At 35.4% G+C, this 129,105-nt stretch overlaps 6 protein-coding genes across 8 annotated transcripts in view; 3 read left to right on the forward strand and 3 right to left on the reverse strand.

Annotated features, from left to right (window-relative positions):
* LOC110443545 overlaps positions 1 to 6,986 on the reverse strand; it is a 49,134-nt gene extending 42,148 nt beyond the window's left edge. Inside the window, exon 1 of the mRNA XM_021487817.1 lies at positions 6,933 to 6,986. The gene's annotated coding sequence lies outside the window, so the exon portion shown is untranslated. The remainder of the gene's footprint in view (positions 1 to 6,932) is intronic.
* Positions 6,987 to 16,866: 9,880 nt separating this feature from the next.
* On the reverse strand, positions 16,867 to 45,924 carry LOC110443542 (serine/threonine-protein kinase 3-like). The gene is made up of 15 exons (XM_021487811.1): positions 45,802 to 45,924; positions 42,417 to 42,497; positions 38,467 to 38,550; positions 35,764 to 35,944; positions 34,552 to 34,614; positions 33,139 to 33,303; positions 32,092 to 32,197; positions 29,467 to 29,528; positions 28,899 to 29,036; positions 27,604 to 27,714; positions 26,833 to 26,911; positions 24,359 to 24,484; positions 22,815 to 22,862; positions 19,797 to 20,002; positions 16,867 to 19,198 (listed from the first exon to the last, which is right to left on the reverse strand). Exons 1-15 carry the CDS (start codon positions 45,813 to 45,815, stop codon positions 19,040 to 19,042), a joined length of 1,623 nt encoding a protein of 540 aa, XP_021343486.1. The 5' UTR covers positions 45,816 to 45,924; the 3' UTR covers positions 16,867 to 19,039.
* A 114-nt stretch (positions 45,925 to 46,038) lies between these two features.
* Positions 46,039 to 59,213, forward strand: LOC110443541 (endoribonuclease LACTB2-like). The gene is made up of 7 exons (XM_021487810.1): positions 46,039 to 46,196; positions 48,532 to 48,695; positions 50,613 to 50,733; positions 52,933 to 53,035; positions 53,845 to 54,069; positions 54,275 to 54,356; positions 56,626 to 59,213. Exons 1-7 carry the CDS (start codon positions 46,057 to 46,059, stop codon positions 56,682 to 56,684), a joined length of 894 nt encoding a protein of 297 aa, XP_021343485.1. The 5' UTR covers positions 46,039 to 46,056; the 3' UTR covers positions 56,685 to 59,213.
* Positions 59,214 to 61,868: 2,655 nt separating this feature from the next.
* LOC110443560 lies at positions 61,869 to 76,505 on the forward strand. The gene is made up of 11 exons (XM_021487838.1): positions 61,869 to 61,984; positions 63,084 to 63,140; positions 67,501 to 67,631; positions 68,498 to 68,554; positions 68,734 to 68,820; positions 69,255 to 69,365; positions 70,328 to 70,468; positions 72,080 to 72,247; positions 73,142 to 73,217; positions 73,388 to 73,521; positions 75,951 to 76,505. The coding sequence occupies exons 1-11, from the start codon at positions 61,915 to 61,917 to the stop codon at positions 76,503 to 76,505; spliced, it is 1,587 nt and encodes a 528-aa protein (XP_021343513.1). The 5' UTR covers positions 61,869 to 61,914.
* A 21,689-nt stretch (positions 76,506 to 98,194) lies between these two features.
* Positions 98,195 to 108,841, forward strand: LOC110443567 (alpha-(1,3)-fucosyltransferase C-like). Its single transcript, XM_021487848.1, has 3 exons — positions 98,195 to 98,254; positions 104,906 to 104,976; positions 107,767 to 108,841. The coding sequence occupies exons 2-3, from the start codon at positions 104,972 to 104,974 to the stop codon at positions 108,812 to 108,814; spliced, it is 1,053 nt and encodes a 350-aa protein (XP_021343523.1). The 5' UTR covers positions 98,195 to 98,254; positions 104,906 to 104,971; the 3' UTR covers positions 108,815 to 108,841.
* A 10,693-nt stretch (positions 108,842 to 119,534) lies between these two features.
* LOC110443550 (DNA replication ATP-dependent helicase/nuclease DNA2-like) overlaps positions 119,535 to 129,105 on the reverse strand; it is a 48,193-nt gene continuing 38,622 nt past the window's right edge. For 2 of the 3 annotated variants that reach the window (XM_021487826.1, XM_021487823.1), the window contains exons 29-33: positions 126,549 to 126,632; positions 125,933 to 126,025; positions 124,103 to 124,312; positions 122,301 to 122,447; positions 121,336 to 121,418 (exon numbers count right to left, since the gene is read on the reverse strand). In XM_021487826.1, coding sequence (XP_021343501.1) covers positions 121,380 to 121,418; positions 122,301 to 122,447; positions 124,103 to 124,312; positions 125,933 to 126,025; positions 126,549 to 126,632 — 573 coding nt within the window. In that variant the 3' untranslated portion in view covers positions 121,336 to 121,379. Of the gene's footprint in view, positions 120,886 to 121,335; positions 121,419 to 122,300; positions 122,448 to 124,102; positions 124,313 to 125,932; positions 126,026 to 126,548; positions 126,633 to 129,105 lie in introns of those variants that run through there. The other variant, XM_021487824.1, reaches the window with a different exon arrangement.

Raw genomic sequence — 129,105 nt, forward strand, 5'->3', positions numbered from 1 at the left:
GGGGGGGGGGCACATTACCAGGGGGACGGGGGGTTCCCACATTAGCCGCCTCTTACGATACATGTAGTGGGTAACATTAGGTTTATTCTTTTCCCGATCCCTGACCTGAAGGGGCGCAGTCTGAATTACTTTTCGTAGTCACATATATATTGGCCTAAAGGATGTTGGTATTGTGGGAATGACTTAAATAAGATCTGAATGAAAAATAAAATGCTAATGTGCCAGACACTAGCCAGACACTAGCTAGACAATCGGGCTACAGTTAAAGCCAAGGCGAAATTGACTGTAGGGGCGAAAAATAACAATGAAATTCAACAGTTTTTTTCCTTACCAAGGGAGAAGGATCCTTGGTTTCACAGTGTTTAGAACTGTAAAAAAAATCGCAAATAAACATGATAAGGAAACGGATATATACCATACGATATTGTGGACTGATTCAATTGTGTTTTGAACACGTCAATGTCCCATCCCGGTGTGCTGTTAGTTAACCAGCGGCAGATTGTTTCTTTGTGTGTTTATAGAACGGATGTACTTTCAAATCCAAGGGTTCTAGTTTTAACCTTGCCTCAACACGCACAGTCAATATACACGTGAATTACCTTACCTTTCAAATTTCCTGTCAATTGAATGAGTCACATAAATTGCATGGAAAGTGATAGCACAATCGAGAACCGCCGGCACTTTCCGTAAACGAAAAATACAGTATTTCTCGCTTACGGAAAGTGCCGACGGTTCCCGATTGGGTGATAGCATAGAGGTTAAACTAAATGAAGTTACCTACCGTGTATAATGTGCCAAAACGTCGTATGAGACTATTTTTTTTTATTATTATTATTTTATCAGTTATCTTTAGAAATGTTCTTCACGGTCATGGCTGTTATTTTGAAAATAAAATAAGAATTTCCGTGTTACTGGAGGAAAGAACCATACCGTTTAATATATTATAACTGTCGAAAATTATAGGAAACCTGCCTTTAAAGAGATAAAATGTGATTGATCTCAGTCACGTGATATCAAGGTTCGACAACTCAGGACAATAATAATGACCAAATTTGTCAACCAAGCCGTAAATAATGATTAAGTAAGGTTTGTGTGGAGTTTTATTCCAGCCGATTTCCTCGCGTGAATGGGATCACATAGTGACTACAAATGTTATATTGAATACCTACTAGATATTTGAAACGTTTGGGCTGGTGTATACACTAAGAATAACGAATAGTTGATTTAAAGGGCAGTTTAGGGAGAATCGACATGTTTCCTTGTCAATCAGTATGGGCCAGTTAAAGGGACGGCATGGTAAAAGATTAATCGGGCCATATTAAAAGGACTTTTAGGTAGACTGTTTTTTGTCAGTTCTTGGCCATTTAAAGGGAACGTTTAAATTCAATGTATATGAAACTGTCATTAACAGTCAAGGTAACACGAACAACTCTTGCCGTTATGAGTCAGAAAAGCTGAGATGGATAAAAGAAATATTTAAAATAAAAAGTAGCTTTTTGTGACTGTTACGATGGTTCTTTCTTGTGGTGTAACAATTAATAAGATGTCTTAAAAATAAACAGCTCGTTTATCAAGCATAAGTCAAAATTTCAATTGTATTTCTTTTTCTCTCTCTCTCTCTCTCTCTCTCTCTCTTTAGATAAAAATTATGTTTTTATCTGGTGGATGGTAACACTTTTGAAATGCATTTAACCTATCGTTCGATGACTTGGTGGTGTTTTAGAAGGCGCACTCGCCTTTCATCTAGACGGCCGTGGTTCGATTCCCCGATCAGACATGAAAAGGCATAGCCCGACCTCGTGGGTTTTCTCCGGGTACTCTGGCTTCTCCAACATTAAGGCCCCTTGTGCTTTTCACTCGGGACAACAAGATGATTGATATAACGTTTATAATTGATGTAGAATGAATAAAGGATATGTAATATTATAATTGCAATCAAATATGATAAAATTTGTCGAAAACTCATTAACAAGTAATTCGGTGCAGTAGGAGTGTATTTGTGACACACTGCAACATTTGGCAAGCCAACTTTACATTTTATAACAAAAGAAGGTAAACAAAAGATCTCCTTATAAATGAAATATAGATATATCATAAACAATAGAGATAATCTGATATAATCCCAATTATATGAGATATCCCTATTTTTAATACATTTAAAGATATATTTTATACAATTAGAGATATCTTACCTTAAGTTACAGATGTCTCTATTTCATTTAACTTAAATATCTCTTATTATAGATATTTTTATCTAAGTATATTTATATCACCTTATAGATATCTTTATTTGAATGAAAGAGACCTATATAACAAAATTATATGAGATGTCCTGAATTAAGTTTAGGATATGTATATATATATGAAATAGAGATATCTTTAATGGAGATAGTTCTCAACCCAACCTGTCAGGTCGATTAAAAAATATGATTACTGTGATTTGTTTTAGAGATATATCTGTTGCAATGAAAGATATCTGCATTTCCTATAGAGATATTTATATTATATTTTAAAGATATATTGTTAAATAACTAATAACCATTGCTTATGTAGATTTATGTAAGAGGTATAATTTCAACAGAATGGATATGAGGAACGCATCGGGGGACATGTATACGTCACTGATTATCTCCCTTGTGTTTAAATTCTTCAGACAGTAGACATTATTTAAACAGCAAAAACAAATAAAAGCGTTCACACTCAAAACGTTAATACGTACGAGAAGCCCAATTGGCCATATATTTACACTAGTATTGGTTCGCCTGACGTCCCTTGGGTTTTACTTGTGTTCATTACTATTTTGACAACGCTTCTAATGTTAAGGGGCAATGTTTTTATGCTTAAAATTGTTTCTTTTAAAGTAAGGGAATATTCCTTGACCTAAATTCGGATACTTAGTAGTGATCCATGTCTCCGCTATCGCAAATGTCATTATAGACATTTGGAAAGCAAACTTGTAGCTACTTTGGCTAAATATCCATTTAATAAAGTGTTTGTACCTTGATTCAACATCACAAGTAGCTTTAAACGACGTTGTTTAAACAACAAGAGTGCCTAGCAAACACGGCCGAGTTATTAAGGATTCACCCCCCGTCAAAAGGTTCTTTAAAACCCGTACAATAAATGGATGCCGCTAACATCTATATTGATATACCGGCCATATTGGAGTTTGAATAAACATATGAATAGCTACTCAAAATGAGATATTAACATATATTTACCAAAGAAAATCCATCGTGTACATAGTTCTGATTTATTTTATCTTAAATATGTATTCAAAATGTCTACAACCGCGATCCAATCGATTTCTTTTCTGAATTTGGATTTATTTCAGTTTGTGTTGCTTTCGCACTGATGTTTTCGTGGCTTCAAACAAGAACACAAAATGGTAACGCTTTGATCAACGACATAAGACAACTACATATGTTTGACACTTAATAGAGAGACTGTTGACATTTTCTCTTTACAACCAACATCTTTACCGTTTAAATAAGTTTGCACCTGTTATGGGAGCGTTGTATGAAATAGCTATTGGCAACTTGTTAAATATTTGATTTTCGGACATTTTGTATGTCCACAAATCGAACTAAAGATGAAAGTTGAACATTAAATTGCATGATTTTGTTACTTTGATTACATTTATGAATCAACTCAATTGATGTTTCGTTCATCCCTACCAACTCTTCTGGTGACTTAGTCTCGTTCAACCAGATGCTTGATCACTTGTGATTTTCTGTTCGGCGTAACTTGCGCAGACAACAAGATTCTGGTTGAACGAGACTATACTGGTGACTTTGTTTAGTTAAACAGCGGTTTTGTATTTGTCAGCACAACGCTTGACAGTCCACTTCAAATAACACAATGCATACGTTTGCATCAATTGTTTAAGTGTCTAAGATTCGTGACCCTTTCATTGACGATGCATGTACAAAACGGGTAAAAACTGGGTACCAGTCAGCACAAATCCCTTTCTTCCAGAATATGAAATTTCAGCCATTTTCGTCAAATTTGACCAATGTTTTACTTCGACGAAGTTGGTTTGCTACTGATATACTTTAACACCGAAAGTATACATGCCCCCTGAACATTTACGAGACCGCCAGATCACGTGACCTTTTTTCATGAAACTTGTAACTCGAAAACGTATTTTGGATGTTAATTGGAATGATCGCTGGACATAAATGTTTCTTTACTTTTTGTTTATAAATGTCCTTGATATTGTTCTGATATTTGGATTTAACAACATAACCTATGTTGTCTGCAAAACAGTAAAGTCATACTTGCTTAAATGTTTCTATCGTTGTGTAAATTCGGTCAAATAACTCACCTATTACTGTATTGGACGAAAAATATACCTTTATAACATTTTTTATATAAATTTGGAGTTATGACAAGATATTTTGTAATTAACCCGTGAAGAGGCTACGTAAGGTCTTATTTAGCAGTGTCCTATTTCAGTTCCTGCATTAATACAGTGGTGTTCTCAAACTGGAATTTTACCACAGGTGCATTGACTTGACATAATTATATAACGCGGGTACAATGACCTAGTAGGGCCTGTTCGTTTATGCGGAACAACCGGTTTATCTGTTTTCAAATGTAACATTTTCGGGGATAAATCCTGGCGAACCTGCAAATGTTTATGCAGGCCTTTCAAGGCTTTGTCAGTGCTCGCCTGAAAGCAGCATCAGATTACTGGAACCGACCTTATTTCATAAACGAACAACCCTGGTCCGACCGGTCCAACCGTTTGGATCGCGATATTATCGTTAGGTAGTCTCGTTACAAGTAATCAAGCATTTGGTTGAACGAGACTAATTGTTTGGTATCCATTCATTAAGGATCGCCGTACCACTGCCAAAAACTTAAAAATAATAATCTGGCATGATAATAACTTTGATAAATCATACCAGAAAGAAAATAATACGTTGTGGAGTGAATAACTGAGCCGCCTGGGTAACTGTAATATACTGGCCCAGTCCCCAATACATGTATATGTTCATTTGCCTACAATGGGACAGGCATTCTTAAAAAAATTTCCATCATTTACATTTCAAAGACATATACAAGAAACACGGATATAGCTGTTTAAAACATTCCTAAAATAGGCATGTATACCTGTATGATATCATTAATAAGATACTTCGTCGTGAGATATATAGGATATCAGTACATTACGTCACAAGTAAGATACTTCATCGATAAGATACTTCATTAATAAGATACCTCGTCAGTAAGATACGTCATCAGTAAGATTTCTCATCAGTAGGATGCGTCATCAGTCAAATACTTCATTAGTACGATAATTCATCAGTAAAATTACTCGTCAGTAACATAACTCATCAGTAAGATACCTCATTTGTAAGATATCATTAGTAAGATACGTCATCAGTTAGATACCCCCCTTCATCAGTAAGATACTTCATCAAGATATCCCATCAATAAGATACCTCATCGGTAAGATTCTTCATCAGTAAGATGCGTCATCAGTAAGATTCTTCATCAGTAAAATACCTGATTAGCAAGATACCTCATGAGTAATATATCTCATCAGTCAGATACTTCATCAGTCAGATACTTCATTTGTAAGATACTTCATTAGTAAGATACGTCATCAGTAAGATACCCCCATCAATAAGATACCTCATCAGTAAGATACCTCATCAATAAGTTACGTCACCAGTAAGATACCTGATTAGTAAGATACATCATCAGTAAGATATCACATTAATAAGATACCTCATCAGTAAGATTCTTCATCAGTAAGATACCTCATTTATAAGATACTTCATTAGTAAGATACCCCCATCAATAAGATACCTCACCAGTAAGATTCTTCATCAGTAAGATACCTCATCAGTAGGATACGTCATCAGTAAGATACCTCATCAGTAGGATACCTCATCAGTAAGATACCTCATTTATAAGATACTTCATTAGTAAGATACGTCATCAGTAAGATACCCCCATCAATAAGATACCTCACCAGTAAGATACTTCATCAATAATACGTCATCAGTAAGATACTTCATCAGTAAGATACTTCATCAGTTAGATATTTCATCAGTAAGATTCGTCACCCGTCATCAGTAAGATACTTCATCAATAATATACGTCATCAGTACGATACTTCATCAATAATATACCTCATCAGTAAGTTACGTCATCAGTAAGATACGTCAGTAGTAAGATACATCACCAGTAAGATATATTATCAGTAAGACATTTTTTTCAGTTACATAGCATGACAGATATTCATTGTCCTTATAAAGCTATCTTTTAAGTAAGATACTTCATCAGTAAGATATCTCATCAGTAAGATATGTTATCAGTGAGATATCTTATCAGTAATATACATCGTCAGTAAGATACCTCATTAGTTATATACCTCATCAGGGAAATATGTTATTAGTAGCCTATGCCATTACTGCGGACCTCGTGTGTGATCGAAGCGAAAAGTGGTGTTATGGACAGTCACAAAAATAAAAGGTTCGCCAAAAGTCAGTGTTGACAGTAGACACCCACTTATAAAACAGGACTTCGTTAAATGTAAGTGGCCGGTAACAGTTACAATCACTGATGTCTATAGTCTGGAACAAGGCTCAAACACACAGGAGCTTGTATGTATCAATCTAAAATATCACATAGCGTATCGTGATACATTCGTGAACATTTAAATGAAATAAAGCTAAAACACACGGGAGCTTGTATGTAATACTTCAGATATTATGCAGTGTTTCAAGACTAAAACTTCAATAAGGACAAGCATATGTGCAATGATGATATACTATAATGACGGAATGAAGAAAGAGCTAAAATCCGAGTGTTCAAATCCACATTTGAAATATTTTCTTATGTCCATCTACGATATTGTAATCAATTAACGGAACCGCTTTTAATCTAAGATGATACACACGTACAAATGCACCTACCTTCCCACCGAGTGTCTGCCGTCTAATTAGGTACCCCGTGTCTCCGTCGACTTCTGATTGTGAAATATAGGCAGAAGGTGTGATCGAGTGACACTGGGGTACAAGGCTCGTCCGATCACTGCCAAGTTCCAGGTCGGCGCATTTGGCTGACTACATATATTTCCAACACAGCGATCGTGGCCGATAAGATGAGGGTGATAACAGTTTCGTACAAACCATTCACAGGTTCCATAATGAACAAAATCACCAACAGGGGTATAAAAAAAACTTCCTTAGTCGGGAGTCCTGTACTGTATAACGTCATATGGTTTACATTCTCACGACCACGACAATAGGGCAGACGAGAGACGCGATGACATGAACGGCAATGACGAAGCATTCAGGCGTATAGAGTAAACGGTAGACTGCTGATACTATGAATCGGAAGGTCTTGTACGAGCGACCAGAGACGGGAGGCTGTTAACACGATGAAATGGAAGATCTCAGACGGACGAAAGGACCGAGACGAGAGACTGATACCACGATGTGATGGAAGACATTGGACGAATGGACAGAGACGGGTGACTACTGAGTCGATAAAATGGAATATCTCGGACGAATGGACAGAGACGGTAGACAACTAACACGATGAAATAGAAGATCTCGGACGGATTAACAGAGACAGGAGACTGTTAAGTCGATGAAATGGAGGACTTTAGACGAATTGGCAGAGACGGGAGACAGCTGAGTTGATAAAACGGAAGATCTCGGATGAATGGACAGAGACGGTAGACAGATAACAACATGAAATGGAAGATCTCGGACGAATGAACAGAGATAGTAGACTGTTGAAACGATGAAATGGTAGATCTCGGACAAATTGACAGAGACGGGAGACTGCTAACACGATGAAATGGAAGATCTTGGACGAATGGACAGAGACGATAGACTTCCGACACATTGAAATGGAAGATCTTGTCAATAACAGAAAAGTTTGTTTGTTTTAAATTCTTCCTGTAACTTTCTCATAAAAGAAAAGGTCTTGCAATAATTTACAAATTACGAGATATACAGTCAATGCGATTTATTAAAAAAAATGATATTGATACAATAACGAAATTATTGTCCATGAATGTTAAACACCTATAACTTAAACAAAATGTAGGATAATAATGTATTTTTTTTCTTTATTCTTTAATTCTTCAAATTTCTTTCTTCAATATTTTTGGTTTATTTCACGCAAATCTTGAATAGAGCAGTGGAAAGTAAAATTACTAATGAACGGCAGCAAGTAGCGCCTGTCAATCTTGAGTAAGAGCGAACAGCAACCGAAAGGGCAATATTGCTTATTAAGAGCTGTGCGTAACATATATATGTGCAGAGAAAGTACGAAAAACAAAGGAAAATATGAGTTATTGATAAATACTAGTACTAATAGTTTCCGCCTCAGCGTAGAAAGAAAGAACAGCAGAGGGAAAGAAAGTCTTGACAAACAGTATTGCGAAGCATCTCTGTGTGACAGAGAGAAGGAAGAGAAATGAATGAAAACAAATTAACGATGAAGCGCATTGAAGGAAAAGGAGGACTTGAAAAGGCAAACAACTGACGAACTGTAATGTGTGGCGTTTTTCTTTATGGAGAGGAGTGAAGAGAAGTGAAAAGACAAAACAATTATGATAAATTGCAGTGTACTTACTACATTGCTATTTACGTTGACTTGTCGTTGAGTAATAGCAGAGACAAGTGGATGGAAATCTGTTGGATACATGTGTGAAGTATTTCCGTCTGTAGGAGAAGCAAAGAGCAACGGTAACACAATATCAAATTGTAGTATCGTACTAAAGAACAGCAGTGTGTAGCATCTGTCATTATAAAGAGCGACGACTAGTAGAAAAGTAGAAATTAATTATGTAAATCTTCAGTGGAATTTGTCCCTGTAGAGTGATCATGAAGAACAGCAGAAAAGCTAATCACTTACGAAAATCTTTTTTAGCATGTCTTTGTTGAGCCTAAAAAAGGCGAAAGCGATTGTCTATCGGAAACCTTTAGTGGCATTTGTCTCTGTGATGTAAGAGAGAAGAACAGGGAAAAAGCAAATTAATTACGAAAACCTAACATGTGTTTCTACGGAACGAAGAACAGGGAAAATGGTAATTGTTTCTGAGGAGCGAAGGTAAGTGGAAACGAAAACCTTCAGTGGCATTTGCCTCTCTGCAGTTAGAGAGAAACCCCGTGGAAAAAGCGAATTACATGTTCTAATAAAAACTTCCAGTAAAATTTGTCTCTGTGAAGCAAAGAACAGTACAAAAGCGAATTATTTACGAAAACATTCAGTAACAAGTGTCTCTGTGGAGGAAAAAATCGGAAGGCAGCAGAAAAGTTAAAATACAAATAAATGGAAGCAGAACGAAACGTGTGGGAAAAAGACACATTGCTGATAACACCAGTACGCCGCATTTCTGTATGTGAAACAAAAGAAGGGGAAAAGTTTAACAGATAACTGATGAAAGCAGCGTACAGCATCACTGCGTCATGGAAAATTATCAGAAAATATCAAGAAAGCCTCGCATAGCGAAAAAAAAAAAAAAAAAAAAAAAAAAAGCCCCCAAAAAAAAAAAAAAAAAAAAAAAAAAAAAAAACTCTGGATGAAAATTGAAGAGCAGTATTTGCACTGTATAACACAATTGATTGACAGGCTAAAATGTGAAAATGTGAACATGTGAAGCCGGATATATAACTACTAATGAGCAGCAGGCAATAGCATCTCAGTCGCTTTTGGAGGAAGAGCGGCGTGGTAAAGATATATGTCTACTATAAAATATAAACTTTATTTAGTTTACAACAATCATGAAACAAGCTATTTCAACTTATATTAATCACTCTTGTTGGCCCGGATGTTAGCGCGTGGAGGGTCTTAGCGCGGGAGGAAACCGGAGTACCCGGAGAAAAGCTTTGGTGAAAGGCAAATGCGCTATCCACTGCACCACACGACCATCCTATGTCTACTAATAATGAACAGACGTGGAAAATGGGAAAAGTGGAACACCAACAATGCCGTTACTTTTATGAAACAATAGATGTCTTTAGCTTTTGTTTTAGTATGTATTTCTTGCGTATCACAAGCACGTGTGTCTATTCATAGACCTCATTTCGTCGAGTCATTTTAGCTCCACGGGTACCCGAATTGGAACATCTCATCATATAATTCAGTTTATGAAAATACTTGACAGCATTAACAGTAGTTTTTCTTTATTTCAAGCAAGTTTTGACATTTTCTGACGACTTATTCATTGAAATATTAATTTAAACAGAAATTATCTGTGGTAAGAACTGTGATATGATATTGCGTTGTCGCACTGAACCGTTTCCCGGGGATTTTTTTCATATCATTTTTGAATTTTTCAATTGAATTAATGACCGAACTGCAAGATGTAGGCAGCTAAAACTTCAATTACTTAAAACTATATGAATTTTGAAAAAAAAAAAATATGCCATTCATTTGTATTGCAAAATGAAAATACTACAGAATATATATGTTTCATTTTGGGTACACTGACGTTAAGGCGAACTATTAGTATGAATAGCACAGGATACATGTATGACGTGTCACATGTGACTCTAGAGTTTGACCTTTACAGAGTTAATCACGTCGAAAGTCCATTTTGCATCTGTGGGCATCCATGTGAGAATGCCTTTCACTTTTTCTTTGGGTGTCAACTTCTTAGCAATGAAAGGCGTATTTTGTTTCAAAATTTGAATGCCTTAGGTATAGATTTAAGCTTAGAGCTTCTTTTGTTTGGCAGTTCAGAGCTTTCGGTGGACCTTTTAACTCTAACGTTTTGTGTCATGTGCATCACTTCTTTAAATCCAGTAAAAGATTTTGAACGGTGCTTTTTAAAGTTGTGTATTTTTACCTGTGTGAATATTATATATATCTACTTCATGTTTATGCCTATTATCATTGTTGTCATGTTATTGTAAATGTATGACGGGAGGCTGTGATAAGTTGTAATAACTTGTGCCCAATCCCTTGTCAAATTATTTTAATGTTATTAAATATGTTGAAAGTAAAAGACTCTAGAAAACACCTCCACAGCACGCAATTACATGTACGTCACTTATTTGCGGTGAAGTTATGTAATTATTCATTCCGTTTTGGTAAAAGTTCTTTGTGCCATTTAACATCGTTGATCCTATTCTATTTACAACATTTTTAACTTCATCTTCAAAGACTTTCAATGCACTCAACCTCTTTTCGTCTGCTTAAATTTTATTTCAGATTTGAGGAGAATGTTTGGTGCGTGAATGCGCAGTATGAAGAGAGAAAAGGACAATGTATTGTGAGTGAGTATGATTCGTTTATTTATAATGATCGGATTGTACACAATGATATGCATAACTTGAAAATCAGAGGTCCTCCACACACCTACAACGCTAGCACCCCATATGGACAAAATGGTAACAAATTGCAAAAGTCCTCAGAAAGCGAACAAGAATCAAATTAGTATACATATCTCCGCCAATGAAACCGTTAGCCTGCAGCTAGAGCGTACAGCACAAGGGAACTAACCTTACAACATAAACAGACAACGTGAATCTCGGAAGCCATTCGTTCAAAGCAAATATGAGGGACATTTTCAAAATGAAATTTTATCTTAAATACCTCAAAATTATTAACGAGTTAACGAGTTACCTGTATTAAGAGCTAATGGATACCAGAACAAGCAATTTAGTAATGAATTAAAATGTCATTTTTTATATTTAAATATCCATATTTTTTGTATTTCTGCGATTTACCATTTTAAATTATATCACAATTTGAATTAAAAAAAATATTCTGTTACTTTTTGAATCGGAGTTTTATACAATGCAGCAAATTTTTCACTAAATCAACTTACGATTGTTGACGATTTCATAAGTTTTGGTGGTTAAGTTTTTCATCTGACAATTATCTTTGTATAAATTGGAAAATTAATTCGACTGATTTTTCTCTGTCAGTTTTAAAACATGTGGTAGGTCCATCACAATGACCTGTACAGCTCTTATCACAAAATAACGTTTTCACCGGCACGTAATACAATAAAAACACACTATCTTTTCTACTGTGAACATATTCCTCACATAACTTTAGTTAATATGGCAACAATCCTTGCTATCTGTGACAACTGTTCACCTAGTATGTATATTATATACATTTGAATCTGAAATCAAACTTAATCACTTAAAAGTTTGAATTTATTAAATGTGTCAATCTTACAATGTTAACATCCAATGAACCAGTAAATGGATAGCGAATTGAGGATAGCGAATTGAGTTTTATAAGGGGCATTACAATTGTATAATTAAACTATTTCTGAGGTTTAAAATGTGTATTGCAATACCTTACAAAGCTGTCTGTGATATTGACAAATTGATTACCAAGTTTTCCCAATTAGAGCTTTTACGATGTGCAGCAGCTTTTTAAGAATTTTGAATAAACTTACTTTTAAATGAATTACCTGTTTTAACTCAAACAGATACAAATTGTGTCCTGTCTATTCTTTTTAATATCCCAGGACTATTATCGTTTTATGAGAATCCATGAAAAAGCAGAAAATAAAAAACTGAAACTTATAAAAGTTTAAATGATCGTAAAGCTAGCTTAAGATCCTTTTCAACATGACCCAATGTACAATAAGTTATCAACCTTGAACACGTTTGGCCAACATGCATCAATTATGTGATTTGACCAAAACATGGGTCAAAGGTAACTTGAGAGCAAGTTTCTAATAAATAATCTGTAATAATAATACTCTATTTACCTTAACACTGTACAATAATATTGCAATACACATACACAGGCATAATATTACCAACATACACTCTCAATCCTCGTCAATACAGCCAGCGAGAAACTGTCTCGCCAACGGTGGAACCATCTTATCAAAACACTGATAGCAGGCAAAACATTGGCTGATCACTGTACTTAAGAACGATGTTCCTTTTTTAAGCATTTATAAGAAAGATTCTTCACAATTTTTATTTTCTGTGATAATTAAGTGTCTCTAGAATCGCAATTTTCCCGCTGTACTGCTATTTGTTTGATAAAAATAGCCAGACTACACCTATTTCATCTGTAATATCATTCTTATGTTTGTATGTCATAAATATCTCTCTAGACAGAATATAAGCATTTATGGCCAGAATAATATTTCATCAAAATTTACTTGCTAACAATATTCACATACTTTTATACGTAGTATTTATATTTTAATAATTTATTGAAAGAGTGAGAATTATCAAAACTACCTATCACTGCTGTATACAATAATGGACTCATCCATTATAAATGATGGAAGAGTCTACTCAAGTTACCTAGGGTTAAGTGAGGGTTAAACAGAAGACGTCGCGTAAATGTTCACCTCCCAGGTATAGATGACACGTCACCTGTTCAATCACACAGGTGACATTCTAACAGGTATGCATATATTAACCTGAGATCACACCTGACAACAATTTCACAGATTACTATCATATTTAAATTCAGCCAATCAAAACCGATGATTAGTATCTAGAGAAAACGTCAACCAATCAAAACAGATATTTAGTATTTTAACAAAATGTCAGCCAATCATGATGATTGGTACATATATAAAATTTCAACAAATCGTAACATTTGGTGCAAGGACGAACAATCCGTCAATCATGAGTATTATGCATATTATATAGAAACGTGATTTTATCTACCGAGACAAAACGTCAGCAGATCGCGATGTTTAGTACGTAGACGAAGTGTTATCTACTTGTGATGTTCGATATGTCTCTCATATTGATTTACGTCTACTCATTGTACTAGGTATGTCATCCTCGAACTCAAGCGAAAGAATATGTATGTTTTGAGAACAGAACATTTGGAATTTGACAATGTAGTTATAGACATAAGTTGGTCCTGTGGATATTATGGTACTTTGTTCATTATTTTTTATATCAATTGTTCCCTCTGATTGTAATAGAACTGTTCCAGTACTCTTTATTACGCTTTATAAATACATGTATTTTCCGGGACATCTCAACATTTCAAAAATAATCAAAATTCTTCATAAGTTTTAATTTTCATTGACAATACATTTACATTGGTAAACGAAACGCTCATCAGGAAAGTAAATATCTGTGCCACAAATCAATTGTTTCTTTTTGAAAAAGATACAAAGTTATTGGTGGGCTAACTAAAATATACCATAGTAGCTGTGATACCATCATCAAATTTAGGTCAAATATTTTAATTTATGCAAAAATAAAATTTTCATTTTTTTTTTAGTGTAACATATATTTACTTCAATACAACACACCAGCTTATAACAACAGGCATTCTCTTCCACAAGTACCTCACTCTTTCTTACACACACGAAAGCTAAGAATCCATAATTTCAATCCTTGATTTAAATTCTTCAATAAAATTCATGACAATGGACTAAATGTATGAACAAAAAATATGCATTTTCATTATTACAATAAACATATAATAAGAACAAAACTTAAAATTGACTCTATGATCAGGTCACTAAACTTTCAGCATTTCATTCAAACCAAACGAGTATTAATAAAAGGGTCCAATCAAATCTAATACTAAAATCATCAAAAGAACATTTAATAAAACAGATTCTATAAATGTCCTATTTTACATATATCATGCATAAAAACAGATCATTGGCCAGACTGAACATTGGCATATAATTATCAGAGATTCGATTATCGTGAGATTTACCCCTACCTACTAACATGGTGTAAAGGTGTATGTACTTATTTTATTACACAATATATAAACCCTAGCTTCTTTTGATCTTTACTATAATCCAACCATCCACTAACATATTTTGATTAGAAGGACCAGTATCCAATGAAAGCCATTTTTTGTTTGTATATCAAAAGTCTTTTTTCAAGAAAAGATGATATTTCGGATTTTTCAATCCTGCACTGTTGCCAGTAAACAAGGCAATGTAAACAAAACTCTTGTTTAATAACAGAAAATAACGCATGTAGATAACCAGACGCATGTGCTTAACCTGAACTTGTCAGGTCTAACAAAATTCTGACTGAAGATCACATATATTTCTTATTTCCAAGCACACAAATTGAACGGATTAGTCTTTAATTATGTACTGATAACTGCTCGCATGATACTTTGATTTTGCAAGCGATTCTTATACAAATTAGCGTGAAAATGAATTTGCTTCACACAATTAAAAGTTTGTATTCACACAATTTAAAGTTCGTGTTTGGCAGAGGTTAGCAAATATTTGGAAGGAAAACCACAAGATTATGCAGATTGTGACCACACTATGGAGTCAATGAGTGAGGAGGGACAGTTAACATGGTTTTACTGTAAACTACAATAGATGAATGATGTTCAGCAGGTAAATAATAAATCCCTTTATTACTACTGTTTAACGTTTTATTGCAAAACCAGCCATGTGCGCTAGACTATGAAGAATTCACCGGAGAAACCAGTTAGTGAACAAAATTAAACATTTTCGTAAGCAGTACATCGAAACAACAAATTCAAATGAAATCATGAAAACGATTTTGAAACATTCTAACACCAAAATTGTAAGCCTTATTTTGAATGAAATTTCTTATTCTGAATATTTCAAAAAGCTTTCGGAGAATGTTTGAGTAAAATATGTGGTGAATGTTTATTTCTAAAATATCTCAGTATTAAAGTATCGTGGTAAAAATTCATTTGACAACATTATTGAAGTCTGTATCATTATCTAGCAAGATGGTCTGGTGTATACTGTTTTTTCTAGCCAGTGATTAAAAATAAAATAAAAAAATACCTAGTTACATTTCTGTAACAAACATAAAACAATGATAACACTATATATGATGCCCAAATTTCACGAATATCAATATCCTTATTTGGTAGTGTGTTTTTACAATCTTACACTGAAGAAACGTTACTTCGAACAGACAAACCGTGGTAATAAATCATCAAAGCCCATGGCAGTGTGGTCATTTGATGATACCCCATTTTTGTTAATATTTAGTTGTGTATTTTTACAATCCACTTACGAAATATTACCTCAAGCAGACAAACTATGACACTAAATGATCAACATATCCTTGGCTGTGTGGTCCAATAGAATTACATAACAGAAATATCTACACCAAACTATCATAACTTAGTTCTTCCCTATCAACAAAATATATACAGGGAGACATCCTCAAAATTCAAGAGGTTTTGCTCCGTTACATTTTCTGCACCATTGAAATATGTCATGACAAATATTTAAAGGTTTTGCCTGCACCACTTTTGGATGAGACACAGAAGTCTAGTGGTCGGACGCCGGGCTCGTGACCGGGTTCGTGACCGGGTTCGAGTCACTAGGTTGTGATAAAGCGGTATTTAGGAACCTAGAATTAGTATTAATTATGATAGAAAGATAAGTTTGATCCTTTGAAAAACATCAAAACAATCACACCAAAGAGTAACGTTAAAATTGACTTTCTTTGAAGTTGGGTATCAATCCTCTGTAATCTTCAAAGGACAGGTATCAGTCGACTATCAATTAGTCATATATTCTTACCCGAAACCAATCAAATAGCGTGTACCTTTGATTTTGTCATGACATATTTTAGGGGTGCGGAGAACGAACGTGAGTATAACCCCTGGATTTTCGAGGATCAGGAAGACAGTGCTATAACAAAATGCCAATCTACAACAGATACATTAGCAAAGTTCCATCATCGAAAGAAACAATCAAGTTCAATCCAATCAGGTATATCACCAAGAGAAAAAGATCACTGCAATAAATGTGTCTTACAAGAATATGCTCTTTAGCATATATAGCTAGTCCCAACACTGATTCTCCACTTTCAACAACTTTACACATTTGTTTCCGCTTTTTGAAATTAATTTGAAATGTAAGGGGAAAAGAAATCATGCACAATTTTGAAAATAATTTGTCTCCAAAATTGAAATTACATGAAGATGAAAATAATGTTTAAAAAAAATGTTAAATTAAAAAATAACACTTTTTTTCCCCTTTTGAATGATGAAAATTACTTGCATGCAATTTTTAAAAACTTTCTTTTACACAACAGAAATTATAAAGACGTTATCGCATTAAATTCAAAGAAATACTGATGTTATCTTTCTTCTGAGATGGTATAATTTTTATCTTTAATCTTGTTGAAGAATTTTGGGACAAGTAAAAGTATTAAAAGCAATAAGCTGGTAGTTCAACATACATAAATGATATAAAACACAATTAATATTGTAGCTGTAAAATAAGTTCTCACTATAGTTTCAATAGAATTCTTTAAATTTACATTTTATACAATCTTTAACTGATATTCATTGCTGATTGCTCACATTCACAATTCTGTAAGGCAGTTGTATATTAATAATTTTTACACCAGTTCATCAACAACTTTCTATAAAATAATCTTTGACTCAATACTCTCTATATCGGTTCAAAATAAACTTAAAACTGTAAGAAACTAATCTCAAAATGTGTCAAAAAGAAAGCTTAAAAGTTTTTAATATAAAGGATCTATTAAAACATCAGTCCTTGTAACATTTAAATAGTTCTCTCAAAAACAAACATATTAGTTTAGTTTGAAACGAAAATCTTTCAAGTGTTATAATCATGAAAACTGAAAGAAATGTTTCACTTCTGGTTTTCTAGAAATGAACCTAAATACGAAACTGTAAAATTCAACATTAATTTACTTTGTCTTTAAAAATGGGTCCCCGCTAATTAATCTTTCAATTTGCAATATTTCAATATATGAAAGATATAGAGCAGTAAGGTTATTTTAATTGACCTATTAAATTTCTGACATTTTAAAGAATTGTACATACCACACACTAGCATACTAGACAACAGGGATGGGCATACTCAAATTCCTGTCCAGCTTACGGGGGAGGGTGTGTGTGACTGAAATATTGACCAGTATGTATAGCTATTAAACAGATAGGAATATTCAATGTGCCCAGTATGCTAGACAATATGGATGGAGATATTCAAAATCCTATTCAGTATACTATAATGAAGAACCAGAATACTTGTCCACCATACCAGATAACAGGAAAAAATTGTCCATCTAGCAAGACCACTGGAATGGGAATATTCAAAATCCTTTCCAGCTTACTAGAAAAGAGTACTCAAAATCTTGTCCATACTAGACGACAGGGAAGGATGTACAGAAATCTTGTCCGGTATATTGGGCAACAGGGACAAGAATTGTCAAGTATACATTTAAAGACAATGGTTGGAAATATCTATAGCGAAGTTTAACAACCACATTTTTGCAATTGTAAACATTTGTTTTTATCGAAACAAGAAGATGAGCACACTGCACAATAATATACTGGACAGGAACTGAAAGTAGGACCATGCCATTACAACAACGCCTAGCTCAAACTCCAGGCCTTACACACCTACATGTTTCAAAGAGGAGACAGTTGAAATCTGTCTGAGCTCAGTTACAGACAAACTCTATGTATTAAAGTCAATAACTTAAATGTTAAGCTGACAATACATAAGCTATGCTCTTGGTGCATTTAAGTGATAAAATGACGAGGACCCAAAGTTTTCAAAGCATTGTAGATTTTCACTTTAACTTTGCGACTGTCATTCAGGTAAACGAAATCTAAAAGTTGTATATCAAGGCCATTGTGTCGCAATAAATAGGATATCATAATGTATATTCAAACTAAAATCATTTTGAATTTCCAAAAGTTCTTTGCAAGTGATCTCAAACATACCGTTTGCAAAAGACTTTCTGGAAATATGAGAGTCCAGGTTGTCAAATTAATGACACGTTTACTGTTATTACTGTTGATTCTGAGCTATCAACAAAATAAATCTAAGCTGAACACCATTTTAATCATTCAACTGATTGCCAAGCATCCTTTCTTCAGCCGACACATCCGTCTGAGGCGATCTCTGTTGAAGACGTGGAAACACACCGTTAACACCCATGAAAGTCTCCACCGAAGGCCCAGGGGCACAGAGCTATATATCCAAGACTGCCTCTACTGGATGCCGAAAGACACATGACTAACACCCGACACAGTCGTCGATAAAGGCCAGGTCAGTCAGCACAAGTTTTGTAAATTAAACATTTCCTAATCTCGTTTTTCAAAAATTATTCTGTCGTTTTTTCTTGGCATCTATCGCCTCAAGGATTGGTTGACGCTTCGCTTGGTACCTTGCACGTAACTCGTCAATTTCACGTTCCATTTCAGGATCTAAATCTGACAACCGTTTCTCTAAATCTTCGTAAGCTAGGTTTCGTAACTGTAAAAACAGACAATGAAATAAATGCCTTAGGTTGGTTTATTGTTATATTACTTATTGTTCTAAAATTCTGACATAGTGTATACAAGGACATTTTCACTTCAGTGTAATTTTCGCCTTTTTGCCCACCGTAATGAGGGCATACTTAATTATCTTGACAACATTAGCAAACAACGTAATATACCAAGTAATTAAATGTGGAAGGCAAAATTAGAAAAAGCGAACTTGTGATTTTACCGGCTAATTGCGAAAGTTTGACTGGTGAAAATTTCCCGGTATACAGTTTATTAAACGTTATGAATTGTTCTCATAATTCTGACATATCTGCAAAAAAACAATCATTTAATTTTCAAACTTCATTTTCAGTGGCGTGTAAAAAATGCAAAAAAAATCAATCATTTTTTTCTCATCATCTCTACCGATTTTTTAAGCTCATGTGACCAACAAACTGTTTGGTGTGAGTGTTAGCCCAATGTTTGTGTATAGCAAAGTAAACTGAATTTTAAAGGGTTGTGTAAGTAATAGAATGTCACAGGAATCTCGGGCTACCTGGTAATCAATATGTGTGCATATTTTATATTTTGACAGCATTACTTACAAATTCAAAATCTCCATCTATGAAGGACCGTTGAAAGTAGTGTGGAGGCGTGACCTGTTTGGGCTGTGATAATGGTGACTGGAGGGGAGGTAGAGCCTGAGTTGACGGGCGGGTCACGGGGGGAGTCTTGTCCTGTTCTTTCTTCTCAAAGTGATCAAGGTAGGCCGGCCGATATTTATCTTTCCCCCCTTGATCGGTGTCATGTCCTGCATAGCCATCAATGAAAAGTTTAAACATGTTTTAGTAAGCTTGTGATGAACAGTGAAAGTTAGCAATATGATTAATAATATATTAAAACAAAAAATTCAAATTCTAAAACATGTATTGACAAATTATAGTACAACCTATTTCTTACAGAATGATACTTTTTTTTGTAATTTGCACAAAATGTCCAAAATATTTCTGTCCAACATTAATACACTTCCTCTTGACATTTTTGCTTTGATAATGTATACACCTCAACATAAATATATGACAAACAAGAATCAGCGCTTTTAGTAAGAAAAGGTTTGCCCTGTGAACTTAAGACAAACTTATCATAGCAGCAAATATTAAATATGCATAAAAGACGAAATTAACACTGAATAGATATGGATTTTATTAGTGAAAGGCTAAATTTTCCTAATATACAGCACAGTAATTGAAATGAAATTAGTTTTTCAGATATTACCCCAATCACTCTGGTGGAAAAGATTTATCAATGACACACAACATTATTATACATAATTATGAACAGTAAAATGACAGAAACAAGAAAAGAGAGGGAAGTTAATCTGTAACATTAGAATAGCTGGTTGAGTTGATGAAATGCATTGTTAACCTCTAAATTATCAAGACTTGACAAATAATATAAGGTGACATGCTCCAATTGACCATTGAATAAGACTATGTGGATTAATGTAAATACAATCCTTGAAATTCAAGGTTCTACTTTCGATACACATATCTTCTCTGCATTCCTGGATAATACAAGAGGCCCAAGAGGGCCTGATTTGCTCACCTGATTATTTAAGCAGTCATAGCAAAATATTCTCATTAAATATCATATTGCACTAAAAATATTTCCCTCGCAAACTTTGTTAGCTCCATCTGTTGAAACTATCAGCAAAATATTATTATAAGATTCTATGCTTTTTGATTCTTCTTCAGAAGTTGCTTGACATATTTTTTTTCTGTGACCTTGAAAGTAGGTCAATGTCATTTTTCTTCTCAAATAGGTCAGCTCTATTCCAAAAAGCTACCAGCCAAATCTTATGAATCCATTTCTTTTAGTTCTTAAGAATAAATCCTTTATAATGTTGTTGACCTCTGTGACCTCTAAAGTAGGTTGAGGTCATTTTCATTTGCAAACTTTGGTGAGCTCTATCCCAGGAAGTCACCAGCCAAATATTATAATGTTATGCCTTTTAATTCTTCAGAAGAAGTAGTTTGAACCGTTTGACATATTTGAACGCTGTGACCTTGAAAGTAAGTCAAGGTCATTTTCATTTGCAAACTTTTTTTGGCTCTTTCCCAGGAAATAACCAACCAAATATTAAGGTTCTATACCTTCCAGTTCTTCAGAAGATGTCGTTTGAAGCAATTGACATATTTGACACCTGTGATCTTAAAAGTAGGTCAAGGTCATTTTCATTCTCAAACTTTGTTGGGGTCTTTCCCAGGAAGCCACAAGCCAAATATTTAGGTTCTAAAACTTTCAGGTCTTCAGAAGAAGTCGTTTTAAGCATTAGACATATCTGACTCCTGTGACCTTGAAAGTAGGTAAAGGTCATTTTCGTTTTCAAACATTGTCAGGCTCTATCCCAGGAAGCCACCAGCCAAATATAAAGATTCTATACCTTCCAGTTCTTCCGAAGAATTCGTTTGAAGTGTTTGACTCATTTGACCCCTGTAACCTTGAAAGAAGGTCAAGGTCATTTTCATCCTCAAACTTTGTTGGGCTCCATCCTAGGAAGCCATCAGCCAAATATGAAGATTCTATACCTTTTAATTCTTCAGAGGAAGTCGTTTGAAGTTTTTGACATATTTGACCCCTGTGACCTTGAAAGTAGGTCAAGGTCATTTTAGTTCTCAAACTTTGTCGGGCTTTTACCAAACAAAGCTTTCAGCCAAATATCATGACTCTAGGCCTGTCCTTCAGAAGAAGTTGTTTAAAGGAAAAGTTACGACGAGGACGGAGGGACGGTTGGACGACAGACGCCCCACCATGACATAAAATCACTTGCCCTTCGGGTAGGTGAGCTAAAAATGACAAAATTGAAGGCTCTTTAACTCATTCACCCCTGAAGACACATTTGAACTCATCCAATTCAAAGGCTGGAATAGTTCATTAAGAAATTTCAGTGGTAAATGAGTTAAGCAACACCTTGCAGGTGATACAAGTAGGCTAGTTTGATGTCTTTAATGAAGAGCTAAGGAATCATGCAGAAGTGTAACGGTAAAATTGACCGTCTTTGAAATTGGATTTCGCTCCTCATTCATCTTCAAAGGACCTAGTGATTAGTCTGGTTGATGTTGACGCGTGTGCAGGGATAAAGATGCTGAGTGTCAAGAACAGAGCCCTTAGATTTCCAGGGTGTTTTATTATATTCCAGGATATTGTAGTTATAAAGACAACTGAGAAGGAATTAATTCTGTTCAATGTGAGCGTCTGATGCATGTAAGAGAAAAGTTGACGGCAAAACCGTACATTGAATCAATAGTAGAGAATACTTCGGATGCACAAGAACGGTTAGTGAATACTTTGGATTATCTGAGAGAAAGAACTGCAACATATTGAAATTAGTAACAAGTAAAAATACACAAGTTGGACATTGTATAAAGTTTAAAGACAAAATGAAAGACATCTCGGAGTGGTCAGGAGGACAAGAAACAATGCAGCAACATTAAAATATGTCATCGGTAAGACACCAAGAAAGGAGACAACCTTACAACAGCTATATATGTGTCGTAAGTGAGTGTATCCCCAGGAATTTTGAGGATGCATATGTATATAAAGAAGTTATGGATAAGAAGAACCTGTGTCATGTTTTCTGACTAGCGAGCTAGCATAGTCACTATCCACTCCTGTAAAAATGTCAATCACATCATATATAAATATAGCTTCCAATAAGCCATGGATGGAACCTCTACCTTTCATTTTAAAAATTAGAATTTATTAATCACACGGTGGAAAGTGGGAATTGAAATAAGCAACCACGTCATAACTACGACCGTACTTACAGTGAGACAGGAAATATAAACAAGAGGCCCAGAGGGAATGTATCACTCACCTTGATATTCATGCAATCATAGCAAAATATTCTTTAATATAAAAAGTAATACTACAAAGAAGTCTTCAGGGTGGGGGCATACTCTTGAGATTAATCCTGATGTAACCACATATATTTTAAAAGCTGGGGACTTTTCACAATTTTTTTGTCATGACTAAGTCCCCAGGGGCAGGGCCTGAACCTTGAGCAATTCTGAAAGTATGATTGTGTAGTCTTTTAATGTCTAGCAAATATCATTAAAGTTTTTTCAATGTTACGACCCAGGAACTAAGTCCCCAGAGGTTGGGCAGGAGCTGGGGCCACTCCTGATAGCACAATTGTTTGTCTCCTGATCATGCCCAGTTTCAGAAAAGACTCTAAAAGCAATATGACTGACACCACAGTATGACATGAACTCGTCACAGTCCTTCGGACCAGGCGAGCTAACAACTAACATCACAACTACAATAATACAGTGTTGGGACAGAGAGAAACATCTCTTGTCAAAATAAGTATAATTTCAGGATTGAATTGCATCTTGAATTGGTAACATTGATCTTTGTATACCACAAAGTTCCATTTTAATACAGTATAACAATGATGATGCTTGGTAACTATATCTACGGCTTAATATGCCTACTTCTTAACACATATATTTGACCATATATATAATACATGACCTCTAGTTAGTGAACACCCCATTCCATGATACAAGGAAGCTAGATCTACGGCTAAACCTGTCAAATTATTAACACATATATTCGACCATATATATTATACATGACCTCTAGTTAGTGAACACCCCATTCCATGATACAAGGCAGCTTTATAATTATATCTACGGCTAAACCTGTCAAATTCTTAACACATATATTTGATGTTATATTATACATGACCTCCAGTTAGTGAACACCCCATTCCATGATACAAGGAAGCTAGATCTACGGCTAAACCTGTCAAATTCTTAACACATATATTTGATGTTATATTATACATGACCTCTAGTTAGTGAACACCCCATTCCATGATACAAGGCAGCTTTATAATTATATCTACGGCTAAACCTGTCAAATTCTAAACACATATATTTGATGTTATATTATATATGACCTCCAGTTAGTGAACACCCCATTCCATGATACAAGGAAGCTATATCTACCGCTAAACCTGTCATATTCCTAACACATATATTTGATGTTATATTATAAATGAAATACAGTTTGGTTAGTGAGCACCACATTCTATTTCAATCTATATATCAACATCTACAATAACTTGATGCCAAGGGAAATAAGTCTGTTTGAGACATACGTTTCATTGTTGAGTCATCGTCAGACGTGTCCTCGTTAATGACCATGGTTCCAAGTTCGGACTCCACCATGGTTCCCGCCTCGCTGTTCACGATCACCGTCCCACTGTTGCTAGGCACCAGTGTCCCTGCAGTAAAGAAGGCACAGATTTAATATGAACACATGTTTGTTTTCATTCTCTTGTTATTATCATTGTTTAATTCCTATGTTGCTAGTTCCTGTATTCCTAGAAACTTTCACCCAGCTAAATTTTCAACCTTCACTGGTAAAAAACATGTCAGCTGAGTGTCAATTTTGCCCACCACTGCTATAGTCGGTTTCTTGTGGTTTGGATTAGTTTGTTTGTGTTTAACGTCCTATTAATAGCTTTGGTCATTTAAGGATGTGCCAGGTTTTGGTGGTGGAGGAAAGCCAGAGTACCGCCGACCTGCGTCCAGTACTGGTGACTGCCCCACGTAGGCCTAGATCCTATGACCCTGTGGTGGAGGGCTACTGGCACCAGAATGTTGTTTTAGTTTCGCCTTTCACTTTTCACAAAAGTTTTACTTTATATGATATGCTCCGCATTACATACATCATCAATTCACTCTATTGACAGAAGCCAAAAATTGCAAATGTTAACTGCAGTGAAAATATGGGTTGCACATTTTTCAAATTATACCCTCATACTTCGCACTCGTGCGAAATACCAAAACTGTCACCCGACTTAAGGTAATAGGATTGTGTTGTCATTTCTCAGTAGAATTTCTTCAAATTTTGTAGTTATATTGCTTTGAAGTAAAGAAAATTTTCTGCCACAAAAAAAATATAGGTTGTCAGAATTTTAAGGATTTTAAATGGAAATTTATGTAAAAAGGAATGAATTTTGAAAACAAAATGAAACACACAATGTTTTGCAATATAATGTCAATAAAAATGATACTGACATAGATTAGTATTGTATTAATGTATATCAATTTCATAAATGCTGAAATTGTGTAAAATCAATTATCTATTAACAATTAAAAATTGACATTTTATAATGAAACCATATACACATAGTAATTGCATGTAAGAGTAATCGTTCTTGAAAAACTTCACAGTAGCGAAATAGTATAGGTAGCCGGTTTCCTGAAGTAATGGACACATGTGACTCATTGATTAAAAAACAACTGAATTAATGCCTTGATTGCTTTAAAATACTTTAATATTGAAAGACCACACTGTTCTGTCAATAATAAGCATACAATATTCATTGTTTTAATACTAAACATTAGAATATACGGAAATTATGATACTGTCTCCCTACATTGGATTTTCAACTAGGCATATACTTCCTATTTCCGTTTAGCAATACACTCCTATGACCTTAAGAAATACTGGTTCACAAACAAGTGGAATTAATCTTGGTAATGAGTAAAAAAATAACTTGCAGAAAGTAATTTTATATTGTTCGTTAGTCTTCCTATTAAGCAAGTGCTACTTCACAGGAAAAGTTCCTGAAGGGAAGGATTAACTTTTATGAGCAGGCAAAGACACCTAACAATTCTTACTGTGAAACAATATTAATGTTACATAAGTTAAGATAAATAACCTGCTTCTTAGGGCCTTGCATATTTTGATCCATCATTGACTTCTTCTTTGTTTGTTTTTATACACAAGTTCACAAATTTTTAGGGGTGGGCGATAATATTGCAGTACATGTACCAATATATATAGGATCTTACATGAGTTTCCATTTTATATGAGATTTATGAAACGAGTCTAAGAATTTTTCAATTTAGCGAGCCTCTGGCAGCTAAAATGAAAAATTTGTGACAAGTTTCATAAATTTCATATGAAATGAAAACGAGTGTAAGATCCTTTTTATCACATAATCAAGATTTGAGGATTTTTCTTGTAAAACGATTATTTCATGCAACCATGAAATGTAAAAGGCCGCCATTTTGACTCCAGTGCTGAAGTCTGTGACGTCATGTACTTGTCCTAGCGTGACATCACAATTGAAACAATCACATGGCTGATAGGTCATATGACATGGGTTAATCGGAAGAAAAAAAATGACATGGGTATATTCACTGGATAAAACAGTACATGTTATGTGATAAATTGCAATATTTGATTAGTAACATATTCATATTTATATTGCAATATGTTTTGAATTCTTTGTCGTGGGGGTTTAAACAAAGTTATGAAATAATTGTACAGAAATAACATTAAGATTGAATCAATTTTATCTGAATGCAGGAATATGCATGGTTTGATATCTTCCAAAACTGCATGCAATAATTGTCCAATTTTCATTGCAGATTTGATGCTCACTTTTCGTATTTTCTACCAGTATATAGAAAATCACTAGAAACATACAATATGTCTAGGAGTACTGTGACACATTGCAATGCTTGCTAAAATATTACAACATATTGCAATATGAAAATTACTTGTAATATCCAACCCTTCAAAGTTTCACATTTAACATTTCAGTTTCATACTAACCCACCGATCCCGACTGAGATTTCATTGTGTCATCTCTTTTATGTAACATGGTACCCGAGTCCACGTCATCTTCCTCTCCCTAAAAAAAAAAAAAGGAATGTTTTAAAAATTCTTTTTTTTTTAAAAATGTCTTACCCTTTTTTGTATCTTGATAACATTCTCTGTACATGTAATTGATACAAAACATTTCCTTTTTTTCATTAAATTTATATTATTAAAGACAAGTGTCATGAAAATACAACAAATGTTCCTGATACAAGGGAGATAATTCACAAGACAATATGTGCTGAAAAAATACATAAAAGTAAAGGAGATGTACTGTACATGATCAATTATTAGTGTCATAATGAAACTGAGATTTTAGAAGTCGTAGATAAGGCCAGATAGATCAAAAGGAACCTTGACAACTCAGCCATCTTCATTCCTAGTCGATAATCCAACCACCTTGTAGTTCAAAAGTACCGTGTAACAGTTTTTTTTTTACAAGGGCTTTCATTTTTGCAATTTTTCTCTAAAACAACTGGGCCCTGTTCTTCAAAAGGCGCTCTAGTAAATATTTGACATCTGGAAAGTTATAACTAATTCAATGGTTGCGTTTGAAATTTGAACAAAAATTGAAATTTGCGCTATTAAACACTGATTAAGCAATAATCACCATTTGAACAACTGGGCCGAACACTAGTAGTGGCTGGGCTAATGTGGCTCAAAGGAGTAAATCTATCCAACATTTTGTTTTGATTGATCAATAATGATTACGAGAAGGAAACTTACCGAGTCATCACCATTCGTGGTAGCTGAAGTTTGTGCGGTAAGAATCTCTTTGGCTTCTTTGATGATATCTTGTAATATTGTACACGGCTGGGCATTCTTTATAAATTCATGCTGTAAGGAAAATAATCATAATCTTATCCTATATATGTATTGAACATGTTAAGTTGCAACCATTACTGTAAAACATATTTAAAGTGGTGAAGATTTGCAAACATCAAGATATGATATTTACATTTGCTATGCATCCTTCCATTGCATTGAGAAGGCAAATATTGTTATGAGACTATAACAACATTTGCTTATGTAACGTCATCAATTTCATTGATATCAACACTTTATTTGCTGTTCATAAAACTGTTCGAAATAACTAAATAAAGCATAATTACTCTATCAAAATGTAAATATAAGTAATGAATATTTTAGCAAATATTGATATGGTCCTATAGCACACATTTCTTTTGCTGACAAACATACATGAAGCCCTATTAAGTGGGCATGTGTGTTTTAGGACGTAAACAAAATTTGCGGAAACATTCACAGCTTAAATAAATTTTGTTTTTATATCAGCCAAAATAGTTCAATATATAAGATAAACTTATTAATAACTTTAAGGTAAAAGTTTGAACTTTATCTTCGTTCTTTTATCTAATAAATAAGTTTAACATTTTTTTTCAATTGATCATAGTTAAATTGTGTAATAAACAGGATCGAAAAGTATGTCCCCTCCCATCACGTGCACACTGACTTTTAATGAAACTAACTTAGGTTTGTGTCATTGAAAATCACCTGTTCAAGGAACTTTCCCAACATCCTCTATAGGTTTTAATAAAGTATTTATAATCAAGTCTAATAAAAGCTAACAAATCTTTAACTGGCTCCAGATGAAAAATACACATCCAGTGACAAATCTACATATACAAGTCCCAAATCCCAGGCTGCATCCATATATCGCGATCCAAACTGTTGAACCAGTTGGACCAGATTTGTTCTTCTATGAAATAAGGTTGGACCTAGTAATCTGATTCCTGTTTTCAGGTGCCCCTTGACAAATCCATGCACAAGGCCTGCATAAACATTTGCAGGTCCACCAGGATTTATACCCAAAAATGTTACATTTAAAAACAGATTATCCAGTTGAACCGCATATGCAGAAGGGGCGACCATACTCTAGAATCTTGATGGGACTCGTAGAATTTCTGGAAGTATTTAAATTTTACATTGTGTGGTCCATCGTTTTAGCAATATAGTAGAAAAAGACCCATGAAAATATATTGTAGATACAACACAGCACATACGTTCATAAGTTCCGGTGCTGTAGCTCTCTGTTCTGGATTTTTGATGAGACACTTGGAGACAAAGTCTATAAATTCTGGCGACCACTTGTCTGGGTTCCGAAAGGAGGGAGGAGGCTTCGTGGGTATCATAAATATTGCCTGTCAAAACAATGTTATTAATAGTCATTTATGCATTTTAGATATTTATTATATGTTTACAAATTTAAACCCGATGAAATTTTTAAGCAATACCTTTCTCTTCTTATATCAAAAGCAAATGATCAACTTTTTTTGCTTATAAGTCTATAATGTTATTTTATAATGTTTGTTGCAATGATAAATTTGCCCTCATTACGGAGTGTGTATAAAGGTGAAAGTAAAATTGCGGCAAAAATTTCCTGATATACAGTATTATAATGTCATATATATTTCATTACTATCATTTTTCCTAAATCCTAAATAGGAATATGGGCCAATTTACACAAGACTTATTACTGACAACATTTATTGATTGATTGATTATCTTACAACTTAAAGATGCCTGCTCAGGAGATGGCAGAAGTTTACCAGATTTACAACACACACTTACTCTCATAGGATGAATATCTCCGTAGGGTGGTTTTCCTTCGGCCATTTCTAATGCTGTTATACCTGTAACACACCAGAAATACACACATCAAATATCCATCTATGTCGGAACAATGATACTGACCGAGGAAGGACTCAGTCCAAGGTCGATAAAGTCCATACAACAATATAATGTATGTCATCCTGGTAAAATACTAGTCGTTTCCTACTGACTCAGCTACGGAGAATTTCTCTTTAGCTCATTCAGCAGAACGTAAGACTAGTATATCAGAGGTCCTGGGTTCGACCCCTAGTGAAGGTATTGAAAAAATAGTGGCTTCTGTTACCTTAGTGCCCACATAGGAAGGTGCTGGAAAATATTGACAAAAATACTCATCGGTGCTTCAACAAGAAATGCTGTAACTTGTTAAATAATAGGTGCTTCTTACCAACTCGGCTTGGGAGAATTTCTCTTTAGGTCATTTGGTAGAGTGCAAGACTAGTATACCAGATGATGCAGTTTCTACCCCTAGCGAAGGCATTGACAAAATAATGGCCTCATATGAATAACAGAAAAATTTCACTGTCTCTGGTAAACTACATATTCACTAATGATAATTTCTCTCCACTTAAATGTGATTACTCTATATGGCGTATTGTGTAATGATATCCTGTGTCATGATAAATTTGCCCTCATTACGGAGGGCAATAAGATAAATTCGCCCTCATTACGGAGGGCAATAAAGGCAAATATTTCCTGGCATACAGTGTAAACACTTCAAATTTCCTTAGTCAGTATATAAAGAAAATAACAAGGAAAACATAATGTGAGCAACCCAGAAAAAACTTTGGTTTCATGAATAAAGAGCTTGTTATTTCATGCAGTTTTACAAATTGCTACACTTATACCTTACTAAAGATGATAAAACAAAGCCATTTACAACATGAACCCTTATAGACAACTAGTACCTACCTAAACTCCAGATATCTGCTACACAGTCGTACCAAACCTCCTGTATAACCTCTGGTACTTACGTAAACTCCAGATATCTGCTACACAGTCGTCCCAAACCTCCTGTATACCCTCTGGTACTTACCTAAACTCCATATACCTGCTACACAGTCGTACCCAATCTCCTGGATAACCTCTGGTACTTACCTAAACTCCAGATATCTGCTACACAGTCATACCAAACCTCCTGTATAACCTCTGGTACTTACGTAAACTCCAGATATCTGCTACACAGTCGTCCCAAACCTCCTGTATAACCTCTGGTACTTACCTAACCTCCATATATCTGCTACACAGTCGTACCAAACCTCCTGTATAACCTCTGGTACTTACCTAAACGCCATATATCTGCTACACAGTCGTACCCGATCTCCTGTATAACCTCTGGTACTTACCGAAACTCCATATATCTGCTACACAGTCGTCCCCAATCTCCTGTATAACCTCTGGTACTTACCGAAACTCCATATATCTGCTACACAGTCGTCCCAAACCTCCTGTATACCCTCTGGTACTTACCTAAACTCCATATATCTGCCACACAGTCGTACCCAATCTCCTGTATAACCTCGGGTACTTACCTAGACTCCATATAGCTGCTACACAGTCGTACCCAATCTCCTGGATAACCTCTGGTACTTACCTAAACTCCAGATATCTGCTACACAGTCATACCAAACCTCCTGTATAACCTCTGGTACTTACCTAGACTCCATATATCTGCTACACAGTCGTACCCGATCTCCTGTATAACCTCTGGTACTTACCGAAACTCCATATATCTGCTACACAGTCGCACCAAACCTCCTGTATAACCTCTGGTACTTACCTAGACTCCATATATCTGCTACACGGTCGTACCCAATCTCCTGTATAACCTCGGGTACTTACCTAGACTCCATATAGCTGCTACACAGTCGTACCCAATCTCCTGTCTAACCTCTGGTACTTACCTAAACTCCATATAGCTGCTACACAGTCGTATCCAATCTCCTGTATAACCTCTGGTACTTACCGAAACTCCATATATCTGCTACACAGTCGCACCAAACCTCCTGTATAACCTCTGGTACTTACCTAGACTCCATATATCTGCTACACGGTCGTACCCAATCTCCTGTATAACCTCTGGCACTTACCTAAACTCCATATATCTGCTACATAGTCGTACCCAATCTCCTGTATAACCTCGGGTACTTACCTAGACTCCATATAGCTGCTACACAGTCGTATCCAATCTCCTGTATAACCTCTGGTACTTACCGAAACTCCATATATCTGCTACACAGTCGCACCAAACCTCCTGTATAACCTCTGGTACTTACCTAAACTACATATATCTGCTACACAGTCGTACCCAATCTCCTGTCTAACCTCTGGTACTTACCTAAACTCCAGATATCTGCTACACAGTCGTACCCAATCTCCTGGATAACCTCTGGTACTTACCTAAACTCCAGATATCTGCTACACAGTCATACCAAACCTCCTGTATAACCTCTGGTACTTACGTAAACTCCAGATATCTGCTACACAGTCATACCAAACCTCCTGTATAACCTCTGGTACTTACGTAAACTCCAGATATCTGCTACACAGTCATACCAAACCTCCTGTATAACCTCTGGTACTTACGTAAACTCCAGATATCTGCTACACAGTCGTACCCAATCTCCTGTATAACCTCTGGAGCCATCCAATATGGTGTGCCTATCACAGTGTTTCTTTTGGCCATTGTGTCCTGGAATAATGAAAAAAATAAATGGTATAGTTGATTTAACCCTTTTAACACTGTAGACCATAATGGACTCATCCAGATCAGTTTATGGTAGAGGTTATTAAAATTATATAGGGGTGAAAGGGTTAACATCACAGAATATCAAGGACACAGTAAGAGTTGTCCAACTAGGCTTAGTCTGGCTTCCAGTTCTTAACATCTTAACATCTGATACACCCAAGTCTGTCAATATCGCATGCCCCTCTCAGTTCTTCTGATACACCTAAGTCTGTCAATATCACATGCCCCTCTCAGTTCTTCTGATACCTCTTAGTCTGTCAATATCACATGCCCTTTTCAGTTCTTCTGATACACCTAAGCCTGTCGATATCACATGCCCCTCTCAGTTCTTCTGATACACCCAATTTGTCAATATGACATGCCCCTCTCAGTTCTTCTGATACACCCAAGTCTGTCAATATGACATGCCCCTCTCAGTTCTTCTGATACCCATAAGCCCTTCAATATGACATGCCCCTCTCAGTTTTTCTGATACACCCAAGTCTGTCAATATGACATGCCCCTCTCAGTTCTTCTGATACATCTAAGTCTGTCAATATCACAATCCCCTCTCAGTTCTTCTGATACCCCCAAGTCTGTCAATATCTTATGCCCCTCTCAGTTCTTCTGATACAACCAAGTCTGTCAATATCACATGCCCTTTTCAGTTCTTCTGATACACCTAAGCCTGTCGATATCACATGCCCCTCTCAGTTCTTCTGATACACCCAAGTTTGTCAATATGACATGCCCCTCTCAGTTCTTCTGATACACCCAAGTCTGTCAATATGACATGCCCCTCTCAGTTCTTCTGATACACCTAAGTCTGTCAATATCACATGCCCCTCTCAGTTCTTCTGATACACCCAAGTCTGTCAATATCACATGCCCCTCTCATTTCTCACCGTTAATTGTCCTGCCACGCCGAAGTCTGCCAGTTTGGCGTGCCCTTCTGTGTTAAGGAGGATGTTCCCTGCCTTGATATCCCTGTGTATTTTCCGTCGCGAGTGTAAATACTCTAGACCCTTCAGTGTATCAAACAAGATGGTAGCTATCTCATCTTCAGACAGCTGTAAGACAAAAAAGAAATTAAGAATTACAGATCTTACAGTCAGAATTACAGATTTTACAGTAAGAATTACAGATTTTACAGTAAGGATTTATGTTTAACAACATTCTGTCCATCAGTTTTCCGTAAATTTTTATGACCCCCATGCTATATCACAGATCATTACTAATTACTAATACTAATAAATACAGGTTTTTTGTATATGCGATACGTCACAATTACTCTAATCCATATCAGCCCTCACCCTCAAAAACCTGTATCAACCCTCTCCGTATCAGCCTGCAAAACCCGTATCACACCCCTTTTGGATTTTTTTCGTTTTTTCAAAAATTCAAAAGAAAAATCGATCATAAGATAGAAGACCCATCTGTATTTTATTAGTAGGTATCTAATAAACAGAATAAAACATGCCTTTTTCCATATCACATCCAGTATCAACCCTCGGGCTGATATTGGGAGTCTCAGGTGGATACTAGTACTGAGTGTGATATGGAAAAAGGAATGTATTATTCTCTATTTACATATACTGTCTTAAACAATATTAATGCCACCTGGAAAAAAGGAAAATTCAGTGATCCTGAACATGCTTGTGATTCAGGTTGAGTTGTCCATTTGGCTTCTATATTGCCAAGGAGAATGGCAATTGAAAAAGCCGTTTTATACTTACATTTACTATATATTTTCGAAATATGTAATCTCGTAGAAAATTAAGCAATAGTAATTCGAAATTCGGCATACATTTATATTAGTTCAAATAAACACAGGTATCATATAAACATCTTCAACATTGTTGTCAATGTGGGGTAAAAACGAGTCTTAGATGCCATCACAAATTTTTAACATACACATATGGTACAGTACATAGCATAAAAATGTACAAATTGCTTGTGAGTTTTCCAAATTACAAATTATCTCACCTATTCCATTAGTAAAACAGGTATTTCTTATTAAATGCAGGGGGAAATAGTGTCTTAGATGCTACATGTATTACAACTTTTTGACATAGACCATTGTGGAACGTACAGATGTAGAATGAGCTTGTGAGTTCTCCAAAAACACAATTATTTGACCTCTTCCATTAATACAAGGTATTTCTTAATTTCAAGGCCCTGGTTTTAAGTATATTTGCCCTCTATCTCACCTTGATAAAACTCTCATTACAAACCCTGTATATAAATTGGGGGATGGACTATTTCCTGAGTATGATCTTATCACCTGATGATATTACAAACTTTTAAGCTCAACTCACTGTTTTGTTGCGAAGTCTCATAATGTCAGATACTGAACCAGCTCCGCAATACTCCATCACGATCTGTAAAGAACGAATAGAAATTCCTAAAAATGTTAGGTTCAACAACTTCCTAAATTATAGTAGTTTTGCCTTTAAATCATTAATTTCAATATCAAAAATTATTTTTCAAATAAATTCAAGAAGAGAAACAAAATCAAAATCCAGCGAAATGGTGCATGTATTTCGACACAATATTGTTATATACACATATTAAATGGGTCTCTTATGCAAAACACAGTAGAGCAATGGAGCACCCCTAGGTCTCTACTAGTACTTACCAGGTATTTTAATAATTTAGTCTGGGGGTTTTATCGTACAAACACACAAGTCTGTGTTATTAAAGTCTTGGTCTGTGTTTTTGAAGTACATACCATCTTTACCCATAGGTCTGTGTTTCAGAACTACATACCCATAGGTATGTGTTTCTGAACTCCATACCCATGGGTCTGTGTTTCTGAACTCCATACCCATAGGTCTGTGTTTATGAAGTACATACCCATAGGTCTGTGTTTTTGATGTACATACCCAGAGGTCTGTGTTTATGAAGTACATACCCATAAGTCTGTGTTTTATGAAGTACATACCCATAGGTCTGTGTTTATGAACTACATACCCATAGGTCTGTGTTTATTAGTACATACCCATAGGAACTGTGTTTATGAAGTACATACTCATAGGTCTGTGTTTATGAACTACATACCCATAGGTCCGTGTTTATGAAGTACATACCCATAGCTCTGTGTTTTATGAAGTACATACCTATAGGTCTGTGTTTATGAAGTACATACCCATAGCTCTGTGTTTTATGAAGTACATTCCTATAGGTCTGTGTTTATGAAGTACATACCCATAGCTCTGTGTTTTATGAAATACATACCTATAGGTCTGTGTTTATGAAGTACATACCCATAGGTCTGTGCTCATGAAGTACATACCCATAGGTCTGTGTTTATGAAGTTCATACCCATAGGTCTGTGTTTATGAAGTACATATCGGCCATAGGTATGTGTTTATGAAGTACATACCCATACGTCTGTGTTTATGAAGTACATACCCATAGGTACTGTGTTCATGAAGTACATACCCATAGGTCTGTGTTTATGAAGTACATACCCATAGGTCTGTGTTCATGAAGTACATACCAATAGCTGTGTTTTTTGAAGTACCTACCCATAGGTCTGTGTTTTTGAAGTAGCTGCCGTAGTATTTGACAATGAAGGTACTGTCGCACTGCTGCATGATGGAGATTTCCTTTATGATCTCCTGCAGGTCGGTATCAACAGGAACCTGCTTGATGGCCAGGACCTGTCCCGACTCCTTGTGGAGTGCTTTGTACACACTGCCATAGGACCTAGGGACCACACATTTCAAACATTAAAGGAAGAAAATGTGGCAATATGTTGATTAATTGTTTTTGTAAATCCTCAAGAATTTTTTTTCTTTTTTCTTTTCCGCATATTTGATATTTAATTTTTATAATTGAAAAACAGTTCATTTATAATTTCTATAGATTTGTTCTGGAATGTATTATGATAGAATATGTTGTTTTTTTTCTAAATGAATTTAAGAAAATAAAAATATCATTACCAGTATGCTATTATGAATATTTATTTAAATTCAATTCAACTAAAAGTGGCATAATTAATATAACATTTGAATATGCACTATCTATAATTGTCTATACATTCAATATCGGGATAGTCATTAAACAATATATAATACAAAAATATATCAACAAACGATGCAAATTATATTGTATGATGCAAACAAAACAAAATCAGACAAGCATGTTTTGTGTCTATGAGAAACCATTTCCACAAAAGCAGACAATTAAAAATGCAACTACAAGAGATGGTGCACTGGGTGTCTTTACTAATAGCCATTCCTACCTCCAGCCACTGAAGAGGGATTTAGACATTCCTACCTTCAGCAGCTGAAGAGGAATTTAGACATTCCGACCTCCAGCCACTGAAGAGGGAATTTAGACATTCCTACTGTACCTCCAGCCTCTGAAGAGGGATTTAGACATTCCGACCTCCAGCCACTGAGGAGGGATTTAGATATTTCTACTGTACCTCCAGCCTCTGAAGAGGGATTTAGACATTCCGACCTCCAGCCACTGAAGAGGGATTTAGACATTTCTACTGTACCTCCAGCCTCTGAAGAGGGATTTAGACATTCCGACCTCCAGCCACTGAAGAGGGATTAAGACATTCCGACCTCCAGCCACTGAAGAGGGATTTAGACATTCTGACCTCCAGCTACTGAAGAGGGATTTAGACATCCAGACCTCCAGCCACTGACGAGGGATTTAGACATTCCTACTGTATCTAGATCTCCAACCACTGAAGATGGATTTACACCCAGGAATTAGCTCTCATCTATTTTTACACTATTAAATTAAGGGCAATTGAGACTTCCAACCAAAGGATGGAAAGTGGAAGGGGAGGTCACTTCTTGGCATGCCCTTGGAAGCAGAATGCCATAGCTTTTCTATAGCTACTTATTATATAAGAAAGAGTAGGGGCTAGAGGGCAGGAAAGACATGTATTCCTAATCCTAAATTTGAAGTCAATAGGTAAACAAATATAGAACATCATTCCCACCTATCATTATATAAACATGAATGCAAGGGGAAGAAAGGAATTTGTATACCTCTCAAACTACTCAAAAAGCCCCAGTGATGTAAATTTTACAATTCTTCCGGGTTCCAACCCCTAGTGTAGAGACATTTTCAACTTTCACCCCCATTATATGCAGATCAAAATAAGGTAATTGCTAAAATCCAACCCATTTTCTAATTATGTGAAAAGAGCCTTTTATCAATAATATAATGTTTTCCCCTTATAAGATAACTTTGAATTGTATGGTCTTAACTATTATAAGGAAATACTGATCATGCCCAATAGTGAGGGTTTATTGTCTTTGCAAACCAGAAAAATTAAGTAAGGCTCCAGTCTAGTTTTCCAACTTTCAAGAATTAACAGAACACCATCAGAAATAAATAGAAACATGTAGGACATCAACTACCAAAATATTAAGTGTAGAAATGTCACAAGGAGAATTAAAACGATATGTGATTTAATGAAACACCTGCATGTGAACTCTACACAGTGTTTTATATAGTTAACATTTAAACAAGTGATGTTTAACTTGGAAACTAAAATTCAAAAAATAATATATTTTTTTAAGGGAAAAGCAAATTAATTTAACAAATTTATCTAAGAAGACAATAAAATGATGCATTATCTTGACCGATAGTTATTAGAATTAATCATTATTCCAATGTGCTTACACAACAATTAATATATAATTAACCACAAGCCTAATGTTCAGGACTAACAATTTTTATACGAAGTTGTTAAAAAAACTGTATCATTATTTATATACCGGCACACAGACTTATACACCTGTCCATTACCTGCATGACAGCCCATAGAATTAATAAAACACAGGAAAATCAATCGGCACAAAGAAGCAACGAAACCTAATCAATCTACTGACACACAGAAATTGTAAACCCTGCTCAAACTACTGTTACAAGAAATCGAAAAAACCTGCTAAATCTACTGACTGATACACAAAGCTGATACTTTTAATGGACTGTTTAAGATTTAATTGGCAAATACTGAAAAAGTCAGTTATGTCTCATTGAATTGTTCAAGTTGGAGAAAATTCAACCTTTTTAATTATCATTTACTATGACAAATTCTAATATATCCAACTGGTTTAGTATCATTATAAACATTTACAGTATGCTGTGTATGAATATTCTGCTATCGTTAACAGAATATTAATATGTACAGAGGCCTGGAGTCTCCTAAATATCTACTGTACACATATGTTCTATAAGAACACCCTGATGTGTCTTACCCCTCGCCCAACTTGCCCAACACGTCGAACACCTCCTCTGGGGGTCGTGTGAGGTCATCCTCTTGTAATCTCTTTAGGGGGTCACTAAGGAACACAAAAGGACAAGCCAACTAAAAAGGGAAGCGAACAAAGCACAGGGCAAGCAGCACACAGCCAGGCTGTTAACCAACGTGGACAGCGGTCAATGCTAGATGTACACCATCGCGGTCATCTCTTACAGGTATGGTGGTCAAAGGCAGTGTCATTTAATAAAAATAATGTTGACAATATTGACCATTGTTGCTATATTGTTGACAATGATAGTCATGTCATCAATTTGTTTACAAAACAGCTCCTACCTTTAATATGTAGTCATGTTGCTAATGTTGACAATGATTCATGTTGCCAATGTTAACAATGATTCATGTTGCCAATGTTAACAATGATTCATGTTGCCAAAATTAATGTTGACAATGATTCATGTTGCCAATATTGACAATTATTCATATTGCCAATGATGATAATGGTTCATATTGCCAATATGTTGATAATGGTTCATATTGCCAATGTTGACAATGGTTCATATTGCCAATATTGGCAATGATGATCATCATTAGTGCTGGCAATTTAAAGCACATCTTCAATGTTGACAATGCCAGTCATAGCTCCAATGTTGACAATGAGTCATGTTGCAAATGTTTGCAATGGTGATTAAGTCTTCAATGTTGACAATGGTCAACACAAATTAATAATGAAATTGAATGAATATCACCAATATTGACACTGTGATGACGATACAAGAAGAGATGGCCATGATGGTTACTTTTAGCGATACCTACAGTCTGTGCCTTATCTGCCGTCTGGCCTAGTACACTACTGCACAACCCATCGTCTGGCTACTCCAGCTAGCTACATACAACTGACATGGTACATGGTCACTAACAAAAGGTATCGACAGTAGTCAGGGCGAAAAAACACTGACAGTTCTAGATCTTTTAACTTACATATAAAGATTATATTTTAACGAAAATGGCAACAAACAAATGGTTTCGCCAAGCAGGGCACAAAAAACAATCATTTTTGCCAAAATTAAAATCTATCTCTAAAGATTACATTTAAATGATAGGAGACATTTTATATTACAGAGAAGATAATATCCAGTCACTTATTTTTGAAAATGGAATTTTTGAATTTCGACAATTTTTTGAGTGTGTGCGTATAAGTTAGATACAATAAAAGGTAGAAATTGATTAGTATCACCCTTGTTATACTATGTGATTTATACAACAGAAAAGTGTTTTATTAAAAGACAGGCCCCATTCTGAAATACTTCCCTGTGTCAGACCGATACCATGTAACATTCTAGTTGTATCTAGCTAGCTCCGAAATGATTCTGGAAGGAAAATGCACAATGCTGTTTTGGGCAAAACCACAAGTACTAGTACAGATCACCGATAACTTCAGCTCGCATTCTTGTAGTTGTGGATTTGGCATTCCTGATGAAGTATCATGCATAATGACAAAGGATATATTATAAAAAATTATATATATATCATCCATAAATATTTTTGTGTATCGTTGGATTTTAGAAAAATGATGTATACTGATATATCATTTATGTACTTGACAGCCAACATTGAATTCTATATAGATTAATAAATATATTTTCATTTTTCTTCAGAATTCATGCGAAATTTCTCCTTACAACCCATATATGGAAGCAAGTTAAATCATATATATATAAACAGGGCTTTATTTCTAGCAAATTAAAACTTTCAATGTTCCAAGGAAAAATCAGAAAGTATTGTTAAAATCTTGAGAAAGAAGTCCAGAACTTAATTATATTACAATTTATTATTTTTTCCTTTGAGCATCACTTGGAATAATTTGCTCCATCAATTTTGACGTTAACGCTAAAATCCTGAGGTCATCATGCATGCACTGAAAACAAACAACAACAATTGTTTTGTTTTCCAAGATACCATATCCACAACCACCGTACACAAATTACTAACATCATCATATACACATGCTAACAACATCAAAAGGTATGTCACAAGTTGTTCCAAGCTAAGTTTAAAGGTCAAGGCCAGGTGAAATCTCCATAGATATACAAAGGTAGGTTATCATAACCACTAGTTGGAGCTACAGATTCATACAGGAATGCTAACCGACACTTGAATTTATAATTTTAGTGAAAATACTGTAAATACTGAATGTCTATAATTATATTATTATACTTCAAAAGTTAAAAATAAATATGAAAAAAAATTAAAAGCATAGTTAGGAAACGGTCAGTAAAAATGAATGTAAAAGTATACAGACAGAGCAAAAAATATTAGGAGGAATATGATGGAGTGTGTAGGCGGAGATCCTAACAAAAAGCAGAATACTTATAGGGTAGACTAAAAATATATTCCAATGTATAATGTACATAGCTATATATGTCAGACAGGATTTTCCCAGAATTCATAACTGCAAACTCTCTCTATTTTGCAGGGAGATTCCTGATTTTGGACCATAAAATTGAGCATTTTCAATTTGTGAATTATAGCTGAACTTTTCCTAATTTTTTTAAGATCTGATGATTTCATCTGAAAGACCAGCTCAAAAGATGTCATTTAAAAAAACATTATTTTCCCCCTAGGGTGCACACACACATCTTATTTGTACTTTTAAATTCTGAGTACACATATAATTATAATCTCCCCTCATGGAATATTTTAAAAAGTTGGCAAGTGTATGAGAATGTTGATCTATAGAACCTTTATTACACTGACTTCACGATCGTGACTCTAGCCAATTGACAGAAAATTCACAATACAAAATTTTAAGAAGTATTTGATCTGCTTTATAATTGCAATAAACATTATCTATTTTCGTTCTACCAGAATCGGAGATGATTCAAAGTTTGAGGTACAATAATATAACAATTAACATACAAAGTCAACTTATAAATTTCAACAAATTTTTAAATGCAAGACTTTTTAGATACTTGAACCTATTATAATGCCACACACTGATCAGAAATATGTTACCTAAGAATATGATTTATGACATTCAGAAGAAGAAAAGCTGCAACTTCATGACATGTATTATAAGTTTTAAATTGAAACATGTCAAAAGTACCGTGCTATAAATATGCTGATGAATGTATCATCTGAATAATTTATCTTGAAAATATTTTAAAATCTATTTGACTGCTTATTCATGTACAAAAAAATAAAAAAATGTATTATAATGTAATTTAAATACTGTATGTACTGATCAGAATCTCAAGAATAAAAGACAGTTTGCAATTTAAAGTTCGTTTTTAATTACGCCATCAAGGTTTCTTATATTATTTTACGATAAAAAGAAATTCAAAATATAAATAACTTATATTTAATATACAATGTCACTTATCATGAATATTACTGTAACATAGCTAGTTGAATTGGTCGCTTATACATAATTGGCCATTTAATTTAAAACATTCGAAAACTCACGATGCAATAATTAAACTGTGAAAAAAGTTCTTCTATATTTGACGAAATATACTTGTACTTACAGGAAAGATGTATATTAAGTCATATTTACATGTACATGCAAGTTAGAGATGCAAGATGAAGGAAGGTGTCATACATGTGTATCAACATGTGTATACAATGGTAATTCTGATCTATACATCATTTGTACAGATCAAAAGACCAAACAAACAACTCTAGCAATCTAATATAAATTTGTTAACAAATAACAAAATATTTTTTGGCAGGAATTATTTTCATTCCGCGCTACAAATTTTTGGAGACGAAAAATCAACAATTGCAAAGAACCAGATATTGTTTGTTTGGCCTTCAAGTAACAAATGAACAACAAAAATAACAAATGCAAGCTGAAATGTGATTGCACAACTGATATGGGGAGGGCAGAGCTAACAGCAGGCACATGACCGCAAGTTACCATAGCAACAGGTGCCTGTCAAACCTTACCCTCGTCCTATCTTACAAATAATATCAAACACTTCGTCTGGAGGTCGCGCCAAACTTTCATCACTTAATTTTGTTAATTCACTGCATAATGAAAAATAGAAATGAATAAATTAATGACATAACTATATATTGATATATACATGTAAATGGTTCAGCAAGATAATTTATTAACATGGTTATGGGTGAAACAACTGACACCAGCTGTAAGAAGTTCAGTGTACATTTCATGTCTTGAAAATATCATATACACAGTACTGTACACATCATATTAATGTGTCAATATATAAAAGTGTAAGTCTTACAAGAGAACAAATTGATTGATATCGACCATATCATGATGATACTGAAATTAATTGGAACAATTCCTTATGTTTAAAATATTACATACATACAAATGACACATTATACATTTCTAGGAAATCAAAACATTATCTCTATTTAACCAATTGGAACAGCAAACATATGATATTTGATTATTGCAAGAAATTTGATTCTTAATTACTGTATTAGAATTACATACCTATAAATGTAGTTCAATTAAATATAGCTTATATTTCATAAACCTAATTAAGCCATATTGAATATACTGAATACAGGACAAACACTTCTTGTACGTAGGTTTTACTTACCATTATTGTATACCTAAGGATTAAGGTCAATCAGCTATTTTGTGATCTATATATATTAGACAATGCAACAGTGAAATCATTACCGTATTCGACGTACAATGTAATTGGCTCCCTTTCCTTATAAGCACCCCTCACCCTATTTCCAGAGGAATTGAAATTATATAAACCCCCATCCGAGACCTGCTGAGGGTAAGTCAATGATTTACAGTTGTTACACTATAAAGTTGAGACTTATGACTGGGGATCATGACTGGGCTTCGCAATGAAGCAGATCTAGGTAATATTTGATATCCAAACCTGCAGCTACACTGGAATGTTTGTAATGTCCTTCTGTTATAAGCGCCCCCATTTAAGCTTATTTTTAAGTACCCTGGGTGCATAATTACAGTGAATACGGTAGTACAAATATAATGTAGTCTTTTCAATATACAAAATGTACAATAAGTTTGAAGTGAATTTGGACAGGACCTACGGTAAACCTTCAGTCTGTTAGAACAAAATTAAATAAATATTGTCAATCCTGTTCAAATTTCACGAAATTATAGCTGCTAAAATAAAGAGTACTTATTTATGTAAATTTATATTGTACGAATTGATGACAACAATGGTCGCACACGAGTACTTACGGTTTTCAGTAGTTAAACGCTGTCGATGCTCAAATTGATAAAGTTTAATCATGTTTCGCGAGGCTATTATCGCATGGCTGATAGCCAACCTCGATCAATAATTACGTAAGTTCAGTTACTTAAGTTGTGTGTTTGAACAATCTGAAACGTGTGTAAGCAGGGTTCGAACCATTAGTCACTAGACAGAAAATTATTATTTGTATTGTTCAAAAAGTGTGTTCGAACTATCCGCCTATTCGAACTGACCGGAGGTTTACCGTATATATACAGCCGGATGTGACCATGTCATAGAACAGAATTCTCAGTTGGCAGGGTGTCACTCTTGTGTTTGGATGTTTCAAATTTTAATATTGTTCTGGCTTGTTGCTTATTACTTACAAAGCAATGTCTTAACTTGTGACAGTGGTGAACTCTTGTTGCAATTGCCACTTCTCAAAGTACATGCATATGTACATGTATATGTCTTAACTTATCAAGTGCTGGGCAAAGGGAATTAAACGTATTAGGACAAGGGACTTCTAGCAACACTACAACAGGTGCACAGCTTTGAACTTGAAGCCTATCTGTAGCAGAACTGGACAGTGTTGATTGCCAGAGACTAGGTAGCTCAAATGGTTACAGCACCTGACTATTACATTAATTGGGTCCCAGTTTTGCTATGTATTTTCCCCCTCCTGTAGCATTCTGTGCACAACAAAAACCCATGGAAGGTGGTGTATGGTCGTGTGTCTTCAGGGTCGAAGACTTTGTTGAAGGAGGGAGGAGTGTAGTGGAACGTGACAGGTTTGATCGCTGGCAACTTAATGAAGGTATACTAGAGTACACGAGGTCCTGGGTACGAGTCACAGACTGGTCGTACATTTTCCTTTCCTGTTACTCATTTTTTAATCATAGAGACATAAATCATGAGCAGTTTTTTTCTTTTATACATGTGTTAATTACTTCATTATCATCATTTAGAGTGTGACTAAAGTTTCTTGATCATGATCTCCACTGCCCTGTGGCATGATTGGTAGTCATCACTCAAACTCCATAGCATTTAAACAATACTGAAATTATATCATTCACTGCCTGCATGGACGTACAAATACTTCTACGAGATACAAGTGGGCACAGGGCAGATAGCAGTGGACACAACGCACAGGAGATTGGGCCCGGGATTACTCCGAGGATATATGCCAGATTATTACTGATGGTTTTATAATTATAAGTGTCCATCTACAATGTAGCTTTATGAGTTAAATACTCTAGAGTGTGAAGTTCCATCTGTAACAGGAAAGAGAAGAGTGTGCTTCCACCGGGGATCAAACCTACTTTCTCCAGGTTCCTAGTCGGACGCTCAATTTTAGCTCAATGGAAATTCCTTCTAGCTGGAAAGCGACCGTAATCCTATGTACAATTAAAACCTGCCACACTACGTATATACTGTACTCCCCCTTTATTAAATGTGTTCGCCTTTGAACACCACAACCCAGGTTCTAACTCCCTGTCACCACAGGGAGGGCCATGGACACCATTTGTAACAGGAAAGAGAATAGTGTGCTTCCACCGGGGATCGAACCTAGGTAATCGGATGCTCTACCACTGAGCTAAAGGGAATTCCCTCTAGCTTGAAGCTAATCCTATGTACAATTAAAACCTGCCATACATCTATCCTTGGAAACCCTTTTTTTCTATACTGGTGAAATGATTGATTGCATTACCACCTGGAGGATTGTTCAAAGCCACAGTGTTTAGACATGTTTGGACTGAATATCTATTAGAGATTCCACTGTTGCTGTTCATTGATCTAATAGTGTTACAATGCACATGGGTTCAATAATGTTGGGCTTCGCATACCAACAGAATATGTACTTTAAAAATAGTATCTGAAATTCAAATTCGTCATTCTCTACGATAAAATATTTTACAGCATGTTAACTAAACAATGCGTCTCCGGTGAATTATAAACAGAGTGAATTGCATGGTTCCTTTGATTGTTACTGTAACCTAGTCCTTACTTACAATGTAGCCTACATCTTAAAATAGACATCAAACAAACTTCAAACCCAAATGGCACTTGAGAATTGTATTATTCTGAAAACGATTCACGGCCTGTCCTAAGAAATAGGTCATATCGGGATTACAAACCTTTGGCTAGTCATTTTCTGTGTTGTATATCGAATTTTTTAAGTACTTCTTCATGGAAAATTAAACAAATGAACAAATAAAAATCAGAAACGTTGTTTTTCTTCTTCCGGAAACGGGAGAACCTTCAAGTTCAAGATCATATTGATGCTTGAATATTTCAAGATGTTCTCCGTCAAAATGAAGCGTTTTCCTTCACTGATGAACAAGGTCACATTTAAGTCATGTGACTTCAGAAGTAAAAAAACATTGTTCAAAATGGCAGCCGTCGTACAGAAGTTAACCCCAATTCCGAACTTGGAGCGACTTTCAGAGCGTGTTATAAGAATTCTAGGGTGTAACTCTAGACCGATGACACTGCAAGGAACGAACACATATCTTGTCGGTACAGGACCAAAGTGAGTCACTCTATTTAACAACCTAATCTTGGGGCTTTAACATTATCCTTTGGGGAAAACCACAGGGGCATGGCTCGCTTTACTTACAAAATATTAAAAAATAGGGGTCTCTAAAAATAAAATATTTTTTAATAGAGGAGACCCCTATTTTTAATATTACAAGTAAAGCGACCCATGCCCCTGTGGGGAAAACCACAGAAGCCTGAAGTTCTGTCAGTAATGAATAATAATAGTAATACAAAAAAATACCTATAATATGCATATATGCTTAAAAACATTATATTTCAAGCATATTTTCGGTATTATTATTTATTATTGACAGAACTTCAGGCTCCTATGGGAAAACGTGATAACTAGTTTCCTTTTGACAGTTTGAGACCGCTCGGCAAACATTTAACAGAAATGAACATTATTTTTCTCAATTCGATCACTTCGCTTAGTTGTGTTTGGAAAAACACAAAGAATTTATAATCAAAGAATTTAATTCAGTTTGCCCAAGCTAAGTTGTTTCTCCATTATATAAGGAAATTAGGTATATGAATATCAGTTGTGATGTTTTATATGATTAAATGCTAACTGTTTTCATGTTTTATGAACAGTTGTGTGTTTTTTGAGAGTCAGTATTGATCCTGTTTCAGAACAGTGCTTTCATATGTCGGAAGAATTTCATGCAGGTTTAGATACACTGTATGTGCAGATCTGGTCAACCAGGTACAAATCCAATGAGTCTTATGACAAAAAAGACTAAGGGACACTTAGGAGACTGTATTAGCAATACACAACTAAACATATATATAGGGATAAACATCTTAGTGCAAAACGACCTGGGACAAACAGAATTTAGGGCAAAATAATTTGACACTGAGCTGGACTGAGTTGATTGCCGACAAATAGGTAGATCATGTTCAGTTGGTTATAAAAATGAGTGTACAATTTATTTTTGTCAACTGGAATCATTTATTTTGAGGATTGATTAAGTTTTTAAGTTTTTTTCTTTGACAAGTATGACTGAATGATAAATATATATGATTTGCAGAAAAAGGATTCTGTTTAAATTAATTATTCTACTTTCTTTATCGTTTAACATATATCCTCTTGTTTTAATGCTATTGTGAGTGGAAAAGTTCATGGCCGAACTAGGGTTTCAAACCCATGGCCCTCCGAAATTGAACCGAATGCTATACCAAATAAGCTACCTGGTCGCCGACAATAGAGCCAGTCCAGTTTCGCTACATTTCTCCCTCCTTTTTTTAAATCTTCGCCCCAGAAGACACAACTATTTACAACCCAGATTCTGGTATCCCCTTGTCAAGTATTCACCTTGAAATAAGGGTTGGTCATAGACACCAAATGTAATAGGAGCAGAAAAAAACACAGCTATATATACCGGGTTTCGAACCCGGGACCCTCCGAACTGCAGACGTACGTTCTACCAATTGAGCTTCCTGGTTGTGGACAATCAATCCAGTTCAATTCTGCTACACTATCAAACACTTAATGTTAAGTAAAATTTTCTCAGTTAAAGTCTTGTCTATCAAATTTATGTAGCTCTATATAAAATCTATATCTCCATAAACCTATATTGTCTTTAGTGTGTAAGTTTTAAATCCTAGAACTGACATGGTCCACCTAGAGTTCGGAGGTCCGCTGAGGTTCGAATCCCAGCTGTCTTGCTGTGCATTTTGCTCCTCTTTCACATTTGGTGCCCAACTTAATATATGTTTACCAATGAAAGGTACGTGGCATGAGGTCTCCTAATATAAGTTACAGACTTTGTTGAAGGAGTGATCAGGAATGTAGCGGAACTTGACTGGGTCGATCACCCGTGACAATGTATGTAGCTCAATTGGTTATAGGGTCCATCTAGAGTTCAGAGGTCACAGGTTCAAACCTTGGTCTGGTCATTGCACTTCTACTGTTACATGAAGAAAAGACAGTAGGGATGATCCTGGAGGGGGCCATTGACCCCTCAAAACTGAAATTGACCTCTCCATATTCCAATTTTCTTTTAATTTTACGTGGAATGGCCCCTCTTAATTTTGATATTGAATAAAAACTGCTGAGAATGACCCAATAATCTCAAATTCCAGGATTTTCCCTGAAGACAGTGTTGCTTATAATAGCCAGGAAAAATGCTAACCATAGCAATGTTTTCTAATGGAAAACTTCAGTTAAAGTCACTTTTGCAGTTGATTAATAATATGACATCTGGTTATACCAAATACAATTTTATCAAATACTCTTGACCAATCTGTAGTTTGGCACTTGGAAATTACACTCATTTGTGTGATGAAAATGAAATTTAAACTAATATTTGTTTAAATTTTCTTTGCAGAAGAATTTTGATTGATGCAGGGGATCCGAATGTTCCTGATTATATCACAAACCTGAAGAAAGCCCTGAAGGATTTCCAAACTTCCATTCAGGAGATTGTTATCACACACTGGCACCATGATCATGTGGGCGGTGTCCAAGATGTTTGCCGGGATGTTATGCAATGTAATATATGTTTTAGTTTTCTGTCATTAAATTAAGGATCCTTGTCCCAATGCACTGTGATTTTTCTTAAATATAACAATATAACAAGTTGGGTCAGTATATTTATATTGGTCGGGTAGTTCAGTTGGTTATAGAGTAATAGAATAACGTACAATTAAAAGTTCAGGGTTAAAATCCCGATACAGATGCGCAGATATTTTACGCTCACAAAACTGTTGTTGATTATATTTTGTTTATTTCATCTCTATTCTTTTTCATAAAAGACCTGCAAGGTATATGAGGATTTTTTCAAGAAATTGTTTATCAAAGCTATAGTCATGATTGAAAAAAACCCAGTTTCTAACACGTAGTTATAGATTTTGGTACAACATCCACGATACCCAGTGGTTACGCCCACTTTCGCTCTCTGCACCCCTGGCCAGAACATGTCATAGCAAAATGGAAGGCACACGGCTAGCTATTTTATTGGTGTCTGGTAAAAACACACCTGACCAATCACTAGGCTGATACTTGTCCTTTGAAAATTACAGAGAAGCAATGCCTGCAACTTCAAAGCCAATAAGTTTTATCGTTATGTGACCGCCAGATTCTTTTGATGTACATCAAAGAATCAAACTAGTCTTCTCGTCTCATCCACAAGGTGCTGCACACTGAGCCTTCAATTTTGCTATGACATATTCCAGGGGTGTAGATAGAGAAAGTGAGCGTAACTCCTGGATATCGAGTATGATATGGTGGCCATGCATGGTACGAGGATCCTTAAATTGTAAAGTATCGCACAGAAAAGTTCAGTTAAAAAATAAGACCAGCAGGATATTTAAAGATAATGGTGATCAACTAGCTATAGCAAGTTATTTAAAAATAAAGAAGTGTATACAATTACATAAACTTAAAAAAAATTCTCATAATATTTTATTAAGTTACACATTGGTTGGCTTCAGAAGAGTTAAACTGGATTCTTTATAAACATTAAAATTTTGAAAATAATTGAAAAGTTATTGTTAATATTGTTTTGATTAACCAATGATAAGTCATTTACCCCCAACCAGATATATTACCATTTAACTCATTCACCCCTGAAATTTCATAATGAACTATTCCAACCTTTGAATTGGAAGAGCTCAAATGTGTCTTTAGGGGTGAATGAGATAACAAATCAATCATAAAGTTCTCTGATTGTTCATGGTTTTACTATTACAGGAAAACTCTCGAAAGTTGTTTGAGTTGCTAAACAGACCTAAAAACTGATTAAAAAAATAATTTTAATCAGCAGTTTTACCATAAACTACTTTTAAACAAAAGTCCTACCTTACTACGTACCGGTACCATAGTTAAAAAGTATCCACAATATTTCACCCATTTTTGTAAATTGTTCTGTATGTTTTTTGTTTAATTTCATGATCAATCAGTGATTAATCATTGATTGTTTGAGAAATAGTGATGATCGATAACAAATTTGAAGTGATTCCTAAGTTCCCAGCACTATGTATTATTAATTTATGCAGATTGAAATTTCATCAACACTTATTACTGCTTCTAATGCCTCAATCTGTGGCCAAGTGGTTAAATTGTCCGACATACTGCTACCACCAGCCCTCCACCACTGGGTTGCGGGTTCGAGACCTGCATGGGGCACTAGACGTCGCCAGGTACTGGCCGTAGGTTGGTGGTTTTTCTACGGAAACTCCAGCTTTCCTCCACCACCAAAACCTGGCAGGTCCTTATAATAAGATGACCATAGCTTTTAATAGGATGTAAAACACAAACAAACAAAATTTAATGCCAACATGTCATATCCCATTTTGTAATAAAGTGACTTTAGAGCTTAATATTATACATGGGGTGTACATTCACATATATATATATACATGCTTACCGGTATATATATATATGTCATCTTTCGAATTTCTGTTTCAGCCTCAGATGTAAAAGTATCCAAATTTAGACGACCCGAAGGTAAAAAAGAATATGATATTGGTGTTCCCTATAACTATGTGGAGGACAATGCCATGTTCAGAACAGAAGGAGCTACGTTACGGTTAGTCTTTCTAAAAGTTTGTGTGTGTTCATTCGTCTTGTCCCAAAGTTGTTTGATGATGATTGTGGTAATATGCTTTGATGGTTTTGAGAACCTGTACAAGGAGGCAAGGTAGTCTAGCGGTAGGACACAGGGCTCTTGACCGAAGGGATGCGGGTTCAAGTCACGGCACCGCACTGTGTTGTATCTTTGAGCAAGGTACTTTAATCCGCTTTTTTTAGTCTACTCAGCTGTAAATAAGTATGTGGTTGGGCAGTGCTAGAATTGTAGAATGCTAGCTGTGAGCGCCGAAATGGCAGCTCCGGCTGTATGCTCCCCTGCAGGGAGTTGAGAAAAATATTGGCTGATTGCAAAGGCCCTATAACCACAGATAATGATTTGTGAACCGCTTTGAGATGCTCTACGAACTAGGTTGTGATGAAGCGGTATATATAAGCACCTCATATTATGATTATGATTATTATTATTTATCACAATGCTACATTGACCATGATACAGCCACTAATATCAGTGTTCTCAATAAAATCCTGCTGCCGCCAAAAGTAGCCTGCAGTTCATCAACTACAATTTGAACCAGCATTTTTTTAGGGCTGCAGCGATTTTATCAAATTGTGATACTTTCTTGTGTATCGCATCAAATTATTTTGTTTGCCTGAAATTATTGATTAATCTTTTATTAAAAAGAGGAATAATATTTTGGAACCCTTCAGAAAAGGAGTTGTCCCCATGCTCTGTGCATTTATAACCAAAAGTATTGAAAATCATGCAAAAATATATTTTGATAGTATTTACTATTTATAAGAGAATGACAACATTCAAGCACTCAATCAATATGAGTTGAGTTTTTCAGCAGATATGTGCAGTATCGTGATGTAGTGTACATATCATATTATAAGCATCATACTGTGATACATATATCGTGTTATAATTTGTGCATCATTTCAGCTATTTTTGCAGAATATGTATATATAGGTCAATACTAGTATTATATTATAGCATGGGAACATTCAACGGGCTATTTTTTTCAAGTCAACCACTTATTTCAAAATTTATTGAGAACACTGATTATGGTACAGTGATACAATGGCGATCATAAGATGCTACAGATGAGCATGATCCTCAATACTCGAGAAGTTACGCTCACTTTTGCTCACTGCACCCCTGAATATGTCCTAGCAAAATTGAAGGCTCTTTAGATGTACATCTAAAAATGGCTCTTGACTAAAGGGATGCGGGTTCGAGTCACGGCACCGCGCTGTGTTGTATCTTTGAGCAAGGTACTTAAATACGCTTTTTTTAGTCTACTCAATAGGATTACGCTATAGTGTCCTCGTCTCGATCATCCACATGGTGGTACACACTGAGCTTCCGATTTTGCTATATGACATATTCCAGGTGTGCAGAGAGGGAAAGTGAGCTTAACTCCTGGATATTGAGGATGACAAATTAAAGTTGATGAAATTGACATTATAGACAGATTTGATGTACAATGGTTTGTTGCAATTTGGCCATCACATACAAATACCATCACACTGTGTAAGGCGAGGGTGTTACAATTAACCCTCACGAGATTCCATCATCCTTGAAATTCCAATGGTTATGCTAACTTACAATCTCTGCACCCTTAGAATAAAGGCAGACAGTAACCTTTTCGTTAGTTTCAGGGGAAAAATCTGACTAATTCACTAGACTGATACCTATCTCTTTTGAAGAAAATATACACACCTGACGTCAAAGCAGGTTCATTTTACCTTATTGCCGCCAATTCTTTTGATGAACATGACAGCTTATAACAATGCACTTGATCCTAAAGTTGGTGCATACAGATTCTACGATTTCATCATGACATATTCGAAGGTTGCAAAATAATATATAAGATGGTAGAGAGCGTAAACCCTGGAATTTTAAAGATGATTGTAGTGATGACCTGTACAATGATATGATGCTTAAGGAGACAAAAATGACATCGCAGAATATTTCCATCACTGCGATATGTTGCCCATTGTATATATATATCTTCTTCTTCCAATAGTCTGCAATATTTTTGCATATTGCTTGTTTGCACATGCCCAGTGGGAAATTGTGTCGATATCCAATCACTCTGTGGGTGATCAATGTTTAACAACCCTTTTAAGATTTGTTAAGTTTCATGGGTTTCCCTGTTAGTTTCTAATATTACATTTTTGTTTCTGTAATCAGGGCAGTGTTTACACCCGGTCATTCGGATGACCACCTTGTTCTGTTGCTGGAGGAGGATCGTACCATGTTCTCGGGAGATACCATCTTAGGGGAGACAACTGCGGTAAGTTTTGGCATCTTAGACTCACTGAAGGACCTCTCTGTCCTACTACTGGCCAAAAACAAGAGTAACCTTCCCTTAAACCTTTCACCACTGTAGATCATAATGGATTCATCCAGATCAATGCATGGCAGAGTCTATTAAAGTTGCATAGGGGTGAAAGGGTTAATTTCATTTGAGATTTATCTGTATTCAAACCTTTTTGATTTTCTACTAATTTATTGATGGGTGTTACATCAGTGTACTAATGAGCAGTGGTCAGTGTGACAAAATCCTTCCTAGTCATTGATCTATAGCCAATGAGCATCATTCGTGGCTGAATTCAGTGAAAGTGAAGATTTACAATTATCAAAACTCACCCCATTCTACTACATTTGTACGTACCAACTAAAACTTCAGCTGACCAACAATTGGCTTACAAGGCCTGTATTCATGAAATCGTTCTCGTTCTCAATCATGGATTCTCTGCTCAAACAAACTTTCTTCTCATTTAAACCATGTGAAACTGTCAAAAAGTCAAGTGCAAACAATGAAAACAGTATCCAGCTTTATATCTCTCTCAGAAATTCTTCCCAAACATTGATGAAATTTGAACTTTTATGAATTTATCAAAGGAACAAAAAGTTTGGGCTTGAACACGGAATCTGAGTTTGAGCATGAGAACAGTTTCGTGAATACAGTCCCACTTTTCCGACAGGGGGACATATGAACACTTTTTTTCTCATTGAGTATATATAAGGCATAGTTTTATTATGCAAATTGATAGTGTCAGAAGAGCTCGATTTTTTACCATAGATTATTTTCTCTCTCAGATGTTCGAGGATCTCCACACCTACATGGCCTCGCTAGACAAACTTCTACAATTCCGCCCCTCAGTCATCTTCCCCAGTCACGGGCCTGTAATCCCCGACCCTATGGAGAAGATCTCGAACTACATCTCCCATCGTCTTACCCGAGAACGGCAGATAGAGGAAACCCTAGATCAAGACCTCAACGCATTGCTAACTTCCACTGAACTGGTAGACAGAATATACGTAGTAAGTGGTCTTTTTATCATATATCATTTTGATGAATATTTCCTTTTCTGTTTATGATCAATCATTTGCGATTTTGAGATTTAATGCTGATGTTTATTTATTAATTTTGAAACAGTACTCAAATTAAAATTTAGAAAGAATGCCTTTGTTATTTTGAGCTTTTGGGCTTTGGAATATTGATACACAATTTGTTGAATAATTTCAGGGTCTGGCTGATGGATTAAAACTTGCTGCCAACAATAATGTTCGTCAACATCTCTTTAAGTTAGTCAAGGATGGAAAAGTGGGTAAGAAATCATACTATATTTTTTACTGACATGGTCTTGCTGTGACAGACTCATTAGACTGAGGTTTTTCAAATATCAAAATATCAAAATGCTGAGGGATTAAAATTTGTATAAAAAAAAAAAAAAAAAAAAAAAAAAAAAACCATGTACCTGTAAACATTCAATAATTATCTTCGTTTCATAAATATTCATGGATGATCTAAAATTACAAATGATTCTCATTGTCAATTAAAACGAAAATTGATTTCTCACCAAAATAAATAGGTTCACGGTGAAAAAAAAAAAGACTGAGTTTTTTTCAGATGTTATTGTGAGGCCACAAATGTGGCTACGCTTAAAGAAAACTTTCATAAAAATTAAAACTATGAGATACATACATTTACATTTGCTCTGCATCCTTCCATTGTAATATAAAAACATTTGCTATTTTAACGTCATCAATCTCTATTGTGACGTCATCAATTTCATTTGAAACACTTGATTTACTGGTCAAAAACTGTTCGAAATAACTAAATAAAGCATAACTACTCTATCAAAATGTTAATATAAATAATAAATATTTTAGCAAATATTGTTATAATCCTATAACACACATTTCTATTGCTGACAAACTTAGCAGGCTTTATTAAGTTTGTCATCAATAGCAATTTGTGTTATAGAACCATAACAACATTTGCTAAAACATTCATTATATATATATGTTAGTATTGTAAAGATTAAAAATCTCTATGTTATTTTCACATCATAATAGCTTTAAATATTTCCATTTCTATTCAAGTTATGATATTTTATTGATAAAGGTTAAAGAATAAGTACTTAGAAATGGCCTTAACCCTTTCACCCCTAGGTAACTTTAGTAGACTCTACCATACATTTATCTGGGTGAGTCCATTATAGTCTACAGTGGTGGAAGGATTAAGTGAGGGACAGACCCAATCATTGCTGTACTTTGTACTTGATTGAAATCCCTGGTAAAGACGAGAGTGATTTTTTTTCCATATGCCTGTGAATTCCATAATATGTACAGGTGAAGTCACCCTCTAACTTAGAAGCACAAACAACTGCAGTAATATACCTGTATATAAAGTCTTCAAAAAATCCCTTGTTCCTAAAACTGAACAAGGGAAATACATGTATATATACTGAATTGTGTATAAATATATTTGTCTTGATGCATGTCAAATTTAAATACAACAGACCAGTTGGCTAAAACTCTGTACTACTTATACCAGAAGACAGTTCTCAGTATAAAAAGAGTTAATAATCCAACTTAACTATAAGTACATGTATTATGGTCCCATAGACATCATTTATATAGCATTAATATATATACAGAGACTTTTAGCCCAGTGAAATTTTCGCCCTCCTCCCAAAAACTCTTTTTTTTTGCTCAGTGTAAACTTCACCCTTGACTCAAATTACTGGTATGCATGTTATGTTGTCTACCTGTAATGATTATTCGCCCTCTGTGGAGAGCGAAAAACGCAAAAGTTAAACTGCTGTGACAAACCCAGGTACATTGTATTTATATATCGTCACAATTCCTGATGTCATTATATAATAAGGCATATGTGCCCAGATTTCCTATTTTATTTATAATTAGTACTTCATGTGGTAGAAATGTCCTGTAATTTTGTACTACATGTAGATGCCTATTTAATGGGTGAAACCGACCACTGTTTGTAATCAATTACAATAACTATACTTGCTCATGTGCATGTTATAATTGAATCTGAGACCTAAATTTGAAAACATCTTTGTATAAAACATTTTTCTTCTTAATAAAAGTTTGACAAAGATATCAGCAAAATGTTATTGTATTAATGATTATTACCATCCTCGATACTCCAGGGGTTACGCTCACTTTTGCCCTTTGAACCCCTTGAATACATGTGTATATCATGATCATAGCACAATTAAAGGCATGATACCTGTCTTTCGACGATTACAAAGGAAACTAAACTTCAAAAACAGTCAATGTTAACGTCATGAGACTGCTAGATCCTTTTGATGTACATTAAAGGATCAAACTAGTCTTCGTGTTTCATTCACAAGGTGACGCACACAGAGCCTTCAGTTTTGCAATGACATATTCCAGGGGTGCAGAGAGCGAAAGTGAGCGTAACCCCTGGAGTATAGTGGATGGATTAGTACATGATTGTATCCATTGCCCTCAAAAGTGTAAAGTGTCTAAACTGAATACAAATACCTAATTTGTCAGTAAAATGTTATCACTTTATTAAACATATTTTTTCTGCTGTATTTTTAGAATGTGTGGAAAAAGACGGAACACAACTATGGAAGAAAAAAACCCAGAGCAATATGTGATTCTCTATGAGATTTCAACTTGTAAGATAAGGCAAATGTGATAAGGATATAGAACTCTTTACTGTATGAAGAAAGTCACATAAGGTGGAGAGTTCCAGAGCTCTGCTTGTTCAAGTGTATCTCAAACAAAGAAGATTTCCAATTTGATTTGCTGCTTTTTTTTCTGACGATAACTAAATCATCAAATTTTTCTTTTCCATAAAAACTTTTCCACCATGAGGATTTAATCTCGGTACCTCTTAATTATAAACCCGCTCTGTCACCAGCCATAGTCTTTGTTAATATATCTACGTGACGTTTTTCAGAATAATTTCAAAATGTTTTCATTATTTATAAAGGCCTGCAGCTTCATGCATATTTGTTATGAATATAGATGAAATAACACAAATTTAACAGGAAAATAACTTTTCAGGATGTATAAACAGCAGAAAAGTCAGGCCAGAGTAACTAGTTACCGTAAAAATTAGCAAATAGAACTACACAACAGGACACTCTATAATCAGTAGTTTATATTTACATGTGCCTTGCTTTGTCGGGTTTTTTTTGCATATGGATGCACACTCTGTGATAACTAATCGGAATATCAGTATAAACAAAAGTTTCTGTGATTAATTAATTTTTTTATATACAGACTAATACTTACTGAATAACAAAAGAGGAAGGTATGTCTATTTATTTTGATATTCTTATCATATTTATACAGTGATTGTTTGTAAAATGAGGAAAAAAAAGATAAATATACACAGAAATTAAGACTATTAGTGTATTCGAACTGGACTGGGTCGATCACTGGCGACCAAGCAGCTCAATCGTTTGGAGCATCCTTCTAGAGTTCCAAAGTTCCGGGCTTGAAACCCAGTCTGTGGCTGTCCATTTCCCTCTCCTGTTACAGTGACCAGCTCTTGTTCTAGTTTTATATGTATGTTTGAAAAAGTGGATATCGGAACCAGTGTTGTAAATGAGTGTTGTCTTCAAGGGAGTTGACTTACAAAAAGGAAGGAAGAATGTAGTAGAACTGTACCAGGTCGATCACCGGCTTCCAGGAACCCCACTTTGTTAAGAGTGTCTGTCTAGATTCGGGATGTCCTGGGTTTGAATCCTGGTCTAGCCATGCGTTTTCATCTCCTGTTAACAATCATTTAAAATCCAAAAGCTTTAAGATTAAATATTTAATCCAGAATTAAGACATCGTTCATTGTAAGTTTGATCCAAAATGAAGCTTGAAATAAAACTTATTTCCTTTGCAAAGATAGCCTCTGGTAAATAGGAAGGTAATCATAAACATAACTAATAATTAATGTTGGCACGTTCAAGATTTAACTGACAAGCAAGTCCCAGGGTTGTACAGCATCCCCAAAAAGCCTGAAAGCCAGAAACTGACATAATAATTATATATAAGGTGCCAGACGATCCCACCGCTGCCACCAAATATTACTTATGATTGAGCACCAAGCCATCCACTGACCATACTTAACAAACACGCATTTACAAGGGTTGTACCTTTCCACTGGAAAAGCTAGCTTGCAAGTAAGGCAGCATTTTCCCTAATATTTCTTTGTGTTACTCTTATTTGATGTCTTGGGGTAAAGGAAAACACGTTTTTGAAAGTTTCATGTTTGTTGGTTATTGAAATGAAATCTTAAAATATTATAGACATTCAATCAAACTATATTTCAAAAATTTGCTTTCTTGACGCTTAAAGGACATTTGTTTTATTTAATTAAATTCTTTTCTTATTTTCATTTTAGAGTTGAATGTATTCTAGTTTATGTTGATATGTTTAATGTAAACAGACAATCAGAAGGTGAGTGATCGCTAATCAAGTTCCAGGAAGATGTTTCGTGATTCACAATTTCCTATGTGTTGCTTTAAGTCTTCAAATTATTTGTGATTTTTATTGAGTTTTATGTGATTATCGTTTGAAGAGTCAAATTTATTACACAGCATTATGAGTTCACATTGAAAAATATTGTTAGATAATATATGCATATAGCTTGTGAGTAAACATGTTGGTAAATTTGTTGGTAGGCAATGGTTTGACTCTCCCGGAGTGGAGTCTTATTGCAAATTTTTAGTTATTAGTTATCTCGTAAAGGCCCTTAATAAACTTTCCACAATCCGTTGAATACTGCATTTAAGATAAAAACCATTTGGAAATGAACATGGTTTTAATAATAGTTAACATTTCATGGATGGGAATAAAGGGGGATGTTTTCAAGCCAAAAGAACATCCTCCTGATACACCACTGAAACATATGTATTTCTATAAGATGTAAGAAAATATGTCTTTCAGATATATGAATGTTTACATTTGTCTCGTGATTGAAGTGGAGTTTTCCCCCCTAAATACCACTATCAATAGAATTATTGCTTCATGTTTATCTAAACTATTTTTAAAGCTAGCTATATATATTTGGGTTTAGCAGATTCATATTGATTTGTTGTGATGAAATAAACAGTAGTGATGTTATGAAATAATGATTAAAATAAGTTGTTAATTATACAATAAAGATAATTTAATAAACAAAATGAGTTACGTTTTATTGAAAAAAACGTACAGCTCACCAGGTGGAGCTTAGGGATGTCGAGCATTCATCTTTGTCATCAGCGTTTAATTTCAAAGCTTTCTGTTCCCAAACGGCTTCCCGAATTATCACCAAGGTGATAATTCGGTCAGGTGGGCAAGGCGATCATCCCTTACGTGAAAAAAAATAATGCAACTCACCCAGGGAACAACAAGCAACAAGACATGTAACAAAAGCATGCATCAATGCTACCCAAATCTGCTCCGGGATGCATCTCCACTGCAGGGACGAACTTGATTTTCCCATTCTTTAACTCTATGCACGCATTCTGAACAATGTAAGACAATTACAACTACGCTACACGGGTCCTACAGCACTAAAGGGGACATGAGCTTGGGTTGAAACATGGCAACGGATGGGACCCTCATCCTTTAACCTTTATCTTAAAGTACTGGACATGAAGAAATGAATACATATATGTCACCAGGATTGGCACTTTGGTCCAGCTCTACCCATTGAGTGGTAGTCTCTGAGACAAAACGTGGAAGAGTTTAAGATATCTGCACCTTTGCCATCTTTACAATTATTGGGCATGAAGAGATTAGTACAATAATACTATCAAGAATCGTACCGGGGTCTAACCTTGTACCACCTTTCTTAGGTTCTTGGTCTTAAAAGACCCCCGTACCACTGCCAAAAAAGTACATATGATTTGGAACCTTTTTCATTAGCTCGACAAAAGCTGTAATAAATTATTTCTGAAAAATACCCACATTTTGTTAAACTTTCATGAAAACAAAAATAAATATGAAATAAAGAAAAAGAACCTCTGATCGTTCTAGCCAGCTGCATTGTATCCTGATCAGCACAAGTACCATTGTCCAAACCAGAAATGAGGCTACTGTGTACAGGCAAAACAACGATATAATTCTGTATTGTTTGCCGGCAGTACGACAACGATCTTAACATGGGAACGGTTAATATTCCCACCATATACAGCTGCTGGTCAATAAGGGACGAATGCATTCGTGCTACCATGGTTGCCTCATGCGTCCTACCCGCCCCTTGATAATAAAGTCTTGGAATATGATGTGTTATATTACATCAATTTTAATGGTACCGCTGTTTCTCATTACATTTATATTTGTTTTTCTACAAAACATTACCCATCATAACCTCGTATTACTTATTCAATCTACTTTTCGAAAACTAAAACTTAAGAATAGTTGACAAAAACGACACCGATGAAGGAAAATGACGTCACAACTCAACGCCTCGTTTTTATTTGAATTGACCGAATATATGTAATGTATGTAATGTAATGACTTGGTTTACATAGCAATATACCGGCCCAAGTTACTCAGCAATGCGTTATTTATTGAAATGTAGAAGGTCTAGTCAAGTGTAGACTATATATGTATAAATAGTGAGTAATCCCAAATATGCAAAAGTCTCGTTGATTATACACTTTCATTACATACTTACTAATAAATACTGTATTTTTGTATATGCGATACGACACAATTGCTCTAACCCATATCAGTCCTCGCCGTATCACACCCCAAAACCCGTATCAGACCTCTCCGTATCAGCCTGCAAAACCCGTATCACACCCCTTTTGAAAAAACATTTCAATTTTCAATTTTCAAAAGAAATACAGATCATACGATGATAGTAGCTTTTATAAGTAAGCATGTAATAAACAGAATAAAACATGCCTTTTCCATATCACACCCAGTATCAACCCTCGAATAATATTAGCCCTCGGGCTGATATTGCAGTCTCGGTTTGATACTGGGTGTGATATGGAAAAAAACATGTATTATTCTCTATATAAGTACGTTATTTCTCTGACCATCAAGTTGAGAATAAGAGAAAAATGCTTAATAGTTCTAGAAATGAAAAAAAAAATACAAATGACAAAACAACATGTGAAACATACAAGTTCATAATAAAATTTATTCTTGTAGTTGTCTTGTTACAATGGTTTCCCTTCACATGCAATCCATCATTCAATATGACAACAGTAAATGGGGTTTGTCGCGTAGTACTCGGTACAATAAACTTGAACATCTAGCGATAAGGGTTGTAAATGTCAAATGAGTGAGGGCTTGGCCAGCGGTAATCTCGGTATGGAAGGATTTATTGAATCATGCATGCCTACTTCAACATTAATCAATACTTCTATGTACCAGACTTATCAGGAAACATTGATATCTAGTGCAATTTGTAATCCTACCTTTACCAGTGTCAGTTACAGGTAAGTATTTAATCTGTCAGCTTTCATAAATTAAAAATATATTTCTTAAATTCATACATCTCACAAATTTAGATTTGATGGCACCACATCATGGTTTAATATCTTAAAGGAGCATCATCATAATTTGCGAGTTCTATATATATATATTTGTATAGTATTGACTAATCAGATATTGAAATTACACATATATTATGAAGTATACAATACTTAATGGAATCTGTTTCAGATCTACGTATGTGAACGTATCTTTGATACAGTGCAATAGGTAAAATCGTTTGGGCTTTTATTCTTTCAAGTTTAAAGTGGAGCTCAACGTGACTTCTTACATTGAAATGTGCTGTTAGGGGATAGGATTGAGTATGTGTTTGATATTCTTGTACGGCCAACCAGTGTGAAAAAAGTTTAGTACACTCTTTTCTATTTATCGAGAAAAAATCAAAACAAAATGGATTTTAGATTTTATGAGAAAGTGACTGTTTGCTTGTGTGTAATATTACAACTAACTATCGGTCAAGGTAAGTTCATCAATTATATATATATAAATATGTATTATTACGACACAAAATTACTCAGCAATGCATATATGCATAATCTATTAAAACTATGCATATACGCATTTATACTGCTTGTCTTTTAGTCTAGTTATCGATACTGTAAATGGCATTTTACTTAAACTAAACATATAATAGAGTTGTTCTTATAATTTAAATGATGTTTGAGGTCTTGTTTTGAATACAATATATATGATACACCGTCTAGTTTTATGTTGAATACATTGTAGAACCGTCTGACGTCTAGATTTGTATCAATAACAACGTAGAAGAAATTGTCTTTTCGTTTTGTAGCAACTGCACTGAAAAAGCGTATGATGTCTAGTGTTTTAACAACTGCACTGACGTTAAGTTTACCACCCACTGTACGAAAGAATCATTTAACGTCTAATCTAAAATCTGAATTGACATTTAGAACTACATTTTATTTTAGAATAAATTTACGTCTAGATTTTATATCAACTTTACTGTAATTTAACGACGATGTCTTATTTTCCATCAACTTAACTGTTTTACAGTTGTGCGCCTAGTTTTGTGTTGAATCAATTTTCGGACAGTTCGACGGCTATAGTTTTGTGTTGACTTGCAAAATTTTCGGACAGTTTTACGGGAGCATTTTAGTTGACACACTGTACATGTATTACATGTTTAACGTCTAGATTTTAGTCAAATATACTTTGTAGAACAGTGTGACATTTAATTTATGTCGAACGATTTATAGAACAGATCGATTTCTGAGTTTGTGTCTTTACATTAAGGATAGTTTAACGTTAAAGTTTTGTATCAAATACTTTGTAGAAGAGTTTGACCCATATATTGTGTTGATTTCATAGTAGGGCGGTACGATGTCTGGCTTTGTGTTAACTTTTTATCGTACAGTTTGACAATGGATAGCCTGACAGAGGGTCCTGTCAGTTTTGATATGTTGCAATATTTTTGATCCGTACAATATTCGTGCATAAAGAAAAGTGATACAAATGACGACATTACTGTTCATGAATGTTGTTTATGCACAGTATTTACAAATTGCAGTTTTAAATAAGGTTTCTTGTTTGTATTTCAGAATGCAGTAACATTACATTTCCGGACAGCCTATCAATATCGGAAGCGACCCCTGCAGGTTGGGACCTTTTGTGTAACTGTGTATATATTTAACTTATTGAAATATCTACATGATTGCTTTGTTCTCTACGCGTTTGCTGTTAATGCTACGTTAGTGGGACGATCACTAAATAACTCTTTATCAATTGCTATTTCTGTGGAGATAACGTTCTCTTACTACTTCAAAACACTACAATACTTCAGACTCATTAACTGAATGTTTCTTTTTTATCGAAACCAAAACATACAATATTTTACACAATAGCATTCCTATTTCTTTTTTTCAAAATATTACGGAATAAAATACATTTTAAAATTGTAATAAAACCACCTTGTTAAATTGAGGATGCTTTCTGCCATTTGGTTCAGAGCTTTATTTGCATACACATACAATTAATAACTTCTGGCAGGATTATGAATGTCAAAACACGCAAGCTTGTCTTTATTCTGCTATCAACAATTTGTTATCTAATTCCCATGACAAGTATGCAATCGTTACTGATGACAAAAGTCTAACGTTATCGTTCTTTGTATGCCCCCGCCATAAAATTGGGGGGAGCGGCATATAGTGTTGCCCATGTCCATTCCGTCCCGTCCCGTCGCGTAGCGTCCCGTCCCGATTCAATGTAAACACTTCATTCTTTGACAGATTTTGGTCAAACTTTATACAAAGGTACAACCCTCCATAAAAAAAAATTTTTGGGGGGGGGGGGGATATAGTGTTGCCCATGTCCGTCCCGTCGCGTCCCGTCCCGTCCCGATTCAATGTAAACACTTAGCAACTTCATTCTTTGACAGATTTTGGTCAAACTTTATACAAAGATCAAGTATGAGTACACTTCGGATATTGTTGCGTTTCACGGTTCCAAGGTCAAGGCCAAGGTCACTGTTGCTATATATAGAAAAGCATCAACTGATTCAATTCAAACACTTAGCAACTTTATTCTTTCACGGATTTTGGTCAAACTTTATACAAAGGTCAAATATGGGTATACCTTTGACATCCTTGCGTTTCACGGTTCCAAGGCCAAGGTCACTGTTGCTATATATAGAAAATCATCAACTGATCCAATTAAAATATTTAGCAACTTCATTCCTTCACGGAATTTGGTCAAACTTTATGCAAAGGTCAATTATGAGGTGTATACTTCGGACATTGTTGTGTTTCAGGGTTCCAAGGTCAAGGCCAAGGTCACTGTTGCTATTTATAGAAAAGCATCAACTGATTCAATTCAAGCACTTAGCAACTTTATTCTTTCACGAATTTTGGTCAAACTTTATATCAAGGTCAAATATGGGCCACCTCTGACATCCCTGTGTTTCAGGATGGTAATAACATACAGGAAAAAACATATGAATATTAAAAAAAACTTGTCAACTTTAAGTGTAGTACCTTGTGTGTGTGTGCATGTTTCAGGATATCAAGATCAAATCAGTTGTAACTTTTTATAGAACACTGAAACTAATTTCACATGGTAGCGGGGGCATTTATGTCTTACAGACATTTTCTTTTTTTTTTAAATCTTTCACACAAATTTCCTTCGCAAAGCGCTCGGTCTTTTGTGCAATTAAATATACAAGAGAATACCAAAGTGTAAACAAAACCGTTATTTGACCTGAAAGTCGATGAAACAATTGAAGTGAATGAGCCAGGAAAGGTGTATGTTCATACTCTTGAAAAAGTACAAGAGGAACAAGACCAAGATCTATTCTATATAATCTCCATCACGATCATCCGATCACGAATTAAGCTAGTTTTTTGGATAAATATACATCAAGAACAACAATGAATAAAATATGTCATTTTATTAAATGACGAATAACATGGCACACATGGTAACAAAAATGTCAACCATGTTGCATAAACATATTTACATGTATTCCACAAAAGGTCGAGCACAAGAATACGCCACAGGATTGGAATGATGTTATCATCATTCCAGTCTAGCGCCACCCAACATAGACAGCAGTCCGTTTTCAATGTTAATTGGTATTCCGACTAATATGCCATCGACACATTTTAGAGACGAGGTGTACTAGAGATCGTGTATGAATTCAACGTCATAAATATAATGATATGTAATGAAATTAAATTCCTGACTTTTTATATATAAAAAACGACATCATACATCATACATATTGGAGGAAAGGGTGGTGACTTTCATTGACAACACAGTAGGTAATTGTGACAGGGTATTGAAGTTACATGACCATTATTGTTATATTTTAGATAAATGTAGGATATTGTTGTAGTGAACTGACCATCGGTATACTGTCGTGACCTAAAACGTCACGTTGTTCATAGTGTAGAAGGGAATGGCTGACTATTATCGTCAATCTGTAGGTATACGCCACAGATTTTGGAAGTGAGGTGATTAATATTGTCATACTCTTGGTAAACGCCACATAAGTGAGGCTATCAGTATTGTCATGCTGTACAGATTGCTGTTAGAGTTTTGTTAGTGAGGTGACAAGTGCTGTCATACCGAAGGTAGATGTCACAGAGAATGTAAGTGAGGTGACCTGTTTTGTCATTCTGTAGGCAAATGTCATAGAGTTCGGTATTGAGTTGAAAAGTATTTTCAGACAGTAAGTAAATGTCAGAGTAAGCGAGGGAACTATTGTCGTAAAGTTTAGATAAATATCAAATAGTTTGTTGTTGAGGTGAACATTTTTGTCATTTTGTAGACAAATGTCAAAGAATTCGGTAGTAAGGTAAATAGTATTTTCAGACAGTAAGTAAATGTCAGAGTTAGTGAGGGAAATATTGTCGTAAAGTTTAGATAAATATCATAGATTTTATTATTGAAGTGACCATTTTTGTCATTCTGTAGGCAAACGTCATTGAATTCGGTAGTAAGGTAAGCAGTATTGTCAGACAATAATTAAATGTCAGAGTTATAGTGGGGAAAATATTATCGTAAAAATCATAGTTTGATATTGAAGTGACATTTCGTCACATTGTAGGTTGATATCACAGAGTTTGTTAGTAAGATGACTATTATTCTCAAACTGTAGGTAAATGTCACAGAGTTTGTTAGTAAGAGGACTATTATTGTCAAACTGTAGGTAAATGTCACAGAGTTTGTAAGTGTCGTGACATTATTTTTGTCAAAATGTAGGCACATTTTATCGGGATTAAAAGTTTGGAAGCGAGGCGACCAATATTATCATACTAATAATAAATGCCATAGAGTTTTTAGTTATCATAAATGCACTTTTATTGTTACACTGTAGGTAAATGCCCTGGAGTTTGCTAGTTAGCTAACCATTGTTATCATACTCAAAATAAAATTTCATAGAGATCGAAAGTGAAGTGAATGATAAATAAAAATATCGAGCCTGTATATGCTTGGGTAAGTTTGCTAATATCGAAGACATTCTGAAGTTAGCTTTAATATTGCTATAAAACAAAATTAAAAAGAGAAGTACTAAATAAATTACAACTAACTAACCAAACAACATAACAGCATCAGCACACCTATCCAATAAAAGTGCGGAAAGGCAATAAAAACAACTGGGAAGATACTAAAATAAAAAAAAAATGGAGACGTAGTAAGGTGTTCCGGAAAGATAAGCAGGGTTTCTAGTTACTCCCATAACAGTGAGAGGCCGCTGGTCGGCCTTTTTTCAATCGGATATGATTTTACCGACTGCGACCTCTCATTTCCGAAGCACTAATTCTTTGATGCAGTTTCCGCCCGAAATCCGGGCGGAACAAAATCGGCTTGAAAAACTCACATAAGTGGTTAACAGTTCATGACAACGATGTCTACTCACGGTTTATATAATATAGATCTCATATATATGTCACAGACACAAATATATAGTATATTACGGAATAGAACACTCAAAATACATGTCCATGTCGTTGTAGCACATCTCTGACCTACATTTAAAACATGACTTCTGGATTAATACAAACTATCAGGGGGGATTTCAAACGGAACGAAATGATACGGAGTTTGTTTGCATTCCGCTTGTGAAACATTACATGTAATCCATTTTTGTATTAACCGGAAAAATCATGGCAAATGCTGTCTGCTTCGCTTCGAGTGAGGAAAAACTCATTATTTATGTCTTTGACATGAAATTTTTCTCATATAATCATGGATTTATGGAAAGGAATATTTATTGGACCCTTTTGACCATTTAAATGTATGTAAACACGATATACTCTTTCTTAATCCGAACTTTGAAAATGTGATAGTCAGCATCGGGAAAATCAGCTATGGGCAGTTAGAGGTTACGCGGCGCCTGTCAAAAGTTTTTCGCCGTGTAAAACCTCTAACATTGTTGGAGTAGGTTTCTAGTATATCATGTAAGAATTTATCATTGTATGTCTACTAAAAATATTAACGCTCGGTAATTTCTTTCAGAGACAGTGATTCTGGAAATCAATATAACGGACTCGGCAACGGATATATGGAAATTATCCCCGCATGATCATTTTAAGTTTCCATACTCCTCCAGCATTTATAAATTATCTTTAGCAACCAAGATTATCGTGGTAAGTATCCATATCTGGCATATAATTTATTTGTAATGTGCATTTTTAATAAAAAATAAATAAAAAATAAGCAAGAATACGTATAAGTGTGAGATGTAAATGCCAGCACGCAATTCTCTCATAAACCAACCCGATCACCTGTAAAAAGGTTGCAACACTCAATATCTGAAGTAAAATCTTTATTCAGATTTCACGCTGTTTAACATCCATCTGGTTACGAAGCGATTAATCCACCGGCTGAGAGAGAATTCCTTTTGTGTCACTCTGCAGATTCGAAGACGTAATAAGCCTACTGTATTCCAATGTGTGATCTTAAGAGGCGAATAAAGTACGGCCAAATGCAGAATCGGGGTTTTTATTCCATGTCTTCTGCGCAGGAAACATAAAGGAAACACTAACTAATCTGCTGCCCCCATTGCAATTCTTAGGATCTATATATTTTCGCTTCTTACTTCTCTACCTTTTCATTTTCGTGCAGTCTTCATAGTCATTCGCCCATTGTCCTCTGCTTAAGGATACTGACGAAACCAACATTTGGTCTACTATACCAGTTTAATTTTGGTCATTCCTCGTTATAACTTCAATGTTCCTGTATTATACTGTGACATCCTATGTGGTCTAATATTTATTGGCCTACCTTAGCATGCCCATGGACAGTTTAAACCCTTGTGTCCCATTGAATGATTTGTGAGAGGCGACCAATGTGGATATATCTGTGTATTTCTAAATAAGTCTTAGTAAAATGAAAGAAAGTGTGGAAATATTTTGATAACCAGAAGATATGAAACTTGAGTGTATGATCATATATTTAATTTTCCCATATGTGATTCATTGTAAACAACAAATAATATTTTTAATGTTTTCAGGGTTGTCAAAAGGAACAGATCTTTAGATTGGACTTTGTGTGTGGAACTCAAAAGCAGGTACCTGAATCTTTATAAAAAAGTTAGTGTTAATGACTTAACAAAGGCACAAATTAATTTCAATATAACGTAATGTCACTTGAGAAACATTCCTAGCGTTGTGTAATTTGAGGCCGTTCTTTGTATATTTTTTTATAATTTACTTATTTATTTGCATACTGTTGTATTTTTTCCTGCAGTCGATGAACATCTCTGTTCAATATTTGGACCAGTTCCAACCTCAATGGATAACAAGCACTGTACAAAACAATCTGAAAGTGCTAGAGGTATGTTATATTATTTTATTTGCCACACTATTGCTTTGGTATTTATATCTTTTATATGCATCGAGACAGGAAACCTTCGGCTTAAAATTGATGGTAAAGTATTCTGCAGAAGTGAAGGCTTACAAACGATCGCATCGGCAAAATGTCAATATCAGTTTATATTTATAAAAATAAAATATCAGCGATGAAAACTCTTTAAATACCAATGTTGGTCCTTTTTTGGTATTTTCGTATGGCTAGTGGGCTAAACAATGGCGCCGAATAGAAATCCTGTTAATTCGTTTGTCGACCTTCTGATAGTCTATTGATTATGAACGATGCTGCATGGAATGCAAGCCTCGTAAATTTTTCCGGAAACAAAACCGTGATAGTTTCACTCAGTGAAATTAAAACTGATAATACTTTGTTTATTTGTTTGTTTGCTGTTTGCATAGAGTGATTTACCTGGGGCAGTGATATTAGATCTAGATGGAGCAGTCCAAGACGCGGATTGCTACAAAGGCGGAAATCATATAGAAGTGGTATCTTATGCTACTATTCCACAGGTAGGAACGTATATAAAAAAGTGAAATAAAATCAACAACAACAACAACAACAAAAAGATTTCTGCTTAAAACATTCTCTACTAATTCCATAAATCTTTAAGATAAGTCATACTCATAGGAATAACAAATATTAGATTTAGACGGTATCACAATTTCCGCATATTCTAATGTTTAATATTAAACAGATGAATATTGTATGTTTATTATTGACAGAACAGTGTGTTCTCTCAATATTAAAATATTTCAAAGCAATCCAGGCATTAATTCAGGTTGTTTTTTATCAATGAGTCACATGTGTGTCCATTTTTCTGTACTTCAGGAAACCGGCTACCTATACTATTTCACTACTGTGAAGTTTTTCAAGAAAGATAATTCTTACATGCAATTACTATGTGCATATGGTTTTATCATAAAATGTAAATTTGTAATCAATTATTTACACAATTTCAGCATTTATTAAATTGATATACATTAATGCAATACTAATCTATGTCAGTATTATTTTTATTGACATTTATTTTGCAAAACATTGTATCTCTCATTTTGTTTTTCAATATTCACTCTTTTTTTACATAAATTTCCATTTAAAACCCTTCAAATTCTGATAACCTATATATTTTTGTTTGTGGCAGAAAGTGTTCTTTACTTCAAAGCAATATACTATAAAATTTTAAGAAATTCTACTGAGAAATGGTGACACAATCCTATTACCTTAAGACGTAATGTTAACGAAAATGTTGCGAATTCTACTGATCACCTAGTAACAGAATTAGTTATAAGGTAACTAAAGCGGTTAATATTGCATTAAGTGCAAGTTTGAATCAGATGGTCTTTTGTCAGGGATTCTATGATATGAAAGAAATGAATATAATATGGTTAGAAAAAAAATCAAACGAATTTTCGGGACTAATTGTTTTATTCCGTTTCTTCTTATAATTATTTGTGAATGTCTTTCATTTCAGCTTGACGCTAGTGAATACTTTGCGTACAATGTTACCAGTAAAAAGGTATATTTGTCTCGTCCGTTTGATTACGACAAGCGGTACTGTGAACCGGTGTTTAAAAGCCAACGTGGAACTAATTACCTCCAATTGATAGTATATGTAAGTATAACAGCGTGCTTCACACACTGTTAACGTATGTATTTTAGCGGCAGAATTATCTTAGCGCATTAATTTTGGCGCTTTTGAAATTGCGCTACATAATGAATGTGCCATCGGAACCTTCTGTATATTGTTTTCTATTGAATATTTTGCGGCTGCCCGCAAATTAATCATGCAATGCGCAAATCTGTTAAAATTTCGTAAATGCGCTAAAATTGGAGTGCGCTAAAATAAGTATGTTTACATTATTTGTTATCTGTATTTTCAAACAATCCGCACTATATAACTGAATGCATAGGAAATGATAAAACTTTTATACAATTATTAATTTTTATGAATGCAAGTAAATATTTGTTCTTGTATGGTTAATATCGCAGATTATTCACCTTGTAAAAAGTCCATACTTGTTTTACTATATTAGGAAGAATTCCGTTACAGAAAAGTTGTCCTAAACATTTAGGGTTTTTCCAATTTCTTTATTTGGAATTTGAAAATTATCGGATTGTGGCAAAAATTCAGTGACAATGACATATCTTTTAAGTTTGTGATAAAGGGCTCGCAATCAAACAGAAGCAGTTTGTTTACAAGTTATATAATAAACTAAAATCATTACTATAAACACTATAATTACAAAGAAAAAATAGTTTGTTTAAAACAATTGTCTGAAGATGCAGAACGCCAAACAAAGTTAGCATTTTACTGTACATGTACCATAATAATAGCAATTACGTCAATTTATGACTTCATTAGTTGTTCTTGTGTCAGAAGAAAGAAGACAATGTCTGCCGTTCTCAATAATACATGTATACGTATAATAGAGCAAAAAGGGTAGGATGACTGTGGAAATCTTTACAACGCTAAAATTTATATATACCTCAACAAGTAGTTCATTAGACCGTGTCAAAAAGAAAATCTAGCTTCAAGGCTACGACGAACTTTTGAGGCATATTAGTAGTACACCAGAAAAGTCAAACCATCTTCTTGTGTAAGCTTATCAATATAGACACGAAAAAGAAAGAAGAAAAACACAACTATGTCAGTGAGAGAATTCCTTTAGAAAATATGATATATTTACTTTTAGAAATGTTAACGTAACGCGCACACACAGGTGTCTCTTTAAACATTTGCCAAAAATTAAATGTGCAATGCATCATACATATGCTTCTTCCCTCAACGGTGATGCTAGGGACCAGTCGAAATAGGCTAGGTCTTAACTACTGTTAAAAGTCAAGGGAAGGTGCATAAAACAACCCATATTTATTTTTTTATTGTTTTATTAATTTCAAAATTTAAAGCAGTACTGGTTCATTTTAAAAGGTTTATTTTTTAACAAATTCTTTCGTGTTGCAGCAAAATATATGTCATTTCACAAACATTCACAGGACTGTTTTTTCACAGTAACCACGAAAGGGTCAAACACCAGTTCTAAAAACAAACAAAAACTTGTATACAGTATTTTCCCTTTTTTAAATGCTTATTAAACAATAACATCACTAAATAATGAAACTATATGATAAATAGACAAAATCCAGTCGAACGCACCGATTGACGGTAAAACAATAACTATTTTCTTTTCCATTTATTGTTCTTGTTTTTCGGTTTCCTTTGTAGTCAGAAGATAACCGCCAGAATGAATCACCATTGACAAGAAATGTGACGTTCGCTGACGTGGACGATGAACCGCCGATCTTTCTGAAGTTCAAAGATTGTGATCGATGTATTTCTCTCTGCAAATCCACATCACAATCGCACACCATTCATCTTGAAAATGACATCCAGGTAATTCCAGCTCCTCTCCGTCATTTGTGGGTATTCATCTGAAAATGAAGTACACAACAATTACTTTGTGTACAAATTGGTGATGTTTGTTAACAATTTATAAAGGTATAAATACGTATGTCACAAAATAAGATAGATGAAATAAATGTTTCATGCGACTGGCAGATTCTCCTGACAGAGGAGAGAACAGTATTTGATATTCAATGAAATTTCTTGGTCGGTTCTTTTTACTTATCCCTAAAAGAGCAAGATATTGCATTGATCATCCTTCATTACGATGTGTCTGAACTGTGTTGCTTGGATATTGTTATCAGATGTAGATTTGTATTTTGATTCCGTAATTAACTTTCCCATCACTTGTCAGGATATACCACTCTTTTTCGTGTTTTCTACACATGATCTTTATAATTATGACCATTTATGATACCTTACTGGTATCTTTTTTGTACATTTTTAATTTTCTTTACCATATTCTATGACAATCGAAACAAAATATGGGGGGTTTCGCCAATACACGGACCAGTTCGTTTGTGTGGACAGACTGGTTTGTCTATTTTTAGATATACATTTTTCGGTGATAAAAAATTACGGACCTTAAAAAGTTAATAAATGCATTGAATGTTTTTGCCAAAAGTTCACGAGAAAGTAACATATCTAGTCAAACCGGTTGAACTGCTTAGTACACAAAAAACTACAAAGGACTTGATATATCTATTTATAAGATTCTCTATCAGATCAATGGTGAGGAAATAAATTTCCTGCTTTCCATGGAAGAAATCATAAGGAATGCGACATATGTTTAAAAAATGTTCTCACTTACCTTGATTTATTGCTAATTTAATTATACTGTAGGAAATCTAACGTATCTCTAAACGTACTAAATTTTCTTTGCAGAAGAATCTTACTTTCGATGTGTTGGCGAAAGACTTTGATACAGCAGATGCATATTTGGAATACATAATTGTAGGAGGTATGACGAATTTTAATATTTGACAATGAAGTAAATTGCTAGTTCGTTAGTCTTAAATTCGGTTTGCTTTATTTTCTTTGTAATTTTTTTTTGTCACAATAAATCATAAACGGAATTCGCTTGCTTTTTTTATACTACATTTTTATATTTACTTCTGCTTTTGATTGTAGTAAATCCTGAGTTCCTGTGGAGACATATCGACATTGATGCTGATAATGGCACAGTGTCTTTCCAGCTATCAACAAATATCCTGAACAGCGGAAATGACACCAATACCGTAGACAGTATAAACATTTTCCTACAGGTTAGAATGCAGACTGTGTGATCTTATATTTTGATTTTATTTGCTAGAATATGACACAACATTTCGTGAGGCTATATAATAGATTATTCAATATAGAACTTAGATGGTATTTTAGTTAAAAAATCAATATAATTGTTTTTTGCCATTTTGGAGTTTTGTATTTGTATTTTTATTTTATGAATTACATGCTAGTTAAGAGCAACTGTTTAAATAAAGTTGTTCATATTATCTCATTTCCATACCACAACTTAAATTGTACTACACTTAGATTACTAAGTTCATATAAATTGATATTAAATTTAATATTTATGTGCAGGGTCGTGCCGTCGCTTATCGATGACATATACCTGTATACTTGACTAGCTGTGGGAGATTGTTCTCATTTGGCGGTGCATGGACAATAAACGGCTATTTATCTACACCTCATAAAGACACGTTTGCCCCTTTTTACCTAAATTTATTTAAAAATAATGTATGTATTACTTGAACATGTTCGGGTAGGGACTTCTACTTAATCGAACCTTCCTAATCAGGTCAATTATGTCCCATAAGAAAATATCCGGAGTAGCTATTTATTAGTTTAAATATAACGTGAGTTTTGCTTATCATGATGCATTAATATTTCATCCAACAACGAAAGGGGGGAGGGTTAAGAAGGGGAGGAGGAAAAATTCAATAACTTTCTTTAATTCATAAAAAAAAGGAAAATTAGCCATTCTGTATTTTCCCAACAAAAAGCATACAGTAAATCATTGATATGGAGTGCCTTGTTCCATTTGCCATGCATACCGCATAATACAAGATTTCAAGGTTCCGTAATATTTTATATAAATTCTTTCATTCGTGTCCTCGATTTATCGCAAAAACCCTTATAATACCAACATTTTTTTTCCTGGATAAATTGTGGTAGCATATTGGAGTTTCGCAGCGTGCATTTTAGTTAATCATTAATAATACAAGATGGTCGCAGAAAGGTTATTTTTTCAGACAGACAGTCTTTCTGTTTGTCTTTTTATTTTATTTACATTTTTAGACTGTATTACATTTGTTTTACCACACAGATATTATTTTGTAGGTCAGAGAAAGTCACACCAATCAAACATCGGACAATATGACCTTGACATTTATGATACTATATCCCACCCTTCCTACAACAATGGCGTCTACTACAGCTGTTACAGAGTTAACTACGACCTTTGACCTTGCAGCGGAAACGACCTCTGACCTAAAGACGAATATTACCGAAACAAGTACAATTACAGACGTCGATACCACTACTGAAGGTTCGACAACTCATGAACAACGGTCGACAGATGAAGTTACCAAATTATATACAAAGACGACAACTGAAATAGTCATTTATCTTTTCAAAGCAGATACAGAATATAAAGACTTAGCCACTACTCTTATGATCGTTCTGGTCGCCATAGGTGTTATAATTTTACTTGTTATCACTGCGTACATAATCTACAAATGTAGACAACAATCGGATAAGAGACGTTCGTCATATGCCACGCGGTCTTCTCCATTTGTGACAACACCGTGACGTCACTGGTACTGCTTGTAATTTGAGGTAAGTGTGCAAGCAATGTTCGTGTCAGTTAATTTGACATCTAAAACATTTTCTATGATTATTTTCACAAAACACATAAAAAGTATGATAAGCTATTGGTTTATTATATTTTATTTCCTTTTATTTGCGAAACATCCGACATTTTGTTTATATTTTTTCATTCTGTTTTACGGCCAGTTAAACGCGTAGGTCTCATTTTTTTTATATGTATGTTTTAATGCGACCTCACTTTATCAGTGTATACATATAAATAATTCACGTTATGTTGGCATAAAGGTAAATCGTTTCATTAATTATCACCGATATGCAGCAGACATTTTAATACGTGTAGATATTTTGCTAATTTAGTTGTTGAAAGCATTTAGTTATGAGTTGCTGTGCTAGCTTTTGTTTATGACTTACGTTCATGTTTATTTTGTAGACTATTTGAAAAAAACTATATAACACTTCATTATAAATCATGGATGAATCCAAAATCGACATTACCAGGTGTTTTTCTTTACACAGTTTTACAAGGAAACATCCTATAATGAGTATTGGATTGTTATTATATTTCAATATAATTTAAATGGATTACATATCCATATAATTTAAATGGATTACATATCCATATAATTTAAATGAATTTTACCATATAAAAAATACATACATGTATTGTTACTCAGTGATGCTTTTATGGTAATGAATGTATATTTCTTGCTCCATTAAACAAGATGAATATAAACATTCTTACGTGTTGTGTCAATGACGAGGTGTATTTTCAATCAAATTTTAATGCGTTTATTATTTCATCTTTGATTTATGGATTTTTATAGGGTTCCGTCAAGCTTTTATGTTATTTATTTATTTTTTACAGGCAAAAGGTGTTTCGACCAATCAAACGTCTGACAATTTTACACTTGTTCTCGTTGTGGAAACTCCTAGTGCAACGGATGCTATTTCATCTGATGATGGCGATTTGCCTGTGGCTGTCCTTATCGGTATTTTCGTCGTTGTTGGAGTAGCTCTTATGCTTTTTGCTATCATCACTATCATTCGCGTAAGACGTACACCCAACAAGACAGTATACAAGGTGAAGGCAGCTAACTCAAACACCAATACAAACAGAGAAGTCACTGAGTACGTAAATATGTATGATGTAAATTTCATTCTGAAAGATGCTGGCACAGCAGACACTAGTGGCGAGGCTAACAATGGTTTAGTTGAAGATGAAATCAGTGAAACAAATGACTCGAAAGGAAACGAAGCTAACATTGTGGATGCTGAATCATATGAAGAGCATGTCACTGAACCGGAAGTAGTCGACCAGGAGGAAGTCGCTGGACCTGATGAATATCACGGATTTGATATTGATGACGTCATTGGTGATGATAACGAAAACAACGACGAAACACTCCATGAGGTAGACTAAGGATAGCAAGACGGAAAAAGCAATGAAAGGTGCCTAGTTTCAAATTCAAAATGTGGACGAAACATTTATGATAATGCAATCTTCCCTCCACTATTGAAGAAGGACAGAAAAATCTAAACGCAAGGGCTAAGATCATTGCTTTCTAGCCTGAGGCTTCACTGGGTTAGAATCTTAGAATATTATCGGTTGTCACTTCAATTTAAAGAGTAGACTTCATGATACACTAGCGTAGATTGCATGGTTTTTCAAGTAGATATTAATGATTTTTTTCATGATCTGCTATTTTTGACATCAGTTATATTGATTGTTTTTCACGTCACAACGTATTAAGACAAATTGTACACTCATAATAAGGGTAGACACATATATGTTACTACTAAGGAAATGGGGTTAAGGGAAGTTCTTGAAATGAACGTAATCAAATTCGTCATAGTGTTTGGTATTGAGGTGAAACACAGTTAACTGCGCTTAAAACTTTTCAAATCGTTTGCTTTAGAATTTGCATTGACCCCGTAGGTTAGTAACATTAAGAATATAGGTTTACATCGGTCCTTTAAATAAATCATCAGCTATATGTCTTTAAAACAAACTAATTTTAATTACAATGTGTATGGAGGTAAAGGTGTTATTAACGTAACGCAAAGAGCAAAACCCTTCACATATTTACAGACAAAATCAAAGAAGTTGTGGAATTAACTGAAACATTTCGTTATCAGATATTGAAATGAACCAAACTTAATAAAAAAAAATGAAAACAGCGTACTTAAACTCAATAAATAGAAAGAGAAATTTGAGGTTAAAATAAATATCAATTAAAAATTGACATCGATGCGTTAAGGGACTTTTGAAATAACAAGTACCTCTCCAAAATTAAATAAAGGAGCCATGAAAATTCTGTGTAAAGCAGTAAATAAATGAAATAACTAAGAAAAAGTAAGTACCCTAAAACTAATATCCAAATAACTAACCTTGGTTCATTGGTATGAAAAAACAGTAGTCAGACTAAAATGTCACGATGTGTTTGAGTCAGGAAAGACATATATTAGACAAGCAGAATCCGAATGTTTGAGTACTAATTTACACTACTGAAAAATAAGAAAACAATGCATGAAAGTGTTTCCATGAAATTCCGTTTTAGACTATCATTGCTTTATTGTATTGATATTGAATTATACTGAAAAATAAACGTAATACTTTCCTTTTGTTTTGAAGATCGGTTTTGTATTGCATGTTATTGTACTAAGATAGTTTTTTGTTTATTTTAATAAAGACTCGTGTATGCTCTATTTGTAAGAGAGCCAGTTTGCTTTTTGTATTAGACCTTGTGTGCTTTCCTCTTAATACAGGTGTTTGTATCATAATTGGTAGGCAAACTACTTAAGTGCATTTTAATTAGAACCGATATGTTTTCTATTTTCCTAGAACCAGTTTATATTGTATTTGTAGTTTTTATAATATTAGCATTTTTCTGTTTGTATTAAGCCAGTAATATGGTGTGTTCGTGTTATAATTTGTATTTGCTTTTTATCTGTAATAGACGTGTCATACTGTTGCTATAATGGTGAGTTTGTACTAGAACCGCTATGTTTTTTATTTGTTTAAAAAAACGGAATAAATGGTATTATTTTTGTATAAACATCGAGTTTTTCTTCGGGGCGTGGCGTTTCCATACACGAACTTGCATTGGAACAGGTATTGATTTCTTTTGATTTCTTTGATTTATTTATTTTAGGACCATCACGGATTTATTTGTCAAATATGAGTTTTTATTAGAACCAATTAACTTCACCTAAGTACGAGTTTCTATCATAACTGGTATAGCTTCATCTAAAGCACGTCTTCGTGTTGAAACCAATTACTTTCATCTAAACGCGTGTGCTTTTTTTTATCAAAACAGAAACATCTACTATTAAGATAAAAACAGATAATTGTATTTTATATTTGGATAAAGATATTTGTTTGTTTTTACTTGACTCAAGTGCGATACACATTCAATAATTATTATGTCGTTTAGTTGTGAACACATGTATGTACTTTTCTTGCATAACTATCATTTATTCCCTGTGTCTTTTTAACTATATATGTTTGTATTATAATATTCAATAAAGGTGATGTGGCGTTTGAAAAAATGGCTTTGGCCAAGTCTCATCAAATTATGATCTTCCATTCAGCATCGATCTTAATTAACTAAAAGGTCATATAACCTTTGTCACTATTGTGAAATATTTGTGTAAGACATTTTAAAAGTAATCTTCCATACAGATTTGTAATATTTTGTATTGTTCGGTCGTAAACAGAGACCATGACATTCAAATATTTAAATTTTCCAATATATGAATGACATATCAAGATGTTGGTGTAGTTCTATTTCAATCATTACTTAATAACATAATTTTCATTTTGTGAAGCTCTAAAGGATCACCTTTATAGCACAAAATGTTAATATCTCACAAGTTTTCGATGGAATGAAATTTAAAGTCGTTTGATAGAGATTATAACTTCAGTGCGAATGATGACGTTACAAGGCATGGAATTGAAGAGGATAAGAATATATGCTTAAAGGTCTACCGACCGGCGTTCTGTATTGATTAAGTTAAACCAAATAAGGTCATTAAGAGTAATGTTGAACAAAGTAACGAGATGCAAATTCAAATTGTTTACTCACGTACATCGAAAGAAAAAGAACAATAGTAACTACGAGATGTCAATATTTATACAGATATTTCCTCTATTTTTTAATTATTAACATCCTCTTGACCTGAATACTCGGCCTGTATTATGCGAGACTATTCGTTTTATCTTAATTACATATCGGGGTATTGACAAAGTGTCACCTATCAGGTACATCCATATATTCTTAGTTTTAGACGCGTTAATGGAAAATAAATATTATGATGGTATTCTCTCCAGGATAATTAGTAACTCTTTAACAAAGAAAGTACTTCTCATTCTCATTTTTTTTATCCTCACAACGAATATTATAAATAAATCAATTATAAAAAATCAATTAAAAAAAAACCGAAAAAAACTTGTTCTTTTTTTTCTCTTTTGGCGAAAAGGGAACAACGACAACTCAGTTTGTAATGGATGATCAGACGACCAAACGATCGTTCATGCATAGGTGACGCCATTTGTTACAAACCATGAAGTTACCTTTATACCAGTGTCCATCAACGTGACCGTAGAAAAAACGTGAGTTTGGAGTCCGCATCGTCTATCCACGCATTAGCGTCCAAGTAGTAGGATCCTACTCCGTCCATAGTTATTGTTATCTATCAAAACAAAAACAGATTTTAACATCACATTTATACAACATTTAACACAGGGCCCTATCCAGCTCGAGTACGGAACCGTAAAGTGCTTTGCAATATAAAGATGCACAATGCATACAACAGTTAACTTTATCAGTCAACGCGACTTGCGGCGGAATATGCAGGAATCGCCTTAAATCAGGAGAAAACTACCAGCCCTATGCCACCTGGCGAATACCTTCACATGTGTTTATGCATGCGAGAGTGCAGCAGCTGTATTGTATTTGTTTTGTTGTGGGACCTTGCGTCTGAGGCGTCATTGTTTCATGGTGCCATCTCATTGCATGTAACAGTACAGAATGTAGGACTTACCACAGTCTACATATATGTTATACTCTTTCGGGTAGTATACGTTGATTATGTTGTTCTCTAATAGCCTCATTCAATGGCGACTTCGGGTACTTAACCCTTAACGTATACATAAAATACCGGAGCATTATATCTGCCCATATTTGCTTTATTGGCGACATTTGAAAATTATGAAACATTTACCTTGAAGATTCATTACGATTGTTGTACATGTATGCGGGTTCATTTTTTTTTTTTTTTTTTTTTTTTTTTTTTTTTTTTTTTTTGATTTATATTAGTGATATGATGAACTCGTATACCAAACTTCCAAAGTGGAATTATTTTCTGCGGATCAAGGTTTAGTTGAAATAGACTGACCAAGAAACTTGGGAAAATAAGAACAAAACGAAAAGGTGGTTTTACAGGATTACTACCCCGACAAAGTTACATGTCATAAGCCACCTTGGCTTGTGTAAGCGGATGCAAACTCAATTATGATAATACTTACGAAATTATTTGACAATTAAAACTAGTGAAATAATTGGTAACACGTCCAATTGCCAGGCGAGCAATCTTTAACAGTGAACACCCAGTAAGTATAACAGCTAAATTAAACGTTTCAGTTATAATAAAACACCCTCTAATAACTAAGGTTGAACCCGTTGAATTTGATTTTTTATTATAATGAAATATTGTTAAAGCAATTATTCATACTGTGTAGTGATGTTAAACTTTCGTATTTGTTTTTTCAATTAAGTAAAGAGGACTGTATTTCACACAACATCAATATATATATATATATAATGTAATACATGTTCTAAGTTTGATAATTCATGTGTAACACCAGAAGTATCCAAATGAAAGACACCAAGATGTGCTACATGTCCTACGATTATCGAGTGTAATACTTTTATTTTCAAGAATGGTTTGAAATTTACTGTGAAGGTAAATATGAATTGTAAATCAAAAAATGTAATTGATGCAATAGTTTGTTCTAAATGTGGTGATTTTTACATCGGTCAAACCGGTAATGAACTCAGAACACGTATGACTGTACAAAGACAACAAACTAGAACTGATTCTTTACGAAATCTTCATGTTAACAAACATATTCATGAATGTGCTGGAGATAAATTTAATGTATTACTTTTGTATCAACTATTTTCATCAAACACTATTTTAAGAGAAACGAAAGAAGACCAACTAATCAAAATATTAAAACCAAGTCTCAACAGGCCACACTAACATTTTACACAAAATTGTCCACCAATCTTGTGTACTTCGTGACGTCACGTTACTATTGAGTGTGATGACATGTAATTGTGACGTCACGACGTTGTTCTTTTGAATAAACCTAAAGAGCCATGTGAAGGGTGAAAGCAGCTAGGTTTTCAGTCGGTCGTTATTTATTTTTTTCTATATATATATATATATATATATATATATATAATACTAACTCAACAACGTCCGCAATGTATATTCAATTAACTCCCTATACAACTAAATCCCTATACAGCTAACTCCCTATACCACTAACTCCCTATACAACTAAATCCCTATACAACTAAATCCCTATACAACTAATTCCCTATACAACTAAATCCCTATACAACTACGTGTAACTCCCTATACAACTAACTCCCTGTGCAACTAACTCCCTATACAACTAAATCCCTATACAACTAAATCCCTATACAACTAACTCCCTATACAACTACATGTAACTCCCTATAAAACTAACTCCCTATACAACTAACTCCCTATACAACGAACTCCCTTTACAACTATCTTCCTAAATAATTGACTCTCTACTCAAAACATACACCAATTTACAGATATTACATATCGATACTCGTATATACTGTATACCGGGGAAATTTCGCCCAGTCACATCCTACGCTCTACGCTAGAGAAACCTGCATTCGCCCAGTGTTTATTTTGGCCCTTCACATTCAATAACTACGTTTATTGTGCTGTTAACAAATGTTTACTCCAATGATAAATTTTCCTCCATTAAAGAGGACAAAAAGGCGAAAGTTTAACTGCTGCAAAACCTTCCCAGTGTAGTGTTTCATACCGCTTATATAGGGAAAGCAAAACTATTTTTCTATACCTCAGCGTTGTACAGGACCTCACAAATATATGTACTTTACCGATTGAAGTTTCCATGCAGGGTTGGAATCTGTTCCGTCATGCCCTACGTCCACTTTATAAAGGGGCCCAACATCGTCCGTGGTTGTCTGCAATAATAAAGTTAAAGTTGGAAGTATGATATTTTCCTTTGCATATAAGAATACAGTATTCCCCCCAGATCAGAGAACATCTTAAAAAATAAATGCTGATGAAGCATATACGAAAATAAGAACGTGATATATGAAGAAAATTAGAACATTAGGCGACATGGACACTTACACAAACGGTGCCGAAACAAGATATTCTTTGTAGTAATTAATTGAAAGTTCACCCTCCTTGGTTGTAAGAGAGAGAAAAATCTCAACGAAAGAGAGTTGAATTATAAATGTTTAGTCCGAAGCTCTGTCAAGCCAGACATTTAGGACTATAACTCCCAGTGTTCAGTCTTTTCTATCTGGCTCCAAAAGTGGGGCGAAACCATCATTGCATTGAATACTAGTAAACATTGTACATCAGTATATACATAGTTATAAATACGATGTGAAAGGGTGAAATGGGCTAATATGACTTTTTTTCGGCGAGGACATAACACTCGGTGAATTTGAATATTATCGGCGAAAGGCGAAATTAAAACTACCCTAATTTGAATTTTATCGTGGAAAAGCGAAATCAACTATGGGCGGATATGAAATTTATCGGCGAAAGTCGAAATCAACACATCGCGTGTATGAATATTATTATTGGCGAAGAGCAAGACTAACACAGGGCGGATATACATTTTAATGGCGAAAGTCGGAAGTTTGACTGGGCGAAAATTCCAAGTTTACAGTAAATGATTAACAGAAACACACATACAACATAGCTATCTGTCGCTCCAATGTTGAAATTCTTGGTGAGGGGAAGATATATGGTGGTAATACCATAGTTACCATACATAGTAACGTATATCTTAGCACCTGTTCCAGCGTACGCTTCATTAGCCGTTGTCCACACTAAGGTGTACACGATATTGATTGGTTTACCTGTATATAATAAACAAAAAGATACATTTAGTAGCATTAACTAGATCAAGTTGTAATTGTAACAAAAACCCTAACAAAAGTCCTTTAAATAATCCGTGTGGTAGCAAATGGTGATTTGGTGTGATCGGATGGCGCAATGAATGGCGCTCTTGCCTTTCACCAAGGCGGCCGGGGTTTGATTCCCCGATCGGACGTGACCAGGTATGTGGTCACTTGCCCAACCACGTGGGTTTCCTTCGGATACCCCGGTTTCCTTCCACAGTAAGACCCCGCGCGCGTTAACATCCGAACCAACAAGAGTGATTAGTATAAGTTGTTAAATCTTGTTTCATAATTGTTGTTAAATAAATAAAGTTTTAAAGTTTAAAGGGTACCTTTATGATTTTCCAACTACCCAACGAAAGCAGCTAATCCGGTTGACCTATTCTACAACCACCACTTATCCAGTGCAGCCACCACTAATATGGCTATTCTCTGTGTTTAAGGGGACGTGTGGTCCCTTTCCTGTACAAAACAAATAATCTAGCAGCTTTTGCCTGAAACCATGTGTAACAGTCAAACCGCTTTTTCCGCTACCCAACGACAGCTCATCCGGTTAACCTAATCTACAGACACCACCAATCCAGTCCATCACCACTAATATGGCTATTCTCTGTGTTTTAGGAGACGTGTGGTTCCTTTCCTATCCACGGCTGTACACAACCAAGTAATCTAGCAGGTTTTACTTGAAACCATGTGTTACAGTAGAACCGGTTTTCCCGCTATTCAGCCTATTTCTTTGAGGACAGACTAGTATTTCATTCTTTTCAATTGCTTTTCTAATCTATTCACTTTTTAAATTTTTACAGATATATAGATGATCGCCATATTTGTTGAAACCCAACGTAGGGAGATTATCAGAAATCTTCTGTCAGTTTTTTCTATTTTTCAGCCATGTCGGTTCCGTTAACTTTTATAGTTATCGACTGCCTAAAATATACAGTTTGAATAACAAAGTGTAAAACGTCTGCACAAACTAGTTTTTCTTACAAGGTTTCAAATAAATAAATATTTATTGACGGCATCTGGATATTTTTTAATTAAGATTCTCTTCAAAATGGTTCCCATCAACATGACTTAGTATTTTTAATCCGATATGTCAATCTGAAACGATTTCGGTCGTGGCGTTTACTTGTTAGATAATTTCTCGAATCTGAATAAAATATTAATTTCAAAAAAGGAAGTGAGTAATTGTGGCGAGATATTGATATATTCCGATATAAGATGTCATGATGATACAATGAAATTGATAGTTTTACAAATCTATTTTATAATACTAGATTTAATGAAAGGTTATATATCTGCAAGACTTGTCCAATTAATTCTAAGTCCTGGGCCCGTATTCATGAAACCATTATCATGCTCAAGCAGGGATTTTGTGCTCAAGTCTAATTTCTTGTTCCAGTTAAAAATTATTTAAAAAAATCTTATTTTGTTTAAGTTTGGGACAAAAATTTAAGAGGCTTATAGCCGAATACTGTTTTCAATATTTAACTTTTCTATCATTGACATGATTCTGGTGAGTTACAGGAAGCTTGCATGAGCACAGAATCCATGCTTGAGCATGAGAACAGTTTCATGAATACGGGCCCAGGATATTTTATAAAGTAAGCCGAGCGTCATAACAGTGATTTTTCCTTATAACAAATATGTGGCAATATCTCGCATCATTCCCGTTGGTCAGGTCTGTATCATGCTGTTTACCAATATTTGATACTTTGATATATGTTTGGTAGCTAATAATTAAATTAAACTATTCACTAACATTTACTCAGTAGCCATTGTTATCATGTCATAACCTTTGTACCAGAAAATGGGAAATTTCCATGACGTCGACAGCAGTTACGTTGGCGGAATTATGCAAATTGCCTTGGGCACGCCGTCATCAACTGTAGCTGTTGGAGGAGTTCACCAAGACGTATGCAAATTTCAGGCTGTTACATTTATTGAACTTATCACACGTACATATATTTTGCAACTGAGCTTTGTATCCCGCTGATAAGTCTAAATATATAAAATGGTAACGATTCATTCACAGAAAGTATGTAAATGTAAGATAGGTTTCTATCTAAGACAGGTGATCACTCGAGTAAATTTATCCTAAATGGTTTTCCATATAATCAAATGCCATGTGCTCAAATATCACCTCATAACCTGTCTAAAATAGAAGCATATCCCTGAAATGATCTTAGTTATTTTACCTCCCCTATTTGTTTTCTAAATAGAATGACAAAATATGTTAAAACATGTCATTTACATATGCAGTGATCTAATTATCACCCCACTTACAGATAATGTCCAAGGGGCCAGACCATGTACCTCCGAGAACACAGATAAGAGCATTCCAAAGCCCGCCTCTGTTTTTGTAGCCAGAGTTGCATGTATACCTGACGATACCTCCGACCTGTAGTGACGTCATATCCGCGTTACCATTGGTTAGTGTCGGGGGAATCGAACATGCTGTGAGATAGATAAATATAAACAAAAATGCAAATTATTAAGTTTATTTATGTGACTGAATAATCTGTTCCTTGGTGACGTCTTCGTTATAGACATTTAACAATACCACATACAAAATAGTTTTTGACGAACTTGACCTGGTCACGGCACCACTATAACAGGAATAGTGAAATGCACAGCCAGACGGGGATTTCGAACCCAGCGCCTACGAACTCTAAACGGTAGCACTGTCAATGGAGCTACCTGTTCGCCGGCGACCAAGCCAGTCCAGTTCCGCTACGCAATATTAATTTAAACTCCTTTATATCGCTCAGACTTCAATCAATGCATATAATGTCCAATGGTGAAATTACATAATGATATAGTTTTAACGTTAGATTCTGTTAATAAATCAATAGTTGAAGGGATTAAACGATAGTTCAAAACACATACAATTGCCTAACTTTCCATTTAGCTTTATTTATGGGCGTTTTTAATTATCTGTAAAAGGAAACTAATTGCTAGCACGTTCAAAAGCATCATGTCATGTAACATTATGATTTCATGTTGTTTCACACAATTGTTCCATGAATAGACGCAAACCAAAAGTATTAAACATTTCTGCAGCAAGTGCTTTCATCAAAACTGTATCACTGATTAAGATTATTTAACCACAAATAGAAGAAAAGAGATAGAGGACGTAACCTCCGTCCGTCACATGCTGTGTAAAGTTTCACTTTTAATGTCATGGTAAACTGCTGATGCACTCCTGTAATAAAATCATCAAAATATTGAAATACAAGAAACTACTGTACTGTTTAAAAAGAAAAATCTTCCGAAAGGAACAAGACAAGGTGCTCCTGTTTGACCTTACTTTCCAAAAAGGAACTTTAGTATGGGGATTGCTTCCCTTTTCATAAATTGATTTACTTCAACAATGAGCAAAGGGCAATTATTATGCCAATACTGACGAAATATATGACAGGGTCAATACAAAATGGCTAAATGTCATGTAGCGTCAACACATGCTTACAAAAAACATCACAACCCCAACACACTAAAACAGTTTATATCACAATCAAAATACACAGCGAAAAACGTACTTAGGCATCATGATTTTAAACCAAAGCATCAATACATGTAATAAATAAATCTCAGAATTATCACACAGGGGAAAAATTTATACCATAGCGTCAACTATATCGCATCCTTAATGCACAGGGGAAAATATACCATAGCGTTGACTATATCACATGCTTAACACACAGGGAATATTTACCATAGCGTCAGCTATATAACATCCTTAACACACAGGGGAAAATATACCATAGCTTCAACTATATAACATCCTTAACACACAGGGGAAAATATACCATAGCGCCAACTATATAACATGCTTAACACACAGGGGAAAATATACCATAGCGCCAACTATATCACATGCTTAACACACAGAGAAAATATACCATAGCGTCAACTATATCACATCCTTAACCCACAGGGGAAAATATACCATAGCGCCAACTATATCACATGCTTAACACACAGAGAAAATATACCATAGCATCAACTATATCACATCCTTAACGCACATGGGAAAATATACCATAGCGTCAACTATATCACATCCTCAACACACATGGGAATATTTACCATAGCGTCAGCTATATAACATCCTTAACACACAGGGGAAAATATACCATAGCGCCAACTATATCACATGCTTAACACACAGGGGAAAATATACCATAGCGACAACTAAATCACATCCTTAACACAAGGGAAAAAATACCATATAGCGTCATCACACATACCTCAAATTAAGCACAACCTCTAGAGTAGAGACAAGGACACATATACCATAGCGTCAACACAGATACCTCAAATTAAGCACAACCTCTAGAGTAGAGACAGGGACAAATATACCATAGCGTCAACACACATACCTCAAATTTAACACAACATCTAGAGTAGAGACAGGGATATGGATACAATAGCGTCAACACACATACCTCAAATTAAGCACAACCTTTAGAGTAGAGACAGGGACACATATACCATAGCGTCTACACACATACCTCAAATTAAGCACAACCTCTAGAGTAGAGACAGGGATATATATACAATAGCGTCAACACACCTACCTCAAATTAAGCACAACCTCTAGAGTAGAGACAAGGACACATATACCATAGCGTCAACACACATACCTCAAATTTAACACAACCTCTAGAGTAGAGACAGGGATATGTATACAATAGCGTCAACACACATACCTCAAATTAAGCACAACCTTTAGAGTAGAGACAGGGACACATATACCATAGCGTCAGCACACATACCTCAAATTAAGCACAACCTTTAGAGTAGAGACAGGGACACATATACCATAGCGTCTACACACATACCTCAAATTAAGCACAACCTCTAGAGTAGAGACAAGGACACATATACCATAGCGTCAACACAGATACCTCAAATTAAGCACAACCTCTAGAGTAGAGACAAGGACACATATACCATAGCGTCAACACAGATACCTCAAATTAAGCACAACCTCTAGAGTAGAGACAGGGACACATATACTATATCACATCCTTAACACACAGGGGAAAATATACCATAGCGCCAACTATATCACATGCTTAACACACAGGGGAAAATATACCATAGCGACAACTATATCACATCCTTAACACAAGGGAAAAAATACCATATAGCGTCATCACACATACCTCAAATTAAGCACAACCTCTAGAGTAGAGACAGGGACACATATACCCTTGCGTCAACACACATACCTCAAATTAAGCACAACCTTTAGAGTAGAGACAGGGACACATATACCATAGCGTCAACACAGATACCTCAAATTAAGCACAACCTCTAGAGTAGAGACAGGGACACATATACCATAGCGTCAACACACATACCTCAAATTTAACACAACCTCTAGAGTAGAGACAGGGATATGTATACAATAGCGTCAACCCACATACCTCAAATTAAGCACAACCTCTAGAGTAGAGATAGGGACACATATACCATAGCGTCAACACACATACCTCAAATTAAACAAAACCTCTAGAGTAGAGACATGGATATGTATACAATAGCGTCAACACACATACCTCAAATTTAACACAACCTCTAGAGTCGAGACAGGGATATGTATACAATAGCGTCAACCCACATACCTCAAATTAAGCACAACCTCTAGAGTAGAGATAGGGACACATATACCATAGCGTCAACACACATTCCCCAAATTTAACACAACCTCTAGAGTAGAGACAGGGACACATATACCATAGCGTCAACACAGATACCTCAAATTAAGCACAACCTCTAGAGTAGAGACAGGGATATATATACAATAGCGTCAACACACCTACCTCAAATTAAGCACAACCTCTAGAGTAGAGACAGGGACACATATGCCATAGCGTCAACACACATACCTCAAATTAAGAACAACCTCTAGAGTAGAGACAGGGACACATATGCCATAGCGTCAACACACATACCTCAAATTAAGAACAACCTCTAGAGTAGAGACAGGGACACATATGCCATAGCGTCAACACACATACCTCAAATTAAACACAACCTCTAGAGCAGAGACAGGGACATCTATACCATAGCGTCAAAACAAATACCTCAAATTAAGCACAACCTCTAGAGTAGATACATGGACACATATACCATAGCGTCAACACACATACCTCAAATTAAACACAACCTCTAGAGTAGAGACAGGGACATCTATACCATAGCGTCAACACACATACCTCAAATTAAGCACAACCTCTAGAGTAGAGACATGGACACATATACCATAGCGTCGACACACATACCTCAAATTAAACACAACCTCTAGAGTAGAGACAGGGACACATATACCATAGCGTCAACACACATGCCTCAAATTAAGCACAACCTTTAGAGTAGAAACAGGGACATCTATACCATAGTGTCAACACACATACCTCAAATTAAACACAACCTCTAGAGTAGAGACAGGGACTCATATACCATAGCGTCAACACACAAACCTCAAATAAAGCACAACTTCTAGAGAAGAGACAGGGACACAGATACTATAGCGTCAACACACATACCTCAAATTAAGCACAACCTCTAGAGTAGAGACAGGGACACATATACCATAGCGTCAACACACAAACCTCAAATAAAGCACAACTTCTAGAGAAGAGACAGGGACACATATACTATAGCGTCAACACACATACCTCAAATTAAGCACAACCTCTAAGGTAGAGACAAGGACATATATACCATAGCGTCAACACAGATACCTCAAAGTAAGCACAACCTCTAGAGTAGAGACAGGGACACATATACCACAGCGTCAATATATAAGTATACAAATCCAACAACCACAACACAAAATGACATATTATATCGAAGTGTCAATGAACAGTGTCAAAAGCACGACAGTATTTATAGGTTTAGTTTTGAAATTCAGTGTTTTTATACGGGAAGATGGACCTAAAAAAAAATACATGTGAATGCACCTGTAAAACTTGAAAATAGATACAGTGTGCTTAAATGGATACAACGGTGAGGCCTAATTTAAAGGTAACTTGTCAATAGACAAATTAAGCATATACGCCTAGATGGTAAACTTACGTATTTCAACGCACTCCAATGCACTCGGAAGCCACGTCTCGTTGGACTGACAAGTGAGTGTACCCGGTACGGTGGCATTGTAGCCGAATTCACATTCGTAAGTGGCATTGCATCCCGTGTAGTTGAGTAGTATGGCGTTAGCAATCACTTTCGGCACCGAACACTCTGAAATGTAAATATGTTGTTGGTTGAACATGTGATTTAAGGGCATGACTCCATGTGTGTGTTGTAGGCGTGTATGTGTGCCGAAGACAGGGTATGTTTCTGTATTTGCCTCCTTGTGATAGCGCGGAGCTGATGCCGACTTTATATAGCGTTATCTCACTGAAATACCATACCGATGGTACCCAGCACAGCATTCAGCCCGGTCACATTATACTGACAACGGATGAACCAGCTGTAACCATTACCATAAATGCTGAACGTGGAGTTCCGCAGAAGACTAGTATATTCCAAAATGTACATAACCGAAAAGTATCATGTCGTTCCATCTAGTTTAAATTTTAGTTAAGTGAGAGGGCAAGGATGGTATAATGCCAGGATCCGAGTTAACGGGGCTTTATTTAATGACTGCCCGAATGATAGGAGGACATAAATACGTATAAGGTCACGAAAGTTGGTTTAATAAAGAAAATTCCTCAGTTTATTACATAACATCTTATAATTTATCATACCCGGGTATGGGGTTTTTGCTTGTCCCTAGGACGTCTCCACTTTTCCCAGGTGATAGAAAACGCACCAATGGTGGGAAAGTGTGTGAAAGCAAGAGAAATACATGACAAATAATGGAAGGAATACCAGAAAATGATCGTATAAGGTCTTGATAAGGACATCTTGTAGGTAAGCTGTGCTTTGTACTATTTTACCTGGTCCCCGAGAATTTATATGCATATAAATAATATATATGTACCGGGTATCATAAATCAGTTCTTCCTTGCATCGTGAAATAATTTTGTAAGCAAACTTCGTGTATCGTACAAGTTTGAATATGTTTGTAAGCATCTATGTCTTCTGCCTATCATGGTATAAGCTTGTGTGCAATTGATGTAGATAATTGATGATGATCGATTATGATGGTGATGAACATGATTGGTGTGTGTTCATATGCTATGTAAAATATCTTTGAAAATAATTGAAAAGTAAAAAATTATGAAAAAAATATTGTGTGCAACTTGGTAGCAAACCGTTTGATATGTTCACATTTCGATTCATACGTTTCATTTATATTTATAGAGGGACGTGGATAGGAAAATGCCATACGGTACTGCCAAAACACAGACTGGTAAATTATTTCAACTAATTTTTTTATTTTTTTATTTTTTTGCTTGAAGCCCTCGCCTTTGCTAATATTAAATTATGAGATTTGGTACCTAGGGAGATACCACTTACAAGAAAGTTAAAAAGAGAAAATTATATTTACACAGAAAGTTTTCAATATGTAAGCCTCATTAGAGCAGGAAACCTTTTTCCAGAGCTTTCGCTCACTTACGCTCTCTGCGCCTTTTGTATATGCCAAGACATATTAAAATCGAAGACTGTGCACACACCTGCTGGTGGATAATACCAGTTTGACTAGTTTGATCCTTTGATGCACATCAAAAGATTTTTTACGGCTGTATAATGGGAACTTGAATTGGCTTTGAAGTCGGGTGTCACTCCTCTGTTATCTTCAAGGACAGGTGACAGCAAAGCCATTAAAGAGGTGCATTCTTTAAACCGATCGCAATGATTACTACATGCCTTCAATTTTGTCATGACATATAAAACGTGGGTGAGTGTAACCATTAAACATTTCTAGGAAGTCTAAAAATCATAAATTGTATATCCAACATAAATCGCAACACTTCATTCATAAAGAATGTGAAAAATAAATCTTACCGGTGACTTTGTTGGCGCCTACAATACTGCCTCCGTCACCAATCAAAGACTTGGTGAACATGTGACACGTACCACTAGCACTGTCGTAGGTAAATGACGCGCATTCACATCCGTACTTCACACACAGTGACGAGCACCTAAACTTAGTATCCACGTTATCCACATGTTTCGTCCATATATCCATGTGGGCTGTCACGTTCACTTGGCTTACTGTTTGAAAGTATCTCGTAACAAAATCTGCCCCTTGTTGCTTCGATTCTGAAATGACATCACATGTTTGATAATTTGATTATTAATATATATTTATTTATATGTATTGATTATAGTTATGTTCATTTATCTATTTATGTTTATTTATTCATATATTTATTTATTTTTGTTTCTCAGTTCCTTGCAGAACTTGTTTTGTATATCCCCNATATATTGAAACTAATCGCTAGAAAAGTGAAGTACTTATTTGAATATTTTCCTGTATATTTAGAATACATAATTTTACTGCACTATATCTCAGTTGTATTTATAACATAAGAATGAATGATCCATATGTAGGATGTACCGAAACATGTAGAATACAGCGAAAAGGGAAATGTGCCAATAAAAAAAACCATTTATGACGTAACAAATGTACAGCTTTAGGCGTCAACAGATAATTTATACTTTAACAAGTGCTTCATATGAACTCCATCAAAATCAATTCCATGGATGGTAGGGTGGCAAAAAACGGATAGCGTACTCTCTTTTCACCACGTCGACCGGCGTTCTATTCTAAAACAGATCAAACGTAACAAAAGTATTGGGTCGCATGCCCAACCATTTGCGTTTTCTCTGGGTACTTCGGTTTCTTCCAAAATTAAGACCCTCTGCTTGCTTCCATCAGAGCCAACGAGATTGATTGAAATAAGTTTGAAAAAGAACTCATATTCAAATGATGATGAAATGATTTCCATTTGGCGTTTGTCGACAGACCGAATTGGCAACCATATAAAGCACGGCCTTGTTCCTGTAAATATATCTGTTAAGCTAGTTTGTAAAACAGTTTGTTTAAAATATTTTGAACCAAATTGGACATAAAAAACGGGAACATGATCTCGTATGTCGTTAACATAACGATTGAAATGCATCTATTTAATATGTATGATGGAATGTAAGCCAATTCCGTTCAAACATTTTTTCCATTTTGAGCTACCTCAAATTATGTTATATGTATAAACGAAACTACTTTGCTTACCATAATAAATGTTAAACAAAGATGCATTTCAGTCATTCATTGTTGGTCACCAGTTGTCTTATATGAACATGATTTAATCGTCGCAGATATTTCAAAATAAATGTACATACCTTGAATGCACACAAGTGTCCATAGTAACTCAACGGTAATCAGTTTGAGACCAGGGATAAACATTTGTGTGCCGGTTCGTCGTTCAGTGAGGCAATCACCTGTCAGACCCTAATCAATCAGTGATATAGTTTCTAAAATGAGCCTTTATTTATATATGTGATTAGAATAATGTATATACCCTTGCTATATGACTATCAATAATGTCATAATTGAATAGCGATTTAATATCTCGCCAAATTAATCGACCGTTTTAGAACGAGTATTTGTTTGAAACAAACACTCGAAATATATATCATCTAGATTCCTATTCATCTGTGTTTCCACATCCCATATATCTTATTAAAAACCATTTTGAAAAATACTTTGATGAATCGATGCGAAAGAGGTTGTTCGTTTAGTACCGAGACCCATGAACTTTAACACGTCGGTCAGATATTAAATATTTGTGAATATTTTTCTATATAATTGAAATTCTCGCGTTTTTTACAACCCTATGTAACTTTAGTAGACTCTATCATGTATTGATCTGGATGAGTCCATTATGGTCTACAGCGGTGGAAGGGATAAGATAATATCAATAGGAATTTATTGTTGTTGACATAGGAAGAAGAAACAAAAGAATACCGAAATATCAACCGTAATTCGAATTACAAATCGTTTCATTAGAACTAGGCCAAATTATGGACAATGTAAACATTAAATATTTATTTGGAGATCTTTTAGAAGTGAAGAGGAAATAAGACAAGGTGTTCCGGAAGGGTAAGCGTCTCCTGCTTTATCGCCGACGCTCGACATTTAAATCTTTGTCGAATTCAAGTAATGTCACGTCCTCAAAGCGAGAAATAGGGTAGTGACAACAAAACAACAAATCAATCTAACGAGCATAATACAAATTATTGACCTCTATATAACAAAACAACAAGATCACCCAGCCCCCAAACGCTATACAAGAAGTTATTTCCCAAGAAGCAGTGGAATACAAATAAATGCAGTTAAAAGAATTATAAACATCCGAAGTCAAATTACCTAAGGATTAACTTTCTATTTTGGTCAGATTATGAGGTGAAAATTCGAACTGAGTCACCCGTTAATTGAATAGATTTGATGGCGAAGTAAACTTACACGTGCTCAACTTGAGTAATCATGCATCTCATAACAATACCAAGATAGAAAGCATTTCCTTTGTTCTGTGTGTGGTTTATTACCATTTTATACAATAGTCTGATCAGTGAATACAAATTTAATTTCAAAACTTGTTAACAGATCATCGGTTCAGTTAAAGTAACAGCAAGAAGTTGTCATAAGCTTTGGTTCATTCCGCCATCATCAACTGTTGATGACGTCACACATTTATGTCTCGTTCGCAGTAAGATAATCTGCATAGCTCCGCCCACATGTATTGTTGTCGACGTCATGGAAACTTGTCACGTTCTATAGTCGGGTTTTAAGACGATAAGGCCAGTTTGTAGTGACAAAGGTTATCGATTGAATGTAAGTTTAGACTGTTAACATATTCTTCTGATGTGAAACAAATGCAGCAGGTCTGGTTTACTCGGTTAACAATAAATAAATGGAATCCATCTTTACCCCATTTGACATATTTCATCGTTGTAATACACAAGACGGAAAACTACTATTAATACAAATGCACTCAAAGAACACATATAAACAATTTAGCAACATTTTGTAAAATTTACTAGATGATTTGTTTCGGATAGGCTTGTACGAGTTGTCTACCTTTTAAATAAAAACGCAGTTATTATTTTAAGGATTTTCCTACCGCTGCCGCAATCGTTATTACATATTTTGAAACTGTTTTTTTCCGCCATGACTATAGCTGCCCAGTCAACGGGAAAAAATGTCTTCAGTTATATCCAAAACGAAAATGAGGAGAGGTTACTGCGATACAAAAACACACTTCAGTGGGACAGGAATCCTGCATATATTTTTAAATATATCAAGCTTTGGGTATATTTGATACTTTAAAATGGTTCTTATATTTTTCATGAACATTGAATATTTTGTACACATTATGTACAATTATAATTGGAATAAATAACGAACATATCTGTTTGCAAACCTACTCAAAGCTACGTACAATTTGTTTCTTTGTATAATATTGCTGTTATATTAAGATACATTAAAGTTATTAATATCGCTTCGTTTGACTTTTAGAAGTCCCACTCCTCCATTAACTGACTTTTTGCACATTTACGATAGCATAGCCGTAGGAACCAAGGCGGTGGGGGGGGGGGGGGNCTTCATATAAACATCATATGTTGTAGTTTTGTAACTTTTCAAAATGGTCTATAGCGAGGTTTAAGGCTGATGATTCCATACAAACAGTTCACTTGACTTATGACATGTCAATCTCTTGTGCAGCCCGTAATGACATATCATCTTTAGTTCTTTTATATACTAAGTACTTTAGTCATTCGAAAACAAGTTTATCTTATACCTAGCTGTTGAGAGGCACACTCCCCTTCAAATTAACATTGCTGTGGCTTTAGGAAACCACAAGTATCACAGTGAAATGCACTGAAATTGCGTTTTACTGTATATGAAAATTGATTTTGACCCAAAATATGTACCACTGTATAGTATTTAAACGAGGTAGTATACCAACATGGGTGATGAAATAGATATCATTGTATATAAACGACAGCTGGCATATCAAAGGTTTACTGTATGCAAATAAGGTTGCTGAATCAAACAATCACTGTTTATAAACGAGGGGTACATTATTGAAGTTTTACTTTATACAAACAAGGATGCTAAATCAACATGTCACTTCATATAAAAGAGGGATGTCATATCGCAGTGTTAATGTATACAAACGAGAGGTCATATATCGAAGTTTTACTTCGGAGTATGCTGAATCAAATATCACTATATATAGATATAGCTGCTCTCGTTTATACAGATAAGGTTGCTGAATCCAAATATCACTGTATAAAAACGAGAGCTGCTATATTAAAGTTTTACTTTATACAAACAAGATTGATGAATAAAACTGTCGCTGTATATCAACGACAGTTGGCATATCAAAGTTTTACTGTATACAAATAAGGTTGCTGAATCAAAATATCACTGTATAAAAAGAGAGGTGCTTTATCAGTTTTTATAGTATACCAACATGGGTGATGAAATAGATATCATTGTATATAAACGACAGGTGGCATATCAGAGTTTTAGTGTATACAAATAAGGTTGCTGAATCAAAGAATCACTGTTTATAAACGAGGGGTACAATATTAAAGTTTTACTTAATACAAACAAGGATGCTGAATCAAAATGTCACTTCATATAAAGGAGGGATGTCATATCGCAGTGTTAATGTATACAAACGAGAGGTCATATATCGAAGTTTTACTTCGGAGTATGCTGAATCAAATATCACTATATATAGATATAGCTGCTCTCGTTTATACAGATAAGGTTGCTGAATCCAAATATCACTGTATAAAAACGAGAGCTGCTATATCAAAGTTTTACTTTCTACAAACAAGATTGATGAATCAAACTGTCGCTATATATAAACGATAGGTTGCATATCAAAGGTTTACTGTATGCAAATAAGGTTGCTGAATCAAACAATCACTGTTTATAAACGAGGGGTACACTATATTGAAGTTTTACTTTATACAAACAAAGATGCTGAATCAAAATGTCTCTTCATATAAAGGAGGGACGTTATATCGCAGTGTAAATGTATACAAACGAGAGGTCATATATCGAAGTTTTATTTTATACAAACATTTCTGATGAATCAAACTGTCATTGTAGTTTAAAGAAAATTGCATATTAAAGATTTACTATATGCAAACACGGGTGCTGAATCAAAATATGTCTGTATTTAAACGACGGTTATAATATACATAGACCCTAGTACTTACAAGAGGAATCACGTTGACCGTGACGCCGACAGAACACCGACCTCATTCAGTGAGACGAAACCCGCATGGGTGGAGTCATGTAGGCGATAAACCCGTCAATCAACCAACTATTGTTAACGTTTATGAACGGATTATCAATAGATTACCGTATATATAATAAGAGTTGTTTTATTAAGGTTTTACTGCGCTCCTTTATTGAAATAATTTGAGCCCTCGTCTGGTCAGACGCGGTAATGCTTTATTGTGTATGACCGAATGCTGTTGTATAAGGAGTATAAAAGCAGTGTGTATTTAATCGGTATTATTTTTAATTTTGTTAATTTTCGAAGTAAAACAGGTAGTCGATAACGGGTTCCTTTAATTTGCAGAGCTTTTCACCAGTGCAAATAGAGAATAGATCGGGGTATACCTCTGCTGTATTTAGTGTTGCTGGCCCTTTCATCAAATTATCACAAATAATAGCCGAGTATAAATCTCACAAATTAAGTTTTCAGTACAAATCAACCCCCTTCCCCGATTATCTTTTAAGAGTACCTTATTTGACAATGATCATTTTAGAGAAGCATATTTTATTTCACAATAATGCAAACATCACATATTTTAAGTTAACCTAATATCCGTCTAATCTATTGAAGCTCTTTAAAAAAACAACTCGAAGGGTACGAATCGATACTACACAATATAGCAGTGAGTCACTCGTCACATCACAGTAGTCAATCCCAACAGTAGCGGTGCACCGTGGACAGTTTGTGTATGTATAACTGAGAGAATGGCATATTTTTAACCATCAAGTCTGGTTAAATAGAAGTCATGTTGGTCGACTCGGCGTTATTAGCAAAAAGAGATAAGGCTTTAAAGTTTGTGTTCAATATACATTGTCGAAGGTTCACGAATGCTACGTACAGAACGGTAGGTACAGACCGCGAGCGTGTACCAGTAACACCAGGAGATGGTATAACGTCGACAACGATCAGATAACGGTGAGTTGCCCATCCTAATTATGCATCTGTGGGAGAATATTGTGATGCCCGATTGCAAGTTTGATAAAATTGTTGTTCTCTTTTTTGAACTTACATGCTAAATATAGCACACACGCCAATTCACGGCGTGTGTAACATAGCTCATAGCACCCACTTCTGTGTGTGTGTATCCGTGTCTTACAGACACATTTCTGTAGTTTTCAAAAAACGTCTCTCGTTAGTGTGTTGTTTAGTGTGACTTTAAAATTTCTAGTGAATGGTAAACGTCTAATGTTAATGATGGCCAGAAGACATATTGAGTAGAATAGACGTACTTGAACTATGTAATAATGTATACTACCAGTTGGATATACGTGTTAGAGAGGAAGCCAGTCTCGCTGTATGTGTGTGGTTTATACTTGTTCAAGAGGAAGCGAGTCTCGCTGTAGGTGTGGTTTAGTGCGAGCTTTTGTTCGTGTGCAGCAAACATCTGAGTTTAAATGCCAAAGATCCAGGGGGAAAACTATTTTTTTCAACACATTGACATTCCTTCTTGATACACGATACCCGGCCTTTTTCTATGTAAGTTAATGAGCACATAAGAAATGATATATACACTCCCATGAGGCTGGGTGTCCTGTAAACTTCCTGTCCAAAATATTCAAAAGAATGTAATCATGAAGATCGAGCGATCAATAACACAACTATAACACAATTGTAGTATATCATTACTAATAACAAATTAAGAATGGTATATATACAAAATTAAGTTAGTGTGAGGTAGTCATAGGAAGACAAAGGAAACCCTCTTTAGAACAAAGATTGTGTAAAACATGTCTTGTTCTAGAAAATGAGAAACATTTCTTCTTCAGATGTTGATTAAAGCACAACTGTAAGCGTAGTCCTACAACCGTACCCTCCCACGCTTTTGGAAAAACTATATAATTGTGTCTATTAAATTGAAGAATGTCCCTGAACACGACGGCACTTGTTGCTATGTGACATACATGTATAATGTTTTTCAGTATTTTGTTGTTGCATTGGTTAATATCAATTATTAATAATTGTACCATATTGACAAAGTGATACTCCCAGGACAGCACATTGCCGTCACGCCCCAGTTAAACTCACAGATGAGGTCCACTGAAGCGTGTTATAAAGGTTTCAGGGCCCTTCACTTAGGTTTGATCAAACCCATTATTTAATGTATGGCCTCTGAGGTTTTTTAAGATTTTAAATGGTATTTCAACATCTCTTTTACCAAACCTTGTGGAGAGGAAGGAATTTAAATTGTTTACAACCTCAGAAATGATTAGGTTTCCAAAGGTGAACTCCTTCATCTATGGTAAAAGGCCTTTTCGTTTTGAGGCCTCCCGGTTGTGGAACAGCTTGCCAAATGAGCTTAAGTTAGCTGAAAATTACAAGTCGTTTCGTTGGCTGTATTTGTGTAGGTATATTGTAATGCCTGATTGTACGTTTGATGCAATTGTTATGAAATTGCCTTGACGGTTTACATAAATTGGTATTCTTGTATTTAACTAAACTACATCTAAAGGTATTTAATTAGTAAAAATTGCACACACGCCTATTCACATCAAGTACGTGTTACAACATACGTCGTCTGCTAGAAGGCACTATACAGGTCTTATAACATCGTGTGTGTGTGTTCTACTTGAAATTAAAGCACACCGGAGAACTCTGCCTGTTTTTTGCCCAAAAATGACACAAATGACACAAGACATTTATTGTTGTAATAGTGCATTTATTCAAATGCCAAAGTCTAATAGCATTTAGCAAAATGCCAAAAACCATGTTTTGGATTGTAATTAAGATATAATGTTATAGGCAAAATAGGTGGGACTAGGTATAAAATAGTTGTCCACAAAAACTTGATGGAGTTTTAAAATACAACTCGAATCAAGTTGGCCGGTAATATAAAGCTCTTTGGAAAAACCAAACATCACGTGTACAAAAACTCCATGCAGTGACTTTTACGCTTCACAGTGCAGTGATCCCTATTATCAATATTTCCAATATCAATTAACTTCCTAAGAGCGATTCTCTCGGTGTGCAAAAAAAATCTACAATTGTATGTACAATTAGGGCTCTGGCAAGCCACAAAAATATCATGAAAATATCGGGGAACAACAATGTCATTCGTATCAATATTAAAAAAAGAGTGAGCACCTGGATTAGTGTATCTTTTTGAAGTTTACGAAGTGTTAATGCTAGACGAATACAAATCTCTGGAAAGAAAAAAAAGTTTTCTTTTGTTTTTTCATTTTGATATATAGATTAATGAAGAAATCATTTCATTGTTCAATTATATAACAGAAATGGTTTACAGTCTCTTGTTAAATAGACCTGCAAAGACAAAAGCAGTTTTAAGCACACTCCAGGAAAATATGCCCGCAGGACCTGGCCTCTTGTTATAGAATATATAGTAGACCAAACTTGATTTTAGTAAGACATTTAAATCAGTTTAGTGAGATTCCATTTTTTTAAATATAAGTATCTCTCCCCCCCCCNAGCATTTTGCTCAGATCTTGAAGAGGATAATGATCTTACTTTCATTGCGCAACATACACACAACTCGTGCCTAAAATAATACTGTCTGCATAAGGATTAACCATTATCGATTAAGCAGTCACTGTTCACTAGAGATTACGTGCAGGTTCCAATGCCAAACATGATATCACTAGAATGTCAACACATAGTGTTTAGATCCCTATTGAGTTACCCAACTGTTTACAACCTTTTTATAAAACAATTAACATAAACCCTTTCACCACTGTAGACCATAATGGACTCGTCCTTACCAATGCATGGTAGGGTCTACACAAGTTACATAGGGGTAAAAGGGTTAACTAATTGCTTCCTATTGTAAACAAAAGATCACCCCTGATATAGAGATAAACAGGCCAATACTCTGCCGGGCTGACATTGCTTATACTGTCCTTCCTGGACTATTTTATTTAGATTTGGCCCAATTCTTCACAGAGCCAGCCATAATGATACCGTACATAAAGCGGCATCTATTCATTGCGCATCCACTGGTATAAGTAGGCACCTTATCAACAGATACCTATACAAAAGGGAGAAACGCCATAGAAATTGCTGCGTCTATTTAAGGATTTTATAGCCAGTTCACGTTTCATAAGACACGATTGAATTACAACAACTCACACAGGGTTAGATGTGTTAAAGTATTCATTTGCTGCATTTTGTTAAGTGACGTTCCTACCCAGTAATAACCGACACAGGGGATACTTTTCAAAGGATGCCTAGGACCCACAGGATATCTGCTGCAAAGCCCTGTATCAGCAGCCTAATCGTGCCCCATATGGATACATATATCATCAGTGTTGTACACATATACAGTTATGTTTTTTAGTTTTGAGATTGTTTGTTTGTTCTTTTTGAGTGGTTTTACATTCGCTTCACAATATAGTGTCATAACGTACCGGTAACGAAAGTTAAGGATAAGTGTAAAAAGTCAACAGGATTAGAAAACACCGACCATGTATTAACAGCGACGAGAGGTTAAAATAGGTTTACAACGATCCAACGATTTGTTTATAATAGGAAACGATTTTCGTATCAGTATTTTCACCAGTGGTCAAGATTACGGTCTGTCGGCGAAATATCCTGGATGAGAACTTCCTTTTTGTGCATTGCAGGGAATAAATGGAGTCATCGTAACAAACATAAAAACTTTCGGTTGAAGATTTATTTGTTTCTATACGTAAGCGCAGATAAAAAGCGTAAGTAACCCGACTGCTGCATATATTTATGTCATAGTTCTATATAATTGTCATAGTAGTTTCTTAGCCCGTATTCATAAAACCATTCTCCTACTCAAGCATGCATTCTGTGCTGAAACGACATTTCTCCTACCTTGCATAAATTATGTGACACGGTCAAAAAATTAAAACGTGTTAACACTGAAAATGGCATTCGTCTGTAAGTTTCCCCAGAAATTTCCATATTCAAAATGTCATTTTTCTATTGATTTATCGCCGGAACAAGAAATCTGGCTTGAACACAGAATCTGAGTTTAAGCATAAGAATGATTTGATGAATATGGGTCCGGGTCTATGGTCAGAGTATCTAGAACAAATATTTATGAAGGAACATAAGAGCTCTCGTGGTGACTTTGATTTTATCAATGAAAATATTAAGACTGCATGATACGCCATATTTGACAAATGAGTGAGTTGTGTGCACACTCCTCAAGGAACGAAGAGGACATTTAAAGTTTTAGACATCAATACTTAAAGATTGTAGTTTTAGCTATTGACAACATTGTAGATATACGTACTTACTGTGAGTGCTCGTTATAGTGCGAGAAATCGTAATATCAGTAGTCTAGAGAGAGGAAGACATTACAGATTTTGATATTAACTTAAAGATATGTCTGGGCATATGTAAGTGTATCATTATATTTATGATTTGATATTTTTGATACTATAGTGTAAATATATTACTAGTCTTGGTTATAATTAATATTGTAGATTTTGATAATAATATATAATTAGTTTATGTAATACCTAATATTGTCAATTGTGATACTAAATATAAGTATATTATGTTATATCTAATATTGTAGGTTCTGATACTAAATATCATTCCTTTAAGTCATACTTAATATGGTATATTTTGATACTAAATCTAAGTATTTTATGTTATACTTAATATTTTATATTTTGATACTAAATATCATTCATTATTTTCATATTCAACATTGTCAATTTGAAAATAAAAATGAATATTTTATGTTTTACTTAACATTTAAGATTTTGATACTTAATATAGGTATTTTTTATACTTCACATTGAAGATTTTGATTCTAAATAACAGTTGTCTTGATATTTCTTATATCATTATATATTTTGATACGAAAAACAAAGTATTTCTCGCTATACCTAATATTGTGGATATTGATACTAAATATTTGTTGCCTTTATTATACTTGAAATTATATATTTTGATACCACAAAATTGTATTTTTTATTATACCTGGTATTGAAGATATTGATACTTTATATTAGCATTTAATGTAATACATAGCATGGTTAATTTCGATACTAGTATATTTTATACTTCCCATTGTTGATTTTGCTACTAAATATTAGTAGTCTTGATTAAACTGGTCGTTATATATCTTTATGTATAGAATTAGTGTTTTTTGTTATATCTAACATGGTAGACTTTGATACTAGATATTACTATGTTATCTTATACTTAACATTGTACTTTCTTTTTTACTAATATTAGTAGTCCGTGTTTGGTTGACATTGTAAATTTCTGATACTAAATATTAAGATTTTATGATATTATTTACATTGTAGACTTTGATAATAAATACTTGTTGTTTTGGTGACTCTTGTAACTTTAATAATTCTATATCATTTTAAGTTATCAACAAAATCTTTTTTTAACCAGCAGGACCTGGTTGTAGGTTAGCGTTACCCATTAGTTAGGAAAATGTTTAAATATGAATACAACAAAATTTTGTATAATTCCACTGCTGTATGTTTGAAAGCCCTTATTTGTAGTGGAAACACTTTGATTTTTTCACTAACCACTTGTGACTGTTAACCAACCTTTGGGCAACCGGGGCCAGGTGCTATGATGTACACAATTGTTCATTACTGCTGATAATCTTTTCAACAACCTTTTATCATTTCTAATCTTCTTCAGTAGTTTATAATTTCTTATCCTCTTTAGTAGTTTGCAGCATGCACTATAAGCTGGGGATATCAATTGAACGTCTAACGCAGCCATTTTGCGTGACGTCATCCGTGGTAGGCAACGCGAGATGTAGTATATTTTACATGGTTAAAATTAATTATTAGAATCGGTATTAAGCGCAATTTGAGAAGCGTTTGACAAAAAAAAACACTGTTCTTTTACGCAAAATCAATACATTGAATGTATGTGTACTTACAAATACCTTTCATTTCTCGTTGTTTATATTTGAGGAATAGCTGTAAATTTTGGTCAAGTTATATTTTGATAACTCCAGAAGAGCTCGTGTAAATTGAATAGATGGCGAAGTTATCTAGTCATCTTTTCAATTTACATGTGCTCAACTTGAGTTATCATCTCATAATCTGACCGAAATAGAAAAGTGCATTTGTTAGCTAAGTGGACACAACTTTCATTTTCGAAACTTATTAATGTGTGATGAATTCCAAAAGCAACAGCCTGAGATATACGTAAGCTTTGTGGTTAAATTCGCCAACATATACTGTTGATGACGTCACATAGTCCTGTCTCATTCGCTGAAAGTTTGCATAGGTCCGCCCACTTGTTTTGTGGTCAACGTCATGGAAACTTGTCACGTTCTATGGTCGGGTTATTAGATTATTACTCCAGTTTGGGGGAAACATGGGGATTGAGTGATTGTCAAAGTAAACTATATCTAACATATTTTCCAGGAGGTGACTCTCCAAGTTTCCGAGAAACAGCGCAGATGTTCAACTCGTGTGCATATCGTTCTTGCAATGAGGTAAGATGTATTATTGTATACAGAATAATACAATATATAACCTTTAACTGATGTAGTTGATAGTTGAAAAACCCTTAGAACAGACGACAAATAACATTATGGAGTCAGATCTACTAAAAACTACTGAATGGTCCAAATCTTGGTTAGTTGATTTCAATCCTAAAACAACGGAAAGCATGACTCTTAGTAGAAAAAGAAACATTCAACCCGATCCGATCTTACATATGTGCAATGAAGAAATATCAGAGGTACTGTTGCATAAACATCTTGGAGTTCTTTTTTCGAATAATTGCAGTTGGGTTGAACATGTTAAACAAATAATTCACAAAGCAACGTCTAGATTAAATATCATGCGATCTGTAAAATTTAAACTCGACAGGCAAACATTACAAAATATTTACATTTGGTGTGGCAAAGCCCTTCTATATTACTACTAAAGTACTGCCAATAGCAGCTTCATCTTATGAGACTATAACTGAAGTTGGTCTTTGCACCTCCGAGCGACTTAACAGTGTCACTACCGAACTTATCGGTATCTTCTGCTTTGATCCCTAACACCAGCTGCCTGTTGCAAGTGTCTGTGAGATCAACAAACAATTTTACGCCTGGATTTTTCACCAATTGTGGCAATTCAACCTTCTCCGGTTGCACGATCAATATCAACAACATGCCGGACCGCAAATATAACTCTGACCTGATTACTGCGGGCTTCCGTTGAGTGCGTGCGCCGGATATAGGTCGCAATAAAATCGGAAAATGTTTTACGACACTTGATTAGTTACTTACAAAATGTCATTTGTTACTATTTATGAATCGAGAATATGATATATATATAAATCAAAATCAAATGAATTATTAAAGAAAGTTGCGGAGTCTTTTCAATTCTGTATGGGAAATAGCACATGACGTCAGCTGTTATCTTTGTGCCGTTCTAGATACTGGCCTGGCCTGGCGGTAATAAGCGGGAAATTTGAAATTTGGAAAAGGCATATTTTTTTTTTTTGCGAATTTTCATTATGGAAATATAAATATAAGAAATAAACTGCATAGATGTGGCAGACCAACTGGTATAACTGCCAGTTGGACTGCCACATCTATGCAGTTTATTTCTTAAATATATATTTTTCGTTTATTAGACCACTTGTAGAATATGCTGATACTGTCTGGGATATCATTCCCAAAGAATTTATTTCTAAACTAGAGAATGTTAATTTGGAAGATGCTAGGATTGTTTCAGGTGCTACTAAACTTGTAAGCTTAGACAAACTATATACAGAAGTAGGATGGAATAAATTAATAGACCGTAGACTCCATCATAAATTGTTACAATTCCATAAAATGTTTAATCAAAATACTCCAGAGTATCTGTATAATCTCTTACCTAATTCAGTTAGTGATGTCCATAGTTATAATACCAGATTTTCTGACCCATCATGTCTGACACCTATTCTTTGTAAAACAAATATGTATCAAAATGCATTTCTTCTATCTGCTGTAAACAATTGGAATTCCCTTCCATTACATATTAGAAATAACCCTTCCATTTACCATTTAAAAACCGTTGTGAAATCTAATAAGAAAGCATGTCCACCTTCATACTACTTTCAGGGTTCACGTCTGGGTCAAATCTACCACACAAGACTGCGTATGTCATGTAGCTCCCTAAAAGAACACTTGTTTACGAAAAACATCATACAATCCCCGAATTGTTCCTGCGGTGCAATTGAGAACTCAACACATTATTTGCTAAAATGGAATAAATATACAGCACTTAGACAGCTTCATGTTCTGAGTTTGCCGTATCAACTGATCTTTTACTCTTTGGTGATTACTCTCTTAACCATCGAAAAAACACTACAATTTGTCTAGCCGTCCAAAATTATATATTCAAAACTAAAAGATTTCATTCATTTTGACATAATTTTATTATATATGTATGTTGTGTTGCATTCGTTTTACTACTATGTCTTAAAATGTATTTGGATTTATATGCTTCTTTATACCATATCATGTCACTAACTGGCTATGATTATGATAGATTGATAAAGTGATGTGTAACCTTGAAAGAGCAGGACGTGCCAGGAACGAGGCGGGAAAGTGTTTTATGGACCTATATATTTACAAGTGTGATGGCTAGTATGTGAACTGCAACGTTTTAAATAATCATGGCGGTGCTTTGTGACATACTAATTTTGTCAATAGTTGATTTAGTGGTAATTTATGCTATGTAACTTGTATATACACTTCAACCTTTATCGAGCGTCCATTTACAGCATTGCTGAAATTTTCATCTACTATTGCATAGTTATATTTTACAGAATCGTGTTCCACATACTCATTGCACTATAGCAATATGATATTACCATCTGATGATTATATTTATATTGATATGTTATTCATTCCTGGTTTCCACTGCATATCAATTCATTACCCCCTCCCCTATTCCCGTATTTGTCTGTTGTACATATTACTTCATTCCTGTAGCTACTGTTGAAAAGTTGATTATTAAGCAGGTAACAAATTTACATAAGTGTCACCACAATTGTTTGTGTTTCCTCTTCTGTTCTATAAAACATGTACTTCGATGTATTGCCAAACAAAATTTGAATAAGACAAAGTTTAAACCAAGCTGGGCAAAAGGCGAATACTTTTAATACGATTCTGTAGCAACTCTGTATGTGTCAATTGAGTTTAATACCATATGTTTTAACATTTGAAACTAATACTGCTCGGTTTTCATGTTGTAATAGCCAATATACGTACTAAAGCGGATTTTTCACTTTTTTCCAGATTTCATTTAGACAGAAATCTCCTGGTAATCGCACTTGTAATAATATGGACTGTATATATGAATGAGGTAAGAAGAAGTCTTCAAAATGTAAAATTTCTGCCCAAAACCCCTGGAACCAAGAACATCCATTACTGGAAAAGGCCACCATGGGTTAGCAAGGATTTCTTTTATAACTGCAAACACAAATGTGAAATGACAGAAGGAGAATATATCCCAGAGAATAGTGACGCTGTGATATTTCACACACCGGAGCTATGGGTTGGGCAACCTCCGGCAAAACCTAAGGGTCAAATCTGGGTGTTTCATGGTCTTGAGCCACCGATGAATTATAAAATGTCTTATTACAATTGGCACAACGTATTTAACTGGACAATGTCATACAGACGCGACGCCGACATCTACCAACCTTATGGGATTTTCCAGAATCCGACTTTTACTAAACCAATTCAGAAAATATTTAAACCGTGGCTGAAGAAAACTGCAGCTTGGTTTGTTGGTAATTGTCACAGTCAGAGTAAACGAGAACAGTTTGTAAAACTGTTACAGTTGTATGTCGACGTAGATGTGTACGGGTACTGTGGAACACGTACATGTATAAAACATGGAAAGGACCATTCCTGTCTAGACCTACTTAACAAATCGTACAACTTTTATTTATCTTTTGAAAGTTCTTTATGTCGTGACTATGTGACAGAAAAGTTTTTTAAAGTTTTTAAAACGTCTAATGTGGTACCGGTAGTGAGAGGGAACGCCCACTATAATATGTACGGCCCTCCAGGTTCCTTCATTGACAGTGCTAATTTTACATCAACAAGGAAGCTTGCTCAACATCTCTCTTCCGTGGCAATGAGTGAAAAAATATTCTCAACATTTTTAAAATTCAGAGAGAGTTACGACATGCACGATGATTTTTCGTACCCTTTCTGTGAGTTATGCCGTCGCGTGCACAATGCCCCAGCGTACCAGCGTCTGTATAATGACATAGGACAATGGTTATATGGGTCAGACAAAGTGCCTATTTGTATCCGTCCAAAAGATCTATCATGATTGATATGTATTAAAAGTATACTTTCATTACTGTTTTTTTTTATAAAAATCCTTTATATATTTTTTTATTCCATAATGTACCAAAGCGATTAAAAATTAAATTTATAAAGCTTGTGAGGCAAATGTCGGGTGATACCTCGCCCGAACTAGTTGTAATCAGCAGTCTATCCATAAGAATGTCTATCCATAACAGAATTCCACTATAAAATTTAGTCCGTACTCTAAGCTCCCCGGCATCTTGTTTTGGATATCATTGTAGGTCGAACTGGTCAGAACCAATTCGTTGAACAGGCAGCTCAGTTTGTGAAGAGGATGGAAGAGTGATCTGAGGTCCTGGGTTCGAGTTTTGGCCGGGCCTGTTGAGCTTTTACATTCAGCACTCTGTTGTTGCCTCTTTTGTTTATTTCATTGTTTTAGAAATATTCCTTTCCTTAATCTATAGTCATGCTAAAAAGACGTTTCCAATAAGAAGTTACACTTTTGGCAGTGGTATGTTTTCCTTAACATTTTTGGCAATGGTACGAGGATCCTTAATATTTTTGGCAGTGGTATGTTATGCTTAATACTTCTAGCAGTGGTACGAGTATCCTTAATACTTTTAGCAGTGGTACGGTTTTTACCTTAATACTTTAAGCTGTGTTACGGTTTTTACCTTAACACTTTTGGCAGTGGTACGGTTTTTACCTTAACCCTTTTAGCAGTGGAATGGTTTTTACCTTAACACTTTTAGCAGTGGTACGGTTTTTACCTTAACACTTTTAGCAGTGGTACGGGTGGTATGGTTTTTACCTTAACACGTTCAGCAGTGGTACAGTTTTTACCTTAACACTTTTGGCAGTGGTACGGTTTTTAACTTAACACTTTTAGCAGTGGTATGGTTTTTACCTTAACACTTTTGGCAGTGGTATGGTTTTTACCTTAACACTTTTAGCAGTGGTACGGTTTTTACCGTAACACTTTTGGCAGTGGTACGGTTTTTACCTAAACACTTTTGGCAGTGGTATGGTTTTTACCTTAACACTTTTAGCAGTGGTACGGTTTTTACCTTAACACTTTTGGCAGTGGTACGGTTTTTACCTTAACACTTTTGGCAGTGGTACGGTTTTTACCTTAACACTTTTGGCAGTGGTACGGTTTTTACCTTAACACTTTTGGCAGTGGTACGGTTTTTACCTTAACACTTTTGGCAGTGGTACGGTTTTTACCTTAACACTTTTGGCAGTGGTACGGTTTTTACCTTAACACTTTTGGCAGTGGTACGGGTATCCTTAACATGTATTCGGACTTCCACATTTGTTGACACAGTATGTTAACCCGAAAACTCTGTTTTGTCTCTGCTGGTACTTTGAAAAAGGCAGTTATCCTTACGCGCGATACATTTAAAAGTAAACACAAATTGATGATCATTCATATAAACGAGTATTCGATTGCCAAAAACTTGACAAAAATATTTCATCAGTGAAGACTGTCTACTGAAGAACGCCGATTTCTTTGTAGGTCCTACATAGTGAAGATTATTACAAAGAATAATAATACATAATATAGTATATATAGTCATATCATATGTAAGGCGAACCAATGCCGGTCTAATATTGATTTTACCAGTGAATGACAGTTTAGCAAGCAGATTAAAAACCCAGCAAACTGTCGTCATTCACTGGTTGAACTTATGAGTCAGCATTAATTTCTCCCTTCAAATATTATGACTAAGATAAGTATATTGTGGTGTTTCTCTACTCACCTTTGTAAAGCTCTTTGACAGAATACTGTTGTCGATTTTCGTTCATGGATCTATTCAGATTATGACCTTAAAGTGATGTGGTATTATACAAAAGATCCCAGAGGGATCTTAGCGCCCACCTTTGTACCATCTTCATTAGTTCTTTGTCAGTTCGATCTTTTCTCTTCTTTCCTCTAATCTGTTTGATCCAGTCATGTTAACAGTAAATGCAACTTGAGGTACCTTTTGATCTAAACTTAATACTGATGTGTATGAAAGCCAACCTTCAAAGTGAGTTTGTCATTTCACATATTTACTAGTACAGTACTTAATGTGAAAGAAATAGAATCGATCATTGCAATATGAGAAAGAAGTGTTTAGTTCTTCTTTTAATCAATTTTATGATCAGTCTCAAAATATGACATGCACAACGTGGGATCAAGGGGAACCTACATTTAAAATTTGAGAAAGATCCCTCCCGTACTTCCCGAGAAATAGCGATAACAAACTTTCAGTATCAAAATCCAAGATGGCAGCCTGTCGGCCATGTTGTTTATCCAATCAGTCTCTAAAATTGCCCTGCACAGCTAAGGAACAAGGGGAACATCCATATAAAATTTGAGAACGATCCCTCTAGTGCTTCTTGAGAAATAGCGATAACAAAGTTTCACTAACAAAATCCAAGATGGCTGCCTTTCGGCCATGTTGTTTATCTGATCAGTCTCTTAAGTTGCCCTGCACAGGTATAGACAAAGGGGATCCTACATATAAAATTTGAGAAAGATCCCTCTAGTTCTTCTTGAGAAATAGCGATAACAAACTTTCATTATCAAAATCCAAGATGGCTGCCTGTCGGCCATGTTGTTTATCCGATCAGTCTCAAAATTTGCCCTGCACAGGTATAGACAAAGGGGAACCTACATATAAAATTTGAGAAAGATCCCTCTAGTTCTTCTTGAGAAATAACGATAACGAACTTTCAATATCAAAATCCAAGATGGCAGCCTGTCGGCCATGTTGTTTATCCAATCAGTCTCTAAAATTGCCCTGCACAGCTAAGGAACAAGGGGAACATCCATATAAAATTTGAGAACGATCCCTCTAGTGCTTCTTGAGAAATAGCGATAACAAGAACTGTTTACGGACGGACGACGGACCACGGACCACGGACGCAGGGTGATTTGAATAGCCCACCATCAGATGATGGTGGGCTAAAAAGGTTTTCAATGGCCATATCACATGTTAATATTTGTCCTTGTCTAAGGAAAGGGCAGTCGACGTCCTGAAGAGACTGAGGGTTTCAAACTGTACTCAGTACAAATAATAAGCTTTTAATAGAAGTCTGATGGTATAAGCAAGACATTTACTGAATACAAACATTCTAGTATATTGACACGATAATCAAACTTCATACTTTTTTAGGCTGATACCTCAGGTCATAACGTTTCACTTGTTCATAAGTATAGATATAGATCCACACGTCTAGCTATCCCATGCGAACCAAAACAACTGGCTGGTAGAAATATTCCTTGGTCTGGGCCTGTATAGCCCACTGCTTTTAAATGTCGATATTAGCAAACAAATATCACACGTGTGGGTCTTCAATTAATGTAAGCAAATACAAGGCCACATTGAAACAAACGTTTATAGAAAGCTAGGTTAGCTAGCTAAAACCACAGGCTATAGGTAAATACAATTCCTTTATACCTTTGTTGGGGGATTTAAACTTATTTCACTCGTGAGATATTGGTTTAGTCAGGGCTATTTATTTAAAAGTAACCACTCTGCGTCTATGAATTAAAACGATTTTTCCTTTTTTTAAATTTTCGATCCGTTTGAAATAAAACTTGGGAATTAACATCAGCATGTCAGGAGCTTTACATGGCTTCATAACTGTGGCGCCACAGCATTCACCCATGGAGCCACGGCCACCAGTCATTTCTTTACTCGAGCCTAAAATTCATACAGTAGCTAGGCGTTACTTTCGGGTATTTCTGACAGAAGATGTTACTGTGATCGATTGTACGTAAAATTACACAGGCCTAACCTTATTCTGTCCCAGGTTAAGTCGATGTCAAAAGATATGTTATAACAAGTTAGCAAATATCAATATAAACACATTTACAGTACAACTTCGATTTAATAACCAGCATTTCATTTGCTACCTTACTTACAGCCAAATTCTTTTGCGGTCCCTTAGTTCTGTTTTACTTTAACAATTCCTTTATACGTTTCCCTCAATTTATTGCTAATCGCCTTTATAAAGCCAATATTTCACTGCACAAATGGTGGCAATATTACCAGGTTCTGCTGTACCTTAACATGTTGTACATTTCAAAAGAAGAGATGACCAAACAACGTAAAATTGGGAGACGTGGAAAATTTTAATCAATTTTGCTATTGCCGAGTCTCCTCTTTTGTTGTCAGGTCATTTCTTCTTTTGAATTTATTTCTCTTATGCCGAACAAGCGAATTCCATATAAAACCATCAGCTGGGGTATGCTTAACTTCACTGAAAATACCAAGAGCGGGCGTTGGATCTCCATCTCTTTGGTATATGTTATACATTTGTTGTAGTTGGCTAATCTGGTATTGTTAGTTTAAGAATATTCTTGTTGTTGTAAAAATGGTTCAGCACATTGCTTCCACTCCATGTAAATGCCTCAACCGTATAATAGTCAGCAATCTTTTGATGATCCAACACCGCACAAAACAACTTGCCTAAAAACTTTAACCTTAAGCTCGCTCTAAAACTTCAACCTAATCCAATTATGCTGTTTTGGGCCCCTAAAACATGTAAATATGGTTCAGCACATTGCTTACACTCCATATAAATACTTCAACCTTATCTTAGACAAATATGTAGGAGTGTGATGATCCAACACTGTCCAGAAAAATCTTGCACAAGTTTAAACTGAGTGAAGTGGGACGCCGACGCCAGGGTGACTACATTAGCACCCCTTTGCTTCGAAAAAGATACATCATCGGCTAACATGTTTTCCCATCTGGAAACTTAAGCTGGCATACACACAAATCAGAGATCGTAGCGAAGGCAAACAAACTACTTAACATACTACATGCACTACCTTCCTTAATCCTGCGACTTGGTTTAGAGACTCCCTACAAATCAATGGTCAGATCTATATTGGAATATGGTAATACATTGTTTGACAATTGCAGTCATTTGGAATCTGAACTTATTGAAAGTGTACAACGAAGGACAGCCTTACTATGCACGGGTGGTTATAAGGTAACGAAATATACTAAACTTCTAAGTGAATTATACTGGGGATCACTTAGTGACAGAAGGAAAAACAATAGACTTGAAATGTTATACAAAATTAAGAATGACCTTTGTCCCCCGTACTTAAAACCTATCTGTCCTATTCTGATTCATCGTACTCGAAACAATAACTTCAGAAACTCGAACAATATTCTTCTTGTAATCTCAAAAAGAAAATCCTTCTTTCATCAGTCATTCTTCCCAAATACAATAAGAGATTGGAAAAACTTATCTGAGCAAGTCCGCACTAATAGTTCAACAATTAAGTCTTTCTCACGTGCTCTTACTGATCGTACGTATATGGACACGGAAAAGGCAAAAATAATCAATGTAGAATAAGAATGGGTCTCAGTGCACTGAACAAACAGAGGTTCTCATATAACTTAACTCCGAATCAATTCTGTGATATCTGTGTGAATTCTTCGAAGATGAAAAACATTTCTTTTTAACTTGTCCAAAATATAACATGATCTGTGAAAACATGCTTCGACCAGCATGTGATGAATTTGCTCCAAATGTCAATCCAGACCTTATTGTGGAGTTGATGCCTGATGTTCTCGTTAAGATACTCTAACATGGTTCTGATACAATCAACGAAGCTCCAAACAAAATTATTCTTGATTTTGTATCGCATTTATTACAAAACCCAACAGATTCTAAATGTCTCCGTTTCTATCTTCTTCTTTTTCTCTCTTCTCCTTTCCTTTCTGTTATTGTGTGGGTGTCCGAGTGAAAATGTGTGAATGGGTGTCATATCTGTGTCATATTTTGTCATTGTACATATTGTAGGTTGTGGAAAGCATCTAGTAGCCTCTGGGCTGTATGCAATCCTCGTTAAAGAAACAAAGTATTAAATCCACATGTGAGGCAACGCGAAGCTAGCCATTAACAAACTACAATGACTTGCTTGTCCTGAAAGAAACACATAGCAAACGGATTGGGTGGCGCAGTGGATGGTGCACTCGCCTTTCACCACCACGGCCGGAGTGTAATTCCCCTATCGAGCCTGAAATAGGAACCGGGTATTGGGACATCTGTCTGACCACATAAGTTTCCTAAAGTATCACTCTTTGGGTGTCTCCATCCGGGCCAACAAGATTAATTGAAAATATAGATACATATATAAACTGACATTCATTCATAATTGTTTAAAATTATAACATTTCTATATAAGAGTCGAACAGAGGTAGCCAAACGGTCTCAATTCGTAGATCAAACAGGACAGCAGATTTTTAATGGGCACGCCTTCCCTCGACGAAAAACGATCCGATACAACTCCTTATCACCGGAGGAAACTTATGATAACAACTATGGTTTTGCGGAAACTTCCGTTTTATGTTTATATATAAACTAGAACATCAGAAACAACCAATTATCCTGATGTATGAAACATCAAAGAAACACTCCATTTAACTGATGGTCACTTATTGTATCTTGGAAGCAAAGGTGAACAAGCAGAAACTACAGGTCATACTACGTTTGATAGCCAAACGGCTAGACTGGCCACCAGCCCCTAAGTTTGTATGAGGAATTTCTCGACTGCATTTTACTACTAGCTTATCTCCCCCTAGTTTAGAACCTAGAATCAGACATCCAAGTGATCAAAATTATAAGAGTTAAATTATCTTCTTAATTATTTAATATTCTAGAGACGGTGGCCAGTCTACCAAACGGCATTTGATGTAGTTAACCATCAAATCTTATTCCAAGAACGTCGATTGTAGTTTACTACAAGGAGTTCAACAAGGTATTTCCGTAAACAGAATACTACAAGACATACTACAGAATACTCCTTCAATTTGGAGATATATATGATGGAGCAACGAAGGCACCAACACAATATAGCATTTACCACCATGTGAAAACGGCATTGCTCTCAAATCCAACTCAACAATAAAGGTGAGGAACTACTTCACTTCATCAAAGTGTTTGCTTGTTGGTGTTTTTTTTGCGTCCTATTAACAGCAATGGCCATTTATAAGGACGTGTCAGCTTTTGATGGCGGAGGTAAGCCAGAGTTACCGGAGAAGAAAACCCCAAAAACTTAACCTGCGGTCAGAAACTAGCAACTGCCCCGCGTCGGCCTCGAACCCGAGAGTGGTGGAGGGCAAGTGGTCGTAGACGGTCAGACGACTTAACCACTTAGCCACCGTGGTCACAAATTGAAATGTCAGCCGTTCTTTATTCTGACATGATGAATGGACCTAGTCAAATACCGCAGCACAGAGAATAAATCATCGGTAAAAATATAACATAATCACTAGTAGCAAACCTAGCTTATTTGCTTCTCGGTGATCGATAACAAGGGAAACCGTGTATCACGACAAATGTAGACCCACATCAGGAATACTATAATAAATCCTAAACTCCAATATGGCCCTGTAACAGTATTTTGTCACGCTTCCAGTTGAAAACGTGAATCCCTTCCACGGCATCACAATGAAGAGAAAACACACCGCCTACATAAAACTTCCTATGAGACTTCCATGCGACTCTGGTCCTGACATCAGTCTGATATCACACAAGACATCTATCTGTCAAAATGTCTGAGTGTGGTGTCCAGGCCAGATAAAACTCGGGCTACTAACACAAGACATATATACAAGCGGAAAAAAGAAACTGTGCATGCGGAGAATTGTTATAGAACATGTATTACCAACTATATATACATGAAAATTCACACACATGAACGAGTATGACACATACACACTATCCGTGTGTCATTGACAGTTTTTCCCGTGCAGTTTGCTCTCTATAGGCGTTGACCAATTTGCACGTTTTCCTCGTCCAGCCATCCAATTCGACAATGAAAGTTTATTTTTCAACTGTTGGGTCACTCTGTTGAGACCAGTGAACAGTAAAAACAGCATTATAACGTTTTAATTTGTGATTAAAGCTATGCCGGGCTCAATGAAAATGACCGCCTCCGGATTATTGGTATGCTTCAAGCTGGTGGGGGCCAAGCCGTTGTCTCTACACGTTTTCATGTCCATCGAAACACAATCCGGGATTTGTGGAGACGACATCAACAGTTTGGCCACGTCGGCGATCGACCTCGTGTGGGACTTCCACGTGTGACGTCACGTCAACAGGACAACCATGTTCGGCTTTTCCATTTGAGAAATCGCTTCCAAACGGCAAGTTTGACTGCACGGACAATCCCTGGGTTGCTACCAATAAGCCCGAGAACTGTACGGAACCGATCTGCGACGTCCTGCCATCCGCCCAGTTCTTCTGCCACGTCATCGTGTAGCACGTCTGGACTGGTGCAGAAGGCATCTACGATTTACTCGACGGGATTGGGCAGGCATTTTGTTTACGGACGAGTCGCGAGTCCACCTGGATAGTAGTGACGGCCGTTCCAGAGTGTATCGTCGCGTTGGAGAACGTTTCCGTGACGCGTGTGTGGTACAACGACGTTCTTTCGGTGGAGGCAGCGTTATGATTTGGGGCGGCATCACAGCCAACGGGAGAACGCCTCTGGTGGTTGTTAACGGGAATTTGAACGCGCTACGTTACCGTGACGAGATCCTCCGGACCCACGTCGTTCCATTCGTCACATTACGCTACAGCAGGACAACGCCAGGCCACACACAGCTCGTGTCGCTATGGACTTTCTGGCCCAGCAGAACGTTGACATGTTGCCCTAGCCTGCTGTATCCCCCGATCTGTCGCCCATTGAACACGTCTGGGATGAGATGAAGCGCAGATTACGGGCTTTACTTAATCTACCGGTGATGTTGGCTGATTTGACTTCAGCGTTGGTACATATCTGGAATGCCATCCCACAAGCATTCTTGAACCGTCTGATAGGCTCCATGCGTCGACGTTGCCAGGCTTGCATTCAGGCAAACGGTGGACATACGAGGTATCTGTTTTTGCTAAACACAGCAGGGGTCAATACTGAGCTCACACACTTAATCAAAAACATCAATTCGAGAACCCAATAACTTCACACAACTGGCTCTAAACTGTACCTATCGTAACATCCAATCTGGCCTTTAATCATCTCCGAAGCATATTACAGATACGGTCCTGGGCCCACTTGTATAAAACATCTCAACTCTTGAGATGTCCTCAAGTCTTAGATTTCCCATAGACAATACATTGCTTGAGATTTTCCTTAACTTTGAGATGTTTTATAAAGTCAGGGCCCCTGACGCTAAGTCTGAAGTATGAGCAAACGATGTTGGTCTCCCCTTCCGTGGATTTATAACAGTCAATAGATTGTGACCCTATGAAATGGGAAATTATAATGAAGAGGACTAACATGGTTCAATGTGTATATAGTGCCTGTCTTTAAAATTACGACCCAGTATCCACACCACTTAGTGTGCTTTGGAAGCAGGGTCACACTAAACAAGAATTTCTATGTTATATTTACTATGAAAAATGAGTACTCAGCCGTCGTTTGGGAGGGGGGAGGGGAGGCAGCCTCATCTTGGGTTTGTATTCTCCTCTCCATAGGCTAATGATTATCACCAAATTTCATCTAAATCTGAAAGATAGAACTACCTGGTCACATGCAGCGAGTGTCCCAATCCACTTTCCCTACATCAATTATTTTGGTGAAGTCTTTAATGTAGCTAGCAGTAAATACATGCAACAAAGGACTTTGTATGGTTCGGACATTTTTTGGCCCCCAAATCAATCAAAATTAAAAATCTTGAATAGAACTTTCAAATGACTGTTTCTTTAAGTTTGAATACTTCCCCGTTCTATTATGTAAACCTATATTTGTGTTTTCAAATATGGCTGCCATGGTGACCAGTTATTATTTGCATAAATGAAATAAATTTGAATATTCAGTCAATTTTGACAGGTTTTGCCTAGTTATTCTCTTAGCTACCATAGAGTGCACTCTTGAACAAACTTTATATTTCTCCTAAATATGTATTACAGGTGCCTACACATTATCCTTTGATATTTAGTTTGTTCAAGCATGCGCTCTATAGTTTCCAGGAAAAAAACTGCAAAATATGACAAAATTCACTGAATATTCAAATTTTTCTAATTTATGCAAATTTGATCTTGATACCATGGCAACAATAATTGGAAATACAAATAAATATTTTCATGATAGTGTTTGGGAAGTATTCAAAATAAAGGAAATAGTCATTTCAATGTCCATTTAAAGGTTTTGAATTTTGATGCATTTTGGGGCAAAAACACGCCCAAACCATACATAGTCCTTTCAAATGTACTGAATGTTTAAGGATTCCTGTCCCACTGCACGCAAAACACTAGAGAGTTCCACTAGGTTTTAATAATAGTGACACTCCCTTATTTGCATTTAAGATTTTACTGTAGCATCATCATGACTGAGCCAGGATATAACCATTTTTACACCCACAACACTGGGTTTTTACACATCCTCTTCATGTTATTTTTAAAAAGGTTCTCCAAGGTGTGGTTTGCTTTTCAGAAATAATTTATTAAAAAAGTTTTAAATGAATAGCAAGTTTTTTGGCAGTGGTACAGGGATCCTTAATGCAAATACTGTCTATACAAAAGGTATCTTGAATGACAGGAATAGTGGATACTCTGAACTTATTCACCCCTGAAGACACATTTGAACTCCTCCAATTCAAAGGTTGGAAAAGTTCATTATGAAATTTCAGAGGTGAATGAGTTATTCTGAAAGTGAATTTACATATTCATGAGATTGAAAACTTCATTATTAATCAAAGAACAAAAGAAGACATCACAAACTCTCATTTTGCCAAATTTAATGTTTTCAGCGAACAAGTCATAAATATACTGTAAATATGTAACATGCATATCTCATATCACTAATATTGACACACCATTATAACATTGTCAACTAAATTTAAATGGTTACACACAAAGTCTCCAGAACATTTTTCAACAAATGTTACAAGGTTGAACACATTGAACAAAGGTTTTGTCCTCATTACAAGGCCAACAATTAAAAATGCCCTTTTAAGTATAATTATCTAAAGAAATGCCCATTATAATATCAGTGTCTCAAGTAATGGCCATTATAATATCATTGTCTGAATTTAAATATCAATGAAATATTCAATTTTCTGCACGTTGTGCCCTAGATTTTATTAAATTGTATCATCCAAAAATTCAATTAAGTCAAATTGATAATTGGATTCCTTATTTCCATTGTTCTTGTAAAAGAATCAATGGAAATGAATAAAATATAAAGTAAGCACTCTGTTCTGTTTTTTTTCAACCTGGATCTTCGTTGATCAAGAATTCATTCATAAGTTTTGTGCCATAGTGGTTTATTTTGGGATGCAGGAAGCACTTTACTCAGACTCAGTCATATCCTCATCAAATGAATTCAGTAAACTTCAATCTTCTGTCAGTTACACTCTGGATTTCATCCATGTGAAAGGACAAAGAATGCCTGAATTACAGGATTTTCTGCAAGATAACTGTCGGTTATTAACAGTGTTCCATCATCAGCACACAATGGTCGGTCTACAATATAAAGTAACTCATCAATCTGACAATGTTATGTGAATTTTTAGGTCTCATCATCAGCCTGCAATGGTCAGTCCGCAACATAAAGTTACTTATCAATCTGACAATGTTATGTGAGTTTTTAGGTCCCATCATCAGCCTGCAATGGTCGGTCCGCAACATAAAGTTACTAATCAATCTGACAATGTTATGTGAGTTTTCAGGTCCCATCATCAGCCCGCAATGGTAGGTCCAAAATTTAACATGATTCATTGAGTTCCATCATGGTCCACATGATTGTAGGTTCAATATGTCAGAAACTCAACAATCTGACAATGTTATGTGGGCCTTCAGGTTCCATAAGCAGCACACAATGGCAGGGCCAATGTGTCAGTAACTCATCAATCCGACAATGTTGTGTGGGCCTTCAGGTTCCATCAGCAGTACACAATGGTAGGTCCAATGTGTCAGTAACTCATCAATCTGACAATGTTATGTGGGCCTTCAGGTTCCATCAGCAGCACACAATGGCAGGTACAATATGTCAGTTACTCATCGAGTTCCATCAGCAGCACACAATGGTAGGTCCAATGTGTCAGTAACACATCAATCTGACAATGTTATGTGGGCCTTCGGGTTCCATCAGCAGCACACAATGGCAGGGACAAAATGTCATTACCTCATCGAGTTCCATCAGCAGCAGCAGTACACAATGGTAGGTCCAATGTGTTAGTAACTCATCAATCTGACAATGTTAAGTGGGCCTTCAGGTTCCATCAGGAGCACACAATGGTAGGTCCAATGTACCAGTTACTCATCAATCCGACAATGTTATATGGGCCTTCAGGTTCCATCAGCAGCACACAATGGTAGGTCCCATGTGTCAGTAACTCATCAATCTGAAAATGTTATGTGGGCCTTCAGGTTCCATCAGCAGCACACAATGGCAGGTACAATATGTCATTACCTCATCGAGTTCCATCAGCAGCACACAAAAGTAGGTCCAATGTGTCAGTAACTCATCAATCCGACAATGTTATATGGGCCTTCAGGTTCCATCAGCAGCACACAATGGTAGGTCCAATGTGTCAGTAACACATCAATCTGACAATGTTATGTGGGCCTCAGGTTCCATTTAAAGCACACGTCGATAGATCCACAATGTAAAACAAGGTTAAGGAATATCACACACATCACAAATGTGTCTTTAGGGATAAATGAGTTAATAGTAAATGTTTGGTAAGCTTCCTTTTTTTTTTTTTTTTAAGCTGCAGATATAGACAAACAGGCATGTTGTTCAATAAGGACCGGAAATAGTTCAAAATAAGCCCTGCTGGTCATCTTTATAATTGTACCACCTTTATTTAGGTGTGTTAGCAACATTAGACATTGAGGCTGATTAAATACACGCCAAATTTCGATCAGTTTGTTACAAACAAAAGTTTGCTATTATGAAGAAGTTGTCGTATTTTTCTCATTTTAAATGCAACAAAAGTCAAGATCTTTAATTTAAGAATGCCTTAAGTCATATTTATAGTTCAATATGTTTTCAGCACAATATATGCAATGCAACCCTTTGACAAACTTTCCCAAGGTGTATAAAGAAGTATCGTATCTTGAAAAATATCATCATTGATAGAACCATATTTGTTTACACCAAACGCTTTTTGAATGGATTAGAGATTTGGTGTCAATATTTATTAGATTGAGGAAATCAATCTTGAATGACCTTGAAGTTTGACTGTGTGACCTGAAAAACAATCAGTATGCTTCAAATTTTAACACGTTCACCCCTGAAATTTCATAATGAACTATTCCAACGTTTGAATTGGAAGAGTTCAAATGTGTCTAAAGGGGTGAATGAGTTAAAGGTGCAGTCACCTGTGTGTGTTATGTACATCTTACCAAAAACAATACCTCCTGTTTGATGATGGGATATTTTTAAATAGTGATTTTAAGCACTAAAACTAAATTGTTGACTGACTAAAGAGAAAAAGGCATATATAAACCTGGTTGAAAATGGCTTTATAAATGAAAAAGGATATGCATTGTTTTTTCATCAATTCATCCATGATTGTTACCAAGGGTGGATAACTCTGTAAAGAAATTTTGTCGCCCACCAGGAGGAGCTTGTGTTTGGCCCGTGTCACAGCTACATTTATTCTCCGAACATCCTTTAAAAGCTGTCCAGCCTGAAAAGAAATCAAAGAACACATAACTGTTAGAAATTGAAGATTATTCATACATAGCTGTCAACCCTCCCTCATCAGGAGGGAGACTCCCTCATTTTGACCAAAATTTACCAATCTCCCTTGAAACTCCCACATTCAAGCCCAAACTCACACAAACTCAAAATCTACATCCTGTGGTCAAATGATCTCCTAGTTACTGCAGGGTGTGTGTAACGACCATAACAGGCGTGTCTAAATCAAATTAATGTGTTTCAGACTAATTTTGATACATAAAAAGGGAAAGATAAATTGAGCAAAGCAGTTCCAGTCACGTTTCACACACTTTCTCCCTCATTGGAAATGTGGAACGAGGGAGATCTCCCTCGTTAGAGGTTTCAGAGGTTGAAACCTATGTTCATAAGAACTGAATTACATTTAAAAAAAGATATTTTGTAGATTTTAAACAGGGCTAGATATTAATTTTAGAAACCACTGGTCGGTGAAGCTATTAGTATACAATTCTATAAGCCTGTGTGCATATTCCTCTAACCAAATATTATTCAACATGATAAATAATGTCAAATTTTGACTCGACAATCAGGCTAGCATTTTTTAGAACCACTAGCTCAGCTTGAGATTTCACTAGTCTCAGACTACCAGGCTACCGTACTCCTGTTGTCCTGTAAATGATCTGTGAATACTTGTTGCACCTTTTCAACAGCCTTCTATTTTTTTCCACTACTGAAAATCACTGCGCTTTGTAAACAAACATTTTATTCTAGAATTCTTGAATTTCCAAATGGGCAAATTTGGTGGAATAGATTAACATTTGCAAAAGAAAGCAATTCACAAATAATTCTCTCCTGAACTTCTAGTGACCTACAGTTTTAAAGCAACTGATTTCACTTCAGGAGTATCTGAAGGAAACTGCAAAGCTGCAAACTGTCAATATTAAAAAATCGCAGTAAAGATTTCCAGTAAGAAATTTTCAGCATTTTTGACAGAATTTTTCACGTAAGACCCATGTTTCACGAAGAAAGTATACATCTTAAAGGATCTAAAAACCGATGATTTGCAGGATTTGTGTTTATAAGATTTCAAATACTTTGTCAAGTCATTTTTACCACTGCTAGAAATCACCAAATCACAACAGCATGGAATACATTGTGCATATCCTGTTTAAATGTCTCCCAAAACATTTCCATCTTCTGGAGATTTTTTCCTTCAAATCGGCACATTTTTCTGCCAATTATACTTCTAGAAAAGAGGCATTATCATTGAATTCAAAGTTTGGTTCTAGCCTAATTTGACCTTGATGAAAATGCAGATGTGATTTTGATTTACAATTGCAATACTTGAAATGGACATCGTTACCAGATCATTGCAAACCTAATGAATAAAACAGAAAAAATCTTAATTTTTTTCTTACATCAAAATTCAATTTGGAAAATCGCACATGCATAATTCAGACCTAATAATTGTCATAACCACGCCAAAATCATAAGAGTTGGCAGCTCTGAGACTGTCTTAGCGTAAATTGTTTTTCAGTAGGACTGTTAGCATGTGAGTCAGTCTACCTTTATATATTAAATTGATCAGTACCTTAAGGACGTCTTAAATGACCTTAGCTGTTGATAAGACATTAAACACTATAAAACCCAAGGAGACTGCCTTACCTTTGACTGTTGGTCGGCAGATGAAGCAAAGCTTCGTGCGAAGGAAATAAGGATGACCTCTTTGTCACGACCTTGATACTGGTCTACAGTGTTGACCTCGATGTGACCTTGAGTTCCTGTCTTGTGAGTGTTTCTGAGGGTGTCACGGATGACATTGACCTGGTTCCGATAGGGAGCAATGACCCCTATCTCCTCTACTGACACACCAGCCTAAAGAACAGAACAACATGTTGATACCTAGACCCACAAAATAAATAGGAATTTCAGCTTTAGCATAGGTAATATGAGTAAGTTTAAATAAATTTGCAATAAATAGAAATGCCTCATTATGAACTGGAATGCATTTTGAAGAACGTTTATTGATCAATGGTAATCTCATTAATCCTTGACTTTTGAACCCCAACATGAAATGATAATAATAATAATAATTTGAGGTTCTTATATACCGCTTTATCACAACCTAGTACAAAGGGCTCGATCCCCAAAGCGTTTCACAAATTATTATCCGTGGTTATAGGGTCTTTGCAACCAGCCAATATCTTTCTCGGAGCATACAGCCAGTGCTGCCATTTCGGTGCTCACAGCTAGCAATCAACAATTCTAGCACTGCCCAACCACGTACTCATTTACAGCTGAGTAGACTGGAACAAGCGGAGTAAAGTACCTTGCTCAAAGATACAACACAGTGCCATGGCATGACTTGAACCCGCAACCCTTCGGTCACAAGTCCAGCTTCCTTCCACTAGACTACCGTGCCTCCTCAAAATTACCTCTTGGTCTATACCGGTATGCGGGTAAAGTATTTGTGAAACTTTAAACAAGTAGGCAAAAAAAGGTGAAGCAGAAGCATTCAAATGCAGCAAAGGAGCTTCAATATATTGCAGTGCAATATTTTAGAAATTTGAGATTTGTGCCTAAAGTGATTCTTTCTAAATGCATCCTCCCAATTCCAGGGTTATCTTCTCTTACGTACGTGCTCTGCACCCCTGAAATGTCATGACGAAATTGAAAGCTCTGTTCACCCAACCTTGTGTATAATACAAGTGGACAAGTTTAGAAAAAATAAAATTTATTTATTTTACAACAATTATGAAAGAAGTTATTTCAACTCATATTAATCCCTTTTGTTGACCTGGATGTTAGCACTTGGGGATCTTAGTGTGGGAGGAAACCGGATTACCCGGAGAAAACCCATGTGGTCGGGCAGGTGACCCCATACCTTTCCACTTTTTGGTGGTTGGATGGTGGAGTGGATAGCGCACTTGCTTTTCACCAAGGTGGCCGGGGTTTGATTCCGCGATCGAAAGTGGAAAGGTATGGGTTCACCTGCCCGACCACATTGGTTTTCTCCGGGAACTCGAGTTTTCTCCCACATTTAGACCCTCCACACACTAACATCTGGGCCAGCAAGAGTGATTAATATAAGTTGAAATAATTTGTTTCGTAATTGTTGTAAAATAAATAAACTTCATATTTATATATATATATACCTTTTCATGTCCGGTCGGGGAATCGGACCCCTGGCCGCCTTGATGAAAAGCAAGTGTGCTATCCAGTGCACCACCCGACCACCCCAGTAGACTAGTTTGATCATATGGTGTATATCAAAAGAACACCGCAGCAGAATACTGTAAAATATACCGCTTTAAAGACCGATGCTGCCACACTGTTATCTTCAAAGGACGGGTTCAAGCCTAAAGATTGTTTTTTTTAACTTGAAACCAACCAAATAGCTAACAGTAAGCAACCCCTGGAATTTTTGAGGATGTTCTAAATGATAATGAAATTACGATGTAATAACAGAAATTAATTATCCTGTGTTTTACTTACTGCAGTCAAAGCTTCAACAAGAATGGTGATGATCTTGGCCTCTCCTACATTTGTTATAAAACCAGATTTATCTCTTGTCTCTCGAGCTGGCATCTATCGGTAAAACAAATCAAACAAGTATATTTCTCATAAATTCTTATCTCTCTATTGAATGATATTCATCAGTTTGGTATAATAAGATGCCCAATGGGCCTGTATCACTGAAATGTCAATCATTTCACATATTTGTCTGTACTGGGTACTCTTCATTTTATTAATCTTCTTTGAAACATTTTTACTAATGTTTTTAATTCTGACTTTCAAAATTGGTTAATCTAGGTGAGACCCCACTGTCTTCATACCTCTCACAGTCTTAAGCTGCATTCCATGTATCATGATCTTATATTTAGCCCTCTTGGTTATTCAGAAGAAAGTGTTTAACAGTTAAGAGTTTTAACAAATGGATGGACGCTACACTATAGTATGGCATAATCTCACTTGGCCCTTTGGGAGCGAAACATCCATCAATATCCATGAAATTTCCATTAATCTTATTGTTAATTCATTAAGTTTGATTTTTCACACCCTGCCATAGCCCATTAATAAAGACATGCGCACACCGTTTGTTTTTGCTTACATTACTTGTGTTCAGGAAGACAGCAGCCTTATAGTCAGGATCATCCAGTAACACCTGTTTTAGCCATCCATGTTTGTCTACGACCTGGAGAAGTAACACATTATTATTACAAACACAGTACAGTTGTTAAGAACACACAGCTTTCCGGACAAATAAAATCAAAATTGGAAAATCCCAACCACCTAGGGATGCTTCCAGTCAAATTCAGATAAATCCCAATCAGTGGTTAAGAAGAAGTCGTTTAAAGACATTGTTGATGGACGGACGGACAGACGACGGAAGCCATGGTATGGCATAAGCTCACTTTGGTCCTTCGGACCCGGTGAGCTATTAATCACTTAAAACCACAATCTTACCAGGAGTCGAGTATATCTTACCATACTTATAATGGCTTAACCCTTTCACCACTGTAAACCATTATATAGACTCATCCAGATGAACGTATGGTAGAGTCTACTCAAATTACCTAGGGGTGAAAGGGTTTAAGATGAAATAACTCTGTAAGGGGATTTGTGCAATAAGTTGTTTGCAAGTTTTTCACTTTACAAGTGTGACTGATTTATAGGCATAGCCAGACTTGTCAATACATAGAAACATGCAACCTCCTATCTATTGTGACTTCCTTTACTGGTCCTCAGAGTGGTTGCTATAGGCTGATTTGACAAAATAAAGAAGTATGCTAGCCTACCACCTATCTGTAATTAACTCATTCACCCCTGAAATAGCCTTAATAGCTCACCTGGTATTTTATTTTCATACAGGTTTATTAAAGGAGTACAGGAAGCAGCAAAGTTGCAAGAAGAATTACATGTAAATCAGTTTTTGTGAGTAAGTACCAAGAAAATGAGTTTCTATGTTATGTCCCAAGGAGGTAGCCTCCAGGAATTGGTCTGGAAATGGCCAATGATGCTGCAGACGAAATTTGGTCAAAATCCTCTGAGCCGTTAAGGACTAGTAACGTTTTAAAGGAAACAGTTGACGGAGGATAGGCGACTGACGACTGACGCTGCGCATGGCCAGGTGAGCTAAAAACATGCCACCACCTATTTATCGAGACTATTTTTACTAGTCCCCTGGATTGGTTTCTACAGACAGGTATAATAATAATAATTCGAGGTTTTTACATACCGTTTTATTACAACCTAGTTTGTAGGGCGTCTCAAAGCGGTTCACTAATTATTATTCGTAGTTATATGGCGTTTGCAACCAGCCAATATCTTTCTTAACTGCCTGGGGAGCATACAGCCGTTGCTGCCATTTCGGCGCTCACAGATTACATTCAACAATTTTAACACTGCCAAATCACATACTCATTTACAGCTGAGTAGACTGGAACAAGTGGAGTAAAGTATCTTGCTCAAAGATACAACACAGTGACGTGCCGTGACTCGAACCCACAACCCTTTGGTCATGAGCCCGGCATCCTACCACTAGACTACCATGCCTCATAACCATATTTAACAATAACAATATTAACAAGAGGCCCAATGGGCCTGCATCGCTCACCTGGTATAAATCTCACACTTGTAACCTTAAAAGTGATCTAAAATAAAGCTACAGGCAAAATAAAATATCAGTATTTATGATTAAAATTCATTCAAAAGAACCTGTTATTTTTTTTTTAAACATTTCACCCCTGTGATTGAAAGTCAAACAAAGTCATTATGTTAAACAAATTTTATAGCCTTTCATCTCAGGATGCAACTTGCAAAGTATCAACATCCTGGGACCCATGGTTATTCAGAAGAGGTCGATTAAAGATTTTAAACAAATTTGACCCCTGTGACCTTGAATATAAGTCAAAGTCATTCACTTTAACAAACATAGTAGTCCTTGATCCCAGCATGCTACTGACTAAATATCAACATCCTAAGCCTTTTGGTTATTCAGAACAAGTTGTTTAAATAATTTTTTTATATTTTGACCGTATTTGCTCCTTGTGACCTTGAATATGATTCAAGGTCATACATTTAAACAAACTTGGTAGCCCTTGATCCTAGTATGCTACTGACTAAATATCATCACCCTGGGCATTTTTTGTTATTTAGAAGTTGTTTAAAGTTTTTAACATATTTGACCCTGTGACCTTGAATATGAGTGAAGGTCATTCATTTGAACAAACTTTGTAGGCCTTCATCTCAGCATGCTACTTGCCAAATATCATCACCCTGTGCATTTTATTTATTCAGAAGTTGTTTAATGTATTTCACATATTTGACCCCTGTGACCTTGAATATAGGTGAAGGTCATTCATTTGAACAAACTTGATAGCCCTTTACCCAAGCATGCTACTGGTCAAATATCATAACCCTGTGCATTTTGGTAATTCAGAAGAAGTTGTTTAATGTTTTTTAACATATTTGACCCCTGTGATCTTGAATAAAGGTGAAGGTCATTCATTTTAACAAACTTTGTAGCCCTTCATCTCAGCATGCTACTGGCCAAATATCATCACCCTGGGCATTTTGGTTATTGAGAAGAAGTTGTTTAAAGTTTTTAACATATTTGACCCCTGTGACCTTGAATATGGGTGAAGGTCATTCATTTGAACAAACTT

This window comes from Mizuhopecten yessoensis, unplaced genomic scaffold, assembly GCF_002113885.1.
Source record: "Mizuhopecten yessoensis strain PY_sf001 unplaced genomic scaffold, ASM211388v2 scaffold716351, whole genome shotgun sequence".
NCBI lineage: Eukaryota > Metazoa > Mollusca > Bivalvia > Pectinida > Pectinidae > Mizuhopecten > Mizuhopecten yessoensis.

Excerpts from the sequence above, each read along its gene's own strand:
- LOC110443542 (XM_021487811.1), bottom strand. Across the intron at positions 29,037-29,466 it reads GAGATATTCATCCTATGAGA|GCAATATTTATGATACCCAC; the intron begins GTAAGTGTGTGT and ends TTGTTTTGACAG. Across the intron at positions 24,485-26,832 it reads ATCTCAGTCGGGATCGGTGG|GGACACTGGTGCCTAGCAAC; the intron begins GTTAGTATGAAA and ends TCTTTACTGCAG.
- LOC110443541 (XM_021487810.1), top strand. The coding sequence starts at position 46,057 with ATGGCAGCCGTCGTACAGAAGTTAACCCCAATTCCGAACTTGGAGCGA. Across the intron at positions 46,197-48,531 it reads CTTGTCGGTACAGGACCAAA|AAGAATTTTGATTGATGCAG; the intron begins GTGAGTCACTCT and ends TTTTCTTTGCAG. Across the intron at positions 54,357-56,625 it reads AGTCAAGGATGGAAAAGTGG|AATGTGTGGAAAAAGACGGA; the intron begins GTAAGAAATCAT and ends CTGTATTTTTAG.
- LOC110443560 (XM_021487838.1), top strand. The coding sequence starts at position 61,915 with ATGGATTTTAGATTTTATGAGAAAGTGACTGTTTGCTTGTGTGTAATA. Across the intron at positions 63,141-67,500 it reads ATCGGAAGCGACCCCTGCAG|AGACAGTGATTCTGGAAATC; the intron begins GTTGGGACCTTT and ends AATTTCTTTCAG. Across the intron at positions 67,632-68,497 it reads TAGCAACCAAGATTATCGTG|GGTTGTCAAAAGGAACAGAT; the intron begins GTAAGTATCCAT and ends TAATGTTTTCAG.